The sequence below is a fragment of the Equus asinus genome, chromosome 12, assembly GCF_041296235.1.
Source record: "Equus asinus isolate D_3611 breed Donkey chromosome 12, EquAss-T2T_v2, whole genome shotgun sequence".
NCBI lineage: Eukaryota > Metazoa > Chordata > Mammalia > Perissodactyla > Equidae > Equus > Equus asinus.
Genome location: NC_091801.1, coordinates 7,119,287 through 7,263,465, shown reverse-complemented (window position 1 = coordinate 7,263,465; position 144,179 = coordinate 7,119,287). Strand labels below are relative to the sequence as shown.

General features: G+C 42.2%; 1 protein-coding gene and 2 long non-coding RNA genes across 5 annotated transcripts; 2 read left to right on the top strand and 1 right to left on the bottom strand.

Annotated features, from left to right (window-relative positions):
* Positions 1-37,099: 37,099 nt before the first annotated feature.
* Positions 37,100-72,955, top strand: ZBTB10 (zinc finger and BTB domain containing 10). 2 transcript variants are annotated; one of them, XM_014851015.3, is made up of 6 exons: positions 37,102-38,177; positions 48,078-48,966; positions 63,474-63,572; positions 68,254-68,430; positions 68,624-68,796; positions 69,057-72,955. In XM_014851015.3, exons 1-6 carry the CDS (start codon positions 37,206-37,208, stop codon positions 69,360-69,362), a joined length of 2,616 nt encoding a protein of 871 aa, XP_014706501.3. In that variant the 5' UTR covers positions 37,102-37,205; the 3' UTR covers positions 69,363-72,955. The 2 variants fall into 2 exon arrangements, with proteins under 2 accessions (XP_044636253.2, XP_014706501.3); XM_044780318.2 differs by lacking the exon at positions 63,474-63,572 and having other exon boundaries at positions 37,100-38,177.
* Positions 72,956-87,478: 14,523 nt separating this feature from the next.
* LOC139039834 (uncharacterized) lies at positions 87,479-92,445 on the bottom strand. Its single transcript, XR_011493042.1, has 3 exons — positions 92,183-92,445; positions 90,391-90,577; positions 87,479-89,113 (listed from the first exon to the last, which is right to left on the bottom strand). It is a non-coding gene; the product is annotated as an uncharacterized lncRNA (long non-coding RNA).
* Positions 92,446-120,372: 27,927 nt separating this feature from the next.
* Positions 120,373-131,465, top strand: LOC139039876 (uncharacterized). Of its 2 annotated transcripts, XR_011493102.1 has the most exons (4): positions 120,373-120,772; positions 127,644-127,706; positions 128,359-128,520; positions 129,435-131,459. It is a non-coding gene; the product is annotated as an uncharacterized lncRNA (long non-coding RNA). The 2 variants fall into 2 exon arrangements; XR_011493101.1 differs by having other exon boundaries at positions 128,359-131,465.
* Positions 131,466-144,179: the final 12,714 nt, after the last annotated feature.

Genomic DNA, 144,179 nt, shown 5'->3' with positions numbered 1-144,179 from the left:
TCTCCTCTTCCTGCTTTTTACAATTTTTTCTAAGCTAGTGTTTTGTCCATTCATCACTGCTAACATAATTTATTTATTTCCGAGGCTTGCTAGCTTTACTATTAACTCTACGAAATGCTTTGTGAGGCTGGTTATGAAGAATATCTTATGAAAATAAACCATAACACGCGAGAAAAGCCACAGCCTGCAGCGGCACAGCACACAGTGTGTGAAACAAAGACTCTGTTGTGCTGTGGCAAAGAGTCAATAATTAGTAACACATTTCTAAAGGTCTCTCTTGCATAATTTTTGTGTCCAGATGTCTATGACATTTGGGTTCTAAAATAGAGTTCCAAATACCACACATTCATGCGCATTTTCCAAGAATAATTGGATGATTTTTGACTCTCTCTATTTAATAAACATCAGGACGGAAGATGGACTGCTTCGCAATATCAGATCTATTCCTTTTAAAACATCCATTTTGATGTGGAAAGTGTTTGGAATAAACACAATTAAAAGAGTGCCAGATTGTAAATTCTTTGAAGTTTTTGTTTATGATATGTCTCTTCCAACTGCTAGTGGTGTAAAAATGGAAAGTAATTTACATGAAGTTTTTCAATTCACATGTTCTTGGAGATTAACTGTTAACCATTCCCACAAAACGCGGCGGTGGCTCCCCGCGGCCTGGGGGATAAAGTCCAAGCGCCCTAAAAAGGCAGGAGCTCTTCTTCCTGCCTCGGGCCCCGCCCACCCCTGGAGCTCCAGCCGTTGCCACGCCCTCTCCGAGGTCTACGCTCCAGGAACGCTGAACTGCTTGTCATTCCTGGGACACAGTGGAATGCTCCTTGTTTCAATGTCCTGGTGCATGCTGTGCCCTTTCTCTCCACTTCTCCCAGCTTAGTTCTATGCAAGCTTTCGGTTCCAGTTCATGTGCCACTTCCTGTAGGAAAGCATCTGCGATGCCCTCGAGTTGGGGGAGGGAGCTCTGGGGAGGGAGCACGACTCCCTCCCTGGACTACACTGAATTGTAACTGTGTATGCGCGTTTCCTGTTGGGCCAGGACGACTAGAGGAAGCTTATCTTTGTCTCCACAGCATCTCGTAGGAGTTAAATAAAAGTTAAACGAAGAAGTAAGGTATTTACATAAGAAAATTAAATTACAGAAGAGCAAAGGTTAGACTTCAGTGATTGCTACGTGCACGAAAAGCTTCAATTAATTAGAACCAACGAACTGCGTGCATTTACTGGAATTTTTGAAGAGAGAAGATTTACACTTCTTATGCTTAAAAAAATCTCAGGAAGAAAATGTTGTTTGTTTCTTTTTGCTGAGGAAGACTGGCCCTGAGCTAACATCCGTGCCTATCTTCCTCTACTTTCTATGTGGGATGCCTGCCACAGCATGGCTTGACAAGCAGTGTGTAGGTCCACACCCGGGATCTGAACCGACGAACCCCAGGCTGCCAAAGCAGAAGGTGCAAGCTTAACACTGCGCCAACGGGTTGGCCCCCAAGAAAATGTTTTTACCAAGGATCTCCTAAAAATGAATGAAAGAATGAAAAGACAAATTTCAAGGGTATGTCACAGCATAAGCGAGATTGAGCACAACCTTCTAAGTCTATTCCAGTGGCCACCAGTCCTTGGAGAAGTGGAGTTCCTCAAAACTATTTAAAATGATCTTTAATCCACTACTGTAACCTCAATATCTATGTATGTATAATTCGATAATGATGGTACATGAATATTTTTAAATGTATGTTGATATTTGAGATTAAGAAAATATTAGTCAATTTAAGGCAATACTTAATTCACAGAACTGATGTCATTGTTTAGTTTCTCAACCCACATATTCGTACATTCGTTCGACAAATAGAGCCTAGGAGGCACCAGGCCCTGTGTAGGTACTGGAGACTGAACAGTAAACAAGCTACAGGTGGCTTCTGCCCTCGAGTTTTTACACTCTAGTAAGAAAGAGACAACAACAAACAAACAAATAATAACAAACGGGGTGAGCCCTGTGAAAGAAAAAACTGGAAACGATGTTAGAAAACAATAGGAGAAAAGATATCCCAAGAAGGCTTTTCTAGGAAAGTGACTTTCAGACTAAGATCTAAGTCTAAGCAGCAGCCAGCACCAAAAGAGGAGAGGGAATAGCATACCAGAGAGAGGGATCAGCATGTGCAAAGGCCCAGCCAAGGAACAACCTCAAGAGTTGGATGAACTGAAATAAGGCCAGTGTGGATGCAGCATCCAGGGCAAGGAGTGAGGTGGAGTTGGAGAAGTAGACAAGACTAGATCATTCAGGGTGGGACATTATAAGTATGGGATGTCCAGGGCTGGCCTGGTGGCGCAGTGGTTAAGTGTGCAGGTTCTGCTTCGGCGGGCTGGGGTTTGCCAGTTCGGATCCTGGGTGTGGACCTAGGCGCAGCTCATCCAGCCATGCTGTGGTAGGCGTCCCACATATAAAGTAGAGGAAGATGGGCACGGATGTTAGCTCAGGCCAGTCTTCCTCAGCAAAAAGAGGAGGACTGGCAGCAGATGTTAGCTCAGGGCTAATCTTCCTCAAAAAAAAAAAAAAACCCTCAATAAAGTTGTTAAGTAAATAAATAAATAAATAAATTACTAATCCAGTGCTAACTTGTGCTGCTTGGAAATAAGCACTTAACTGTGTTTCCCAGATACTCAACTAACACTTAAAAAAATACTTATCTTTCAGAATACAGAAAAAACACTGGCACACTGAACATCTCCCGAAAATACGGACAATTTATTCTAACAGCTCTAATCAATTATGTATTGATAAAAGATTGAACCTTCACGGCCCCACCTCAACCAACCTCCAACGGATATCCACACGGAAAAAAAGGGCTACTAAAATTACAATCCAAAGGGCAATTCTTTCCTCTTTAACTCTGGGCATACTGGTGTCCAATGGCAACATTTTGTCCACTTGGCTATTGTCCTGGCCGTGAAATTTCAAAAGGGGTTTCACTGAGACAGAGCTCACGCACGGGGCGGACGCATCCAGCCAGGGATGCACATTGCTGCCTTCATCCTGGAATTCCAGATCTCTCTAGTGTTTGCTCTAAGATTATTCTCATTGTTTATTCTCACATAGGCTGAATTTTTGCGCCTCCAAGGGATTCTCCCAAATGAGGGGGAGGCCGTGCTTCTATATCCTTTTGTGTTTGAAGGGCAACCTCAAACTTGAAGCAAGAATATAATGACCGTAAACATACCTTAATGAATATATATGATATTTTATATTTGTATAGTATTTTACAATTTTTAAGCACCTTCACCAATTTGCTAGTGCACGGATGCTGTAACTGGAGGCGTTCGCCCTCTGTGGTCCTCTGAGGAGCGACTGAAAAGTCAGCTGTCAGTGATTTCCCTGGGGTGGCTGAAGCTTTGGTGATGTAAGCACTTTTCTTCATCAAGTTAAATTTAGGAGGAAAGAAAAATCTGCTGAGTTGGTGTTTTCTGTGGCAACAAGCCAATTTTCCTTTCCATATGTTGTTTGCCCTGGGGCACTCATAATGTACATGAGATTCATTTCCACTGAAGGAGAGGGGGGCGGGGAATGGATGGGACAGGGTGGTATGGGTAGTTATTTACTATGATCTGCAAGAGACTATGAAAATTGCAACTAGAGGCTGGGGGTTAGGGATGTGCACCAAACAAGCAGGCCAGCATTCACGAAAGCAAGTAGATTTTCTTGATTTGTTGTGGAAAACACGTTGCTGGAAGGTCAAGGTCAAGGAAGTTTGAAGTTTAGGCCCTCACAGAGGTCACGCTCCAGGGGGATTTCAGACAAAGAAGTGAGCCATAGTTTGATCCAGTGCTCTGATGAGGGAAGTAGAGATCACTGTGATGGTAGCACACAGGAAGACTGTGGGGCTGCTGGGGAGGTGGGCTTCTGGCAGGAAGTCCTTTCTAAGCTGAGATCTAGATAATGAAGATGGAATTTCAGGAACAGAAGTGGGATGGGATGGGCTAGTGTGGGGGGCATGGAGGACGAAGTGTTAATGCAAGATACAGTCCAATGGGAGGTGCGTTCCAGGAACTGAACATAATTCAAGATGCTGAAGCACAGCGTGCAGTTGGAGTGGGCAAGGGCTTTTTAAGAGAGGAGGCTAGGGATGTGTATCCAATTATGAAGGGCCTTATAGGACAAGCTAAAGATTGATCTGAGGACAAAGGGGACCCAAGAAGGAGAATGATCAATTGAGAAAGATCAATTAGGCATCAGTGTGAAGAATGGATTGGAAGGGTCAGGAGGTAAAACGGGGAGCCAATAGGAAGCTGTCAAAATAATGCAGTTGAGAGATAACGATGACCTGAACTAGGGTATGAGAGTGGAGTGGGGAGAAGTGGACGGAATTAGGAAGTGAAAATAATGAGACTTGATAATTGGTTGAAAGAAGGAGGTGAAGAAAAAGAAAGAGGCCTATGTTCCCCTACTTTCCTCGTTTAAAGAGCTTGTGGATGATGTGTTTATTCTCTGGGAGGGAACCCAAGTCAGTTGGGTTGGAGCTCTTTGCACGAAGCCATGCTATCTCCCTTCTATCGCAGATTATGCCGTGTTGAGACAGAAGTTGGGCAGCCAAAATGCAGCTATGAATCAGGTGCGACAGTCATGATTTCCCAAGACAGTCCTGTTGTCTGCCTGTTGTCCTCATCTCTCATCTGGGTTAGCATTTTTCCCAAGAAGAAAAATTATAGTCCCCCTACTTATGGGTAAGCACCCTCACAAGGAAAAAGAAGTTAGTTCTTTTCTGGAACACAAAGTTCACTGGCGTTGCTGGCTTTTATAGTATGGAAAAGGGATGAGTTGGCTGGAATCATTTAGCAATGAATAATTCATTATTCATATAATTTATCTGAGTAAAATTACTGTAGAAGAAATTCTAGGTTCTATCTATCCTAATTGCAAAAAGTTCAAGTACTCATTGAACTTGGGAAATTATTTCACCCCCAACTTCCATTTTATTTTTTAAATTGTGAGTATAAGTGATTCTAAATACTCCGATAGGGCTCTAACAAGCCATAGACTTGACTACAGCATTATAAATATTTTGCGGAGCTTTTTTTCACATAGATATGATTTACTGTAGATGAGATTATTCTTAGGATATATTTAAGGAAAAGCCCCACTCTATCCTAAAGTGAATAACTGATTTCTGTGCTATGGAAAAAGATTTCCAGGATGTCTGAACACGGTGAAACTATTCTCTAGCTGTCTTAAAAATCTTAAAACCTACCTAAATGTTTTTATCTGCTCATTTACATATTTATAGCCCATCTCCTTCCAAAAAGTATACAAGACGGTTCCAAAAGATTCAGCCCCCTGAGAGACCAGTTTTTCATAGAAGTCGATATGTTTCTCACTGCAAATTCTTTTCGAAAGATAACTTATATGGGCTGCCCGGTTATTTCACTTTCAAACAGATTGCATTTGAAAAACGCATTTGAGGGTTGGCTCTTTGAAAGCTGGAACACATTTTTCTTTCGGAAACACTCTGATGGTTGAGTTCCCAGGCAAGCGCGCAAAAACCTGGTCAACCTTGGATGTATGTTACTTGCTTGAATTTTGGGTCCTAGAAGTGTTACTGAGGAGCGAGGAATGAAGAGAGCTTCCCCCCACCCCCGTTTTCTATATAAAGAGGAAAAGTCTAGAAAATGTGAAGTCTGTCTTATCTCCACCTTTCCCTCCCTATTTCTCTTTCCTGCCGGTGCTTCTCCAGGGCCCTCGTGCTATCTTGAGTCCTCACTGCTTCCCTCCATTTGGGCCTGGTTCCAACTCCTTACAAATGTCATATTTCCTAATGATGACTTCTTTCTCCCCTAATAAAACGTCCACGCCCTCAGTGTAGTTAGCTTAACTTTCCATTAAAACATTCTTATTCAACACCTGTATGCGAATGACAAATGGATTCTGAATATTTGCAGAGCTCTTAAAAAAAAAAGACAGGGAATATATATTGTTTCAAACACATGTTTTTTGGAGGAAGAGCGTAACACAATTTAACAATAGAAAGTGGGGAAATTGGGGGTCCACCCAGTGGCAAAGAGGTTAAGTGTGCACGTTATGCGCCGGTGGCCTGGGGTTTGCTGGTTTGGATCCTGGGCGCGGACATGGCACTGCTCCTTAGGCCACGCTGAGGCGGCGTCCCACATGCCACAACTAGAAGGACCTGCAACTAAGATATACAACTAGGCACCAGGGGGGATTTGGGGAGATAAAGCAGAAAAAAAAAAAAAAAAAAAAAGATTGGCAACAGTTGGGAAAAAAAAGAAAACATAGGTCAATATCTACCATAATTGTTTTTCAATTTTCCACTATTGATGAGACAAGGAAATTACATCATCTGTAAACATCAGTGTTTAGGAAACATTCAGAGATAGAGAACATATACCTGACCAAATAATGAAGAAATGAAAAAAAAAAAAGGAGGTACAATTCAAGAAGCCGTCATATTCACAGTAGTGATCAGAATCGAAATAAAGCCTGTCAATATAAAAAAAAGACTGTCTTTGGAAGAAAGTAAGTGCCTTGATGGCAAGCTCTGATCATGGCATGGAAACTCTCCTCTTATCCCTAAATGACATCAGGGACCTGTTACGAAGATTTAGTTTACCTTCTCCTTTGGGGCCAATCCAGCGATCAGCAGGGAATAAGATTACACAGGAAAACACAGATGCTCACAAGTCCACCCACAGCTCTGGGCCTGAAGCACGGAGGGGACCATCAAGGTACCCCTGGGGGCGCTTAGAACCACCAATCCTCGAAAATCTTGCTTTGGTCTGCCTAGTCCTAGAAGAGCTCTGAAAAAGCAATACGGGAAGCGCAGAATCAGATAATTAATTCTTTCCATGTGAAAAAATTTAAAGAGCTACCTGGACTTAAAAATAGTATTAGGCAAACATTTATCAAAAGCTTCTCAACAAGGAAAAACCTTTGCCACTGTGTGATTAAAGGAGGGTACTAGACCACCGCCCACATTCAAAAAATGGAGTCACGCGATCTTGGGGGAAAGCAAGGGGTTTGGGGAGTATGAGGGAGGAGGTAGGAGAAAGCGCTGAGGAGCGCTGAGGTGGTGGGTTTTTTTAAATTGCTGATAATCTATCAAACCTAGATTGCAGAAAATCCCCACAATGCAAACGGTAATCCACTTACTTTAAACAAAGGCTGGGACTTGAAGAAGGCAGATCGGCTAATTCTGTCACTATTCGGGAGTGACTGCATCTGTTTGAAATTCGGAACCTCCTCAGATAAAGTGAAGGTTAAGGCGGAGTGAAAGAAGCACTTTTTATTTGGTTTTGAGTCTTGTTTTGGCAGAAGGGGACTTCTTGTCTGTGCGGAAGCATATTCGGGTTTATTAAGGTATAGGGAAATTCGCCAAGGTTAATTTACTGTACTACATTTTATTAGTAAAAGAAAGGTTCTAAAATCACTCCTATTTCTACACAATACTTATTCTTAATATTCCTTACTCAGTGAATTTGTCATTATTTATTTAGACATAAAAATACTGAGTCTCTGTAATCTTTTGGGGAGGGGGGGGATTAGCCCTGAGCTAACATCTGCTGCCAATCCTCCTCTTTTTCCTGAGGAAGACTGGCCCTGAGCTAACATCCCTGCCCATCCTCCTCTACTTTATATGTGGGACGCCTACCACAGCATGGCTTGCTAAGCAGTGCCATGTCCACACCCGGGATCTGAACTGGCAAACCTTGGGCCACTGAAGCAGGAACATGCGCACTTAACCGCTGCATCACCAGGCCAGACCCCTGTAATCTTAAATTCCAGTGCAAATTATGATTCTGTTCTGCTATCTCCCATCATGCCAGAACGTAATTCTCACAGTTTGATAAAGGAGCTTCTTTTGTATTTCAAGAGCTGTTTACAGAGCAAGTATATCTTTGAATAATATATAATTTATGTTTTGGATCAATTTATATTCAAATCTAGTACCTCTATAGATTTATGCTAAGAACGCAATACTTTTTGTTTAATGAATTATTTCTTGAATAAATGAATTTTCTATTGAGAATTTAAGAACAAGGTAAATTTTTTAAAAGCGCGTTTAGCTGGATAAGACAGGAGATGCAGTACAGATGCAAAGAGCGGATACAGTGAAGTCCCATTGGCAGCATACCAACTCAACGCAGTCCTCTTAGTAAACAAGGCTGGGGGGCGGGGACAGTAATACACGGCATTCTGTAGTTTACTAAGTTTGTTCAATTCATTATTTCATAAGGTCTTCATAATTTCTACCTCCAAAGTATGTCTTACGTATGACTACTTCTCTCTTTCTAGCGACACTGCCACTCCTTAGTCCAAGCATTCATCATTGCTGCCTTGGGTTATAATTGATGGCTTTTACTTTATTCCATTCCCCACGCAACTGGTAGAACAATTTAAACCAGATTATGTCACTCCCTGGTTTAAAACCCTCCTGCTAGCCCTCAACTCAGAACACCATTCATACGGCCTCTACATCTGGACCCTGCCCACCTCCAACAATCCATTCTCCTCTCTCACTCACTTCACTCCTGGCACGAGTTTTCTTCTAATTCCTCCAATACTTTAAACCTTTCCCATCTCAGGGTTTCTGTGTATGCTGTTCTACTTAAAAAACTCATTCCCTACTATTAGCTAAGTTAGTTCCTTCTCATTTTGGGGCCAGAATATTATCGTACTTATCCTTTTCTAAAGTTTCTCTTTCTTGCTCTCTTGTTTCTTCATGACATTTGCCACAATTTGTAGTTGCCTTGTTCATCTCCAGGTTACTTAGTGTTTTTGTCTTGTCTCTCCTAGATCCATGACCACGGAGACTCTGCCCATCTTGTTCCGATGAGCGCCCAGCATCTAAGGCAGAGCCTCGTGAGTAGTAAATATGCAATAAAAACTCATTACACGAGAGTTCATAAGTGAAAAAAAGGAACAGTAACCCTGTGGAGTGGACACGGGCTTTTCAAAGTGGCTAAAACTGTTTACTGATGATGACACACCCGTTAAGCGGTGAACCAAAGAGAAGTTAAGCCTTTGTGATTGATAGTCTAGGGTTCAGTCCTGTTCACTGACTGGCCATCAGCTGTCTCCCCCTCCTGCCACACAGCTCTGTTGAGAAAATTACTTAATAACAAGGGAGAAGCTGAGGATAGTCATGGAGCACGAAGGGCACAAATTATAGACAAATTTGTTATCTTCTATACATTAGTAATGAGCAGACCAAATACAATAAGTGAGAAGCATGTAAAAACCAGACTGGAGAAGGCCTTGAACGTCAGGGTAGAAAGTCCACACTCTATTTGGGAGGTAATGAGCGCCCTTCGAAGGTTTCAGAATAGAGGAATGGTATTTACAAAATGGAACTTTTGCGTGAAGAATGTGAGCATAGTGTATCAAAGGGAAGTGGAGGGGATGTCCGCTAGGGAACACATTGCTGTTTGATTGCGTGGTTCGTCAGATCACGTCCTTCGTGTAGATGGGGTTAAAATGATCAAGTGAGGGGAGTCCAGAACCAGAGGAGGGTGATTCCATTCTGCTTTCTGTCTCCAACTACCTAAGTGTCTTATAACCTCTCTGGCTTGTATTAGATAACCTCTAATCTTCTAATTCTAGCACTGACAAAAGTGCTAAGCACACACACACATACTTATTTGTTAAACAAATGAGTGAATAAGTAAATGAAATCAGGACAATATGATACATTTTTCATATTTTAATATTTCTAGTTCCTTGTAGAAACCTTGAAATTTTAGAAAAGTGTAGGAAGGAAACAAAAATCACACATAACCCCAGCATCTGAGACAGCTATGATTAACATTTTATGCCCCTCCCTTCCATCTCTTTTTTTTTCCTGTTTTTATCTCTTGCACTTTATCACTTCCATGCTACCTCTGTAAAAATGTTTATTATGAATTGGGGGGTGATTAGTATATTCTCTATGTGAAACATTTGGAAACGCCAAAAAGAAGAAAATAAAGCTTTAGAATCCAACTGTGTGTATACTTTTGTATACTATTTTTTTTTTTTTCCTAAGGAAGACCAGCCCTGAGCTAGCATCAGCCACCAATCCTCCTGTTTTTGCTGAGGAAGACTGGCCCTGAGCTAACATCCGTGCTCATCTTCCTCTATTTTATATGTGGGACGCCTACCACAGCATGGCTTGATAAGCAGTGTGTGGGTCCACACCTGGGATGTGAACCGGCAAACACTCAGGCTCCCAAGCAGAGCGCAAGAACTTAACTGCTGCACCACTGGGCAGGCCCCTGTAGCCTACTTCTTAAAAACTGTTGTAGCACATTTTCTCATATTGCTAAAAATTTTTCAGAAGCATGGTTTGTAATATCAACAAGCTAGACAAAGATATGGATACTGTCACGTACTCATCTTTTCACCCTGCGAAGACATCCTAGACTTCCATAACTTCAGCAGAATTATTTATTCCCTTCTCTGCGCTCCAGTACAACGTGTTCACCATTCTATTATCCTAACTTTGACTTTGTATCCTAATTAGTTGTCTGTGTCCTCCTGTTAATTATGGGTCCCCAAAGGGCAGACACTGTTGCGCATCCTTGTGTCCTTGGGGCCTAGGACAGGGCCTGGAATTAAAGTGAGTTTTTTGGTTTTGTTTTGTTTAAATCTCAATTTCAAAAGGAATCCTAGAGTATCAACAGCCATCCATCAGAAATTTTCCCCTTTAGGCATTTACTGTCATTTCAATTCAATATACCTAAAACTGTTACAACTCATATTCCTCCTACAAGAAAACAAACAAAATAAAACAAAACCCTCCCTACTCCCTCTGTAAGAATATTTCTCCTTATCGGAGGTACCTGATTATCTTGGTCAAGCTTTCAATCTTGAAATTATTTTGACCTATCTGGTTGCTTCTCGTTTCCGGTAACAATTTATTCATCCCACAAACTATACTGAGTGTTGCTTTATTCCATGCGTTCTTCCGGGCGCTAGGTGTATCATGGGAAACAGGACAGACAAGGTTCCTTATCTTCTGGCGCTTACATTCTAGAGGAGAGAGAGAGTCAATATGCAAAGAAGTAAATAAATATGAAAAATACCAGGTAATGGCAGGTGCTCTATGGAGCATTAGAACAAAATGACAGGCAGACGGTGGATACTTTCAGTTGATGGGCAGAAAAAGCCTCCCTTTGGGACGTCCGTCCTCTTCTCCTGTCCCTCTACTTCTCTCGCCAAGAGGCCATCGTTGCCCCACGCACACATTAGTATAACAGCTTAATGGATGGGCTCCCTGACTCCATAATAAACTCCGTATCCTGCCGCTATGCTGATCTATTCGATTGTTGTGGGAGGGAGGGGATAAGATCTGTGGAAAATCGTAATTTTCTCCTTTGTTAAGCGCACTGATAACAGTCTAAATTACAGAACTCAGATCCAATTTTTACTTACCGAAAAGAAAACTTAATTACTCATTAGTTAATAAGGGATTAAAATTGGAGAGATCTCTTTGAATTTCAGCTCAGAGACCTTTCTGATTAGTGTTTAGGGACAAGGGGTTCAGAATTACCCCCGGAGGGAGCAAGGACCAGGCCCTCAGTCTTTGACCGCTGAGGAGCTGCAAGTAAGTGCTATGAATGGCACCGTTTTATTGACCTTCTACTACTTACACCTCATCATAACCCTCGAAGGTAGACATAATTAATTAACTTGCCTCAAATCCCCCCAATTAGTCAGTGGTAGTGCAGTGACTAGAACTCAAGTGTGTCGTTTGTCCAGGGAGACGCCTTAAACCTTACAAGTTGTTTGATTACAAATGATATCCTTCAAAACATCAACAAGAACTACAAATCAGTGGAAAGACAGTGGCGCCTAGAACAATTATTTGTAGAATAAATGAATAAACACATAAGAACAGATAGGAAAATTTATACCTGAAGTGGTCATTTAGAGAAACGCACAGAGTGAGGGATTAACCACCGTTAAAGACATTTGTCCATTCATCAATGCAGCAGATATTCACTAGTACTTGGGGCAGACGCTGTGCTTGGCAGTGGGGATATTTCCTGCGCTCAGGGACCTTACAAGCTAGGGGGGCAGGTATATATATTTTTTTTTTTTTAAAGATTTTATTTTTTCCTTTTTCTCCCCAAAGCCCCCCGGTACATAGTTGTGTATTCTTCGTTGTGGGTTCCTCTAGTTGTGGCATGTGGGACGCTGCCTCAGCGTGGTCTGACGAGCAGTGCCATGTCCGCGCCCAGGATTCGAACCGACGAAACACTGGGCCGCCTAGGGGGGCAGGTATATATTAACATATATACAGGCTTTGAAAGAAAAGCACAGGCTACTTTGAGAGTTGCGGACCTGAGCTAAGGTCCCTGGAGGGTCCTTAGGCACTGACACTTCAGTTGGAACTTGAGAAGTAAATAGGAGTTTGTCAGGCAAGGCAGTAGGTATAGGCATTCAAGGCAGAGTGAGCATTGCATCCAAAGGTCCCAAGGCAGAAGGCAGCATGGTATTTGAGACGCTGTAAGGCAACCACTCTGGGTGGAGCATGGTGAAGAGAGTGGGCAGCTGGGATGAGGGAGATCATGCAGGGACTAAAGAGCAATGAAGACACACTGAAGGGTTCAACCCAGAAGGACAAGACCAGACCTGTATTTAGGAGGCGTCGTTACAATGGTGCGGGTGAGACTTCATGACACAGCTCATTGGAGAGAGAGAACTGCGTGGATTCAACACATGTTTAGGAAGTGGAACAGACAGGATTTGTGATCGACTGCATTAGGGTGTGAGGGACAGGAAGATTTCTGGACTGACTGGCCATGTTTCCAAAGTACGAAGGTGGTGTTAATTAACGGGATTGGGACCCCAGCTGGAATGAGAAGAGTGTGGGGAGTGAATATCATAAACTCCATTTGAAGACCTAAGCAGTTGGGAGAATGAGGCTGGCCTGGGCTGCATCAGATGGTTGTCACAAAGGAAGGGTTGAATCTCACTGGCTCAGAACAGTGATCTCTAACTTTTTTTTTTAATTATTTTATTTTATTCTTTTTTTTTTTGAGGAAGATTAGCCCTGAGCTAACATCAGCTGTCAATCCTCCTCTTTTTGCTGAGGAAGACTGGCCCTGAGCTAACATCCGTGCCCATCTTCCTCTACTTTATATGTGGGATGCCTGCCACGGCATGGCTTGACAAGCAGTGCGGTGTCTGCACCCGGGATCTGAACCGGCGAACCCCGGGCCGTTGAAGTGGAACGTCCGAACTTAACTGCTGTGCAACTGGGCCGGCCCCAACGATGGAATATTTTAAAGATACACAGAAACAGAGAGATGAGTACAAGTAACCCCTTGCATGAACCAATCATCTAGCTGTGCCAACCATCGACTTACATTCACTCTGATTTCATCTATACCCCCACCAGCTCCTTCCCATCAGCACTCGATTATTTTGAGGCAAATCCCATATATAATTTCATCTCATCCATAAATATTTCAGTGCATATTTCTAAAAGATAACTTTCTGTTTTTCAAAGATTGGCAGCTGAGCTAACATCTGTTGCCAATCTTCTTTTTCTTCTTCTTCTTTTCCCCAAAGCCCCCTAGCACATAGTTGTTATATATAAGTGGTGTGTAGGTCCACACCTGGGATCCAAACTGGAGAAGCCTGGGCCACCAAAGCGGAGCACGCAAACTTAACCACTGTGCCACCAGGCCAGCCCCTCTTAAGTCTCTTTTTCTTTTTAGGAGCCTACACTTTAATAGGATAGATAAGCCCTAATTAGTTATATGTGAAGTAGAAGTGGATAGGTGGCATAAGACACAGAGAAGTAAAGTACAATGAGAATTCAGAAATAACTTTTGGTGACAGTCTCCAAGAACAATATTATTGTTCTAAAAAAAAAAATACAGGGGCCGGCCCAGTGGCGCAGCAGTTAAGTTCTCATGTTCCACTTCAGTGGCCCGGGGTTCGCCGGTTGGGAAGCTGGGTGCAGACCCATACACCACTTGTCAAGCCAGGCTGTGGCAGGCGCCCCACATATAAAGTAGAGGAAGATGGGCATGGGTGTTAGCTCAGGGCCAATCTTCCTCAGCAAAAATGGGAGGATTTGTGGGAGATGTTAGCTCAGGGCTAATCTTCCTCAAAAATAAATAAATAAATAAATGAATAAAAATACAGCGGAATAGTACACAATACCTATTATACCCCTTGTAAATGAGAAAGGATTCTTATACTTCTAAGCACTCAAATACTTTCTTGTATCTAGGAAATCTAATGCCCAACTATATACAACAGAGGAAAATACATTTATTCCTAGCCAGTTTACAGAGTCCTAAAAACTTTATTATGGTAAATTTTAAACATATACAAAAGTAGACATATTACCCTCAATAAGCTTCAACAATAATCATAACTAATCTTCTTTCATATATAGCCCTACTCACTTATCTTTTCCCATATTATTTTGAAGAAAATCCCAGATGTCATATATTTTATCTGTAAATGTTTCAGTATTTATCTCTAAAAAATACGGATTTTAAAAAACATAAGAAAAATGCCACTATCGCACCTCAGCTATTACCAATGATCCTTTCGTATCATCAAATATCCAGTCAGTGTTCAAATTTCCAGTTGTCTCAGAAATTTCATAAAGGGGCCTCCTTCATACATTATGTCTCTTTGAATGAAGATCCAAACAAGGCCCACAAATGATAAATGGTTGGTAGTTTCTTAAGCCTCTTTTGCTGGCTGGCTTCTCCCTCCATTTCTCTTTTTCCTCCCTTGCAATGCATTTGTTGAAGAAACTGGGTCCTGTGGCATATCCCACATCCTGGATTTTGCTGACTGTAGACCTGTGGGGTCGTTTAACCTATTACTCTGTCTCCCGTATTCCCCGTTAACCTGTAATTTATCCTAGAGGATTGATCTTGTACAGGTTTCGTTCTTTGAAAAGACTGCATCACAGCTGTATTATATATTTTCCTCAGGAGTCACATAATATCTCCTTGTCTATCCACCTGCTTTGAAGGCAGTTACTGATGGTCACTGTTTAGAGCAGGACCGCCCAGGAGAAATACAACACGAGCCACGTTTGTAATTTTAAATGTTCTAGTACCCTAGTTTTTCAAAAGTGAAATTAATTTTAATAATATATTTAACTCAATATATTCAAAATATTATCATTTCAACATTGATTAAAAATGACTAATGAGATATTTTATACTCTGATTTTCATATCAAATCTTTAAATTCATGTGTATTTTTTTCCTTCACAGCTAGCGGGTGCTGGAGCTGGCTCACACTGGCTCACGAGAGCAATTGTATCTCACGCCAGCTCTACATTCATGACATCCTATTAGTAGCTCGAAATTGGCTATGGTGGTAGTATTTACACCTCGGCAAATACCACAAAGCAGGGCTCAGAGAGCCACTTATTAAACATTTACCAGCACACCACTGCTAATAACACATCTCAGTTTGGACCAGCCACGTTTCAAGTACTCAATAACCATGAGCGGCATATTGTATTGCCTAGTCCATTATGGGTTTGCAAACGAGTGTAATCTATTCCATCATTCCTTCTTTGTTTATGAGCTGGAATACTTCTACAGAGAAAACTTTTCTTCAGTTAACTGTTTAGTTACCAGAATGCTCAGTAAATGAAGGAAGGCAAGATAAGTCCTTGATTCTTTTCCTGTATCAACTAGTGTTCAAAATAAAGAGTTGGTTCCCTAGCAAAAGTAACCAATTAATACTTCTGGTGCCATTATGAACTCATAAATTCTAACATATTTGATTGTTTAAATCCATTGCGTTTATTATTTTTATTGATGTTCAAATTGTCCCATCTCTGGGCAGTGGAATCCTTTTCAAATTCACAGCCTACACTTCCAACGGCTATACTAACACCATCCAGAGTTTACACTTTATGATCTCAATCATTAGAAGGCTTATTTTCTAGATCAAAAGTTCAGAAAGTCTGGGATTTATTGGCTCAGCTCATTTCAAGTACTCACCACGGCGACCAGCAGTGTCACGTGGAAACTTGGCAGCTCTGTTAGGAATCAAGGGAGGGGGCAGTCCCAGAAGATGTCCACCATAACATATTGAAAATATTACATAGAAAACTTTAAAACACATCATCCTTCTTACGTCATCAATTGGTTGCTTCGTTTATTCATTCAATACATATCCATCAAGAACATACAGTATTTATGGAACTATTATTCTGACTATACAAATTTGTTAAAAGAAGCATAAATCTATGTGAAATTGTTGAATCTCTAAAGATTTTTGGCTTTATCAAACTGAAAGAGAATAAGTGTTAAAAACATGGATTTTTTTTAGAAAGTAACACAGAAGGCATAATTGTACGTATTTCAGAAGACAAAGAGCATCTTTTCGTTTCATGTGAGTTCAAGAAACAGGCACCTTTTACTCAGATTGTCCCTTAGCTATGAAAAGTCTATTTCACATTAAACTATTTGATTTTAAATTTACCTATGGTAAAACTTAAATGGGACAATAAAGAGCTCTAACCAAGTAACTGTGGTCCCTCCGCCTTTTTAGCATCCTCCGCTGAAACCTCTGCAGGGACTAACATTGACCCAACATCCCTGCTACTCGACTGCAGGCTGCACAGACAGGCACTTCAGTCACGGTCACATGCTCGCATAATTTCCAGAGAGCAAAATATGAAGAACCTGCTTTCTAGTAAAAATAGAATGCACAATAAGCAAAATATTCAAAGAATGAATTGTTAAAATTCATCGGGTACTCCAAAATAAGCAAAGAAGTAGTTCCGTGATTTCCTTTTTAAAAACAAAAATATCAATGAAAGTTTCAAACCTGATGATTAAAACTGTAGTTGTCTTGTAATATTTAAGGTTTTTCAATAATATCCTTGCACAAGTACATTTGTAGACAATTTAACAAACAAACACAACCATAAAACACGTTAGCAGGGAAAACCAGTAATAAACCTGGGGGATAAACAGGGAAAGATACTAGCAAAGGCAGGCCTAGATTCTGAGACCCACAAATGAGGAATTGTCATCCTGTTTATTTTACTCGAATCTTGGTTATCAACTTTTTTGGGGGGAGGGGAGGCCTAGGAGATAATTTACTTAACAATCCTGATTTGCTTAGCAATCTTTAAATAGAGTCATCGTTGCTTACCGATGGGGATGCGTTCTGACAAACATGACATTAGACGCCTTCATCATAGTGTGAACATCATACAGTGCACTTACACAAACCTAGACGGTACAGCCTACTACACACCTAGGCTCTATGGTACTAATCTAATGGGACCACCAGTGCATATGTGGTCTGTCGTTGACTGAAACATCGTTACGTGCACGTGACTACATTACTTAGTCATTTCCAGGAGTTTGGCACTAAAGATAAATAATTATACTTACTCATGTTTGCTATATTCATTTGAATTACAGGGTTCAGTGATTTCTAGGGGACATAAAAGTACCAATGAGAGTTATTGTCCTTGCTTAGTCACTCTATTTTATATTATTCATTTCAGAATAATCTATTGCAAGATCAAGTTGATAATTTTATTTCTTCTAATTGTGTTCTATTACATGCACTAATAATGACACACACTGTCATTTTTTCAGTCAACATCCCTAGAAAGGTTACCAACGTAAGGCACTATGCTAGTGTGTTAGGGATACAAAGGTAAACGTGACATGATGTCCCCTGGGAGAGTCCATAGCATGGCGGCACAGAGAAATCCAACCATAGGTTTGTTAATATAATGTGGTACGGGCAGTGATAGGCCTGGGTCCTGGGTATAATAAAAACACAAAAGTTTGTGTGTGTGCGTGCATGTGTAGGCAGATAAGAGTTTCTAGGAAGACACAGTAACTGAGGTAGATTTTACTAAAGAACAATTAGGAGTTAACCAAATGATGAGGAAGAAGGTAGGAAGGGGGAGGCTGTTCTAGATAGAGACAGAGGAGAAAAAACACCACTGCTAGAGAGGAACGTGGAAGACAAGAAGCAGAGGGAGGTGATGAGAGACTAAAATAGAAAGTTAGGGGGACAGGGCCAGCCCGGTGGCACAGGGGTTAAGTGCACACGTTCTGCTTCAGTGGCCCGGGGTTCACTGATTCGGATCCCGGGTGCGGACATGGCACCGCTTGGCAAGCCGTGCTGTGGTAGGCGTCCCACGTATAAAGTAGAGGAAGATGGGCACGAATGATAGCTCAGGGCCAGTCTTCCTCAGCAAAAAGAGGAGGATTGGCAGCAGTTAGCTCAGGGCTAATCTTCCTCAAAAAAAAAAAAAAAAAGAAAGAAAAAAAGTTAGGGGGAAGCCACACCATAGAATTCTTGAATTCTCTGTTAAGGAGCTTGATCTTTAAGGAGGAGTCACTGAACTTTCGAAATAGGGAGACACACTGGTAAGAATGAACATGGCCAGACCAGACACTGGAAGACTAGTTAAGAGGACGTCGCGGTGTTCACGGAGAGCGAGGATGGAAGCCTGAACTCGGTCAGTGACAGCAGGGGTGCAGAGCAGGGAGAGGATGCAGGAACTAATTAGGAGGTATAATTGGTAAGACTCGGTGACTGGTTGAACGTAGGAAATCTAGAAAATGAAGAGTTAAAGACACTTGTGAAGCATAGCGTCAACACCAAGTCTAACAGAGAATACGGGAGACGGAGCAGGGTTGATGCGAAGGGAGGACTGCCATGATGTTGGACTCGCCGAGCCCGAGGTCCACCTGGAGCACACATGTGGCAGACAATCCGCAGCTCAGGAGAAAAGGTTTGGGGTCTGGCTGCAGACTTGGGGCCATTACCAAGGGATGGTTAAAATAACGGCAAGGCATCAAGTAACTCAGAAAGAAAGTAGGAGAATTTTTCTCTCTCAACTCACTGTGGAGTGATACTTTCAGGTACTTCTCCCCGCCATTCACTGTGGACTGTAGGCGCAGTACCTATTGTCAGTGGATCAACCTACAAGATTTATCATTCATTTCTTTTGTTGATTTTTTTGAGGAGGATTAGCCCTGAGCTAACCTCTGCTGCCAATTCTCCTTTTTTTGCTGAGGAAGACTGGCCCTGAGCTAACATCCATGCCCATCTTCCTTTATACGTGGGATGCCTGCCACAGCATGGCTTTTGCCAAGCGGTGCCATGTCCACACCCGGGATCCGAACCAGCGAACCCCGGGCCGCCGAGAAGCGGAAGGTGCGCGCTTAACCACTGTGCCACCGGGCCAGCCCTGTTCTATCTCTTATTTCAACTCTTATACCAAATTCTATCTTTCTAGCAAAGATGTCCCTAAATTTTAGTGATTCAGTTCTTCGTCTATTAATACATCATTTGACAATATGACAATATCAAGGCAGCAGCAATCGCACCATAAGATTTCTTGCGGAACTTTTAAAGTGGCAGCTGAATTCTCTGATTAATTTTTTTAAAAACCTCTTACTTTCATTGACTTTTAAGTTAATTCAGAACTGTCTTCTGAGCACCTTCAAGGAAAGAACCATGAGCAGAACTCTGGTAGTGACATTCTAGAACCATGTGGGGCAACCATGCTGACTAGCATTCACACAGTTTCCAAGAGCTTCTGAAAACAGGCTTTGCGCAGTTGGGCAAAATGAGTGGCTGGATAGATTTTCTTTTCAGGTAGGGCCATGACCTCTGAGATCTTCCGTTGTCTTTGCTCTGATCTATAAAGTGAGCAAAGCGCTGTCTGCTTTCTGCTAGAAGTAGTCCATCGCTAGTCTGAGACCAAGGCGTTGGATACGAATGAAGGCACAAATCCTGTTGCTGATCTTAACAGCCAACGGGGGCCACCTGTCCCTCTGTGCCTATGTCCCATGTCCATGGTAAACAATCTGCCACAGCAGGTCACAGCTCTAATTCCCAACCACTCCAGTTTGTCACAGTACTTTTTGATGATCCACGACTGTACTTCAGAATCCTAATCACATTGCCCAGCAAGAACTAAATGACTACTAATGAGTTGGAGCTGACAAGCAGGATGGAGCTCGAGTGCCAAGGCGGGTCAACACCTTCCTGCTCTACTTGACTTAAGGCAGGCATCAAATGTGATTTTTCTGGAGATAAAAAACTGAACTGAGAGTATAAAGATACACAGAATTGTGCTCCTCCTTCAAGGAACTGACAGAGGAGTAAGGGAGACAGACCTGTGAGATAAGTGTAATAAGGGAGGTTCCTTCACATTTATAGTTTAATTTGATTTTACAGTTAAAACAAGAAAGCGGAGGGGCCGGCCAGGTGGCACAGTGGTTAAGTTTGCACATTCTGTTTCAGCGGCCTGGGGTTCACTGGTTCAGATCCTGGGTGCGGACCTATGCACTGCTTATCAAGCCATGCTGTGGCAGGCGGCCCCCATACAAAGCAGAGGAAGATGGGCACGGATGTTAGCTCAGGGCCAATCTTCCTCAGTAAAAAAAAAAAAGAAAGAAGAAAGAAAGAAAAAAAGAGGAGTATTGCCAGCGGATGTTAGCTCAGGGTTAAGCTCTCTAAAAAATAAATAAATAAAATAAAACAAGAAGGGGGAGACGAAATAAACATACTCGTAATCTACATCATCCTATGCAAGTACACAGAGTACAAAGCTTTCACCTCCTACCAAACTGATATCCACGAGACCATGGGAAGATCGGTTTATTTCATTCAATCATGTAAGGGTGCTGAGATTCATCTCTTTGAAATGTCACAATCCACACGGATTTCATGTTAACAATAAATACAAAAACTTAGCCAGTTAGACATAAATAGCCACAATAAACTGGTTCACTAGAAACCCTGTATTTAACAGGGAGCAAATCCAAGCATAGCACCGGGATACAGAAAGTTACCATACAAAAAATCTCAGAAAACTCTTCCACAATCCTCCAAGCGAATCTCCAAAGTACAACGTCCAGCGACAGATTCCACGAGTCAGAGGGACGTGGAGAAGGTGGGAGGGATTCACCAGAGAGCCACAGAGATGATTGAAGGGTTGGACGACTAGGAGCTGGAAATTATTTAGCCTAAGTTAGAGAAGACTACCAGGTTTCTTAATAACAGTATTCAAGCCTAGGGAGGGTTGTTATATACAAGATGATGAACAGCTGCTTTCTCTCTCAACTGGAGAGCGGACAGAAGAAATAGACTTTGATTACAGCATGAAAGATCTAAGTTAGATATAAAGATGAACTTTTGAGAATGAGGATTATTGGATGAGAAACTTTCTCAGGATCCTCTTCTTGCACCTGTTCTTTAGATTTGTGTGTGTGTGTGAGGAAGATTGGCCCTGAGCTAACATCCATTGCCAATCTCCCTCTTTTTGCTGAGGAAGATTAGCCCTGAGCTAACATCTGTGCCAATCTTCCTCTATTTTGTATATGGGATGCTGCCACAGCATGGCTTAATGAGTGGTGCTAGGTCGTGCCCAGGATCCGAACCCAGGAACCTTGGGCTGCCGAAGCAGAGCATGCAAACTGAACTGCTACACCACTGGGCTGGCCCCCATACACCTGTTCTTTAAATGATGCTGTTTCACAGGGTTCTTTGCAAATTCTGTATCTCTTCTCACTTTACTTGTTCTCCTTAGTTGATTTCATTTACTCTAGTTGTAATTACCCATTATAAGCTGATAATTCCCAAATACCTATCTAAATATCTCCAATCCAGACTACTTTCCAAATGCCTGCTGGACGTCAGGCTTTTATCTTGTGCTGTTCTGTTGCAATAGCATCATGATTGACAGCCTTGTCTCTCCAGTCTTCAAATCCATTCTCTGGTCTCTATGATGGTCTGCCCTTTCTATCTAAAAGCAAGTCTAATCATGTCATTTCCTTGCTTAAAATCTTCCAATGGCTCCCCATGACTTATTTGCTTTCCATTATTTGGCGCCTGACTTATCCAATATCATCTCCTGTCACTCCCCAAATTTTATTGATTCCAAGACAATTTCACTTCTTTCATCCCACTGTGTTTTTATGTCTCTGTGCTTTTTTAAGACTCTGTACCCTTCATTCCTCCTAGAACACACCTCTGCATTTCTTTCCATGGCCAATCTCTACTCCAGTTCCAGGAATTTTTCTCTGACCTTACCACGTTGGACTAATGACCCCCAATCAATGTTCATGAATTTCCATGAGAACTTCCCTTGAGTACTTTAATGTTGTAGTTAGTATTAGTAAGAGCCTTTTCAGGCTTCAGATTCAATAACTGCTCATTTAGACAACATCTAAGTGGCTTTCTAACAGAATCTAGTGATCAACCTTCGAAATGGTATATACCAGACTATTCTGTTTATCACGTTACATTCGGGCTGCTGCTCGTCTGACACTCCTTGCTGCATTTACTCAGGCATTTCCATATTACTCCTCCACTACTGGCCCCAGTACCTTTGCCTTGCTCTCTCCTACCGTAGCTCAGTTACCGTTATATGCTTAGGCACTTTATGTACATCATCTCCAACTCAATTCTTACAATGTTCCTATGAAGCAGGATTAGTCTGCCCATTTATTTATTTTTTTTGAGGAAGATTAGCCCTGAGCTAACATCAGCTGCCAATCGTCCTCTTTTTGCTGAGGAAGACTGGTCCTGAGCTAACATCTGTGCCCATCTTCCTCTACTTTATATGTGGGACGCCTGCCACAGCATGGCTTGCCATGCTGTGCTAGGTCCACACCCGGGATCCAAAGTGGTGAACGTTGGGCTGCTGAAGTGGAACGTGTGAACTTAACCGCTGCACCACCAGGCCAGCCCCCAGGATGCCCATTTCACAGGTGAAAAAGTCACCACCGATATGCAGATGACATACGTTGTGCGTGTGTGTATACACACATATATTTGTTTATGACACATATATATCCTATAAGCCCAGCCTACTTAACATGTCCTCTTAAATATCTCAAAAGAACCTCAAAATCAAATTTCCAAAAAATGAACTCATAATTTCACCACCAAACTTTGTCCTTCTGATGTCACCTGTCTCAGTGAATGTTGTCAGAAACCTGAGGCATCCTCAGCACTCACCATACCCAATTCATCACCAACTTCTCTAAAGTTTCCCTCCCAATGCTCTCTCCAATTGGTCCAGTTCTCTCCACCGTCACCATCATCAACCTAGCCCCAGCTTTCACTGTCTCTTATAATAGCCCCTATTTCCTCTGGTCCTCTTCTTAGGCATTTTCAACAGCCAACATGATCTCAGAAGGCAAATCTTACTATGTACTTCATGCTGCCCCTTCCTCGACCTCATTTAAAAGCCCTTCAGTAGCCTCTCATTGTTCTCACCAGAGACAAACTTAAAACTGCTACACAATGGATCCACCCACTTCATCTCAAACCCACCTTCTGTCTCATCCTGCTCCCCCGTCAACTGCTCCAACCACTCGGGCTTGCTTTCCATCCTTCAAACCTATGATGACCCATTCCTCTGCAGGCCTCTGCACAGGCTGGAAAGCCATCTTTCTTCTCCACTTCACCAAATTACTTTTCTTTCTTTCTCTCTCTCTTTTTTATTTTTGCTGAGAAAGATTAGGCCTGAGCTAACATCTGTGCCAATCTTCCTGTTTTGTATGTGGGTCGCCACCACAACTTGGCTGATGAGTGGTGTAGGTCCACACCCAGGATCTGAACCTACAAATATGGGCCACCGAAGTGGAACGTGCAGAACTTAACCACTAGGCCATGGGGCCAGCTCCCAAATTAACTCTTAATCATCCTTCAGATACCAGCTCAAGAGACACTTACCCAAAGAAGTCCTCTTTGGTCACCCTAAAGAGTCAAATCTTTAAAGGTGCAAAAGCATCATGTTCTGCTCCTTCTTCCCTCCCTTTCTTCTTTTTACATTTGTGATTGATTGTCAGTTTCCTCCATTAGACTGTAAGCTTCATGACAGCAAGAACTGTGTCTATACTTGCTCACCATTTATCTCCAGTACTTACTACAGCACCCAGCGTGTAGTAAGGATGTGACAACTTGACTAATTTATTGGTTTATATTTGCCAGACGCTGAGCTAAAAGCTTTACATATACCATCCCATTAAATTTTCACAGCAGACTTAGGGGGTGACTACCATTCTTCTATTGGCTCCATTTAACAAATGAGAATAACAGGGTCTAGAGATATTAGGTAATTTTCCCAAGTCTCAAATTATGAAAACTGAAGTCCTCCACAGCATGTGTGACTGGTGCCCACCATGGATGCGGATATCTTTGCAGACCTAAATGTATTAACTAAAGTCACACTGAGCATGCGAGAAGGTAGAAATCGCTGAATCAGGAATTGATGATTTATGTCTCTTGAGCAAACCTGAAAATCCTGAAATATTTAAGAGGCAACAACAGAATCCCATGGTTGTTAGGTCAGGTTACCCAAATGGAAGAAAACAGTAGGCTGTACCTGAATTGTACTTGTTCAATGAGCCAAGTGTTCCACTGATCATTGAGGCATAATCACTTTGCACAGGACAACACTGACTGCGACGGGCCTGGGGAAACCTATCTGAGAGCAGTCAAAAAACTTATCAAACCGAAATTAATGACTTGATTTTCATTTCACCAACAGGAAAATAGCTTCCCTCACTTACGCTGACTGTCCTTGTACATGCAGATGACACTAATGAGCCACTGTAAGTAGTGCAACTACGCTGAGCAGCTTATCCAAAGGTATTTATGACTCTTCCCTTCTCCACCCACACTGTCTGGTCCATTCCTTTTGGGGACAGAAGAATAACGGCACCACCATTCTTTCTGGCTCTTGTTGCAAGAGTAGCACAAAGTTTGAGGCAAAATTTTATGTTGGTAGATCATGAGTGTTTGGAAGAGCTCCATCTTCGTTTCTGGAAGTAAAGGATTTTTTTTTTTTTTTTTTGAAGATTGGCCCTGAGCTAACATCTATTGCCAATTTTCCTTTTTCTTTTTTCCTCCCCAAAGCCCCAGTACATAGTTGTATATCCGAGTCATAAGTCATTCTAGTTTCTTTATGTGGGATGCCACCACAGCACGGCTTGATGAGCGGTGTATAGGTCTGCGCCCAGGATCCGAACCCCTGGGAACCCTGGGCCGCTGAAGCGGAGCGTGAGAACTTAACCACCCGGCCCCAGAAGTTAAGGATTTTTAAAGTATCATTGCTATCTTTTTTGAAATTGTTGCCATGATAGCTGTGGAATTCTCAGTATACCTGAGAGGTGGGAGGCCAATAGATACTATGGAGAAAGCTGTTAGGAGTCCTACTAGCTTCTTGGGCAGGACTTCAAGAGGTGGGAAGAACTTGTCGATCTCAATGATATTGTTTCAGATCTGCAGCTCAGGGATGGGCATCCCCAAACTGGGCTTGATCACTCTGTTTAAAATATTTTAGATTTCGGACACTACTTCAAAACCAATCAAATTCAGAAGAGACTGCCAATTCACTATTTTTCAACAGAACATTTATCTGGCAGGATAATCTAACTTGTTTATTAAGAGAATTTCTTCCTAGTGGGTGAATTTACATAGGAGGCCAAATCAAAAATCAGACTGTTGGGCCAGCCCGGTGGCGCAGAGGTTAAGTCCGCACGTTTCGCTTCGGCGGCCTGAGGTTCACCAGTTTGGATCCCGGGTGCAGACATGGCACTGTTTGGCACGCCATGCTGTGGTAGGTGACCCACAGATAAAGTAGAGGACGATGGGCACGGATGTTAGCTCAGGGCCAGCCTTCCTCAGCAAAAAGAGGACGATTGGCAGCAGATGTTAGCTCAGGAATAATCTTCCTCAAAAAAAAAAAAAAAATCAGATTGTCAGACAAGCATATAATTAGGAACCAGATGTTACTAAGAAGTATGTGATTTAGTCATTCCTTGCTTAAAAATCTTTCAGTCTTCCCATTGCTTTCAGGATAAAATCCAAAGTCTTTATTGATCTCTCCTCCTCCTTTCTTTTCAAATCTCACCTCAAGCATTTCCAGATAGTCCAAACACACTGAACAACTTAAAATTGCCTTACTTTTAGGATAAATTTCCTTTTATTTTGGCAAAATGCATATCTGTACCTCCAAACCCTGCTCAAAGATCTATATTCCCTAGCAACTCAGTTTTTCAAACCAGCAACAATCACACCATCCTCCACGTTTCCACAGCAATCTGTACGTATCTCTATCAACACTTAACCGTTATAATTATTAACTTACATGTTCCTGTCCCTCACTGAAACGTGAGTTTCTAGGAAGTTGGGACAATCTTATTTATCTATTAAATCTTAGTGTTTGGTACACAGTAGAAATGCAAAAAATGCCTTTAAATGGCTTGCTGGCTATGTCCATTAAACTAGGTGGTAAGTTGGCTGTGTCCGTCTCTCAATAATTCCAGAATATTCTGTTTTATAAAATATTCCCCTTTACATTCCGTTAGACCAGTGGTTGGCTCAAGGTTTTGAATTTTGTAAGTAAAAAAAAATTTTTTTTTAACGTTTTGGGGAGCAATGAAGAACATTTAAAAGAAAAAGCTACCATCCATCGACATCACAATTTCAAAATATATGTCAAGTCTAAAACATCAGGAAAGATTTAATTTCAAAATAATAGGCAGTCTTTTATTTTATTTTTTTTGAGGAAGATTAGCCCTGAGCTAACATCTGCCGCCAATCCCCCTCTTTCTGCTGAGGAAGATTGGCCCTGAGCTAACATCTGTGCCCACCTTCCTCTACTTTATATGTGCGACGCCTGCCACAGCAGGGTGTGCCAAGCGGTGCCATGTCCACACCCGGGATCTGAACCAGCGAACCCCAGGCCGCAGAAGCAGAACGCGCAAACTTAACCGCTGTGCCACCAGGCCAGCCCCCAGGCAGTCTTTTAAATTGAACAAATTTAACTTCATAGAAAGTTCTCTAGATTGTCTTTATTTTTCATTTCACCACCAACTGGTGAAAAATAGCATTTGGGAAACACTGAACTGGACCAGTGTCCTCCCAAAATAATTTTGAAATACTATGTACCATTTTATGCATTCTTAAGGTAGCATCTGAGATATTTTCATCGTATGTTTAAATTGTAATGAATATCATTTCTGGCATGTTGTAAATATTGACACTACAAAATAAAATATCTTCATAGAAAATATTCAATGAAATCTATATACTACAATTATTTGATATCCACCATCATTTAAAAATACATGAAAAAATAGTTAGAAAATTTACATTATTCCTTTATTTTCATTCCACTTCCCCACAGTTTTATAATATATTTATACTCAAAACTCTATCAATTTAAATTTAATTTAAACAATTTCTATGACCCTAAATGTTATAAAATATCCTGAAATGAGTTACGATTACAATTATCAGTGCACTTTTTGTCAAAGCAACATAAACATATTGATATTAGACATGACATAAAAATGTATTGAAAACGCCATTTCTTAATTAGCTGTTTTTCAGTTAATGTGCCAAGAATCTGTTTGCTAGAAGGAGAGTTTGTCACACATTTTATTCTTTTTTCTTCTTTTGAATACATGCTGAGAACATCTGTGCACAAAAAATTATGGATGATGGAAATAGAAGTTTAGTTTTAGCTATGTCACAAAATTCTTTAAACCACTTCCAAGTTATGTGTGAAAAACCCTGAGTGATCTCTCTCTGCAAATTATTCCTAAGGATCAACCAACACTTCAACAAAGTCCTTCTTCAGTTTTGTTGAAAGCAAAAGCTGGAGTCGAAACAGTGTAGCTATCATGCGATTAGGGACATTTACTTTCTCCCTTTGTCTCTGGTGTCCCTTTTCCAACCCGGGGCCATGTAACACAGTCAGATTAGGGATCGGTGAAAGGTTTGCCTTTCCTGGCGGAGCGGGGGAAGGGTGACTGTGAAAGGGGAAGTCGGAAAGGAAAACCAGCTTGGGAGGCGCATTCTCCAGGAGTTCAATTTTTTGGAAAAAGAGTGCATATGGAAGTTGAAAGCCTGGCAACTAATTCTCTTACAAACCAGCTATGTGCTCACGTGTCCCTTGGAAATTCTTTGTACACGTCCAGGGCTAAGCGCACCCCAGCCTGAAGAGCACTGAACTCGACCTGAAACTCTACGAGTTTTCTTGGAAGCAGTTGCATTCCAACCCCAGGATGTACTCTCGATCCTGAACATGTGGAACAGTCACCCTAATCACATCTGTGGGACGGCGGGTTTCCTTTGTAAAGACCATCTCATGATATATACCGATTCTGTCAGCTTTAGTTTCAAGGTGTGGCATTTTCTGACCTTGACATTACCTCCAAATTCTGGGGGGAGGCAGTCATCTTATTTGGCATTTAAGCCCTCTGTGAAAGTGCTGCATGAGGTTCCGTAGAAAGCCCTGTTTTAGGGTATTTCTTCATAGTGCTGTACCTTTATAGCTTTGGCATCTTCCTCCCTTCCATGTTTTCTCACCTGATCCTTCTGAAGCTAATTTGTTTGCCTTGGTAAATTTATGAAAGAGGTGGATTAGTGTGAAATCTGTGGCGCCTGAACAGATCCTAGTTAATCGACCTATCAGGGAAATGAAGATGTGAGCCAAACAGTATCTGTAACAAAGTATTTGGGATGGATCTCCTACTGAAATCAATAACGTAGATGTGGTTCTAATAATCCAGGTTTTGATAAAAATAACTATCAGCCTCCTACCCCGACTCCATTGTTCTCATTCCTTGCAGCCTATATAAAAATTCATGTTGTAAAAAGAATCTATTTTTGTGCAACTCATATATACAAAGAAGGCGTTTGACTTTTTACTTCTCTCTGAGAATACAGTGAGCCAACCCCTATTTGTGACGAATTAGAAGATACAGAAACTGCAATCACAAAATGGTTAGCAATCATTAAATTTGGAATTTTCAAAAATTTTTAATTAGAAGCATAACTTCAGAGATAAAGCAATGTTTTTATTTGAGAGTACCTAATAGTTTTAATTGGAATTATTTTTATTCACTAGCTTTAATTTTTAAAAATTCCAAAACCACCTTTCTCCAACTGTACACTTTACGGAAATGCCTTACATTGTACAACACGCAAATATTATCAACACTTAAACCCCACCATAACATATCTCTGTTCTGCTAGTCTATTCGGTAAAATCCTGTTCTATGGTTTAGTCTTTGTTGAAAGTTCAAGGTTGTGTGTACCTAGTGCTTGCAAATTTGCACGTTCATAAATTGAGTCATTCAACAAATCCTTACTGATTGTCTGTGTCATAGTCACTGCTTCTAAATGCTGGAACTACAACATTGGCAAAACCAGAAATGGTCCCTGCCCTCACTGAGCTGTAAGTTTATTGGAGGAGTATGCAAAATTCGAATAATTACACATTCAAAAACTGCAATTGTGACAAGTGCTGTGACAGAGAGTTAAAAAACGCTAGGAGAATCTGCAATGGGATATTTGAACGTTGGGGGGTGTGGGAGGTCAGAGAAAGCTGCCTTGAGGAAGTGATGGAGGGATGAATGTGGGTTAATGAGGAGAAGGGACAGAAGAGAGTTACAGACAGGGAACAGCTTGTGCAAAGGCCAGACAGGGATCAAGCAAACATGAAGGAGAGGAGGCGGCCAGCTTCTGGGGGAGAGTGTTGGAGAAAGGGGGGAACCGGGCGCGAGATGAGGCTGGAGCGGTGGAAGGCAGCCAGACCTTACTGGGCTCTGCAGGCATTGAAAAAGTGTTTTGAGATGTAGACCAACAGAAAATAATTGAAACCTTTGTACGGTTAAGTGTGGGTGGGGTGATAGGATCAGACTGGCATTTTGAGAAGATTACTGGCTTCCCAGGAGGAATGGAATGGAATGGACCGCCAGAATGTGTGGTTTATTGAGATACCTGGAGATGCCTCCCTGGACGTATGCACGTCAACTTAAGATTTTGAAAAATAGTGTTCTAAAGGGGTTGGAATTTTCTAAGAAAAGAAACACTGGTTTTTATCTTTTAAATCTTTTGTGTTTATTTTTGGGGGGCAGGGCAAAGTGGTTCACAATAAGTAGAGAAAAAGGAGAATGAATAGTACTTTTCCCCAGAAGTCTTGGAGGAAAATACATCACTGATTATCAAAGTTAACTTTTCTCCCCCAAATAAAAATAGCTTTATTGGTTGCTTGGATTATATACTCAAGGTAGACAAACATTCTCAATATAAGACAGTATAGAAGGTGTATTGTATAAGAAAGTTTTCTAGAAACTGAAATTCTACTACTGAGATAATTATTGTCCCCATTCTGGTGAATATCCTTCTAAACTACTTTCCAGGCTTATATTTACTAGGAACTTATGTATAGCTCTAGGGACCATGGCTGTTTTTTCCAGCAACATAATTATGCCCAGTGCTTAAAAGAGTAGGTGCTTGATAAATATTAATTGGATGAATTATTCCTATTATATATGTTGATATGTTATTTTTTTCACTCAACAATAAGCCTTGGACTTACATAATACATCAACTTTTTTTTTTTTTTTGAGGAAGATTAGCCCTGAGCTAACTGCTGCCAATCCTCCTCTTTTTGCTGAGGAAGACTGGCCTGAGCTAACATCCGTGCCCATCTTCCTCTACTTTATACATGGGACGACTACCACAGCATGGCATTTTGCCAAGCGGTGCCATGTCATCCACACCTGGGATCCGAACCAGCGAACCCCGGGCCACCAAAGGGGAAAGTGCGCACTTAACCACTGCGCCGTGGGGCCGGCCCCCACATCAACCTTTTTAACAGCTATCAATAATTTATTACAAGTGTGCACCATAATGTATGAAAATAACCCCACACTGATGGAAGCTCAAGTTTTTCAGACTTTTAAAGTGCTACAATAAACACCCTTGCACAGACTGGTTTTTTTGCTGAGGAAGATTCACCCTGAGCTAACATCCACTGCCAATCTTCCTCTTTCTGTATGTGAGCGGCCACCACAGCATGGCCACTGACAGACGAGTGGTGTAGGTCGGCGCCCAGGAACTGAACCTGGGCCACAGAAACGAGTGCGTGAACTTAACCACTAGGCCACAAGAGCTGGCCCCACAGACATCTTAACACACCTGTTTAGGATAAACTCCTAGAACTGGAATTCCTGGGTAAGAAGATATATATGCATTTTATATTTTGACACATACAGCCAACCCGCCTACCAGAAAAGTTATTCCTATCTACACTCCCAACTATATTCATTTTCATATTTCTCTGATGGGTTGAAAAATTACTTATCCACTGGTGTTTCTATGTACACTTCTCTGATTACTGGCCAAGTCTGCACATCTTTTCATATGCTTACTCGTCACTTTTATTTCTAATGTGATTTTCTAATACACGTCCTTTGTGCATTTTCTTCTTCTACTACACGTTTGCCTGATAGATTACAAGAGCCCTTTGTATATCAGGGATATTAAGCCTTTGTCTGTCACATACATCCCAGATTTCTTCTTCCTAACTTACTTTAAAAAACCTTTATTATGTTTTTGAAAAACAAAAGTTTCACAATTTATATTGTCCATTCTGTCCATCTTTTCCTTTAAGGTTTCTGGCTTTTGTGTTCTGCTTAGAAACAGGTCTTTCACTGCCCAATATTATAAAACTGCCTCCCTAATAGTATTTGCTTTTGGTACTTTTTACACTTGTGAGAGCGTCTCTGGAGGGGAGTCACGTGGTACTAGTAAGACTTTATTAAAATGTTCATTCCCTTTGCCAGAAGTTCCTCTTTTAGAATTTATCTTAAATAACAGAAAAAAGTTTTAGTTTCAGGGATTCACTAAAGAACTGTTTATAATGGCAAAAAAAAAAAAAAAAAAACCACAACAACAACCCATAAACAATGAAAAGTTCCACAATGGAAGACTGGTTAAATCAATTATGGTATATCCACAGCCATTAAAATGATACCAAAAACATTTAATCATATGAAAGCATATGAATAACTCAAAGTACAAATATGCTAAGATCTAATTCATAAACACTCAAAAACAACTTTAGCTAGGCACAGAAAACGAAGACTGCGTTTACAGTCGGGTATGGAAAATAATGGGTGATCTTTTTTCTTTTTCTTTTCTCCTATGAGCACATTTAAACAATAAAAAAGAAAGTTTAAAATTTAGTGTAGGGGCCGGCCTGGTGGTGCAGCGGTTGAGTGCGCACTTCCACTTCAGCGGCCCGGGGTTCACCGGTTCAGATCCCAGGTGTGGACATGGCACTGCTTGGCACGCCATGCTGTGGTAGGCATCCCACATATAAAGTAGAGGAAGATGGGCATGGATCTTAGCTCAGGGCCAGTCTTCCTCAGCAAAAAGAGGAGGATTGGCAGCAGTTAGCTCAGGGGTAATCTTCCTCACCAAAAAAAAAAAAAAACTTAGTATAGACTATAACCATGCAGATATAATATTAAGTATATCATGTGTGTTTTAGTAGCTAAGAATGCCTTAGACTAGAGTGTATACTGTTGTCTGCAACCTTACAAACCTTGAACAAGTCGGTTAACCTTTTTGTACTTGCTTTTCCTCATCTGTTAAAAGAGGACAGCACTTCTTACCCTGGGTTAACTCACAAGGAGGTTGTGTAAAGTGTCTGTAATTCACTGTAAGCTACAAAGAAAATGGTGCTAATAATTTAATTTTATAACTATATGATTCCCATTGCTTTTTTTTTTTTTGCTTAAACGCTTTTATTGAGGTATGATTGACATACAAAAAGCTGTACATATTTAATGTATATAACTTGATGAGTTTGGAAACAAATATGCACCTGTGAAACCGTCACCACCATCTATGCCATAAACATATCCATCACCTTCAAAAGTTTCCTACTGCCCACTTTATTATTTTTTTATGATAAGGACACTTAAGATCTGCTCTCTTAGCAAAATTTCAAGTATACGATACAGCATTGTTAACTATAGGCAGTACGCTGCACAGCAGACCTCTAAGACTTCATCTCATATAACCGAAACTTCTTACCCTTTGACTAATACTTCTCCTTTCCCCTCCCCTCGGCCCCTGGCAACCATGATTCTACTTTCTGCTTCTATGAGTTTGATTCGATTCCTCAAATAGGTGGTATCATGTAGTGGTTTTCCTTCTATGCCTGGCTTATTTCACATAGCATAATGGCCTCCACATTCATCCATGTTGTTGCAAATGGCAGGATTTCCTTCTTTTTAAGGCTGAATAATATTCCATTGTATGTATATAAGAGTACTACTGCTTTTAATATAAATGCAATGGAAACATTAGCTCAATACCTTTAAAAATAATACTTTTTTTACTTAGCTGAGAAAAAAAAGAAGAAAGAGAAGAAAATGTTGCCTCTCAAAATAGATTGCAAGGAAAGATAAATTAGTCAACAATTGGAATAATTTACTAATTGCCTACTATGTGCCAGGGTGGGGCTGGGGTAGATTGCAAGGAAAGATAAATTAGTCAACAATTGGAATAATTTACTAATTGCCTACTATGTGCCAGGGTGGGGCTGGGGTAGGAAAGTCTAAGAGTGAATAACGCACAGTCTCTACTCTCAGGAGCTTCACTCTGGTGGGTGACACGCATCAACCCCACACGCAGAATCACAGGCCATTGTCACTGGAAGCTACAGTGGCAAAGTGCAGACAGAGGCAGAGGGCCTCTGCGGGGGCAGTAAGGGACAGTCAAGTCTGACGGAAGATCAGCTGACCCAGATCCAGGAGCTCAGCCCCACTGCAGTGACAGTGGCCCGGGATCAGGGTAACCTACAGCAGTTTTACATAGCCCAAAGAGAAATCCGGGGACAAACTGGTGGGGATGCCCCATTCTTGAGGGGTTCCCCTGGTAAGTATAAAGGGGAATCCCCCTGACTATGGTAGAACCCCAACAGTAAATATAGGGGCGAGAGGGGAGAACAGATCCCTGCTTGCTGGTAGGAGACTGGAAGGGGTGGGGGAATTCTTAAAAACTCCATTTACAGAACAGGAGATCCCCTTCTGTTACTCAAAGTTCCCTTGTACAGGCTGTTCTGAGACATTTGTGAATACTGGTCCCTTGAACTTTGCTGATCCGATCTTCCTTCAGGGTCTAGAGAAGAATATATATTTATACACACAAAATGACAAAAACATAAATACATACACACACACATGCACCGCACACTCACTCTATTCGGCTGTGAGGAGTTCAGTGGTCCCAGAGTTGGTCATTTATTTGTACCACTTGAATCTCGTGTCGTTCATTCTTAATTAGCCCACGTTTAAACATAACTCTAGACAGAAGACAATGTGGATCTTACAAAATATAAGGTAAGATATATGTCTGAGAAAAATACACTCCTGACACAATTAACACCATTATGGATTCAAGCATTTTTGGTGATTCTGACACTCCCAGAAAGCAAAAATAATAATACCAGCAGAAACTTACATAGTGCCCATTATGTACCAGGCATGTAAGATGAAAAGAAACAAAGATATGAATTTAACAGTTTTGGAATGAAAACAACCTTTAAAGTTGAAATAAAAATTCTCAAGTCCATTTTCACTTCCCATCACTTTAAGCCTAGATAAGCAATTAACTTCAGTAACTCTCACCTTTTTTTTATGAGGGAAGCAGTGGTGGTTAAAATATTATAAATAATGTATTTATTTGCAAAGTGCCTGGAATTTTAAAAACGCATTGAGGACAAAGCACAGTATTATTATAACATTCTTCCATATATTACATGGAAGCACATATATACAGCTAAGCAGACAGAATCCTGTCACTTCTCAAAGGGAAAAATTCGGTCAATGGCAAAGACCCTACACTTTTAAACTTTCCAACAACTGAAACACAGCAGGACAAAAGAAATTTAAAAAACCCACAAACTGTACCACTCTGAAGACCCATATGGGAATTTCAAGCTGGGGATCGCTGGTGGCCAGGTGACAACACGATCATGACCGGAAAAATAACTCAATGCCAAAATCTTCTTGTGGTAGGTCAGCAGCATCATTTTTTACATGAAAATGACATTTCATCTATAAGGCAGAACCAATGTGTTTTGTTTGAGACACAACATTTATACAGATATCAAAATTACAGTGAACTAAGTGAAAGTTGCTTTGAAGGAATCTACACAGTCAACAGTATAAATGAGGCTGGGAGTGCACACGTGTATTTAGTCCATTGAAAAATACTAAGACAAATGGTATTTTATAATATGGCTGGGAAAAGCTGTTTTTTAACCTTGAAAAACCTACCATATTCCACATTATATATTCACAGCATTAGCTCTTTTAAAAATAGAAACTCCTGAAGAGAACAGAATCAGAAAACCAGAGGGCCTAAAAACTGTAGTACATCCTCTTTACAAAACATATATAATTTTCCATTAATACATAAAGTAGATCAAAGCCTCTAATAGTAATCTATAACCGTAAAGAGTTGATGTGTATTTCTCCTTTTTCTATGCATATCTTTATATTAATGAAAAAATGTACCCTACCATATAAATATTTTTTCCACTCAATAATTATCTTGAACATATTAGTTTGTGATTAAACTTAATACATTTCTTAAAGGAATAAAAAAAAAAAACCCCTCCATAGTTTAACATTTCTTTCTTATCTGAAACAGGTTTAAATAAAAATAATTTAAGCTTTCACACTGTAAAATAGTAAAATGAATCTAAACTTCAGAATACGCTAAATTTAGCATCTTAAAATTTAAAAAATAAGGAGTCGAAGGGCTCTAGGTTGGAAAACCTTTTTCTGAAAAACTCGACCAAGAGGATAAGAGGTTCATTTCCATCTTAATTTGTGCTTCTAATCACTCTGAATTCCACTTGCAATGTAGACAGTTAAGAAAAAAATCAGCTTTAAAAAGCAATTCTCGTCTTTAAACGCACAATCTTCGGAGCCGCACGGAGCGTCCGTATCAGCAGGCTCCTCCCGCTCCTGGGGAAAACCCTGCCTAATAGTTATGACATACTGTAATACTCACAAGGTGGTTGTAGAAGTATAAACACGACTGGCGTTATCTGATTGGCTGCTGGTGATGTAACACCCATGTCAATACTTCCCAGTGAACGCACGTGTTCGACCTTTTATTTAAATTTCCATTTCATCACAGCAATAAGACACTCGGGGCGGTGCATTTTCTGTGAAATGATGACCGCCTGGGGCCCGAGGTGCTGCTCGCGCACACAATGCATCCGACGACGAGGTGTCCGTGCTCGGCACCTCCTCGCGTGAAAGGCACCGCCTGGTCCAGTCTTTGTGCAGGAACAAAATAAGTTCACTTCCCCGGGCACCGCCGCCCGCCCCCAGCCAAACGCCGGGCTGGAGCGCAGCTGCCACCAGTGGCACAGTTATTTGCAAAGTCCCAGGTGAACTCGTGGCGCGGCCGGGACAACGCGCGTCCCGGGCGCGGGGAGGTGCGTGCGGCCGGGCGGCGGCCCTGACACTCGCCAGCTGTCCGGCCTCCGCGCAGCCCGGCCCGGCCCGGCCGCACGCGCCCGCCCCTCCCCGAGACCCCCGGCCGGCCGCCCGGCCTTTGTCCCCCCGCCCGCGGCCGACTTCCTTCCCCCCGGCCGCACCCCCGCCCCCAGGCCTGAGCGCCGCCCGGCCCCTTTCCCGGTCCCCTGGCGCCCCCACCCCAGCCGGCCCAGCCCAGGCCCAGCCCCCTCCCCCCGCCGCCCCCACCCTCTCCCCCTCCAGCGGTTACTGCTACCCCGGTGCATTGTGGGCGCACGGTCCGTTGTTCATTTGCCATTCGACCTCCGCCGGGGCCTGGTCGGACGGAAACGCTCCGCCGGCTTTATTGTCGGCTCGCGATGTGGCGGCGGCCGGCCGCGTAGCGCGCCTCGGAGCCGGCGGCGGCGGCGGCGGGAGTCGGCGGCGCGCCGGAGGCAGGCTCGCCGGGGGAGGCTCGGTGTGCGCGCGGCTGGCGAGCGGGGCAGCGGCGGGGCGCCCGCACTCCGCCGCCTCGCAACTTCGGAGGCCCCGCGCGCCCGGCTCTGCTCGTCGCCTCGCCGCCGCCGCCCCCTTCTCCGCGCGGGACGCCGCCGGGGCGCCGCGGGGCGGGGGCGGAGGACGCGGGGGCGCCCGAGGCGGCGGCCCGCGCGGAGGAGGCGGCGGCGGCGGCGGCGGCGGCGGGCGCGGGCGGCGGCCCCGGGCGCGAGCGCGGGCCGGGCGGCCGGGCGGGAGGGCGAGGGCGAGGGCGAGGCCGGGCCGCGCGAGAGCGGGACGCCGGGGCGGGGGCGCGGCGGCGGCGGCGGCGGCGGCGGGGAGCGCGCGGGCCGGAGCACCGGGCGGCGGCGGCGCGCGCCATGTCGTTCAGTGAGATGAACCGCAGGACGCTGGCGTTCCGAGGAGGCGGGTTGGTCACCGGCGGCGGCGGCGGCGGCGGCTCCGCGAACAATAACGCCGGCGGGGAGGCCTCGGCTTGGCCCCCGCAGCCGCAGCCGAGACAGCCCCCGCCGCCCGCTCCCCCGCAGCCCGATGGGCGGGGGGCCGACGAGGAAGCGGAATTGGAGGGCCTGGAGCCCCAAGCCCTGGAGGCCGCCGCCGGGCCGGCCGCCGACGACGCCAAGGAGGCGCTGCTGCCCCCGGACGCGGGGGGCCCCGGCTCGCTGGGCGGCGGCGGCGGCGGCGCGGGGGGCCCCCTGCTTGCCGAGAGGAACCGTCGGACTCTGGCCTTCCGCGGCGGCGGCGGCGGCGGGGGGCTCGGCAACAATGGCAGCAGCCGCGGGCGCCCCGAGCCCTCGGCGTGGCCCCCGAGGCATTTCAATGGGCGCGGGCCGGCGGCCGTGGAGCTGGAGCTGGACGCGCTGGAGGGGAAGGAGGCGATGCAGGACGGCGCGTCCCTGAGCGACAGCAGCGAGGACGAGGAGGAGGGGGCGAGCCTGGGCGACGGCAGCGGGGCGGAAGGCGGCAGCTGCGGCAGCAGCAGGCGCTCGGGCGGCGATGGCGGGGACGAAGCGGAGGGCAGCGGCGTGGGAGCTGGCGAAGGCGAGGCCGTCCAGCAGCTCCCGCTCGCGCGCCCCAAGTCCCTGCTGCAGAAGCTCCAGTGCTCCTTCCAGACCTCCTGGCTCAAAGATTTCCCCTGGCTGCGGTACTCCAAGGAGACTGGCCTGATGTCCTGCGGCTGGTGCCACAAGCCCCCCGAGGACGGGGTAAGCGGGGACCTTCCCCAGGTGGGGCACGATGAGCTGTCGCGAGGCACCCGCAACTACAAGAAGACCCTCCTGCTGAGGCATCACGTCTCCACCGAGCACAAACTCCACGAAGCCAACGCCCAGGTACAGTAGGTCCTGCTCGCGCTTTTCAGGTCTTTCAGGGAAAGCGGTTATCACCTAAAACCACTTTCCCGGGCGGGAGGCATCATTCCAGGTGGGAGAGGCGCGGGATCTTCTGCGCGGGGCTTTAGAAAGGCTGGGAGCAAGTTTCCCAAAGTTATCTGTGCCGCGGTGGGGAGGGGCATGCAATGGCAGTTTTCTAATCGTAGCGCTGAATTTCTCTTACGTTTTTTTTTATAACGTAGTTTTCTTTGCCCATCAGATTAGATCAAAGGGAAAGTTTAATAAAGCGAGGTTGAAGGTTTTCACCCTAAAAGATTGATTTTTGCGGTCAAAAGTTTTATTAGCTGTGATTTTAGAGAACTGCCCTGTGTTCATAGTTTTTTAGCGTGCCGGTGGAAGTAAAAGCTGGTAACTCTTTGAAGAATGAGTGAGACAATTTCGTTAACCTTTGACTCCAGCCCTTTCAGGAAAACATCCATCCGAGAAAATTTCTATCAGGTCAGGAAAATGTGAAATGTGAGAGTAGTATGTAAATGTAGAGGAAGCTGCTTGGATTGACAGTCCTTTCTCTTGTGAATAATTTTACTAAATTCATCTCCCTTGAACTTCTTGTTGAACTTTCTTGCATACCACAGGCATGTTTTTGGTAAATTACTGCATTTTCTTGTTTCCTTCTACCCAGATTTCTGTGCTGAGAGTTTCTGTAATCTTCCCATTTTCAAAACGTTTCTTACAAATGCAGTTGACTTTAAATTTAGCCTATTAGAAATGTTTAACGTGAAGTTGTCTCGAGTGGTTGACTTAGACTGGTAGGGAGTATATTTACCAAACTGCTTGAGATCGTAAGTCCTTAGTTACAAAACAAGTGAGCCATGCTTTAGCTCTTAGTTCTTGTAATATTTCCAGCATGAAGGTGGTAGTCTTACCATTTTCGTAATCCCTTTTCAAACCAACCAGATATTGATCAGTCCTCCTTTTAAGACTTTTAAACAACCTGTGGTGGTGGGTGGAATTCATCCTTTTGTATTGGTAGCCAGTCATTGGCTTTAGAAAGTCAGCTTTCAGATATTAGTCCCTCTGTGTTTTTATTGGAGTGATCTTTCTGCTCAGAACACTTATACTGGAGTTACATTGTCCGATAACTCCGTACCACAGAAGTTCCTCCAGAAGTTAAGGCTTTAAAGCAGAAGGTTATTTTTCCCAGTGGACAATGGCGATAGTTTTTGTACAAATTTTAGTTGCCTAAGCCTTAGAAGGAAGGTCACTTAAAGATAGAAGGCCCAGAAAGGTTAAGTAAATTGTGCTAAGTCTAGAGTCCTTGGTGACAACTGAGACTAGAGCCTATAAGGAATGTTGTAATGGAAAAAGAAAGGATTTTGGAGTAAATCTGGGTTCAGATCTCAGCTTTCTGCAATTAGTAGGTTTGTGAGCTTGGGCGGTGGAGTGAAATAGAACTAACGTTTCCTTGTCTTCCATATGCCAAACACACATTTACCTTACTCTGCAAGGTAATTTGTTCCCGTTTTACAGAAGAGGAGGCTGAGGCTTTAAAGGGTTAAGTAATATCTTCTTGAAGTTGTTTAGTGAGATGATGGAGGTGGGGGATTTGTGAAAATGGAAGTCTGCTTTTCTAAATAATGGTAGGTTGGTATTTAGAAAATTTTAAGAAGATAGTTGGAATGAATTTTCTTAGTATTACAGTGGACCAGTTACTCTTATCAGCATGTTCTCTCCCTGTAGGCAAATCTGAATGGGAATGCAAATTATAGTTAGCTGCTTAGTGAACCTGAAATCAGAGGAAAGGGAATTAGTTGGACAACCTCATAATGGACTTGGTGTGGTGTCTCCTTCTCCCCTGGGCGCATATCTGGAGCAGGAAATTCATTCCTAGGCAGAGCCCTTCCTAACCTTGATCTCTGAATTATCCCTGCCTTCCCCTTGGTCCCCCTGAAACGCCCTTTTTATAGGTACAATCTGCAGACCGTCTAGCTCTTACCACATGCCTCCATTAGACTGGAGACAGTGCAGTATAGGAAGTCCTGGTTGTCTGAGGCAGTCTCTTGGTTCCCTTGATTGGATTTTGGATGTTTCCACTGTGTATTGATCCTAATCATGTCTCTGTTTTCATTCTAACTAACCTTAGTTTGGGGTGTGACTGTGCTGTTGACCCTAGGTACCACCTACGTAATCTCTTTGTCTTATTAGAGTGAGTGACAGTTTCAAGAACTGACTGACTTCTTCCTTTGGGGAGGGTTCAGTCCCTTTTTTCCCTCGCCGCTCTGGAGCCTTTGATCACCTGTAGGAGGCAGTATAACACAGTCTGTAAGAGTCTCTGAAGGCTTAAGATTAGGGGGACCTGAGTCCTAATCCTCTCTACTTGGCAGGCAGATGAGTTAACTTCCAGTTTCCTCCTGTATGCAAAGTATGTATGCCAGCACGGAATCACTTGGTAAATGATGACCACTATCATCATCGTTAGCTAGTTTTGTCGTAGATAAGTCTCCTGTAACAAGATTTTGTGTGTGTGGCCTGGTACGTCACGTCTCAGTGTTACGGTTTTGTCAGTTTGGAAGTCGCTTTATCTCAGGGACTCTTGATTCTAGAGCGCAGTCCGGTGCTCTTTTTCATACGCGCAGAGTCTTTAGCCATCCAGCTCTTTGAACATCCTGAGACTTCCTCATCATACTTGCAATTTTTCTCAGTGGCATAAAGAATATCTTGCATTAGTTTTCTCCTGCCTTAAAAGTATTGAAATGAGAGTTCTGAAGTTCTGCAGCGAGAATTCAGTCTGAGGCCAGGGATAGTTCAGTCCCTTCATTTCCTGCACACCACCCCCCCCCCTTTTTTTTTTAATTTTAAGAACACCTGTTTTTTGAGAGGAGTTTGGCCGTATCTTAGTCTGTCACTAAGAGTTAGTTTTATTTCTTGTGCTTTCTGTAAGTAAGAAAAGTCCTTTTTCATTGATTCCATGGGAGTGACCAAAACATTGTAGCACACACTTAAAAAGTTTGATGTTCTGTTAATCGGATGTTGGTTGCTAAGGAGTGCTCATGGGAGAGTGCATAAACATGCTTTCAGAATCTGTTCTGAGCCTTCTGTTTCAGAGAGATCCCCGTCTGCTTCATAAGGATGTAAGGGACAACATACATAGTTTTTATTTTGTGACAACTAACTGTGTCTGCGTAGAGTCAGGTTCAGTGATTAGCTCACACAGGATTTGACTGTTGGCCCGAGGGCTTTAAAATTGCCTTAATAACAGTGATTGCCACTGTCTTGGTTTAGATCACTTTCCACCCAGTTAGGAAATTTTCACAGCCTAAGTGACGCATTCTGTCAACTCTTTGCAGTTTACTAAACCTAAAACATGCACTCAAATGTATTGTTATAAATGTACTTAACCTTTCTAGACAGTAGATACTGAATTGAGATCTGTGATCTGATTGAAATTACTAACTGGAATATGTTGATGTCAGCAACTAAAGCAAAGGTGAGACAGATCTAACACTTTTCTTTGCATTCGGCAAAAATAAAGCTCAAAGATTTGTTTTTATCAATTTAGGAAGAAAGTCCAAAAAACTCTTCACGAAGGAGAAATAGGTGTTAAAGATGAGCCTGTGGCCCATTAAGAACCGTTTTGTGTAACTGTATAGGTTCTAACATTCACTCATTGTGACTCAGTAACAGCTGGTTCATTTCCCTTGTGTTTTTCAACTTTTTAGTAGTGTGTCTTTGACTGTACCTTATAGTGCGTCTAGGATTGGCTTCTTTTTCCCCCTTAAATTTCCTTATTAGGTACCTGCAAGGCACCGGAGAGAAACATATAAGTAAGACATTTTCTCTGCCCTCAAGGAAACTTGTAGTTTAGTGAGGAGAGACAGATATGACACCAAAATGATAGGTGCCATGTTAGAAGTAAGTTCAGGTCACAGTGAAGACACTAAAGGAAGGAAGTCATTGACTGACTTGTGAAGGCTGGGAGAAGCGTGTAGAATTGGCTCCCGAACTTAATTGTGTTGAATGAATAGGTGTTGAACAAGGAGGGAAGGGCATTCCAGGCATTGCAGTTGGAAGCAGCATGAGCACAATAGATACTGATGTCTTGGTTTCTCTGAGAAGTGGATAATTTGGTTGCTGAGCAGGATGATAAATCAAGTTTGGGGGCCAGTCCCGTGGCCTAGTGGTAAAGTTCAGTGTGCTCTGCTTTTGCGGCCACGTTTGGTTCCCAGGCATGGACCTACACCACTCATCTGTCAGTGGCCATGCTGTGGTGGCAACCCACATACAAAATAGAGGAACATTGGCATGGATGTTAGCTCAGGCGAAATCTTCCTCAGCAAAAAACGGCAACAAAAAACCCCACCAGAATCAGGTTTAAATAGATAGACAGACTCCAGGTAATGAAGATCTCTTATCGTGCTAAAATGAATGTATTTTATTTTGTTAACCAGTGAGCACACTAGCAGTTTTAAGGAAGGGAGAATTATGGTGACATACGATGTGTTTCTGTTTAGAAGCACCTGTGTAGTCTGTGTGTGGGTTTTGAGGAGAGAGTGGGTAGTAAAGCCTATCTTTGCCATCCAAAATTGGCTGGATTTTCTAATCACCTGAAGATTTCCGCCCTAGACCTATGGAATCAGAGTTTCTGGAGATGGTACTCAGACTGCAAGAGAAGATGCTGACACTCAGGGAGGTCATAGAGGTGATCGGAATCCTGCAAAGGAGACCCTCCGACCTTCCTGTCCTCTTCTGACTGTTAGAATTTGTCAGTGCCACCAGCAGGCATCTATATGGCATATGTTTGCTGTGGCCTTGTTTGTCCTCATTCTAGAAATTCAATTTGTTTTTTTCTAAAATTTGGATTTGAAAGTGGAAATTGATGTTTTTGTTTTTCCAATATACTGTTTGAGTGGGTTGTGGCAACAAAATAGTACAGACTTTTTATGTTTTTCATGCTTTCAGTTTACACTTTGATGTTTGTGTTGGAAATATCTTTTTGTCTGCTAATCCACTTATCAGAAGAGGACTATAGTTCTGGATAGGGAAGTAAATACTAATTGTATTTTTGGTTAAATAGCGTTGTCTTATCCTTTATGGATTGACCACAGATGAGCTCCCTGTTTGCGGCCGAAGTTCTCTCCCCCTCAGAAGTGTGGGGAGACTGGGTGGTGGTCTTATCTAACTCCCCAAGCTAGAAGGCTGAAGGCCCTGTGATTCCCCCCCACCCCACGCACCCCTCCTTCCCCCCCCCCACTAGAAGGCTGAAGGCCCTGTGATTCCCCCCCACCCCACGCACCCCTCCTTCCCACCCCCCCCCCCCCCCGCTAGTTAATTACTCGGGTTCTGCTGATTTTACCTTCCAAATATTTTTCCAGGCTCTGCCTCACCATCCCTCCCTCCGTTGACATTATCCGCCTTCCCTGGTTAAGGTCCTTGTTTCTTGCAAGTATGTTGCACTGTTAACAGTCGCTTCCCCTGGTCACAGTATCTCTAGTCTTAGTCCCCTGATGTTAATCCTCCGCTTCACTGCCACAGTCATTTTTATGTCTGCTAATCCAGTCAGATCACTCTGTTCCTAAAGCTCTGTAAGGCACCTACCTCAGTGGTTCTTAATCTCGTGGGGAAGTCCGTCTCTTGATAATCTGATGAAAGCTATAGACACTTACCTCCAAAAATATTCATAAGCGCATATTTGCATTTCTTGGGCTTTTTTTTAGAACACCTTGAAGTTCTTTCATAAATCTGGAATTGTGAGGATGCTGTAGACCATCTTGGTCTTTTTTCTCATGCTGTCTCGTGGGCTTAGAATGCTCATCCTCCCCTTCCACTCTCTCTTTTTTTTTTTTCAGGAAGATTAGCCCTGAGCTAACTACTGCCAATCCTCCTCTTATTGCTGAGGAAGACTGGCCCTGAGCTAACATCCGTGCCCATCTTCCTCTACTTTTTATATGTGGGATGCCTACCACAGCGTGGCTTTTTGCCAAGCGGTGCCATGTGCACCCCGGGATCCAAACTGGCGAACCCCAGGCCCCCAAGGAGCGGAACATGTGAACTTACCGCTGTGCCCCTGGGCCGGCCCCATCCCGTTCCACTCTTGCATCCTTTAAGGCTCTGTTCAGGTCTTTCTTGCAAAAAGCGTTTCCCCACCTCCAAAAAACTGGATTAGATACACCTCTCTCTGCTTTTGTAACACGCTTATGCACTCTTTGGTACCTTGAAAGTCTTGGCTGCTAGGATGACTTCAGTTTGGGAACTGTACTTACTTATTTTGGGTCCCCAGTGTTGAACCTGTCTAAAGTAGGCATTCACTTAATGCTTATTAAATAAATGAGTAAAGTCAGTATTTTTTGAGCTTCAGCAGCTTTTTCCTCATGAGTAAAACGTTTACATTTTTTAGCCTTTCTGAAATAAATTTGAAGATAATGTGTTATGAAGTTTTTAACTAAATAGACACCTTTCTGTATTGTCTTAATTTGGGAAGGGTTAATTCTAAGACGTCTTCCAGATCTAAAATTATTATTTTACTTATAGGTAATCTTCACAAATAAAAGCATTGAGGACTTTTCATACTTACAGAATCTCCAGTGTAACAACATTGTCTGATTTTAGAAGTCTGAATGTCCATTTCCTTAAAATCTCCTTGTTTAGCCAGTTTAGACTAATGTCTGGGCTAAATTGTGTTTTCATTTTTGGGAAAAGGAATAGAAAAAGTTTCCCAACATTTGAAAAGACCAGCTATGGAAATAGTTAAACCTTTTTGTCAGTATATTTTTTACTTATCAGTGATATCTCGGCTTTCCAGTAGACTCAGAGTAGACGTGGAAGTTAAAGAAGGAGCCAGAGACAGAAATGACTTGAGTTCTTTGGGACTTGCTGTAAGATTTGAGAACTAAGAATTTCTTAGTTTATTTGGTTCAGCAAATAATATTGGCAGTTTATTTTAGTGCTTTGTGCTTATTCAGCTCTGTTTCACCCAAATCCTCAAATAATACTCCCCTTGGAGAGTACATAAACTCTTGACTTGTAAACCTTTCATTGCGAAGGACATATTTAATAGTTGCTACAGAAACATGGCATAGTGCTCTAATCAGTAGTGAAAAAGAAGTTGCTGGTGTTGCTTGTAACAGCGGGAACATTACTGTTCTCGTACAACAGTAACGAGCAAAAACAGTGGTTGAACAGTTGGTTTGATTCGTATCGTTTGTGTTAAAATAGAATGGGCAAATATTTTGGTGGATACACTTTTGTCTGAGTTATTTTTAAAAATTAGGACATTTGGTCTGATAATGGCAGAGAATTTCAGAAATTGGGACTGGCCCAGAAAATTCAGAACACAGTGACCGTAGCCTAAAGTGACTGACTACAGTTAGACGTGGCCACCTCCTTAAAAGTGTTTTGGACTGCTTGATGTCTACACGTAAGGCAGTTCTTGACTTGCAAATGCTAATTCACTGCTCCCACAAACATTTCATGATGTGCTGCCAAAGTTTGATCAGTGCTTACAGTTTCTGCCCTTCGGAGCATTCGCACTGTTAAAGCTGTATCTGTCGGAGCTTTGAAGCAGGTGAGCTTTGCTGTGTAGGTACCGCACGCATTAGCAAAGCTTAGTTTCAGGCCTACCTTCAAGAAAGATTCCTAGTTCAAGTTTGGAAATTTCTGTAGTGAGTAGAAAGCATAAGGAAATTAGTAAAGTCTTATTGCTAAAGTCTCGTAAAAGGGAGATCAAGTAAACAGTATGATGCTTTTATAGAAAATTACACTGTAGCAGTAACGATTATAGCGTTTTCAGTATTGGTTTAGTTCTTTATTCACACAAGTCCTAAACATTTTCATTCCCCCTTGCTAAATGGTTTGAAATTTCACAACATACTGGTTTATATACAAGATCTAAGGTTAAAACGTTTTTTACCTCACTTCCCTTCCTCCACCCCGCAAAATCAAAAATGTGGGACTTAACTCATGAATTATTTGTTTTGATGATTTTACTCCAACCTTGGCTGTCACTAGTTTTTGCTAAGGATTGGGTGTTGTGGTGGGAGGAGAAGATAACTGATGTAGAGCGTGGGGCGTTTTGGTGTGAGAGAGTGAGAAGGTGGAGGAAGGGTGTTAGAGTATGAAGGCGCTATGCAGTTGGGTCCCCGGGGGTGATAGGACTGCCACGCCTCAGTTGGAAATGACAAAGAAATTCTCTACTTTCTGTGCTTCGTTCAGTAGTGATCAGATACCCCAGATTTGCAGGCTTATCCCGACTGTTCCATTATCCCTGTGAAATACTCAAGCGTCCTGAGATTCTGATATTTGGGTTCTTTCAATTGACTTCTCATATCTGGAAGCAGAAAAAAATTCTTGGATGGACCGTGTGACCTGGTTTAGTTTCAGAGAATTGGGATTATTATATGTATGGCCTCCTGTGTTGAGAACTCGGCGTTAAACCTAGTATTTTTGTAATTTAGCCATACTCATGATGGAGTTGAACAGTTTGGGGATTGTTTAGGAATCTCACCACCATTTAGAATATTGTTTCCATGAGAATATTCTTTTGCAGTCCTAACAACTGTGTTCTCTACAGCCTTCTGTTTGTTTCCTAATTCCCCCTCCCTCTCTTCTCCTCTCCAAGCACATCAGCCCTCCAGCATTTTTACAACATGGTATGCATCTTTCCATGTTTTTCCCATGCTCATATACTTGTAGATCTGTGTGTGTGTGTTTCGTTATTTTATAGAAATGGCCTGTATTTAAGTTAATATTTTGTATCAAGGAAAATATGAATTTTTAACAGCCAAATAAGGTTGCCATTTTCAGTCATCTTTTCTACTAGGAAAATCTAAGCAATTTTTCTATTAGAAAAAAATGATTACTTGAGTTAACCTAGCTAAGTTATTAAACAGTGTGCCGAGCACTGTTCAGGGTGCTGAGGGGACGTACATCTCTGCCTTTAGGAGCCTTAATTAGAACATTCTAGGACTGCTTTGCAGTAAGAAGACTCAGGGATGATGACTTGCCCAAGGGCGTGCAGTTAATAACTGGTATAGAAGTGTTCTGAAATCTAGATCATGCTCCTTCATTCTCACTGTCGGAGCACACAACCTTTATTGTTTTATAGGAAATTGCCCTAACTTTAGTGATGCTAAACAGAACTGTAAGGAATACTTATAAGATTGATAGGAGGGAAAATTATAAGCATTAAGAATTTTGAGTTCAGGAATTTTGCCTTACCGTTAGTATTTATGACCCTAAAGAGAGAAGGCATTTTGAAAGTTGATTGGGAAATTATATAACTGGATATTCTTGTAGTTGAAGCACATTTTCCTGTTAGGGTCTTAACTTTATCTCTAGTTAGACTTAATTAACTTCATTGACCTAAACTTTTTGATTCAGTGTTTGCCAAGACTAAAATTTGCCTTTTTAATGGGGTTAAATGGGATGAGATGCCTGGCATATTGTAACTTGAATATTTTAAGTTCAGTCATAAAGACTGCTGCTTTCCTATCAGCTAAAGAGATGAGGCAGACTAATTTGATTCCTCTAAATGGAAGTTTCCTTTATGTAAGAAGATGCCCATTTTATTTTAATTTTAAATAATTCTCAATCCATGTTCTTAGCTGGTATTTGAAAAGAATGACATGATACATGTTGTTCTTTAAAGGAAATCCTGCTGATCTCATTCAGATGTGTGTGATTTTTCTTATACTAGCACTGGCTTGCACCGAGCTATTCACTCCTTTCCTCTCAATATTTGGGATCGTGAACATTTCAGTCTCAAAATAGAGAATGATTACTAACAAGTTAGGATATTTGATTCATGCTTTTTAAGAAGTTATATTGATGATATTTGTTTTCCTTGGTTTGGGGGCTTTAAAAAGTAAGTAAAATTTAATGTTGGTGTTTTCCATCCACTTGCAGGAGTCAGAAATGCCGTCAGAGGAGGGGTACTGTGACTTTAATAGTAGGCCAAACGAGAACTCTTATTGCTATCAGCTTCTTCGACAACTGAATGAACAGAGAAAGAAAGGTATTCTTTGTGATGTCAGCATTGTGGTGAGCGGAAAAATCTTTAAAGCTCATAAGAACATCCTGGTTGCAGGCAGCCGTTACTTTAAGACTTTATATTGCTTTTCAAACAAAGAAAGCCCTAACCAAAACAATACTACCCATTTAGATATTGCTGCAGTTCAAGGTTTTTCAGTCATCTTGGACTTCTTGTATTCTGGTAACCTGGTGCTCACAAGCCAAAATGCCATTGAAGTGATGACAGTGGCCAGCTATCTTCAAATGAGTGAAGTTGTTCAAACTTGCCGAAATTTCATTAAAGATGCCTTAAACATAAGCATTAAATCAGAAGCTCCAGAGTCTGTAGTCGTGGACTATAATAATAGAAAACCAGTTAATAGAGATGGTCTGCCTTCATCACGGGATCAAAAAATTGCCAGCTTTTGGGCAACACGGAATCTTACCAATTTGGCAAGTAATGTAAAAATTGAAAATGATGGTTGTAATGTCGATGAGGGCCAAATAGAAAGCTACCAAATGAATGACAGTAGTTGGGTCCAGGATGGTTCACCTGAATTGGCTGAAAATGAATCTCAAGGTCAGACAAAAGTTTTTATTTGGAATAATGTGGGATCCCAGGGAATTCAAGAGACTGGCAAAGCAAGGAGGAAAAACCAAACTACAAAGAGATTTATTTATAATATACCACCTAATAATGAAACGAATTTGGAAGATTGCTCAGTGCTGCCGCCACCTGTTGCCTATCCGGAAGAAGATTTGTCGTTCATCAAGGAGGAACCAGGTAAACATTGCGTATCTGAGGGTATCTCTTCACTTTTCATTCCGGGGCTAGTTGGATATAGTCTTGAAGTATAATTTTTAAGTATTTTTTTCATTATATAAGTAAGACTAAATTTGCATGCTATAATAGAGGGGGAAAAATCACTCAAACAAGCACATAATTTTGGTGTATCTTAGTTTTTTCTCTAGGCGTGTACATATATATATGTTTCTCAAAGGTTGTGTTAATAATCAGGCGTTTGCCCATATTGTTATATGACATGTGGACTCCATATATAGTTCTTTGACTTTTCCGATCTTTAGCCTTGGTGCCCACTTTTTTTGTACCCAGTGCTGGAAAAAGTGAAATCTTTAGTTGTCATACATAATCAATTTGTCATTTCAGAACCTTTTTGGTCCCTAGTTAACATTCTTTTTTTGTGTGATTAAATCCCATTTTATTTATTTGTTTTTACAAATGCTGCTTCTTAGTCATTTTATTTGCTTTTTATTATATATCCTTTGTGGTGAGGAAGATTGGCCCTGAGCTAACATCTATTCCCAGTCTTCCTCTTTTTGCTTGAGGAAGGTGATATCTGTGCCAGTCTGCCTCTATTTTATGTGGGATGCCGCCACAGTGTTGCTTAATGAGTGCTGCTAGGCCTACACCTGGGATCTGAACCTGTGAACCCCGGGCCGCGAAAGTGGAGCACATGAACTTAACCACTACGCCACTGGGCCAGCCCCCCTTAATTAACTTTCTTTACTCTCAATTTTTTTTGTAATTAAACATTTAAGTGTTTTGTTTAATTTTGCAAATGATAATAGGATTATTGTTGTTTGTTTAGAGCTACTTAGTGTTCTCTTCTCACCATAAATCTTACAGAAGCTGGAATATTTTAAGTTTGTCCTACTGTCACCTCATTTTCATTCTCATTTGCATTAGCTAAGGGAGACCTCTGAGGCCTTACTTTTCAATATATCCCCGAAGGAATGTATACAAGAATCTCAGCGTATCACATTTATAGTGTGGATTTTTAAAAAAGGGGGTAGGGAGCCATTGTTGAAGAGTGTGAGCAGAAAGATTTGAAACTTGTCTTTACCTTTAATTGCCTGTACCTAAGTTAATTTTATTTGAAGAAGCAGCCCAGTGGGTTTGAGGTTTTCCTATGCAGACCCCAGACATGTCCACCACTGTCATTCATGATTTAATGCTTGTTTTGCTTCAAAGCTCTGTAACTGTTCAGTGTCTGATTTACATGATGCTGATCATCTGGGGATGGAGGACTTTCTGTTAAAAAGAATCATTGTTTTTAGTTCCCAAAGAGCAGGATGCCCATAGTAATCCTGTGAAATGGTTTCTTTGGCTTTCTAGGTTTGAGTTTAGTTTCATTGGTTTCCTTTCATTTTATGTACGTTAAATCAGCATGCATGTATAATGAATAAATACTATTTGCTCATCTTTTCCCTCGTACTCATGAAGTCTTTAGCAATAAAACCTCAGAGGCAGTTTCTTTAAAGTATTAAGGGTAGACAGACTTTCTTACAGCACTGTATTTTGGTTTAATTTTTAATATAGAAGACCTTGAAGCAGTTCTCAAAAATTTGAGCTCCCTTGTCTTTCTGCTCCATAGGTTAATCATTTAATAGTATGATGGGAACCCTGTAGTGCTTTTTTTAAGTACATATACATACACACACACAATTTAAGGAATAAGCAGATTTTTTAGGTAGTAGTTGATTGGCAAAACTAATCAGAACTACCCCATTCTTAAAATTAATGCCACATATAATTGGAGCGATTCAAAGAAAAGAAAAGCACTAATATTGAACGACAGTTTGCACTTTCAAACGTAACAACGTTACCAGCGATTACCCTGGCAAGCACCCTCGCCGAGGTTCTCTCAGTGGACTACGTCTACCATAAATTAATTTGTTGGTAATCCAGTGTTTTCAGTTTATCTCTTACATCTAATAAAAGATAACCTTCTTCTGTCATTGGTATCCACTTTGGGTTCTGTGAACCTTGCGTAGATCACAAATTTGGTTGTATCAGTGATTGTGTCAGGAGTGCTACATTCCACCTCCTAAACTTTTTAGTGCTTCTAAATCCAACTTCATTCAGTGCAGAAAATGGATGTTGATAGTGCTCTTAGAAGAGGGTTATGGTTAGGAGATAAGAGGACATAGAGCCAGGGTTGGCAAATTTTTACTGTAAGGGGCCAAACAGTAAACATCTTTGGCTTTGCGGGTCGTAAGGTCGGTTACCTATCTGCCCTTGTAGCATGAAAGCAGTTGTAGGCAGTGTGTAAACTCATGGACATGACTGTGTCCAATACTTTACTGCTAACCCTTGGAGTAGAGCAGTGGGTCTCACGGCTGCTCGTGGGCATCACCTGGGAACTTGACAGACCATGAGGATTCGCTCTCTCCACTAGAGATTCCAGTTTAATTGGTGTGGGATGTGGCCTGGTTATTGGAAGTTTTTAAGCTCTACAGGTGACTATACTGTGAGTCAAGGTTGAGGTCCGCTAATGAAAGGAAAGAGGCCACACTGATCCAGGATTTGATGATGAGCTCTGCCGCTTACCCACTATGTGACCTTGATCAAATTAAGTTAAACCTGTTTCCTCACCTTTAAAATACGGTGCTTATTTTGCAGGATTATCATCTTAGTCTCCCATTAAAGTTGGGAGACTACTGAGGTTCTTTAAAGTCAGTTTTCCGGTGCAGTGTACTTCCTATCAAGTTCTGGGTAGATGGTTTCAGAACCTCAGCTTGACCTTTTGTTTAAATACTAGAAAGAATACTTTTTAAAGCAGCCTATCCAGTGTAGGATGACTATGAGTATTAGGAAGTTACTTTTATTTATATGTTTATTTTTTAAAGATTGGCCCTGAGCTAACATCTGTTGGCAGTCTTCCTCTTTTTTTTTTTTTTTTTCTCCCCCAAGCCCCACTGCATGGCTGTATATCCTAGTTAGTGGCAAGTCATTCTAGTTTTGCTATGTGGGACACCACTACAGCCTGGCTTGATGGGTGGCACTAGGTCCCTGCCCAGGATCCATACCAGTGAACTCTGGACGGCCGAGGCAGAGCGTACAAACCTAACCCCTTGGCCACCAGGCTGGCTCCAGGAAGTTCTTTTATATTGAGCCAAAATTCGCTTCTTTTCACCTTCTTAGTTCTGCATTTTGAGTAGTCGAGTATGAGCCTAACCTGTAATCTCTGTAGTCTACCTGGTAACTGCAGAATTAGACATGTGAAAACTTCCCTGGAAGTCCCCTTCTAGGTTCAGTGCTGTACTTGCCACCTTGTGAATTCCAGACCCTTTTACTGTCTTGCTTATAGTCTCCCATAGCTTGTTTCCCCCTGAGATTTTGGTGCACAGAATTGACTACAACTCTTCAGGCAAGCTCTGACCACTGTATAACAGTGGGTCTATGCTTACCAAGGTTAAGGCCTTTCTCAAGGTCATTCAGCTGTAAAAATAGAGGCAGGTTTCATGTTTAGGGCTGTCTCACATTAAAACCTTGCCATTAGTAAACTAGCAGACCTGGTCTTTTAAAAAATGAATCCCTTTTAAAACTTCAAACATTTTTATGAACCTCACATCATTGGTTATACTTTAATTTCCATTTATTGAGAAAATAGTGAAAAATTTCAGCAAAATAAATGCCTTTAAATGAATTTAAAGTTCTGTACCTAAACTTCTGGGAAATCGTAGTCAGTTATTCATTTGGTCCACAAGCAGTGCTTGGCCTAGTGTTTGGCTCTGTGGGTCCCTCGTAGGAGCTGTGACTTCCCCCAGATTCCTAAGCCCACAGTTTGTAAACCACAGCTCTAAACAGTGTTGTCTTCTTGCCACATAATGTTGAAGCTGGTGTTCAGATCCTTCTTAAAGACTTTAAGATAGTGAGCTAAGAAGGTATACCCATAAATATCAGGGACTTTATTCAGATGGCATTGTTTGTAATCTTAAAGACACCAGCATAGCTGTTTTTGACTCACTACTGGGTTCGCCTCAAATCATTTTTGATATGAGGATACTTGAAAGTAGAGCTCAGGAAAGGTTAGAAACTTCTATCCTTTTTACTGTTTTATTGGGTTTATGGGATAATTAACTGTCAGGAGAAACTAAATTCTGGGTAATAGGCAAAAAGGTGTCATTAAATCCAAATCCTTGTCTTGCTGATTCACAACCAGAAAACAAATTTCAGCCAAATAAAGTAGATAAAAGTCTAAGATTAGAAATGAAACTGTAGGCGTAAATGCCTGAATTGTTTTACAAAGTGTGTTCACATATGTTGTTGCTTTTAATCAGAACAAGTCAGATGTTAATCCCATTTTTGATCTTTTGATGCTCTGGACTCTTATGGAATATGGTTTGAGTCTTGATTTTTGTGTTATACCAGTAGCAATCCCTAGCAGTCTGTATCCGTTGTAAATAACTGCACTCCACATATGGACATACGTTGTATTTATGCATGCGTACACAGCTCATTTTGAACAAAGATTTTGAAATGGCTGACAAGAAACAAATCAGTAAAAATACAAATATAATTTAGCAATAAAGAAGGGTGCTAATATGGTTGCCCTAATTAAGCCTTTAATTGGCTCTAAGATACTAAGCAGCCTCTCAAAAGAAGGAATCATACCTGTTCTACAGGACGATAGACTTTTCTGGTACTGAATTTTTAAAGGAATTTATCCAGTGGGGTTTTATATAGTTGACACCGAGTAGTATAATAGACAATTTCCTCAAAAGCATTTTCTAGTAAATGCAGCAGTAGATTGTATCATTGATTTTTATCTTTAATAAAAGCTGATATAATTTTGTATAGATGATTGAAATTTTTCTTAATGCCTTACAAGTGTTCAGATGCAAGGTGGTTTTACTTGATCAAAGGATATAATTTAGAGTTCTTTTAAATAAAACTTCTTTCATCTATACTTCTGATGGGAAAACAGCTTTACAGCGTTTGTACATTTTTATTAATCCTTACAAGTAGCATTGAAATGAGGTTTAAGCTTTACATTTTCAATTTGTATAATTGCCATGTGGTTACAAAGCATGTAATTTGAGTATTTAAGAAAACAACTTTGAGAAAAGAATGCTCAAACTAAATATCTTTAAGCTGTCCTAATGAGTCATATATTTGAAGTAATGGATTATTACTTCTAATTGCAGTAAACTCTTTAATCAGATTTATCTAACTAGCTCTTCTGCCTTCTATGTTTTGGGTGATAATTGATATTTGGCATTACTTTCAGATGTTTTGGAATCTTGAAATGATTTTTTTTTTTTTTTAAGATTTTATTTTTCCTCTTCCTCCCCAAAGCCTCCCGGGACATAGTTGTGTGTTTTTATTTGTGGGTCCTTCTAGTTGTGGCATGTGGGACGCCACCTCTGCGTGGCCTGATGAGCAGTGCCATGTCCATGCCTGGATTCGAACCGGCGAAACCCCCGGCTGCCAAAGCAGAGTACGTGAACTTAACCACTCGGCCACAGGACCAGCCCCTTGAAGTGATTTCTAAACGATCAAATTTTTAAACCTATTAAACATTTTTACAATTTTGAAAATTGGCCAGATTGATCTGAGACTTCGTAATATTTTGACCATGCCATATAAATTTACTTATGAATGATTTATTAATTGATTGATTTTGGTGAGGAAGATTGCTGCTGAGCTAACATCTGTACCAATCTTTCTATATTTTGTACGTGAGATGCCACTACAGCATGGCTTGATGAGCAGTGCATAGGTCCATGCCCAGATCCCAACCTGCAACCCTGGGCTGCCAAAGTGCAGTACGCACACTTAACTGTTGTGCCACTTTGCAGCCCCTGAGCTATTTAAAATATGTTTAAAAACCACAAAACTTGAGCTGTGAACCAGTTCTGACAGTTAAGATACACTAGCCTTGAGTGTCATATGGGATAGACTAGCCTTGAGTGTATCCCATATGATGTCTCTAATAGGAAAGAAGGAAGGAAGGAAAATTTCAGTATTCAAGGAATATTCTGCAATATTGAAAGCTGTAAAAACTACCCAGAGCTTTAATCATTTTGGCAACAAACTTGATACCTAGTTGGCAACAAAACCAGCCATTTATATTTTTTACTTATTTCCTTATCTATGAATATCCATATGTTTTGTTTTAGAAATTCTGCTTTAGTTACAGGATGCCCTAGACCCCACTGGGGGTGTTGTAGTTATTACTTTTCTAAAATCTGAAGATGTTCGCACTGTACGTCTTGCCCCAAGCATTTCAGATAACAGATTTATGGACCTAGATTGATTTGCTTTCTCTTAGGGGATTCCAGTGTCTGTTCTACCTTTCAGGCATTCTTTTGGTTGTGTATCTTATGAAGGATGAACTGTAAGTGATAATGTCATTTTTCTTAGAAACTTACAATTGGGTACAAATGGTAGTTTGAAGACCTGATGCTCATTTGAAAAAATAAATGTCCACCAGCAGTTAATAGGCTGTAGGATATACTAATACTTAAGACTCTTCGATATTTACTCTTAAAAGGATGATAGTAGGCAACTACCGTCGTGCATTGCTTAATGACGGGGAGCCATTCTGAGCAGTGTGTCATTAGACGATTTAGTCTTCGAACATGGTACAGTACACCTACACAAACCGAGATGGTGTAACCTACTACCCACCTGGGCTGTATGGTACTCCTCTTATGGGACTGCTGTCATATGCGCATCTGTTATTGACCAAAATGTCGTGATGTAGCACATGACTGTGTGTAGTGGTAGGAATATTCTGCCTTCTTTTTTTCCCCCTCTCCTGTACTTTTTTCTCTGCCTAGTGCTCCTTTCCTTCCCTGTCTGCCATGTTTGACCCAAGAGATGGCTAGACTGATGATTACAGAAAGGTTAGGAACCCCATGGAACTAGGATCTCTGTGGCCAGACTAAAGCTGGTGCTGAAGGAACCTTGTATGGACCCGTTAGAAAAGCATTTTGTGACTTCTGCCTGCTGAGGGGCTTAAGTTGCCTAACTCCTATTAGGTGTCAATCTCTGAGAGTTTTTATAAAACTGAATTTTTGATTTCTGAGGTAGCCTCAATATTCTGGGGTGACCAGATAAGACTTAAATTTTCATTCAAAGCTTGACTCTCCAGAAAATATGTTATAACCAAATATTACTTTTTTGGGACTCAAATAGCTTTTGACATCGTAATATAAGGGGAGATTTGGTTATAAAATTTGTATTTAAGTCCCCAAGAAACTAAGCAACATACCAGAAGATGTTGATGTCAAGACAAAGGAAGTCCCTTACCTGGAACTTGTTCACGGGAGGACGGGACGGCTGTGGGGCAGAAGCAGAGCCAGTGCGCCAAGATGAGTCTGAGTAGGGAGTAGGGCACAGGTGCGCTGGGAGGTTCCTGACATTGAAAGAGTGGGAGAAAACGCCCCAGAGAAGGCAGTGAGGGCTGCATCTCCTATCGTGCAGCGGTTGGCCTGGAGAGGGGCGTTCTCTGACTACAGGGTGGCAAGGAATTGGAATAAGTGGTAAAAGAATAGAAAGGGGAGAGTAGGGGGCGCTGAGCTTGGCTCAGGAGGTTAGGGCCAGATTGTGATTCTCTTTGTTTGACGTGGTCATAAATTGTGAATTTTATTTTACAGACTCTGAGGCAATGAGAGGTTTTTAGCTACAGATTCGATTTGTTTGTGTTTGCCTTTAACACACAAACATTTGGAGGGTGTTGTTTGTGGATTGGAGTGTGGAGTGACCTGGGGAGACCCGTCGTGGCCTGGGAATGGCAGAAACAGCACCCTTGTTTGAATAGTGCAAAGAGGAAGCAGCGGAGCCTGGTCTAAGAGAGTGCAGTCGCTTGGGTCAACGCGTTTGGGGGTGAAGGGAAACTGCTGTTTGCTGAGTCTCTAGGCTGCTACAGGAACTGTTAGGGTGCTTTATATAGTACATTTGCAAGTGAATTTACTCTGCACTGAAAGGGACAAAAAACCCCATAAAATGAATGAAGAGAAAAAACCTGTACCTGTTTATGAAAAAACCAAAAGACCCTAGTTCTGAAACCGTCTTCAGAGAAGAGAAACTTGATGCTGATGTGTATTTATATGAAAGCAGAAGTTCATAGATCTTAATGAGTCTCTGAAGAGTTTTTGTACAATGGCATTTTAGTTATTTCTCAAACCTTGATTTGTGGTGTCCTCTTGTATTTCATTCTTTTCAAGAATATTTGTGTTTTAAGAAAATCTGGGTTCGTCTGTACCTCCCTCATGTTTGGAATTTTGAGAACCAAAGCACGTGGTCAGGGAGCCCTTCTTCCCAGCACGGCTGTGTGTGGCACTGTCAGGCGGCTGCTGTGCTGCTCACTCGCCGCGTGCTGGGAAGGCGTGCTGGCCCGCTGTGGGCCAGGAACCTAGAACCACGGGCACCAAGACTAACCTCCCCGATCCACGCCTTGTGTTTTATTGCACTTTATAATTTACTCAGGATTTTCCTTTTCTAATGTCACTATTAATGGCAACTTTGTGAAGCAGGCAAATATTGCAACTCTTTTTGTTGTTGTTGTTGCTGGTTTTTTTTTTTTTTTTGAGGAAGATTACCCCTGAGCTAACATCTGCTACCAATCCTCCTCTGTATGCTGAGGACGCCTGGCCCCGAGCTAACATCCATGTCCATCTTCCTCTCCTCTATATGTGGGATGCCTACCACAGCATGGCCCAACAAGTGGTGCCATGTCCGCACCCGAGATCTGAACCGGCGAACTCTGGGCCACCGAAGCAGAGTGTGCACACTTAAACACTGTGCCACTGGGCCAGCCCCATGCTACTCTTTTCTATGTGAAGAAAATAAAGTTATGATTGCTATTAAATTTTGAGGGTGGCGGCCGGCCCCATGGCTGAGTGGTTAAGTTCACATGCTCCGCTGCGGCGGCCCTGGGTTTCGTCGGTTTGGATCCTGGGCGCGGACATGGCACCGCTCATCAGGCCATGCTGAGGCAGCATCCCACATGCCACAACTAGAAGGACCCGCAACTAAAATATACAGCTATGTACCAGGGGGCTTTGGAGAGAAAAAGGAAAAATAAAATCTTTAAATTTTGAGGGTGGGACTGAGATATTTACCATTCTTTTTAGTCTCATTCTCTTTCCATTGCTTATTGATCAATTTTTTTTTTTAAGATTTTATTTTTCCTTTTTCTCCCAAAGCCCCCCTGTACATAGTTGTGCAGTTTTAGCTGTGGGTCCTTCTAGTTGTGGCATGTGAGACGCCGCCTCAACATGGCCTGGTGAGCGGTGCCATGTCCGCGCCCAGGATCCAAACTGGCAAAATCCTGGGCCGCTGAAGCGGAGCATGTGGGCTTAACCACTTCGGCCATGGGGCCGGCCCTTGATCAGATTTTTTTAAACCCATGTGTCAGATAGCATTTTTTAAAATGTATGGTTAATCAGAATTATTAAAAAATGAACTCTGAAGAGGAGGGTGCTTTAAAGATAGACAAATGTATGGCTTGTAAAGAGCAATGATAACTAATACCTGGCACAATTAACATTTTGGAGATGGTTTTCTTCAATCAAGAGAAGGTTGATAAGGTGAATGTTGGTTTCACACACAGTGTGGATAAGGTTTGGTTTTGTTTATTTAGAGCAAAAGTACATCAGGTGTCACTAGGAAAGTTAGCTTCAGATGCGTGCACTTTGCTCCTGTGCTGTCTTGTTCCGGGATTGCAGCTGTGCGTTTGTTTCGATTGCCTGCTGTGCCAGGCCTGTAGCTTTGTGCTCATAGTACGTTAGCAGGAGGCAGTGTAATACGGTGGATAAATAGTGCAGGCTCTGCCGCTAGCTCACCAGAGTCCCCTCATAAAGTCCAGGATAAGAGTTACCCTGCTATTATTACGTAAATATATAGTGAATTTTAAATGAGATAGCGTGTACAAAAGGACTGATTTCTCCATGCATAAAATCTGGTTTTTGTTAGTGTTCTTTTGGGGAGAGGTCTGCTGTTACCTGTTCACTGGAGAAAGACCTTTGTAAAAATAAGAGAAATTGTATGTGGCTGATCACTTGAATAGTATTACATATACCTGCTACCAGTCAGGAAGATAGCTGCTATCTTGTGAAAGTAATGTTTTAAAAGCGCTTTAAAAGGATCTTTGGGGCCGGCCTGGTGGGGCAGCGGTCAAGTTCGCACGTTCGGCTTCGGCAGCCTGGGGTTCGCAGATTCAGATCCCATGTGGGACCTCTGCACCGCTTGTCAAGCCATGCTGTGGCAGATGTCCCACATATAAAGTGGAGGAAGATGGGCACAGATGTTAGCTCAGGGCCAGTCTTCCTCAGCAAAAAGAGGAGGATTGGCAGCAGAAGTTAGTTCAGGGCTAATCTTCCTCCAAAAAAAAAAAAAAAATCTTTGTTTCTTTGCAGAGAGATCTTACCCCCCTTTGCTTAGTTTAAATGAAGTGAAAAGTTTCCCTAGGAAGGTCATGAGTGTCCCAAAAAGCAAGCACATTAGAGTTTACTTTTTAATCCTGCAGTTTTAGAGAAAAAGATGATGCCCGAGAGTTCATTCCCAGCTCAAGTGAAAGGTTGGTTGCCTGGCTCTCCCCACTCACATCAGCATAAGTGATGAAAAATGAGTTGCTGGCGGTTTGGCTGGTTTCAGATAAGGTGCAGCAGTGATAGAATGCGTTGATTCCCGAGTTAGCGTGCTGTTTATGGAGGCTGTTGTCAGCCTGGAAGTCCTGGCCTCTTTTGAGATTTCGTTTTTGGTGTCAAGGACCAAGTAGTTGGTTCCCTTCAGAGGAGCTCTCCTCGCTGTCGTATGGGTCTGGCGTTGGCTCTGAGAGGAAATGTTGTTCAAAGGACCGGTGCACTTGCCACCTGTTAGGCTTTTAGGCTCAGATGCTCTGTGCTTAGTGTCCATGTAGGATTCAAGATCACAGGTGAGTTGTGATACTTTAGAGGGAAGGTAGGAGACAGGAAATGCCTGCTTTAAGAACTAGCTGAGGAAAGCATTCAGCAAGTCACTATAGAATGCCACCTAAATAGAAACATCCTGTATTTACAAACTTTCTTGGCAGAATTTTAAGAAGTGCCCTCTGAACGGACTGTACACTTTAGAGTAATGACTTTTTAAAAAAGATATTGGGGGGCTGGCCCCGTGGCTGAGTGGTTAAGTTCGCGCGCTCTGCTGCAGGCGGCCCAGTGTTTTGTTGGTTCGAATCCTGGGCGCGGACGTGGCACTGCTCATCAAACCACGCTGAGGCAGCGTCCCACATGCCACAACTAGAAGGACCCACAACGAAGAATGTACAACTATGTACCGGGGGAGGCTTTGGGGAGAAAAAGGAAAAAATAAAATCTTTAAAAAAAAAAAAAAAATTGGGAAACCTAGTAAAATTTTTGGATAATGATTTTAATTTTATTTTTTGATTATTGGAATACATATAACTTTTCATAGGAAAACAAAGCCACTAAATTTCAGTTCATAGATATGTTTTAGTGTTACTGTATACCAGAAAATTGAGAAATTCTTCTTCCAATACAATTCAAACTAAACTAGTAGTACAGGGTTGCAAAGGGCGGAATATTCAAGCCAGCATTTAACAGCATTTGTCGAAAAGCCTTTTATTTGCTATGCGTTGTGATAAATACTGGGAAAATAAAAGCTAAACAGTCTCCCTGCTCTCAAGGAACAGGGGAGGAGTGCACCTCTGTTTACTGTTCCTGCTTTCCATGCTGCTTCATTCTCCAGACTTCACCCAGTGCCTCTAGGTGCTAACCTCACATTCTGCTGTTCTACTTTATGGAGAAAATAACAGCCCGCAGACTGTAATGTCCTTAAGTGCCTGTCTTCACACTTCTCTCTGTATATACTGATTGTCTTTGCTGTCCCTCTGAGGTACCCAAACGGATGCTTCTGGATACCAGATTCCCTGGGAGTCTTACAAAATTGATAATTCCTTTTCTTTGCAGTATTTCTTTAATACCCTTGACTTCTCCTTTTCTTAGTGACTTCTTCCTTTCAGTATTTACATGTTTATGACTTTCACCTTAAAAAAAACCTTCTATTTCTCACTCTTCCCTTTTACAGCCAAATTTCTCAAAAGGTCGGTATTGTATCTGATAATTCATCATCTTCCATTCACAACATAAGCCACTCTTACTCTTTCTACTTGCCCCACTGATCCACCAGTGTTGCTGTCACTAAGATCACCAGTGACCACTACGTGTTCAATAGTTACTGAATGAAATAAGAGTAACACACATTTCAGTCCTCATCTTGAATTTCTGGCAGCAATTGTCACAATGGACTACTTCTCAAAATACTCTTTTCCTTAAGTCTTTTTATATCTTTTTCTAGCTTGTTAAATGCTAAGATTCCTCTGTATATTTCTCGTAGTCTTCTCCTCATGGTCTCGTTTGTTCACTCCCATGGCTTTATTTACCATGTATTTTCTGACAACTCAAACATTTTTATCACCACCCCAAGCACCAGATCTATAGCCTTTGGTACTGAATTTCTCCACTTGGAAGCTTAAATGAAAAAAATAATTAAAATTTCGAGTGTTTGCTGTGTACCAGGCAAAGAGCTAATAAGCACTTTTGGTTTATTATCTCATTTGATCCTTAAACTTCAACTTAAGGATCCAGTGATGCTGCTGGTCTAGGACCATGCTTTGAGAACCTCTGCTTTAGAGAGGCACACTGACCTGCTTCACAGCTGTCACACAGCAGGGTCCTGGACAGTGTCTAGAACTGAACCTTTAACACCATCCCCACCGCACACACATCCTGCCCCTTTATTAGTTATGTCAGACTCAATATGCTCATAAACTAAACTTCCTAAACTCCTCTTTCCCCAAAACTAGTCCTCCAGGTTCCCTAGCTGCCATTCGTACAGGTTAGAAGCTTCCCTCATTGCCCTCAAACCCCACCCTCTTCGTACGCAGTCTGTCACCAGGCTCTGTCCGTACTTCTCCCACGAATCTTCTCAAGTTCACCCATTTCTCCACTCGCCACTGCCGTCACCTGAGTCAAGGCCACCATCTGCTCTCCCCTCAGTTGGCGAAGCAGCTTCCTAAGCGGTCTCCCTAGGTCTCCGCTTGCCCCCTTTAATTCAATTACACAGCACAAAGAAAGTTTTTAAAAGCAGATGAGGTCAAGTCCCTGTTAAAGTCCTTTTGCTGCTTTTAGAATAAAGCCAAAATCCTTACCTTGGCCTACAGGCCTCCATGTGACCTGAGGATCGTTTGGTGCTATCTGCCTCTCAGTCGTTATGCGATTGTGTAATCCTACTGGCCTCTTAGTGTGAGTACCAGATCTGTCCAGTGATCTTGAGTTTTATAACTCGACACGAGAATCCTGGCTGGCTGGGATTCCATTTATGACTATAACACAATTTATTTGCCCCACCATAAATTTTTTAAAATAAGTATCTGCTTATAAAGAGGAGTGGTTTTGTTTTTGTTTTTACCTGCAATATTAGCAAACCAGAGCAGTACAGGGTGATGATACCAAAGATGAGTCTTGAATGGGAGGCAGAGGAGACATTGTCCATAAAAAGTGGCATTTTCAAAATGTCTTCAGGGACTTAATTCATTTGAGAGAGTAGGTAGATCATACCAGAGGGTTGATGCTAGATTCATAAGCAGGAACCTGATGTTAGGACCTTGTATTCCAAACTAAGGTGTTTGAAGGCTGTCCGGAAAGCTGTGGTGAACCATTGAAGATTTTAAGTAAAGGAGCAACTGAAAATTTATGTTTTAGGAAGATCTCTCTGGCAGTGTTGTGGGAAGTGAATAGAAGTGCTAGGCACTGTATTTGGGAGGCAAAGAAACCGAGAAAGTGAGTGATTCATGGAACTAATCCAGGAGAAGAGTGACAATTGCCTGAAGTAAGGCAGTGGTGGAGAAATGGAAGGGCTGGAACACATTCAAAGGGAATTAACAGATTAGAACCAAAGGTGTTGTCTGGTTACTGTGCCTTCTTCTTTCACGCTGCCTCTCTGCATCTTTTCTGTATTGCAAGATTAACTCAGGGATTTACCTCTTCTCTGAACAGTCTTCCTTTACTATTCGGACTTTAATTGGTCTTTTCCACATCTGAGCCAATGCAGAAACAATAATGTTTTATACATCTAGTACTTAGTACTAGCAGTAGCAGCTGTCTTTTGGGTGCCAGACACCATAGTTGTAACACTTGGCTTGCATTACCTAATTTTCTATATCAAATCTCTGGTAGAGGTGGATCCAACTGAGGAAACTGAGGCACATGCTCGCATAAGCAGTAACAGATGGAGCTGGGGCACCCTGGTTCCTCCCTGCTACACTGTACTTACACTGAGTGTACACATGTTCTTTTGGTTGCAAACCATGTTGTGTGCTTCTGTGCCTTGTAGCATTAAATACATAGTAGAGCCTCAGTACTGGCAGATAGCCTATCTGCGTGGTCTGCATAAGAAACAATTCCGAGAAGGGAGTGGTGTTTGGGTGATGGCTGTGCTGTGGTTGTAAATAGCAGATTATTCTGTATCTCTTTCAGATCTGGATGGTGCTCTGCTCTCAGGGCCAGAATGTGATAGGAATGTGAATGCAAACTTACTGGCTGAAGCCAGCTCCGGGCAAGATGGAAGTGATGCTGGTAGGTACAGTAAGATTTTCGTGAGTACATTTGAGAGGATTTAAACATTGGGAAATATTTGTGTATGGGTTTATTAAGGACCTCCTGCAGTTTCTTTCCCTTGAAGAAGAGTATTGTGTGTGTGAATACTTTCCATCTGTGGCAGGCAGATTATGTTCAGGATAGACTTGGGAAGCCTGGTAAATACAGACAGATAGGTAGGGGGCCTGCCCCATGGCCAAGTTGTTAAGTTCGCACGCTCCGCTTCAGTGGCCCTGGGTTTGCTGGTGTGGATCCTGGGCATGGACCTACACACCGCTCATCACACCATGCTGTGGCAGCATCCCACATAGAAGAAGTAGAATGACTTACAACTAGGATAGACAACTATTTAGTGGGGCTTTGGGGAATTAAAAAAAAAGGAGAGAGAGAGGAAGATTGGCAACAGATATTAGCTCGAGGCCAATCTTCCTCACCCACAAAAAGCATACTTTAATAAAAAATGGACAGATGTTTCTTGTTTGTTTGGGGAGTCATTTGTTTACAACTATTGAAACTCTTAAATATCAAGTAATTAAGCTACTAGAGCTTGTGGCTTCCTGCTAGTATATAGATGGAATGAGAATGGTAGTTATGAGAATGGTTGGCTAATGTATTTGAATTAGTGATGATGTAAAATAATAGTGTGGTTGTTGGTGGCTATGTAAAAGGTTAATTCCAAATAGTAATATTTATATCAACTGTACTTTGAAGTGTCCAGCACAGGAAGACAGAGTCCATGAATATTCTAAAGAATAACATGAGTATGTTATGAATGAATTAGAAAGGAGAAAGCTCTCTTCACAGAAGAATGCCAAGCTAATCAATATAAAATGATAGAATTGGAAAAATACCTATTTTGCAGCCCCCAGAGGAAATAGTTCAAGATCTTCAGTGAATGTTAAGCCACTGTTGATGAGCTTATCCCACGATAATTGGATGAAAGATTATTGTAATAGTATATTCACATGGTCTCAGTGTCATTCCACAGGTTACTCCCAATTACAAAGGGGAAGGAGTAGCTTTACAATAAAGAGATCTGATGAACATTACCATAACCAAGTGAATAACCTTAGTTCTAGTTGTAAAAGAAACTGAAATGTGGTGCACTCGCTGGCACACATCAGCTATGTAGTAGTTCAGCCAAAATGTTCACCCACATCTAATCATAACGGGGAAATAATGAGGCAAATCCACACAAATCCAGCTAGTCCGGATTCTAAAATCTTAATGCCATGAAAGGCAAGCACAGGAACCACTAGATGCAAGGAGACCAACTAAGTGCATCCTGTCAATCTTGATTACATCACGAGTCCAAATAATGACTAAGGGGGCCTGTGGGGAACAGTTGGAAATTTTCATATGCAGTATGGATTAAGTGATAGTTGAGCAATTTTAAATTTCTTTGTTATGTGTGTACATAGAGAGAAAGCACTTGTGGTAGTACTGATGTTTGTTGAAGATACGTGAAGGGATATGGATGTTCACTGAACTTACGTAGCTTTGAAATCCCTTTAAAAATTCATGGGGAGGGGCACAACTCGGGCTACTCTTTACAGGAAGCTATCAGGCTTCTGAATATAGTACGCACTGACCAAAATTAGGCCATAATTCTGAAGGGACTATTTTAAGGTGATTTCTCCTAACTGTTGAAAGGAATTTACGAAAAAAAAATTTTGAAATTAATAGTTTCCAGATCAGATTGGTTGATTTTTTTGCTTAAGGAAGACTGGCCCTGAGCTGACGCCTGTGCCAGTCTTACTCTATTTTGTATGTGGGTCGCCACCACAGCATGGCCACCAACAAGCGGTGTAGGTCCAAGCCCAGGAACTGAACCTGGGCCATTGAAGCAAAGCCTGCCGAACTTAACCACTAGGCCACAGGGCTGGCCCCCAGATCAGTTGAATTTTGAAGATTTTTTGCTTGTACAGAAAATCACTAATAGTGCAAGAATTTTTTTTATCACACTTGCTTTCTTGGTTTAGAAATCTGGTTCAGAATGGGGTTTGTTGGGCTGTGTGAATTCATCATTTTAAATTTTGTGTACATAAACACTTTCAGCGGAGAAAGGTCCATATAATTCATCCCATTCTCAAAAAAGTAAACCCTTGAGTTAGAGTCGCCCTCTTTAGGGAACATTTTGACCCATTAGTATTTTTGCAACTGAGATCAGCCCTTGTCTTAGGATTGTAACTTCAAAAACATTGCTTTCTTCGTAGCTTGCCATCGTGGAATACCCAGGAGGGTATTATTGAACAATAAGCACGATTTTGAAGTAGACCTTTAGTGATCTTAATGCTTCTTCGGTGTATTGAATTACAAAGGCAATACCTTTGTTCAAGTTGCTCTTAGACTTTCTACGAGTAATCTCTGCTGGTTATAAGAACGTGGAGAGATGAAGGAAGTTGGGATGAGGCTTTTGTAACTTGAATTATCATTCGTATCCCAGATAATGGTGTTTCTTGCTTGTTAATATGGATGCTTTTTATTATATCTTTGCTATAGGTTATCTAGAGAAACATGGAATTTTAAGCATTAAAAATCTTTAATTCTGAATCTCAGATTATCAATTCATACGTTGTTTTAGGGCTATTCTATCTCTTTATTGTTATATGTGGTGAATAATATTTAGTTGAGGATGTAAGTATATCTAACATGATTTCTAAGTTAGTTTTCCAGGTATTTTGAGTAAGTCAAAAATATGTACGTTAGCATTTGCTGGACACGTTTATTCAACAGTAATTGAAGGGTGTGTGTTTTGAACATTAGAAGTACTGAGGTGAATAAGATAGGCACAGACAGTGCTTGCTCTCAGAGCTTACTTTGTTGGACACTGATTTGGGCAAGAACTGAGAGTCATAAAGCTCAAACTTATTTGGAAATGTGAAACTGAAAATTGATAGATTCACCTTCGTGAGCTACCACCCCCATCTCAATCTCCATCCCACACTCATGAACATGGTGCCTCACTTTAGGATTCTGAGAACTGCCCCCAAACGGTAATGTGTTATAGTTAAATTATACAATTATAGATTCAGAGGATTTTCCTAACATTAAAAAAGCAGGTATTAAAAAAGCGGGTGAAAGTGTTCCAAATATAAAACAATTTGCATCAGTAGTAATGAAGTGCAATTTTTAGACATTGTGGAGACCTTTTTGCATTGTTGGGTATTGATATTTTCACCAAAGAAGAAATTTTAAGTCCTTTTAATTTTTAAGAGAGGCAATGTATCTAGCAAATAGACATAGGAAAATGAAGTCTTAGCCCATTTGGGCAGACATTCTTTTTTAACAGCCACGATGTCCATGCAAGGAAAATTAATGAGTTGCTGCGTAAGTAAACTATGCACATATTCTGGAAAGGCATGTTCCAGGCAGCGGAAAGAGTAAGTGCAGAGGCCTCGAGGTGGGAGCCATCATACTGTGGAGGAACAACACAGAAGCCAGCGTGGTTGGGACAGAGTCACGAAGAGTGTGGTTGGAAGCAGGGGCTCCATCAGATAAGGCTTTGTGTAAGGTGTGGGAAGTCTGGCTTTTACTGAGTGAGATGGGTAGTCCTTGCAGGCTTTTGAGCAGAGTAGAGCCAGGCTCTGATTTAAAGTTTTAAAAGAATCTCTGATTGCTTTGTTGAGAACAGACTCTAGAAAGGCAACAGTGTGAGCTGGGAGACAAACTGATGGCTACTGAAAATAATCCAGATGCAAGAGTGTGGATGGTCAGTTGGATCAGGGTGGCAACAGCTATGGAGGATTCTGGATGTACTGACATTGCCAAAGGACTCCTAGATCCAAGGATTTACATACATATTCAAGACGAAATTAAATCCAGAGGAAGAGGGTTCCTATCCCAGCTAGTCTGAAGATCCTCGGGCACAGATGCCCTAGGGGACATGACTATTTTATTTTGTTTCTGCCCTCTGGATTTTCATTTATTTAAGGATGGAGTTAGAGAGGTTTTGATGAATCCCTAGGAGGACATTCAGTTACCTTGCCGCAGTGTGTCTGAAGCAACAAACAAGGGTCTAATAATGGAAGAATTTCGTTTCCCTGTATGTGTTCATATTCTTTAGCTTTAGTCTTAGTCCATTTTTCTATACTGATTGGTCTTAAAGCAAGATGGGGTGGTTGTTCAGGGGACAGTAAGGAGACTGTCCTGTCCACACCTGGGCTTCAGGGTGACAGTCTCAAGTGACGGAATAGTTAGGAATAGCAACTACTCAAGAGAGAGTTCTGTTTTAACTATGTTTGAAATACAGTATTTAAAAGGTCAGTTTCAGTGGCCAGCCCTGTGGCATAGTGGTTAAGTTCGGCACACTCCACTTTGGTGGCCCAGGTTCATGGGTTCAGATCCCAGGTGCGGACCTCCTCCACTTGTCAACCATGCTGTGGCAGCATCCCACATAGAAAGTGGAGGAAGATTGGCAAGAGATGTTAGCTCAGGGCTAATGCTTCCTCAGCAAAAAAGTAAAAGGGTGGTTTCATGTGGCCTCCATGAACCATTAAATAGAATTCAGATTTATTCCACTGAGTATGTAACTATTTTATATTAAGCTATTCTGTCATGATGCCCATAGGATATAAACAAATGTTTTCTGTCTTTTTATTCTAATGAGACAGATCCTTATTACCATCATTATATCAAAATCTCTTTTCCACTGTATTAGGTACTTCACATGATTTCAAGTATGGCCTGATGCCTGGCCCTTCAAGTGATTTCAAGTATGGATTGCTACCAGGTACTTCAAATGACTTCAAGTATGGATTGATACCCGGTGCTTCAAATGACTTCAAGTATGGATTATTGCCCGAATCTTGGCCAAAACAAGAAACTTGGGAAAATGGCAAGTATTAGTCAACTGAACATCCACAGAATTCATAAATAATTTTTAACAACTAAAAGCTTCATGTTCTGGGTTTAACAAAATCAGATAGTGGTAGCCGTATAACAACCCCTATTTTCAGAGACAGATAAGGCTTTGATAGCAAGTTTTCTGTTTAATGTATAATAAGTGTTTTTTTCCCCCCTCCTCAAAGGTGAATCATCTCTAATCATGAACAAGTTAAAATGTCCTCATTGTAGCTATGTAGCCAAATACAGACGAACACTAAAAAGGCATCTGCTCATTCATACGGGAGTCAGATCATTTAGCTGTGATATTTGTGGAAAACTGTTTACTCGCAGAGAACATGTAAAAAGACATTCCCTGGTAAGTAACTTTAAATGTAAGTGGGCCTATGAGATAAACTATGTCAGTGGAATGTAAGGTATTTTAACACTGTTACCTGCACATTTAAGGGACATTGATTATTAAATAAATTGCTTTGAACAAAGAATGTGATTTATGAACTGATACTGAGCTTCTTTATCCACTCGTTGTGAAATGGGTGGTTTAATTTAATTTGAGTGGTTCAAACGCATTGTATTGTCTATCTATCCTTATATTGGATTTTTCCCCCTTTTAATTAGGTGCATAAAAAGGATAAAAAATACAAATGTATGGTGTGTAAGAAGATCTTCATGTTAGCAGCCAGTGTTGGAATAAGACATGGATCTCGACGCTATGGTGTCTGTGTAGACTGTGCAGATAAATCCCAGCCAGGAGGGCAAGAAGGGTTAGACCAGGGACAGGATGCGGACCTCCCTCGGGAGGAAGAATATGAGGAGAACGAAGTGGGAGAAGCTGACGAAGAGCTGGTTGATGATGGAGAAGATCAGAATGACCCATCTCGGTGGGATGAATCAGGAGATATTTGTATGTCTCTAGATGATTAACTGGCCTACTATACTCCTCAAGGATGCTGCATTTGGACATAATACGAATCAACAATTTGAATTGTTGAACTTGAAGGCTTGCAAAATATGGTACATGCTGGATGGTAGTTATGTTGCTGTGAAAACTGTAGGGTCAAAGCCTTATAGCAAAAAAATTTTTTTTTATATTTGCACAGGACTGTACAGCAAACAACCGTGTGGTTGGATTACATGGAGTCCCCACATCTTCAGTCAGTTATCAAAGTAAACGTATTTTTTATTTATAGGCTATACAGTAACTGTTTGGGTCCTATGAAAATACAGTACTTGTCCTTACAGACAGGTATTCATGTGCCACTTTGACGTGAATGAAGCAAATCCATTTATGAGAGCACAGTGACAGCTGGCCCAGTTACTCTGTCCATCGAACCGCTCAGGCTAGTGTGTACTAGTAGAGTTTTGTTGCTATTTTTATTTTTATTAATTTTATTTTTTTTAATACAGATTTTCAGTGAGGGGCCTTTTCAACCCCATTGGTTCTACTTTTCTGTATTTTCCATTTTAATTTGCTTTATAACTTAAACCAAGTCTCTTCTAGTCTTAGGTATTATTTCTCAATTTTGTGCTGATGGGCATGTTTATAAGAACTGGAGAGGTAATTTATTGGAATGAACTAACTGACTTCCTCCATTCCCCCCTTTCCTGTTTGACATGAATTTTACTACTTCCCAAATGAAGAATGATGTTGCAAAGTTACCGTGGCGAAGTTGACAAATACCACTAAAATGATTATGATTCAGAAGTAACTTCCTCCTGCTGCTCTAATCTGATAAATGGTTACTATATGGCGTTATCTGACATGGTGTTCGGTTTTGGGTATCTGTTTCTTTGGCACTATTCTTGTTTGCCTCTTTTTATTTTTGCCAGTGTACTATACCTCAATCCTATTTGAAAAGACAGAAATATAATCGAAAGAAAAGTCAAAGAAACAATAAGTGAAATGATTTGTTTTCTAATTTATCCTCCGTGTCCAGTTTGGTTAGCTTGTTATGCAGTATAAGTGAAATATCAGGTTTTTCCTCCTGTGCCCTTTTTATCATTAAAAGTAACACAAAAAGTGCATTCTCTTGTTTCATACTTACCGGGATATTGAGTGTTTTGAAATTATGATAGGTAATTAATTTATTTCTTTTGAATTCTTTAAAGTCACTACACCTTGATATATCGTCTTTCTAGTAGTCACCATGATTGAACCATCTACAAACATCTTACAAATAAAATATTGAGAGGCTTTACAGTTTTTCTTCTATTAACTAAATTCTTCAGGGTAAAAGGCGTGATGTATTAAGTTGAAATTGTCAGATTTCTTTAGCCTGACGACAGATGAATTAGCTGATTGTTAAAGTCACAGCAACATTTCCCATAATCAATGTTAACATGCATGACATTTATCAGGAACATATTGTATACTATATAAGATTGAGGGATATCATATTTTCAGCTTTCTTTTAAATAGAAATTGAGTATATTTTCCTATTTTATATCAGGTAACTAAATTATGCTAGTTGTGTGGAAAACAATGCAAAGTACACTTTGACAGACCTAATCCTTTTGGTGCTCCATCTGATCAAAGTTGAAGAGTTGATATGTTTTGTAGGAGACAGGCTTCTTCATTGTCTGATTCCAGTAGAATAATGGTTTAATGTTAGATATTGATGTTTCTGCTTGGATAAATCAAAGATAAAGTACAGTAACATGGTTAGCTGCAAATTTTGTCATCTAAACTTTATTGTAGTTTCTACATAACTGTAAAACTGACATGAATATAGTTTGGGTTTGATTTTTGTTTAAGACTGAAGAGTATATCTTATTCTCAATGTTCTAGACAAATGAGTAAAATGTAATTCTGGTGGGGTCCAAAGTAGACGTTAGTTGGGCAAAGATACTATGAATGAAAAAGTATTTTAAACGTAAAATGTTCTGCTTTGTGAATATGTAAGTATAGTATAAAGATTTCTTTCATCCCATTTATCCCCCTCCTTTAAAATAAACCATAGTTTACAATTGGTAGATCTGTCTATATATAAATATATATTAAAGAGAAAAGATATATATCTGAAAATCACCTAAATCTGCTTTGTTAGACTACACTTCACTTATTGCATAGAAACTGGACTTGGCTTTACATTCGTAATGTACTTTTACTTTTCCTCAAGATATGAACTTACTCTCTTTAAACTGAATTTTCCTTTACTGCTTAAATCATTTATGTATATCTGGTAAATTATGACCAAATTTTTGTTAGCTTGCACACAGTGAATTGAAATACACACTTGGTACACTACGGGATTGCTGTGCTTCTGTTTGGTTTTAGTTGGAAACAAGGTTTGATGTAGATGGCTTGTTATTGTTAATTTAAAATATTCTATAATTGTCCATTACCTTCTATGTTGTGTTGTGACAGATTTGGCTATATTTTTTAGTCAACTGAAATATGATACTTTAAAAGTTTGTTTTTAGAAAGGTAATCCAAAGGAAAAATGTTTATACTCTTGAATATATTAGCCTCAGCCTATATAAAAATTTCTTCTTTAAAGTAAACATTTTGCCAGAAACAGAATTCACAGATTTTTCTACTTGCTGACTGCCTAACTTATTTTGTTTCATGATCTTGAGGGACTGCCTTTTTCCTTCCAGATCTTTTTAAAAAATAGTTTTAGTACTAAGGTATACTACTGGACGTTTCTATTTTTTTAAGTATATTCCTTTTCTGACTTACAGTACAATTTCAGGAAGTTGATAGATACTAAGAACTTAGGATTGGTCTCAGAGAAGCAACAATGGAATACTCATAATTTTGTCCGTGGAGCCCTGGCAGAATTATGTGTTATACATTTGCTGAACTTTTCTCTTGTAACTTATATTTTAAATGAAAAATATTTTAGAGCTTTTAATTTTAATAAAGGGGAAGAGTATAAACTGTTTCTTTCCTCTTCACTCTAGTAACAGAGTAGACCCTCTCATATAAATCATGATCATGTATTATTTCTTAGGATTCTCAAAGACAGTTACTTCCTTATGGTCCCCGCTTTGTCATTGTTACTGGCCCTCGTTCTTCATATTCACTAGATGTTTTACTAAATATTAGCTCCCTGGCAATTAAGAGCTAAAAAAGAAAAGAAGAAACATTCTAGGAAGGGAAAGCTGAACAGAAATGGAGTAGCTTTGAAATTTGGGGGGACAACACTCACTGGTTTTGGTAGAGCCATTCTCATGGAGAAGAGTGAGGTGAATGAGTGAATTCATGTAAAGTGCTTAGAACACTGGTACAGAATGGAGGCGTAATACATCTTAGTTGTTTAATATAGATGTGAACCGAGAGGAAAAGAAGAAATGAGGAAAGAGGGAGAAAATAGGAAATGAAAGATGACGGCTTGGAAATTTCTGTTAATGCAGTGTGGTGTAAAAGGCTTGAAGGATGACTGGAGTAGTATAATATGGGGGGAAATGTGATGGAAAACAGGTTTTAAAAATCATAGATTTTAAAACTTCAATAAGCTTTATTTCTATTTCAGGATTTTGTCAACATAGAATAAAGTTTATTTTCTGAATAACGATTTCCAAAGCTATTGGGTTTTTTAGTGCCTACACGTACCATTGCGCTTTACCTTACTTTATCTCGTCCCCTAGGAGGTAGGTGCTATTGTCTCCATTTTATAGAATAGGAAAGGCTCCAAGAAATTTGCCTCACTTAACTTGCATGATGTAGCACGGCTACCGAGTGGTAGAGCTGGGTGTTGACCAGGCCTGGTTCTGAAGCCCATGCTCTTTTTACGGCGCTCCGTTGCCGCCTCACTCAACAACGTGTGTGGACTGCCAGCTCTTTCAAGGAGTCTGTCTGTGGAGACACGCTTTCCCTATCAAAGAGCCACGGTAGGAATTTGGGTATCTAACCCTTCCTCCCCGAGTATCCTTACTCCTCATTCCTCCTGCTACAGCGATTGTTTTGTCGCCTGACTATAAATAAGATGCCCAACCTCCATGTAGCACATGCTATTAATGGGCTGTGGCATTTGCATTTTTGAAAGGATGGTTTTAAACCGAAGAACTAGATGTGAAGCCCAGTTTCTGTGCCGCTCAGTCACCCAGATCCTTAAACTTAACTATGGTACATAACATGCGTGCTTAGAACTAACAGGTGTTTTTTTGTAGTCACTTTAGGATTTAAAATGAAGAGTTTTTTTCCTGCTGTATCTCTGCTTTCAAGTGAGGTTGAACAGTTCTAGATCATTTAGAATGTGTTAGGGGTAAGCACACTTTAAAAGATGTTTCCTAGCCCTGAATTTTATGACATTGGGTACTCCAATTCGGAGTACACTGGCTATTGAGAAAACTTTGGGTTGAGGAGAGGGGTGGTTGAGGCTGTTATGAAATGGGAGAATCAGCATTTTAAACACTGTAAACATAAAAGAACACTTTCTTCTGCCTGCTGTTTGTAAAAGCTCTTTGGGAAGATCTTTTACGAAGACCAATTTTTTAATGTAATTTACCTACCTAGTATAAATGTCCTAAGACATGTATGTAAACTTCCAAGACTGTTCTGTCTGTGTATTTAGGAAATACACGAGAGTCTTTATCAAACCTGAAAATATAAACTTGTGAGCACTCAACTGCTTCTGGCTTCGTGAATTTTGTTGACTGACATTTAATTCCGATTCCTTTGCCTTTAAGGTGTGCTAACTCAGACTAGTTGGGGCGGGAGGACACCTTTGTAAACTTTGACTTACGTATGATGCAGATACCTTCGTACTTGAGATTTCCCAGTTTGACTTATGGAATGTTAGAAGGCTTTTTGATTTGTATGTTTTTATACGAAGTACATGAATTGACTCCGACTGCCTCCTAGTAATGCTTGGAGAACCGCTATAATTAATAGTGATTTGTCGTCAGCATATCATCTGTCTTTCATCTTGACTACTTGGGAGATTCTCTCCAGCTTTTAGAAAACATTAAAGTATTTCCCCCGTAATTTACACATGTGCATAATTTTGGAAATGGGTTGAAAAGCAAAGGTCAGCTACTTCATCCCACATATACTGCGTATTGGTGGACTAATGGGTTAGAAGTAAATATGTGTTTCAAGTCTTTGAAACTTTATATTTAATAATATAGAGAAAACATACTTAACTGGTTTTTTAAGGGTTTCGTGGTGGTGGTTGTAGTAATAGAACAAAGGAAATCATAGAATGACCCAATGTTTAGACTTAAAGAAATGCGAGTTTTGATTTGGTCGAATTAGAGGAGGGGAGTGGGGAGTCCATGGCATATGTGCTTCCTGTCTAAACTGAGAGAACTGTCACGTGGCGGAAGAATTCGATACATTCTCTCTGGTTCCAAGAGGCTAAGATTGAAAGATCGAAAGCTGTTTTGGGGATTGCTGCGGAAAAATACCAAGTGTCCCCCTGGAGATGATGTTCTAGATAAGGGGAAAGCATTTCGGCTAAGGCAAGATTGACCAAATATTTCCATTTAAAGGTGCTTTTTTGTTTTAAATTTTTCAGACCATTGTACTTACCGACTTTTTGTTTTGCTTAGTTGAGAGCATTGATAAATTATATGTGCATAAATATCTCATCAAGGATATTTTGACGCCAAAAAGGACACAGTTGAAATTTAGAAATCCTGTTTAGCTTTATGGAAAAAAAAATAGCTACCTGAGCTTTTTTGTTTTTCACCAGGAATCATCACTGACTAGTGTTTGGAAATTCAGTTATTGGACCTATGGTTAGAAAAGAAAATGAAAGGTGCTTCAGATCTTAATGTCTGTCAGAATTCTCTTTCTGACTTCTGAACTAAAGAAGGAAATAAATAGGCTACAGGAAATCTATTCCGTTAATGAAAATGAAGAAAAACGGTGCCTTACATGCTCTTCATACTACCTTCTGACCATCGGCTAGATATTTTTTTTCCAACACAACCAAAGTTTAGCAATAAGAAGATACTCATCTTCCAAGCATAATTAGATATGTTTTAGAATCTTAGTGAAAGATAAGCAAAAGACAGTCTTACTTCTTGGCACATGTCCCAAAAGCTGGTGACATGACAATACATAAAATGGTTTCAAGATAATTGTAGAATTTTTTAGGTCTAATAAGGGATTCCCAGCGAGGTTGCTACAATGACTTTGCAGTCAATTTTAGCATCCAGGGCTCCTGAACTTGGATTTCAGCATCGTTTCCCTGTATCAAACTCATCCAATAGATATTTAAGAATTTGGGAAAGCTTTGAAATTAGGGACTAGAAAGTATATTCAAGTACAGTTCCTGGCACATAGTCTGAGCTCGAAACTATTTTCTAAGTGAGTGAACATTTAAAGACTTGAGCAACTTTAGGATTTTGCCTGCTAGTATGTAATGGCATGTAGCTATCAAACTAATTGTACTTAAAAGTAGTTTGTGTTGCCAAGCAGAGGATACATGGGATCACGCTGAGCCCTTGGGACCCTTTCCCCCAATACACCCAGAGGTGACCGTGCTGGAAGACATGCCCAAACCCAGCCTATAGCAAATCTTTCTATAGAGATCTCAATGCAAGTAGTCTTTTGTGATTTTTTTTTTTTAACCTATACCATCTCCATAACTCGGAATAGTTAGCGACTAGACTAAGGGTTAGCCATTTGCTGCAAAATATTTGTTTTTAAAATAATGACCGGCATAGTCACCGCTAACATCTAAATGTCTAATATTCAGTGTATATGTGGAAGATGTGAAAAACTAGAAAGAAAACCCTATAGGAGTTTATTCCTTGATGTACAGTGCAACAAGGCATCAGTAAAGGTATTTGGGTCTGATGCTTTAGTTACCAATATGACTTTTGTATTTGCGAAGAGGCATGTTGGGTGTTGGCATTTATGTTTTACCACATGGAAGACAGATATGTGTTCACGTGGAAGGCGCTTGGGGCTTGGTACTCCTATCCCTCTGTCCCCTGTTCTTGAGTCCTCCACTTGGATTCTGGTAGCACGTGGACTCCTAAACCGAGATGGTGGCATTTACATAGAGACATAGGTAATTCTCCAAAGCAGGATTTACACTAATTTTTCAAGTAATTGTCACCTAAATCATTAAATAAAACAATCAGCTCATTCCAAAGAATGGCCACGAGAGGACTCGGATCAGCCTCCAAGAGTGCTAGTCCAGGCTGCATCCTTCTCACCTATGGCAAAGGGAATTTGAAGAAATTATTTTAACGCTTTAGGTAAACAATTAGAGTCTTATATGTGTCTTAGACTTTTTTCTTTCACTGGTAGTCTTAAATTTGCCTCCTTTTAAAATTCTATTATTTCACAGACTTAAGATGTTTATCAGAATCCTACGTTAGACTTCAGACAGTTTTTTGGAACCATTCATCATTTTACGCTTTTGCCCTGTCGTGCCTCCTGAAGGTAGCTGACTCTGGCACCCTCGTCCGTTTGTGAGCTCCCATCTCATCTACACTCTTTCCTCTCTGGTCATCCACGTCTTTAATGGATGATATACTGCATACCCATTTCTGAGAAAATGGTTACGTGTGTTGGATAAGAGATCACACTGTATATTCTGTTCCCAGTTATTATTCTACGACAAGCCATTTGGGATGGGAAAAGATGCAAAATTAGACCAGTAGGGAACTTTATCAAAAAAGTCAGGGCCGGCCCAGTGGCATGGCTGTTAATTGCGAACATTCGGCTTTGGTGGCCCGGAGTTCGCCAGTTCAGATCCCAGGTGTGGACATGGTACTGCTCATCAAGCCACACTGAGGCGGCGTCCCACATTCCACAACTAGAAGGACCCACAAATAAAAATACACAACTATGTACCAGGAGGCTTTGGGGAGAAAAAGGAAAAGTAAAATCTTTAAAAAAAAAAGTTTTTTTTTTAAGTCTTCATGGGGCCAGCCCAGTGGCTCAGCGGTTAAGTGTGCACATCTGATTTGGCAGCCCAGGGGTTCGCCTGTTTGGATCCCATGTGTGGACATGGCACCACTTGTCAAGCCATGCTATGGTAGGCGTCCCAGGTATAAAGTAGAGGAAGATGGGCACGGATGTTAGCTCAGGGCCAGTGTTCCTCAGCAAAAAGAGGAGGATTGGCAGCAGATGTTGGCTCAGGGCTAATCTTACTCAAAAAAAAAAAAGTCTTCATTTCAGCAATTTTACAAAGCAGGAGTGATTGGAAGGAGTGGACAAGTACGATGATTAAAAATATAAAATGGTGCAGATTAAGATAATACATACATAGATATGCATAAACATAATAAAAGGAGAAAGAATACTTTCACCTTGAAAATATATCCTAATAAAGTCTTCAGTAAAAAAGATTTGTTACCCCTATAATTTTTGCATAGACCTTAATATTTTTGTCTTAACTAGAAAAAAATGTTCCTCTTAGCCCTTTGCACCTTTTTCTGGGATAGAACCATGTTACTTTCTGGATGCCTCCTAGTTCTGTCACCTCTATTGGACAAGTCTCTGGGATTAGACAAGCTCTTTTCTCAGAAGACCCAGTGATGTACTCAGGGAAACTGACCCCTTAATAGAGTCTACCTGCTGTTTGGGGGCCTAGATGATGAAGGCGCTTTGACGTAGAGTTTTCCTATTCAATAAAGCAGTTCAGTAAAATCGTGGGCACTTGGGATTATGTTCCTTCCACGTATCTTTTGGGTAGGGAAAGAGCATCACTTTTCGCAAAGGATGAAATCACAAGCTTCTGTAGTCTCTCCCCCAAGTTTTTCTCAAAGTGACAGCCTGAGCATCTTTACTCAGTTCCCATGTGTTTTTTTTAGCATAGCATATTTACACCATCAAAATTAATCTCTTAATATCAAATACCTCATCAGTTTTCAAATTTCCAATTGTCTCATTCATGTCGCGTGTGTGCGTATTTTACAGATTGCTTTTCGCTCAGGAGTCCAATCTGTAGTGGGAGTCGGCATGCTTTTTCTGTAGAGGGCCAGAGAGTAAATATTTTTGGCTTGTGGGCCCTAAGTTCTCCGTCACAACTAGTCAACTTTGCTATTGTTGCACAAAAGCAGCCAGAAACCATATGTAAATGAGCAGTGTGCCTGTGTCCTGATGAAACTTCACTCCTAAATGAGGCCGGCTGCAATCTGCTGACCACTCGTGTATAAGTCCTCGCTCATCCATCTCTCTCTCTCTGTCTCTGTCTCTCTCTCTCTCTCTCTTTCCTTGTTCTTGCAATACATACATTGAAGAATGATGTGCCTTCTTACCATCAATGAATTATTTTCTTTCCAGAATTACAAATCTGGAGTAGCAACTAGAGTTAACACTTTTAGTGGCACCATTTGAGTCGAAAAGGATAAAAACCTTACCATATTGGCTCTGATTGGACAATAAGACCATAATAGGAGTTCAGTTAAATAACTGCATCCCAGTATGCAAGGTGTCCCCCTCCTCATTCCCTGGGTCCTAAATACAAAATGAAGATTGCATGCAATTCAGAAAAGCATTCCTAGCTTAATAAGGGGAGATTTTCATTTGTCGATAAAAATACGTACCTTTCTAATCCAGACCCTTTTATGGCCACTTTATCTTCCGTTAGAAGATTCCTCTACCCTAGCTTCAGCCTTGAGTACTATGAAACTGACTCCATAGCCTTTAGAATGTAAGCTATTTGGGAGTCTTTCGTTAATATCTACATTCATACAAGGTGTTAGTAAATTAGACGTGTCAGTCATCTTGGACATAGCTTGAAAATGCTAAACTTGTGAGTGATTGAGCCAAAGTACCTGACCCGGTAAATGTTTCCGCCAAGCCCCTGAAGAAATAAATTCCCAGTACTGAAGACTGTCGAAGGGCATCGGAAGTCTGTGCCATTGCTGCCACACGCTAATTCCCCACGGCAGGCCCCCTGGAGGTCTTTGTGCTGCTCAGTCTCTCGCAGTAGCAGGCTCAAGTGAAACAGGTGCTGAACACAGTTCTTCACAGTCAAAATTTCTATTTAAAACACAGTTTCAACGTTGATCTAAAATAGTTCCAAGAGTTTCTCCTTATTATTAAGGTTAAAAGTAATCAGAACAGATTCTAAGGGGTTTAGAAAAAGCTTTGTTTCTCTTTTGTCTAATGGGACACTGTCCCGTCAGGAGTGTCAAATATATTCAGAAAGGACCTACGATGGGATGCTGAGAAGAACACAGTCGCTTAAGAATACAGCAGGTTCCCACTGGGCAGCCCCTTCGCTTCTCAACCCGCTGCAGTCCACACGGCAACTTCAGTTTTGAATGAAACTACCCTCACAAAAGCCACCAATGACTAGTTCCGACGTCCCTCCCCTCTGCGGCATCTGGCACTGTTATGACTCATTTCCTGCGTACACCTCTCCTCTTCCGGGACCCGGGAAGCATTGGCGTCCCCTTGATTCTTTGCTGGGCACTCTTTCCCAGTGTTCTTTCCCTTGTGTTCTTACTCAGTCCCAAGGGGATCACAATGACTCAAACCTTGGTGACTTGCATTGCTGAGCTCTCTTCAGAGTTTACAAATATTGGTTTAAGTGACACCATGCATCGTTGTTTGAGGCACAAAAGATTTTGGATCACCGTCCTAATTTGGATCACACCTCTTCAATTTCTCTTGGACCACCTCAAGGGTTTTTGGGTTTACGTTTTACTGTACACAGTCTCACCATGAGCTGATATTGCATAGCAAAGTCACCTTTAGAAAAATTATTACCTTGATTTGTCTTTCTTTTCTTTTTTATAAAGGCAGTTAGTTTTCTTTTTTTTCTTTTTTTTTTTTTTGGTGAGGGAGATTGGCCCTGAGCTAACATCTGTTGCCAATCTTCCTCTGATTTTTCTTTTTCCCCTCCCAAAGGCCCCAGTACATAGCTGCATATCCTAGGTGTAACTCATCCTATTTCTTTTATTTGGGATGCCTCCACAGCATGGCCTAATGAGCATGTGTAGGTCCACGCCCAGGATCCAAATCAGGGAACCCAGGCCACCAACGTGGAACATGCAAACTTAACCACTTGGGAACAGGGCCGGCCCCTGATTTTTCTGAAGATATTTAACACGTGCCAGCCATGTTAACACTTTATTTGATGAGGTGGTGTCTAGCTGGCTTTATCACGTCGTGTCAACATGTATATATCTCTGTTAACTATACAGACTAATCGGATGTTCGAACTGAAGGAAGCTTAGAAACAACTGCTCTACACATGTTTATCCAGCTCTGCTTGAACTCATTCCACAAATGTTCATCTGCAGCTCATTACCGCATAAGCAGATCTCATATAGATCTCATGTTAGCTTGAGATCTCTCTATTCTTCTCTAAATTGAGTCGAGTTGAAATCAACTTATTCCATCTCTGAACACTAGACACAGCCTCATCTTTCTACATTATGGTCTCTGTAACTGGACATTGGAAGTGGGGAGGAGACTATATTTGAGGAGGATTTAGGGCCTTAAAGTTTTTCCATTCCTAGAAAAAGTATTCTGTTTTCATTCCTGAGAGTATAATATTAGAAACCCATACTGCTCACCCTTTTCAGTTTAATGTTTCATTCTTCATTTTAAGGCTAAGAATCAAATATTTAATATGAAAACTGATGCCCAAAAAGAGATTTTAAAGAAAAGCATCCAGAAATATTTCTTATAAAATAGGATATTAATTTGCTGGCACTGGTAGGTAACACTTATAAGGTTAAACTTGCTTCTCCAAGATAAGATTAAGTTTGCAGATTGATGTAAAAATTTAAATGTTGCTTAATCCTAGGCTTTCAAGAATTTCATAATTAATTGATTCCTTAATGCAGTATAATTTTAACATGTATAAATTTAATGATTCAACTCCCTTTAGAAAATGTATTACAAGGAAGATGAGAGTTAGTTTTCCTTTAATTGCATTTCAGATCATATTCTAAAAGAAGTGAGAAATATTTCATTTTTATTAAATTCTCATAAAACTTCAGCTCCCCCAGGCCCAAACCCTAACTCTCCTTAAGCAGAAGGATAGATTTGTAATTATGGCTGCTTTGTCCTTATTTTACTTATTTTGAAAAAGATCCCGAGTACAGGCTTAGTGCCTCTCTGTCTCTAGGTAGAAGAATGGAAATAGTGTCCTCTTTAGATAGTCCATTTAAGTCCTGAAGTTATTGAATGCTCATTAGCATGATATTTTTTCTCAGTGTTTGAACTTTAAAAATATGTCAGGAAATTCCATAAATACAGTTTCGGAAAGCACACTTTGTAAGAAACTCAAACACAGTTGCCTGCTGTTTGAAAGTTACCCCACACCCTTCATCCTCGTCTCAGCACAGACTCCAAGAATACACAAGAGGTAAGACCTCGGAGATTCTGCCTGTGCAGGTGATGAATTTCATTGCCATTTTCAGCTATTTATGGAAATGAGAGAAAAGAGGGGATGTTTTTACTCTTTAAGCATTTATCCCTCACCGACATCATGCCAATTTGTTATAACGTTAACGTAAGCAATTTCTTTATAATATCATTGTGATTCTAACCTAGACCTCAAAATGGCCATTTGGGGGAAACTAAGCATAAATGATGCAGACATAGTATTTTTTGCAAAAAAAAAAAAAAAAAAGGAATATATTTGCTTTTGCCACTGTAAAAGTTTGTTTTCTGCATATATAAAGGAAGTGACTTGAAAATTCAGATGGGAGAATTTCCAATATATCATACTGTCATTAAGGTCTTGCTTTTTAATAGAATCTTTTTTCTTACATTCCTGCCTTTATAACTCCAATATAATTCATTGTTGGAGATGATTAATGAGGCAACTGCAAAAGCAGAATCTGGCATTTTGTATGTCCTATAAAAGAGAGTGTCAGGGCTGGCCCAGTGGCATAGTGGTTAAGTTCGAATGCTCCACTTCAGTGGCCTGGGGTTCACAGGTTCAGATCCTGGGCACAGACCTAGCGCTGCTTGTGAAGCCATGCTGTGGTGGCATCCCACATAAAATAGTGGCAGATTGGCAAAGATGTTAGCTCATTGACACTCTTCCTCAGCAAAAAAAAAAAAAAAAAAGGGACTATCAGTTTCATTTTTTAGCCACATGTACAGACAGAAAGCAAAGCTTAATCATTCCATTAAAGAAAAATCTTAAGCAAATGAAACTAAGGATTAATGTACTCTGTAATTGAGTCCCACTGTAATAATTTAAGTAAGTATGTTTAAAGTATTTTCATTGTGGGATTAATAATTAGAATATGGATATACCATATCCATATTTAAGACCTTTAATATTTTAGTTTAAGAGTTGAGAGCTTTCTAAGGCTTCTAAAAGGTAAACTTATACTCATTTATGTGACTCTCATTCATAGACATGGGAGAAGAAACATGTAAGTCTCATGAGACACAATATATTGAAAAGATTCCTCAAAGTGTTCATGATTTGAAGATGTGATTTAGAAAGATTTCAGAATAAATTACGGAATTTCATTTGAACTTTACTTATTTTAGCAGGTAAATCTGGTGAATAATTAAAGAACGTTTCTCTTTAATGCGTCCAGACCATTTGGTGTCTGAGATCATTATTATCATTCAGATCATGTATATTTCTTTAGCTCTAGCAGAGGCCTTTGTTTTTTCTTTAGTAAACGGTGATCTAAATTACCATACATGCTGTTGTATTCTACGCTGACTAATTAGCATAAGCTATTCAAAAACACCCAGGCATTTCTATTTTAAAATCCATCCTTAAAGAGAAAATACACTTTATAGGATAACTGCTAGTAACAAGAGTCATTTTTTATAAACAACCTAGTTAAATTATTTATAATGTGAATTTTAAAGGTGAGTGCTTATTTGAACATTTCCTTTTCCCTTTTCGCCTTTGCGCTTGACGGGACCCCTCACACTCTTCCCCTTGGTCTCTGAGTACCTGCTTTTGCCCCTCGCCCACCTTCCCCTGGTCGGCAGCTCACTCTTGGGAGTTACGTTTTCCGGCTAAATTCTTTTAACTAAATCTAGCCATGTTTCAGATACAAATACAAAGCTAAGGATCCACTTTCTCCTCAAGCTAAACTGAAGTGAATTCTAATCCTATTCTATCTGCCAAAAATAATCTCAACTTTAAAATTTTTATTCTAATGGTAACTGTGTAAATTTCCTGCCTGATTCTGAACCCCTTACTCCCGGAAACAGTTTCTTTCCCAGTGTATTCCTCTCTACCTTAAATTTGGCCATTTTGCCCTAACTATGACCTTTCTTACTTAAGCCTAACTGGCTAAGAAACGCAGAGCAAACCTCAAAAGGCAAGCATTGTTTTCGTTCCTAATCCCCTTCTGCAGGGATTTTCAAACTGTTCTCTGGGGTCCCAGGGGTTCTTTGAAGCTGCCTCTCTGGGTGTGGGGTCAGCTGGTGAGGAGGAGGTCGGCCCGGGCCTTCAGCCCAACCTCTGCACCAGCTTCGCTTTCATCTTATTTGTTATGTTTTCAGGGCCCTGTGCTTTAAAAAAAGGTTTTAACCATCAACTTAATTTAAAAACATCCACAGATGATAATATTAATAACAGTAATAGTAGCTTTTGTTTATAGAGTGCTTATCATGTGCCAGACCCTGCTTTAAATATTTTCTACCATCAATCCATTAACCCTTAAAAAAACAGCCCTGTCAGATGAAGCATTTTTATCATCTCGATTTTACAAATGAGAAAACTGAGATGAGGAGATTAAGGAACTCATCCAAGGGATCACACCTGCTAAGTGACACAGTTTGGACTCAGATCTGAGTGTGACAATTAATGTCTTAGTTTAAGTCAGGAACGGCGAATGCAAGTTTAGGTCCGCGGGGTGCCAGCCCGGTACTCCCACACCTGAGGCCGACAGAGCTCATGACTAGAAGCAGTCCTCACTGCCCACCATGGGGCCTTGGAGTCCCTCCGGACAGGTGCCGCGGGCAGCCACTCCTCAGCCGTGGGTGGTGGCTTTCAAGACGAGACCCGTTTACTTCCCCTGCTTTGAGGTGAGATGTCTGTGACCCCACACTTCTTAGCCCGTCTCCCCCAGGTCTAAAAGAGTTGCCAATTGCTTGTTTGGACACTGGTGGTAGAAAAATGCCAAATTATTTTTGATCCTAGATGTAATTTCTCATGATGAAGCTGCTCTAATGAGCGCAAATCCCTGGCTATATCATCCTCATTCTCACCGGCTTCGAACAGAGGATCTTTGTTTCTTTATTTACATGTTTGTAATTTGTATAAATTTGTAAGCTGATAATTATAAACACCATACAATCCTCGTTATCAGGACAGTTAGGATTTTTAAGCTTTTCTTTGAGTGCCTACTGGAATAAAGAGCTAAAGGGATTTACATTCTGAAACACATATTTCAGACACGGGGTGGGGGTGGAGAGGGAGAGCGTGGAGGGCTTACGCTTGGGGGGAGCCTGCCAGTTTCCACATTGCAGAGTAGAGAATTTAGTGGTCTGAATGACGTTCACTATTTCCACTACCGGTGTGCCCTGCCCTGGAATGTCACAGCCGCAAGACTGGGTGAATGCCCAAACATTTAAAAAAGGAACACACACACCCAACCCCCAGCTGATTTTTCAATTGCTCTCGCCAGGAGGTAAACAGCAGTTCCTGTGCTGTGCCCTTTCTTACCAGGGAAAGCTGGGTGCAATTAAAGTTTTCCTGTTAGGTGCAAGACTCTTTCAATGACTCACAGTAGTTCCTGCTCAGGACACGTCAGAGAGGCCCAAGCTATATTTAGGAACTTGCTATGAAATCACCTGTCCGTCCCAACCAATTTTTCCAATACAGTATATGAAGAGTTAGTAGCAAGTAATGCTAATTTTCAATACACGAGAAAGTCTTAAGTCATTTTTTGCTGTTGTAAACTAGTATTGAATCCTAAGTTTCCTTAAATAGATGGACATCCTTCTGTGAAATTATTTAACACTCACTCAGTATACACCTTAGCATGTTGGCATGACCTTCATACAACCATTACCATGGAACCCATTAAATCCTTGTTTATAAAGACGTTTGAACATGTCTTAAAATGTTCTCTCTCTAATATGAATAAAAAGTTTCTTCCTAAAAGCTATTTCTGATGCATGCTTTTTCCAGTTATTTGTAAAATTAGAAATTGCTGGGCGGCGCTAAGGGAGATGAATCAGTCACTGGGTCCAATGACACTGGATAGTGCTACTCACTGGGAAGTTCTCTGAAGAGAGTCTAAAGGACCTTCGGCTGGGGAGGATGCTGGAAAGTTCCATGGTTGCAGTGCATGGTGAGCTTCCCATGCCTCTTTTCTCCTGGCTTTTGTTTCGTCAAATGAGAGCAGAGAAGAGCGGATGGTAAGTTGTCCTATCTCTAGCTGATTAGGGCTTGCTAAAAAAGACAACCAAAGCCATTGATTCAACTGCAGGAAACAGTTTTAATTAGGATTAGCAGCCCGTATGAAGTGGAGATAGAAAAGCCAACGTAAGAACTATGTGATTCTAAGATAAGATCCCAGATATGTAGAAAGGAGCATTATCAATAGGATTGGAGATGAGACCAGGGTTATATTAAAAGGTGATTGTTAGCAGTCAAGGTTTGGTAAGAAAGGCTTAGTTATGTTTGTTTCTTTCAAAAGCTCATTCTCCTTGAGAGTCCTATGCCCCTGCAGTTACCTGTTGCGCCACATACTAACTGCTTAACATGAATACCTAAAATTCTATGCCAGGGGCTGGCCTGGTGGTGCAGCGGTTAAGTTTGCACATTCTGCTTCAGTGGCCTGGGATTTGCCAGTTTGGATCCTGGGTGCCCACATGGCACTGCTTGGCGTGCCATGCTGTGGTAGGCATCCCACATATAAAGTAGAAGAAGATGGGCACAGATGTCAGCTCAAGGCCAGTCTTCCTCAGCGAAAAGAGGAAGATTGGCAGCAGTTAGCTCAGGGCTAATTTTCCTCAAAAAAAAAAAAAAAAAAGCTCTATGCCACTTTGACAACTCAAACTAAAATCCTGTAAGATCACAATACACCATCTTGTGGATTAATAGAAGGCCAGCACTTTTCTGGAAAAACAATCTACAGAAATAAGAGTCATAGATAAATTCTGTTCTTCCTTAAACCCCTCCCTTTTTTTAAAGATTGGCACCTGAGCTAACAACTGTTGCCAATCTTCTCTTTTTTTTTCTGCTTTTTCTCCCCAAAGCCCCCCAGTACATAGATGTATATTCTAGTTGTGGGTCCTTCTAGTTGTGGCATGTGGGACACCACCTCAGTGTGGTCCAATGAGCAATGCCATGTGCACGCCTGGGATCCGAACCGGGGAAACCCTGGGCCACCAAAGTGGAGAGTGTGAACTTAACCACTTGGCCACGGGGCTGGCCCCAAAAACCTATTGTTGAAAAGAATTCATTTTAACCTTTCAGTAAAATTTCTGGCCCATAATTTCCTTATTGGACAACTGTCTTTAGTATAGCACTATGATAAGAGCACTTGCCATCAAAATGCCATTTACATAGCAAAGAGACATACAAAAATAATTCCATGTAACTAGGTTTCAAGTATAAATTAAAATGTTCTAGGAAATGGATGGTATTTTAAAAAACTGTCATACTCTAAATTGGCGAATATGAGGTGTGTTGAGACTCTTGGTCCTGTTGGCACAGGCTCCCTGGAAAGCAATTTCGTAAGATGTTTCAAGAGTTATTAAAAAATGTTTCTGCCCCCAAAATACTCTCCTGGAAAACTGTCCCACAGCAAAGATGATTTTGATACAAGGATGTTTTTCAAAATATTATTTATAAGCGAGAAAAATAAAAATCTGTATTTCCAATAATGTGGGAATAAATAAATTATGGCAGATTCTCATTACATTGGATACCCATTAATAATATTTTCAGAGAACACTTGATAATATACTATATTATCTTGTCTAAATATTAAGAAAAAAAGGGGCCGGCCCGGTGGTACAGCAGTTAAGTGCACATGTTCTGCTTTGGCGGCCCGGGGTTCGCTGGTTCGGATCCCAGGTGTGGACATGGCACTGCTTGGCAAGCCATGTTGTGGTAGGCATCTCACATATAAAGTAGAGGAAGATGGGCACGGATGTGAGCTCAGGGCCAGTCTTCCTCAGCAAAAAGAGGAGGATTGGCAGCAGTTAGCTCAGGGCTAATCTTCCTCAAAACAAAAAACAAAAAACTGTACTTCTAATATTTTATAAAAAATAAAAGACACTAAAATGTTAACTTTTAGGATGATTTCTTATTTTTTAATCCCTTACTGTATTTTCCAAATTTTTTTCATTTAACAATACAGTAACTTTGTCATGTTAATAAACACGTGGGTCTGCTTCATCATTTTAACACTTGCGCTGGATGTGATTGTGTGGTTAGAAATACTCTGTCCATGTCAAAATTATTAAAATAGCATCTCCGTTGCTTTCCAAGCTGATCTCGAGCTCAGTGGTCGGCATTTTCTGTCAAGGGTCAGACCGTACATATTCTCGGCTTTGTCCGACACAGGGTCCCGATCCCACCTGCTCAGCTCAGCCGCTGGAGCGGGAAAGCTGCCACAGACGGTACTTCAGCTGCAAAGCTTTCATCTCTTGCTCTGGAGGCTATCACGGTCACACCCACGTTTCCTTCCGTTAGATGCAAACCTTCTTGGGAAATGCCCCTTTGCTGGAATGGAGAATCCCGCAGGAATAAAGCAAAACATCATACCTCTGACTGAGCTTGCTGTTTTTGTCACACGTTTCCAATCCAAATCCTAAAACCGAAAATTTCAGAAGTAGGGTGAACACTTCATTTCTATTTTAGAATCACAACTATTTCACTTTTCCAGAAACTGAATGTGTTCACTGAATGTGCTGTTATTGAGTATTAATAGTGACCATGTATTTAGAAATGTTTCGTTTGCCTAGTACTCTGCTAAGGGCCTCATTACATTAGCTCATGGAAGCATCCTCTAAACCTCACATGGTAGATATTTAGGTCCATTTCACAGATTAAAAAACTCTGGGCTGGAAATGTACATAGCCTGCCAGCTAGCAAGCGCGGGATCAGACTTTAAATCTGCATTTGTGAGTCTTCGAAGGCCACGGATGTTCTTGAGCAGTGCCAGCCTGCATCCTTGTCATTTATTTTTCACCCCGACAAAGTGTGACTTTTCATATTCAGTAAAAACCTTGTTAGACGTTCTTCTGATGACTATCACATTCTCTTCTCCATGACAAGTCCACATAGCTGAATTTCTCATGTTCAAATTTAACTTCACTTTTCAACAGATTCAGTTACCTTTGAAACTGGGCTTCCTGTTTGTTCATTGCAGAGAGACTCCTGGACTGTGGAAGAGAGCTCCCTCCTGGAGATTAATCTTGGATTACTGTCTAAATCGCTCACATCTTCAATGATTTCTTAAACCATCTTGTTCATTTCCCATGAGAGGGAAACTTTAATTCCGAAACTGCCTGTATATAGATCATCTGTGCACTGGTGATAACAAACAAGTGATCCATACGTGACTTTGTGGAGGAACTGGCTAGAATTTCAGTCTCTCTGAAAGATCCATTAAATTCTTTCTCTATTCTTTAACTGAGATTTATAGCCCACCAAATGAGCTCTACTGGTCTGCAGCTAGGAGCGGGCCACGAGAACATCAGAGTACCCTTTCTTTTAACATCTTCTGATTCCACAGAGATACTTGAGGTCCAGGCTTTTCTCTTTTGCCCAAGGTGACATGCTGCTGAGCCGAGTGTGAACGTAACGTACCCTACATTCCTCATCTCGGGTTTTTCTGATTAGAAACGCAAAGCCCTAAAATGGTAAAAGTAAGTGAGAAAAAAGCAGTATATATAATCGACAGAGGTTATGAATTTTGTGCAAAAGAAGAAAAGTATATATTCACAGAAAGAAAAAAAAAACCCTGGAAAAATCAAAATGTTTGCAGTGGTTATTCCTGAGTGGCAGGATTATGGATGATTTTTATTTTCTTTATATTTTCTTTTGTTATTTTCAAAATTTTGACATGAACATATGTTACTTTTACATTGGAAAATAATTATTTGGAAAAACGTGGACATTCCCTTTTACCAAAACATATTGGAATAGACATTATTTGATGTAATAACTTTATTTCCGAGTAAAAACATAAAAATAAAAATACTGTAAATATAAAAATCATTCTCAATTGGCTTATTCTCTAGCACTGTAGAGACTACAGAAAGCAGACAGGGGACTGACAAATTGTGTCAGATCCTTTTCCTTCCTTCCTTTCTTTTTTTAATGTAATATTTCTTAGAATGAGAGAAAATTCTCGAAACCCAAAAGATTTCTGTATTTACTTAGGAGATTAACCCTTTGATTACAAGCACTGGTGATTATAATTTTAGCATTTTGAGGAAACGTTTATTGAGTTAGCATATATAGAAAATTGCCCCGAAAGGGTCTCAAATGAAGCCAGTCAAGACCTAAGGAAACTTTTTAAATATTCAAACGTTCTCTTTGCTTTCTTGATCTTGGTGATGGTTACATGGATTTTTCACCTTGTAAACATTCATCAAACTCTAGACTTAAAATTTGTATACTTTTCTGTGTCTATTACACTTCAATTTTTTTAACTTTACTAGGAAAAGCAATCTCACCACAGCTCGGCCTGCGTCTTTCTTCCATCCATCTTGGTTTGGTTCCCCAGAACATCTTTCCGCAGCCCCCAACTCCCTTCTGGCCAATCCTAGCAGCCCATCTCCCAGGCTCAGTGATTGGTGGGTGCGCTTCTTGAGCAGGGCCAATCAGTGTCCTTCCTTGGGCGCCCCCCCCTCACCCCGCCGCGTGTTGGGGGAGGCAATCTACGTGGTTGATGGTGTTAGTGTGTTAATCCCTGTATATAATTTAGAAATACAGTCTTCTGGGTATTATCAGGACATCTGGCCTCCGTAGGCTTCTGCCTGCCTCTAACTTGGAGCAAAGCTAGACTGTTTTTAAAGTATGGTAATAGTGTATTTTACTGTTTTTCCAGATTTTTCTTTTCTTTTCTTTTTCCTTTGGTATTCGGCTATTTACAAATTTAACAATCCGGAGAGTCAGGAACTTACTCTCTGTATCTCAGTCCTTCCTCTTCTCGGCCCTCTATGGGCTGGAAAGGAAACCTGACAGCCTTTCACATCCTCAAGTTATCGTGCTTCTTTTCGTGGTTAAACTGGCAGGCTCTTTAACCTGGGGATGATGAAAACGTCCCCTCTTTCTTTATGGGGTCCTTGTGAGAGAATAAGCCTTAGACCTCTACAAATAAAAAAGAGCAAGATTAAAAATGAAATTAGTTTCTACTGCTCCATTATCAAGCGCTCAAATAACAAAATACTATTAGCTAGATGTCATCTGTGTTGGCACAATCACTTGCCGTGGGCAGAATGAAATAAAGTAAGTCTGAGCCAATTCTTAAGCCTGAGGTCCCCCAACCCAGCCTTTAACCTTTCCTGAAGCTTTCTTTCCTTTCTAACCTTTTCGTCCTGTCCTCATATTGATGGTCAACCTGAGAGGGACTTATGAAAGGGGCCCACTGGTCGGAGCTGTTTGGCTGTACGGCACACTACCTGTAGGCCTGGAAATGGACTAATTCATGTGGATCCTATTCAAAGGACTCAGCTCATGTTAAAAAAACATATCAACACATTATTTACTCAGTTCTGGTTGCTTTAGCCAGAGGGAAGAAGAAAGAGAGTAAGGAGAAGAAGATAATGACACAGTGCCATCACAATTGTATTTAATATTTTTTCCTACACGTAGGCATCCTACCTGATCTTGGAAAAAGTATTCATAAATCTCTTAGCCTTCATTCATATTTACCTTGCAGCTTGAATAAATTCAAGTGTGGAATATTTTGTTGAGGTATGGTGCATCTGCTAGTTCTTGGGGAAAGTACATTTCTATCTATTAATAAATGTTTTATTTAAATATTTAAACACCAAAATACTTGATACAAGTATGTAAAAGCTTATTCAGAATTTGAAATTACTCATAAAATTAAGAATTGTATTGATTCACATATATGTCTCTAACTAAACATTAAACATTTAGTTCTATAACCAAATGTATTGAGTGACTTCCTTCATTTCTGGCTTTTCTATACTTTGTATATCTTTCTAATACTTGCACATCTAACCCTCCATGGATGGGGTCCAAAGTAATTTTGTGTACATATAAATGCATTTCCCCCCAAAATCTTTAGGAATGCATGCCACAAATAATTTCAAAGACCAATAGAAATTATTCAGTCCACATAAACCTTAAAGCTTCTAACCTTGAAAAGCCATCATAAAAGAATAAAAAGGCAAACAAAAATGGCAAATTTGTAGCAGATAAAAATTTACTATTCTTTGAATATAAAGAGCTCTTAGAAAACAGTAAGGAGAATACAAATACACTAATAGAAAAATGAGTACGACCCATCAACCGGCAATTCACAGAAGAAGAAAAGCAAATGGCCAATAAATGTGTGAAAAGTATCCAACTTCATTAGTAATTACAGCATTGCCACATAACACAACAAGGGGATGCATGTTTTCATATAAAATCAACAAATCAAGACTTTTAAATTAACTATTCCGTGATATCCAGGATGCTGGGAAATGAGCGCGCCTGTCTGCCTCAACGTCTGTAAGCATCCAGGAAGGCAATTTACCATCTGCATCAAATTCACACCTTTGACCAAAAGATGTGGCTTCCAGGAATCTCTTCTAAATAATCATAAATTAATTCAAAGATGTGTATACAGATATTGATCACAGTATTGCACACAATTGAGAAAAACGAAAGCAATCTCAATGGCCAGGAATCACGAGTACGGAAAACTGAGGAGAAGTATTCACATAGGTTTTTCAAACTCACAGCCAATAGACTGCAGGGCTGAATTCAAACACAGGTCTGGCTGCCTCCAGCACCTCTCCTTAAACCCCGGAAGCTGGTGGTTTTCCTGGTGTCTCTCCTGGATCTTTCTTGAGGTGCCTCTCAGATTCCAGAATTACGAGTTTGTTTCTGTTTTTTTCCTGAGCTCAGAATTAGATAGTGGTTTTCAACCTCTCGGGTGGCCCAGCCTGAGCGCTCTGGGGTCCAAGCAAGATTTCCTGGGGTGGAGGCGGGGAGGCGCGGGCTGCAGTAATGCTGCTAAACGACAAAACAGGACCTTTGACACCCTCCATCCCATTGGATTTAGTCCCACTCTGCACCAGCGTGAGCTCAAGAGGCAGCCGCGCTGACCAACTGGCAGGAAAAACCTTAACCCAGTGCTGTGTCATCAAGATGGCTTATCTCACGAACCCTAACAGCTCTGGGATTCAGATGTCACCCTCTCCTCCAGGAACCAGCGCGCCACCCCCACCCCGCCCCGCCCCTCCTTTCTGTCTTATTAACCCGCAGTATTTTCTCCCTGAAGAAGTGTTACTTCCAAAAGCCTCTCCTGTAGTTCTTCTGCTAAATGTTCTGACGTGGCAGGACCATGGTTGCGGTGTTTCCCCCACAGCCGATAAAGCACAGGCAGAACCGCCATCTCTAAGTTGGGTTTCTGGGTTCCGTGACATCTGAATCCTAAGCAAGCCCAACATCTTCCCTCCCCGGTTCCTGGTTGGAATGCCAACTAAATTTAATTACCCCAAGCCAGCGATTTTCAAAGAATGCATCATCGCCTGAAACTTAGATATGCAAATTATTGGGCCCCGCCCGGAATCCACGGGGTCCCCTGGGGGGCGGGGGGTGTCAGAGGGTCATGTCCTTCCCCCACCCCTCCCAGCCTGCGTGGTAACAGGCCCCTGCAGAGCATTCTGGTGCCCTGAAGTCAGAACCGCTGCCCTAAGCTCGCAGCGTGCATCCTTTCCTACGGCCACACCACACATCATATCTGTACCATGAACTAACCTGTCGGGAAAGTCTTGTTTTTTTTAAGTTATATTTTTACTGAGCCCCACCCAAGTGTCCTGAAGAATCCTGGGTGGAGGGAGGACGTACAAGCAGGCGAGCGAGATTCTTCTTCCTCTCAGGGGACGGCAAGAGTAACAATATGAGATTTAGTTTGTAGTTAAAGCGTGGCAAGACCACAATTAACCACGGTTCATGATTAATTACCAAGTGAATGATGTGGAGGAAGACGAAGAGAACCTTTGCACCTTTGTGGTTAAACACCGACTGTAGAATCCTTTGCCCCAGCCTCAGGCTTGCTGGGATCCATTCTAGAAAGTTGGAGAAGTTCATTCAGTGTTGACGCACGTCTTCTTCCCCAGCTTGTGGTGCCGGCAAGTAAAGGATGTCTGCAGACTCTTTGATAACCTTTCTGTGCATATTTATCGTATTTCTACAGAATGTGTATATTCGTGGATGGAGTGCTTGCAATACGGGAGCCAGATGATGGCCGATGATGCCTTGATACTGTTTCTCACAAGATATTGAGAAAAGCAAGAATGGCTGCCCTTGTCTTCTACACTTTGTCGCCCGTTGCTGCTGTTCCTGGACTGAGCCTCTGTCTTTCAGACCTGAATCTCCCCAGATGGAATGAGTAGGGAGGGGTACTCAGGCTCTGAACAAGACCTAGGCTCTGGGGAAAGAAAGAGAAGGGGGCAGAAGGCATCTGGTCCTAGGGGAAGGGGGGCGGAGAGGCTCAGGCAGAGGGCTGGGCATTGGGCCTGGCAACTTGGCTCCCAGATTTCCTCCTCTCTCTTTTCTCCCAGGCCCTCCTCCTGATTACCACGTGTTCAAAGATGTGTGCGTGTGCACACGCATGTGCACACACACACATCAATGAAATATTACATGATGTAATATATAATGCATTTCAAGTGCCTGCTACAGTGCCTGGTGCATGCTAGGTCCTTATTATTATTAACATTATTGTGATTAATTTATTTTAAGAGTAATATTTTTTCTTTTCCCTTTCATCTGTCTTTTTTCCTGCTGTTTAGTTACCCGCCTGGCAAACTCGCACTCTGAAGCCCGTTTGAAATATCACTGCTTGTTCTGGGAAGCCCTTTCTGCCTGTTCCACCCCTCACACCAACCAGACAACATTAATCACACCCTTTCTTTGTGTGGCCACTGCTTATGTTATGCTGTGTTGTATTATGTCATGTATGTGGCACTTATTAAATGTGTGTTAAGTGCATATTGAATAAATGGATTCACTAAGAGGACAGGGCAAGTCTGAAAGCTGCATATGCCAGTGTGAGAATACTATCCAGCAACACAGTGTATGACCACCTCTTGTCACGTTTTCGGGTTTCCAGAAGCTGCCTCTTCTGTACTAGCTTTCATAGGTTTCACTGTCTTTCTTTTTTTTTTTCTGCTTTATTTCCCAAACCCACCCCTGTACACAGTTGTATATCTTAGTTTCAGGTCCTTCTAGTTGTGGGATGTGGGACGCTGCCTCAACGTGGCCTGATGAGCGGTGCCATGTCCGCGCCCAGGATCCAAACCCTGGGCCGCCGCAGCGGAGCGCGCGAACTTAACCACTCGGCCACTGAGCCGGCCCCTTCCCTGTCTTTCTTATTGCATCTGAATTTTTAGCGACAGTTTCCTTATGCACAATATTTTCAGCAGCAATTTGTTCCAATTTTGTCAGCTTTGTCACATCTTCCATGGAGAGCATTTTCCTTTCATGTTGGAAATCTAAATCATTGTTAGCTAATATTTACTGAGCCCTTAGTATTACTCATTTACTCAACAAATATGACTTGAGTATCTCCTACAGGCCAAGCACTGTTGTAGGTACGTTATAGAACAGAAGAAACAAGCACCTCTGCTCTGTGTCTGGCTCAGGGCTGGATGTTTTCTACATACGTCATCTCATTCAATCATATGTTGTGAAAATGAACTTTCCAAATGTCACGGTGCTCTTCAACCAAGACAAGTGGGGAAAGTTCATAATTTACATTAATCTCTTTTACTCTACTTTGAGTGGCAAAAGAGACCATCACATTATAGCTAACTATGCCGTATACCTTTCTATATTATAAAATGTCCGAGGTGCTTTTCTGGCTCACAGCTCTTCATTACTTAGCATTGGGTAGGCACCCGTGAAAATGGCTTTCCAGCCCACGGCTCTATCCAGCTCTGCGTGTTTATCCGTGAGGTGACAGAGTATTTTGCACCGAGGCGGCAGCTTAGATAAGAATGTCAAGGCTCCTGTGTGCCTGGGTTCTTATAACTATTGTTATTATTAGGATGACAAGCACGTGGCACAGAATTGCAAACACCTGATTGGATCTGTAATCCCTTGTTGAATCTAGGGACTGTTGAAGAGTAATGACGAGATAGTTGATTTAATTTTCCTACTTAAATAGTATTTTAAAAACATGCACACAAGGAAATATTGTTTTACGGTGGTAAGAAAGACAGCATAAAATTTAGCATTGTAACCATTTTTAGGTATTTACTTTAGTAGTGTTAAGAATATTCACGTTGTCGTGAAACAGATCTCTAAAACTGTCTCATCTTGCAAATTTGAAACTCTCCACCTACTAAACAACTCCCCCTTTCTCTCTCTCAGAAGTATTTTTATAGGGCTTTCGTGTACAAGCTAATAGAGTTCAATCCTTTTTCTTGTATAGGTCTCCAGAAGCACAAGAAGAAAATAGCAAAGGCAAAGAAATTGCTGTCTGTGTCTCCCTGTGAGTTGTTTTATCCATCTGTAAAAATCCGTGGCTGTAGCGAGCTCCCTGAGTGGCGTCAGGCCCTTAACAGGGAATTGGAATGCCTCTTGCTTGTTTGTGTGCTTTGGGAGAACTTCTAGAAACGGTTCTAGGAGATAAAAGGGCCTTGGGGCTGTGGGCTTATCCCCAGCTCCCCAGGGCTGGCATTCTCTCCTTCACATCTGGGATCATAATCACGCGGCTTGCACTTCAGTAGTTCCAGTGACTGAAGGTCGACGTTCCTTTTTTGTCTTCCCTTGACAATTACTATAGATTTTGAGAAAACGTCACAAAACTGTTCTCTTAGCTGTCTGAAAGTATTTGAAGTTAACTGTCTGGTCTGGTTCTGTGTTTTGACTGCTTCCGGCTTGCTTTCTTTCCTCCTAAACGCAATCTGGATTTAGGAAATATTAAAAGAAAATATTCTTAATAAGCAGAATGTTAATATGTGGCAACCGAGCCTTCCACGTCAGTATAGTTCATTGATGCATTCAAGGGTCACCAGTATAGAGAACAGCTTGATGCAGGATGGAGCCTGGAAGCTGGGGGACCTTCTTGGGGGATATCTTTGCTTGTTTTGTTAGGTCTTTTGTCTTCTCAAAATCTCTGATGTCATCCTTCGTCCCAGTCTTAGTCCATGTGGTTCAGATAGAGCTAACCCACCCTTTCATTTGCGGACAAGTATACCATCTTGACTATGGCGAAGATGGAAGCTACTGAGTGAGCCCTCATCTCGGGTTGGGGCTCTGGGAATTGCCTCCTGCCAGACATGGGTGTCCAGAGCAAGATCCAATAAGAGGTGCTGTAACGTAACTTTCACCTGTAGGGTAACATGATCAAAGAGACTCAAAGTGAACAGGTCACTGTGAAGGTTACTGGCTCAATTTGATTGGAAAGATGGCTAGGAAATTAGATATATCATATGAAAGTAAAGTGAGCTTTTATTAAGAAACTGCTAATGAATTAAGACAATGTAACAGCAGACACAACCCTGAGAACATTTTGAGAACTGAAATCAAGTGAAAATATTCCTAAACTCTAGTAAATGTCATATATGTATGTATCTCTGAAATATACTGAGACTTTACTTTTTGACAAAGGATAAAGTAATGCATGCTATTTCCACACTGAGCCCGGTATCGCGTGTTTTTGCGACATTGGTACATTAATATATTCTGTACAGGTAGTTGATTTCTCATCCCCTATTTCAAGAAGTGTTTCTGGACATTTCGAAGTGAACTGTGCCTTTGAGTTGAAGATTAACTTGTTTAGAAGACTTTGTGCTGCCAAAAATACCGAAAGATAACAAAAAATAATAAAGAAATAAGCAGCTCAAACGTTGCTGATCTTTAGGATAACCCAATTTCTCTCGTGGCTGTCTACCTTTTGAAGCTCCATTAACTCTATCCTGCACAGGATCCTAAAGCGGTAGCTTTCCAATTTTTTTGACCCTAACACGTGTAAGAAATATCTTAAATGGGAATCTAGAACAAGCATTTATATGTATCTGTATATATACATAGCTGAGAAAAAATTTTATGAATATTGCTTTCCCTTACCACCAGCAATTCACTGACATATTCTTTTCTGTTCCATTCCATTCCATCCTATTCATCTATTTGTTTTGTTCTATCCTATTCTATCTCACTTAAAAAATGTCAATCGTGACTCACAAAGTTGAGTTCACAACTGAAACTAATTGCTCTGACTGAGTAGTTTGAAAGGCATTGCTGTGGTCAAAGGTACAGCAAGGATGAAAATTGGAAATGTCTTCTGTCTGTGCCACTCCCAAGAACTTTGCCAGTGTACTTCAGACTCCCTTCCACACTTCTTTCTCATTCATTCACATAGTCCTTCATTTTGTTTATTAAAGGAATATCCAGGAAGCCCCTGTCATGAGTCGAGCGCTTGGTCAGTCAGTGGGAATACAGCTGCTGGCCGGATGGATGCCAGAGCTTATAGGACTAACCACCTCTAAGGGAACTGGAGTCAGAAAGATCTAAGCCCCAAGGGAGGGGCAGTGGTGGAGTAAGAAAGGAGGGGGAATCTGCTTTTATAGCAAGGCGCTGGGGGAGCCATTTACTCAAGAGTTTCCTGATGGTAACAACGAATGCAGTTTTCAGACAGGAAGACATTTTACTCGGTTCCGCTAATATGATGATGAATAGACACGGCCTCTCCTCGGCTGCGGGCCTGAGAGCGCGGGGGCGGGTGGTAACATAAGTGATTAGAATACAGTAGAGTAATGCAAAAGACCAACAGAACTGTTTTTGAGTTGCATGGAATTAAGGGATAGTTAGAGGAAATGGAGACTGTAATTAAGGAGCAAGCGACAGGAGATGAGGGCAAAGACTGGGGGAGAAGGCTGGCGGGGGGATATATTGTCCAGAACAGCAGGAGACGTGAATATGTTTTACAGGGTGAGAGAAAGGAACCACTGGAGAGGCAGGGACCCAGCGTGATCCAATGAGGCGGGAAGGTGCTGGTGGACTTCGGGGTGGGTGGGGTATCAAGTACAGAGGTGGGTGATTCCCCTGGGAGAGAGTCTAGCATGGTGACCACTTTATGGATAAGACACGGGAATAAAAGGTCACAGCCTGCAATATTATTGAATGTGTTATGAACAGTAAAACATACTATTTGATAGAGTGGGAATTTTGTCATTACATGTTCTCACTTTCTTGAATGATATGTAGATAGCGTTTTATCCAGAAACTACTCCTTAGGTTACAAGTCCTTGTACCTCATCCCTTTATTTCATCGATTTCTTTGGGCCTGTCCAAGGACATCATCTCTCACTCCATGGCCCTTCATTTTTCAACTTGCACTTGAGGAATAACACACATATAGAAAACTGTGGGAAACAAAAGTGTACAGCTTGACGAATTTTCACAAAGTGAGCCAATTTGTGATGTAATTTCCACCTCTTTTAAGAAACCTTATATTACCAGCACCCCAGAAATCTGTCACTCCCAGGAACCCCTTCCAGTTCCTCTCTCTCCATCCAGGAGTAACCGCCATCCTAACTTCTGGCAGGTGGTGCACTTCTAAAGGAGAAAATAATCTAAGCCCTCCGATGGATAAATCCACATGCCGGAAGGTATTTCTTTAAAAGTTGTCCAAATAAGGATAGTATTTCCAACCTGTTCTCAACTGTTTACCCAAAATGTTCCCCTTGGTCCTATGTTGTTTGCCTAGTTGGAGTAAAAATGGGGTGAAGAATAGGCCAATCAGAAGATTTTCTCTGGAAGACTCCCCTTAGAAACAAACATTTTGAAATAAAATGGGAAGCAGAATAAAAACCAAATGTGAATCTATTTATATAATAAGTAACCTGTCTCTGGTTATCTTATGTATCTGATACATTCGTATGTTTTTTGTTTTTTTTTAAAGATTGGCACCTGAGCTAACATCTGTTGCCAATCTTCTTTCTTCTTCTTCTTCTTCTTCTTCTTCTTCTTCTGCCCAAAGCCCCCCAGTACATAGCTATATATTGTAGCTGTAGGTCCTTCTGGTTGTGCTATGTGGGACACCGCCTCAGCATGGCCTGATGAGTGGTGACGCATCAGCACCCAGGATCCGAACCAGTGAAACCCTGGGCCACCGAAGCAGAGCGCGCGAACTTAATCACTCGGCCACGGGGCCAGCCCCACATTTGTATCTTTTTAAAAACCCAGATATATTTTTCATATTACTTCCAAAATAAAATTTTGGAAAATACAGAAAAGTCAAAACAATCTACAGTCCATCACCCAGAGACACCACTGTTAATATTACTGTGTATTTCCTTTTGTATTTCTTATTGATTGCATTATTTATTGAATTGTGTGTATTGAATATACACAAGAGGGTCCCTATGGCATTATTTGTAATAGTAAAAAACTGGAAACATTTTACTGTCCATAATTAGGAAATGGTTAGACTATGATACACACATACTAAGACATCCTATTGACATGTTTAAAAGAATGAAGTAGAACTGTATGAACTGACCTGGGGAATGTCCATCGTCAATTTGTAAGTGAAAGAGTCTGAGAACTATATGTATATTATTATCTCTTTTATGCTAAAAATTCACAGATGAAAAAAGATTTGGATGTTTATTTATTACCCAAAAACATCTTCTTTGGTCTCAGACATGACTTAAGCTTGTTTTAGGAGTAATTAAGGAACACTTTATACTTAAAAGCCAGTGCTATTTGAGAACAATGGCAAATGGCTATTTATTCAATAACCTATCTATTGGTAAATAATGGTTTGGAAACCAATACTCAAGTGTCTTGTGGAAATGTCAGGTATTTAGTGTTATTACATTTATAACAATTTCCTATTATGTACTAATTCATGATTTTTAGGGTGTCCTTCTCTTTTGTGAGATATTAATGTATCACTAAGCCACGTATGACTTATTCAGATATATGAGAAGTTAAACTCAAGATGCAACCAGAATAACCCAAGTACAAGATTGTTTATTTCCAATTGCCTTGAAGTTAGTGGCCTCATTAGAAACATAGCTGTGGAGGTATCCTGTTTTCACCACTATAAATGGTTCCCTCCCCTCCTTTTCTTATTACCACACTTTTTGAGAGCCAGCTTAAAGGGGTCCTCCTCTGGGAAGGCATCCAGGCTTCACTCAGATAGAGCGAGATACAGTTTTCTTTTCACGTACGTAGCAATGCTTATCTGCATTATTGCAATTATCATATAGAATTATCATTATTTACTTCAGGGTCTCTCCCAAAGATTACATACTCCTGAAAGGCGAGAGTAATGCTTTATTCCTCTTTAGAACCCTAGCACAGTGCTCAACACATACCAGTACCATCCCTGAGATACTGCCAATGTTTAAAGAATGGTACTTAGAGATGAAAGGTAGTACCTACATATTTTCAAAAGCAGGTCGTTTTTGTTTCTTTTTAATGAATAGTTCCATTGGAATGATTTATTTAGCAACTGTGGAAGATTTTATTTTCCAAAGATGGCCACCAGAACATGTCCCATTGCACATGCTCCTTGTACATGAGAAGGTGACCCTCCTCCTATCAAGTAGTATGGCTTATGTCCCCTCCTCTGGAGCCTGGGCAGACCTCTGTGACTGCTTTGATCAATACAGTAGAGCTGCAAGCGATGCTGTGACTTCCAAAGGCAGGTCATACAAATGCCGTGGACTTCTGCTTTGTCCTCTTAGGACACTTGCTCTTGGAACGTAGCCACTGTGCGAGGAAGCCAAGCAGGCACATGGAGAGGCCACAGGCATGGGTCCCAGCCAACAGCCCCAGCTGAAGTCCCAGCTGGCAGCCAGCATCAACTGCTAGGCGTGTGAGCGAATCTTCGGATGATGGTGCCAGTCCCTTGCTGTTATCACTGGCTGATGCTGCAGGGAGAAGAAAAAGGCTGTCCTTGCTGAGCCCTGTCCAAATTGCAGATTCATGACCAAAAAAACCCATGGTTGTTGTTTTAAGCTGCAAAGTATAGGCAGCTAGTTATGAAGCAGTAAATAACCAGAACAGCCACCGCTAGTTCAAATTCCAGTGGAAATGGACGGAGGATCTGGGGCCCAGAGCCCTCTCTTCTGTTTCCTGTTCTTAATCCAGGAGCAGGGAGAACCAACGTGGTCAAATGGAAGTCAAATTAGAACCAGCAGGACAACCCCAAGTAGGACAGACAGTCCCTGGAAAATTAATTAGAGCCCATTAAATTTCAAACAGAAACACTGAAAATGCATTTGTGACGCCCAGTTTGTTTGTTTGAGGAGGCAGAAAAAAATATTACAGAATGATTGGGGCAAACTCTTCTCCTATCTTATTGATGTGTTCGGAATCATGTTACAGGTGTGGGAAGTGTCATTATTCCAATGCTGGTGTTTTGTGATCTCGTGATAAGAAACCTGTTATTTGCTGCAGGATGACTTCAAGGTTTGTCTAAAGTTACTGAATAATCAGTGTGAACCGAGGGTGGTTACTGACCTCATCAATGCCTTTGACATAGTAAGACACAACGTGAGGAAAACGTTACGCAGGAGTGAAATGCACGCTGCAAGTGTAGATGAGTTAGCCGGCTGGTTCACGACATAGGCTGCTTTCCTTCCTGGGAAATTACGTGTGACAGTTAAATTAACCTTAAGGGACTTGGAGGTTGGCAAAGATTTGCATACTTTTTTTCCCATTCTTTATTTACGAACCGCCAAGTTCTTTGGAGAGTACAAGAGTGCACTTTTATATTAACAAAGAATTACATTATTTGGGAGGAAGCAATGAAGAATGAGATTGAAGAAACCAACTTGGGGCTTATCAACCATTTCAATCTATGAAAATATTGCAGCATACAACCTTGGGTAAGACTGCCTTAGTTCTTTAATGAAGACAAAATGTAAACTATCTTTTATTAAGAACAAAAGGCCATTAGATTCTAACTTTCCTTTTATTCCCATTTAAGTCTAACTATCTCTTTATTTTTGACTTTGAAAGTGGCAGCTGTCAAGTCCACAGGAGTCTCTGACTTAGGCTGACAGGGTGCGTTCCTTTAGACATCCAACTGCACAAACGCGGGCATTTCTCCTTGTTCTCCGGCAAAGTAGATAAAACTGGAAGAAATGGACATTGAGCCCATCTGCTCCTCCCTCTGATTTTTTTCCCCCTTTTTTCTCTTTGTCTACAATTCTGAGTGGTTGCTGATTTAAACGAACTACAAATCTGACCCCCTATCGTATTTTTTTTAAGTTTTAAAGTCAGTGCAAATTTCTAGAAGCAGAAGGTTAGCACCCGTTGTCATTGTGGACTCCCTCCCAGAATGCTACTGTCCTACTGCTTGAGTCTGGGAGGGCTGAGTTGTTAAAGACAATTATTAAACCCAAAATATTGATAGAGTCTATGCAGGAAGATGTTCATCACAGTATTGTTTGTGATTTTTATTTGTTTTTGTTTAATTTATTATTTATTTATTTATTTATTTATTTTGAGGAAAATATGCCCTGAGCTAACATCTGCTGCCAATCCTCCTCTTTTTGCTGAGGAAGACTGGCCCTGAGCTAACTTTACAGAAAAGTGTCACTATAAACAAAGGTTGGATTATGAACAAAAATTAACCTGGATCGGGGGAGTGGGAGAAAGCGAGTACTTGGGGTTTCCAGTGGTCTGGGGTTGCATACCTGTAGCCTTTTTGGCTTGCTCTTCTGTCATAAGTATGTTATTAACCTGTAGTTGACATGTGCACTTGGAACACAAATTCAGATTTTAGAGATTATCAAAAGATCTTGCTTTTCTCCCCTCACTTTAACGAGGAGAGGTTTCTCATCTTACTTAAACAAGTTTAGCCTTGGGCGATTCTGATTTTCTTGTTCAACACACACTTTTGTTTAAAAGATTGTTCTAGTTACAAGTATCTAATAATGGGTTAATGCAAAATTTATATAAAATGGTATTTAAAAAGTGTTCATTTTACCATTTGCGACAACATGGATGGAACTTGAGGACATTATGCTAAGTGAAATAAGTCAGACAAAGACAAAACTGTATGCTTTCAGTTATACCTGGAATCTGAAAAACAGAAGGAACAAACAAAACAAAACAGAAACAGACTCATAGATACAGGAAACAAACTGGTGGTTACCAGAAGCGGGAAGGGCTGCGGGCAGGCGAAATAGGTGAAGAAGATTAAGAGGTACCAACTTCCAGTTATAAAATAGTCACGGGCTGTAATGTACAGCATAGGGAATATAGTCAGTAATATGGTAACTCTGTATGGTGACAGATGGGAACTAGTCTTACCATGGTGATCATTTCACAATGTATATAAATATCAAATCACTATGATGTACACCTGAAACTAATGGGATATTGTCTGTCAATTATGCTTCAATTAAAAAAATACTCATTTTGCCTTCTACCCTGCATGCATCCAAAATAATTCCATCAAAAGTTTATATTCATTTCCCAAATATGATAACCAATATTCCTGAAATCCTACCTAGTATCTTTTGGGCTGATCAATACCATTATTGTTTGCATATATCGAGAATAAAGACAACTGGCAAGTAACATCTTCTGTGCCTTGCTTGTAGCAGCCAAATTTTTTCCAAAGAGTTAAAAAGTATGGCTCTGGGGCCGGTCCGATGGCGCAGCAGTTAAATTCACACGTTCTGCTTCGGCAGCCTGGAGTTTGCCGGTTCAGATCCCGGGTGTGGACCTACAAACTGCTTGTCAAGTGGTGCTGTGGCAGCATTCCACATAGAAAGCAGATGAAAATGGGCATCGATGTTAGCTCAGGGCCAGTCTTCCTCAGCAAAAAGAGGAAGATTGGTGGCAGATGTTAGCTCAGGGCTAATCCTCCAAAAAAAAAAAAGTATTGTTCCCTTAGCAAATCCATTTCATAGTCCTGATATGTGGCTGTAATAGTTCTCTGTTAATGTGGTTATGAGAGATTATTCACAAAGTAACCAATTGGGTATAAAATCATTTATCCATTTCTAATCCCCTCAATCATGACTCTTTGACGAAAATGTATAGGATAGTTGTTTGCAGAATACATCTTAACCTGTTAATGCTTCTCAAAAAAGTTCCATCCCACAACTAGAAGGACCTGCAACTAAGATATACAACTATGTACGGGGGGTTTGGGAAGATAAAGCAGAAAAAAAAAATTCCACTTCTCCTTCCTGATATAAACAACTCGAATCAAATTTTCCTCACACCTTCTGTGCAAGAATCACCCCACCCTCATAAGAGCAAGAGACTTGCATCGGGGGCTTCCAGTTTTTTCCAAGAGTCGTTCCCACAATGAGGACTCATACGTGCAGTCTACACCAGTTATTTAACTAAGGACTGTGGGGAATCTGGTGAGTACATGTTTGTCGTTCAACTGTTCTACATGATCCAAATACGAGCCAAGTGCTTTGGACATAATTCATACATGAGTCAGGTGCTTGATTCATCCCTACTTTTATTCTGACAGTAATCCTTCTTAATGCTCTAATTTTATGATGTAATTTTAGGGGTGGAATTAACTCAGAACAACTCAAAATTGTGTAATTAATTACATTCAGCTTCAATTATAATTACTGTTTAATCTCAGCCTAACGCCCCAGCAGAAATCCGGTCCACACAACGGCCGTCACGGCGGAGTGGGGAGGCCCTTCTAGCTTGCTGGTTTGTATGGACTCACTGTATAAATGGTATTTATTTTTGCTAAAAAATCTCTGAAATTAGCCAAGCGTGTGCCATTTCCTTGGACCTGATGCTTGGGGAAGTTACGGGATAGAGACTGAATGGAACTGCTTGCAGCAATTCCTCATTATATTTCCCTTAACACTCCTTTTGAAAGGGTTTAATTGGTGTAACGTTTTTTAAAGTTCTTGTGGTCACATAAATTTGGTTTATGCTGGATTAAAGAATTAAATAAGTTTCTTTACTATAGAGTTTCTTGGTCTTTAATATGTTAATGCATGTTGTGAATCTCCAAGAGGTGGGATATGAAATGTTTCCCAAACCGTTTTAAACAGAGGACATTCTCTCCTTTAACAAACAACAGCTTATTGAGGTATAATTTACATGCCATGAAAGTCTTTTGTTTTAAGGTACAGTTAAATGATTTTTAATGAATTTACAAAGTTACGCAACCATTACTAAAACCAAGTTTAGAATATTTCCATCACCTCAAACACATCCCTTGTTCTCATCTGCCATTACTCTGAATTCCCGCCTCCAGCCCCAGCCAACCAGTAATCTACTTTCTGTCTTTACAGATTTGTCTCTTTGGGGCATCTTCTATAAATAGACTCGTACAATATTTGTTAATGTGCCTGGCTTCTTTCACTATGCATGTTTTTGATGTTCATCCATTTTGTAGCATGCATCAGCATTTCATTCCTTTTTATTGCCAAATAGTATTCCATCTAGATAGATCACATTTGTTTTTTTATCCATTCATGAGTTTATTGGCATTTGGATTGTTTCTGCTTTTTGCTACTGTGAATAAGACGACTATGAACACTCATGTCCTAGCCTTTGTGTGGACATCCATTGTTATTTCTCTTGGGTATATACTTAGGATTGAAGTTGTGAATCATGTGGTAAATTTATGATTACCTTTTTAAGACACTTCCAAACTGTTTCCCAAAGTGGCTGCACTATTTTGTATTCCCACCAGCAGCGTCTGAGTTCCAGTTTCTCCACATCCTCACCAACCAGTGGGTGTGTAGTGTGCGTATGTTGGTTGTGGTTTTGATTCGCATTCCCTGATAGCCAATAATGATGAGCATCTTTTCATGTGTTTATTGGCCATTCATACATCATCTTTGCTCAAATGTCTATTCAAATTTTTTGCCCATTTTTAAATTGGGTTATTTTCTTAATATTGCGCTGCAAGAATTCCTTGTAGTCTGGATGCAAGACCTTAACCAAACGTGATTTGCAAATATTTTCTCCCTCTGTGGTTTTTCTTTTCATTTTCTTCATGGTGTCTTTTTAAACATAAAAATGTTTAACTTTGGTGAAGTTCAACTTATCAAATTTCCTCTTTTATTGCTTCTGCTTTTTTGTTGTATCTATGAAGGTCGTAATGATTTACTTCTATGAGTTTTATAATTTTAGCTCTTACATTGAAATGGAGGATTCGTTTGAAGTTAAATTTTGAGCATGAGGGGAGGTAAGGGTGTAAACATGTCCTTTTGCATGTGGATATCCAATTGTCTCAGCACCATTTGTCGAAAAGACTATCCCTTCCCTGTTGAATTGCCCTGGCACCTTTGTTGAAAATCAATTGAGCATAAATGTAAGAGCCTTTAATATGTTAACGCTGTTGTGAATCTCCCACAGAGAGGATATAAACTGTTTCCCAAAATGTTTTGAACCAGGAATCCTACCTCTCCCTACCTCTTCAAAGCACAGGCTTTCACACAGGTTCTCCCCGGGTCCACAGAACAAACTTTCGGGGCTGCTTCTCTACCGTGCCCAGGGCTCTAACTTCTACTTGCAACTTTATTGCTTGTTTCTAGAGGCGGAGAGGCTGAGCGTTGTATTGGAAGCTGCAAAACCAAAGACATAATTTCTAGTAATATGTTTATAAGAAGCATAGGAAGACACCTCACCATGCAGAAATGTATGTAAAGACTGTTTAAAATATTTGTTCCTGAATTAGGTCCATATTTTACACATAGATAGGAATAAAGGGGAGTTTTCTTATTGGCATAATGGATGAAACCCTGGAAGTATGGAGGATTCTGCAATTGTGTTTTGACATTTTTAGGGCGACGCATCTTGCTTGATCATGACATCAGACAAGAGTAAACATGAGGGGGCCGGCCCTGTGGCCAAGTGGTTAAGTTCACGCACTCCACTTCGTGGCCCAGGGTTCACCCGTTGGGATCCTGGGCGTGGACATGGCACCACTCATCAAGCCATGCTGAGGTGGTGTCCCACGTGCCACAACTAGAAGGACCCACAACTAAAAATATACAACTAGGTACTGGGGGGCTTTGGGGAGAAAAAGGAAAAATAAAATCTTAAAAAAAACAGAGTAAACATCAATAGTAAAATATTACAGTAAAGAAGCAGATCTATTTGCATACACTATCATATGCACACACATACATGTGTACACACATATGTTGGAGATATATTTTCTCCTTTTTAAAAGATTTTATCTTAGTGTTCTTATTTAACCAAATATAATGCAAAATGTTGGATAATCGTTTAAATGACCTTGTTAAAGTGTCAATGCTCTCCCTTTAGCGTTCTATTACTACAACAAGCAAAAGAACTTAGTACAAAAATAAAAAATGAAATTAACAAGAGTGTCTCTTTATCACCTTGTTTTTATCTGCAGAGCAAGAAAAATGTAGATAAAGGTCAATGATGAGAAAAAAAAATGTACAAATACCTTGACAGGGAGAATGTGTCATCATAAATCTAGAAAAGCAGACCAAAAGTGCTTTGTCAGGGCTCCCTGCACAGAACCTGGTGATGGTAGATGACCAACCGACAGGCAGACCGCCCCAGTAAATTCGTGAGGTTCTCAAAACCCACAGAAAATGACAGTGTAAACCAAGCATACAGGGGTTCCACCAAGGCATTCGGAAGTGCATTCAGTGACCCTAGTCGGCATGTTGATTTCCCAACCGTGACTCCTTCTGTCACTAGTGATTTACCGTTCTCTTTAAAAGTGTGCTGTTGTTGTCTGAATATTTTAGATGGCATTATCTCACCTTTTATATAAGAAGTCATTGCATACACAAGTTTCCAAATAGATAATAGCATTTTTCTTTTCCCTATTCTATTACACCAAACAAAATTTATAGTAGAACGTATATTTTCTTGCAAAATTTTAGCCATCTTTAGGAGAGGATTCAGAATGTAGGGTGCCTCCCCGCCTTTGCTTTCCATCTCATTTGGAGGCGTCATAGCCTTTGTCCATTTCTATTCTCACTATACTTTTTTTTTTTAAAGATTTTATTTTTTTAATTTTTTTCCTTCCCAAAGCCCCCTGGTACATAGTTGTATATTCTTAGTTGTGGGTCTTTCTAGTTGTGGCATGTGGGACGCCGCCTCAGTGTGGCCTTATGAGTGGTGCCACATCTGCACCCAGGATCCGGAACAGGCGAAACCCTGGGCCGCAGGAGCAGAGTGCGTGAACTTAACCACTCGACTATGGGGCCGGCCCCTCACTATACTTTTTAAGTAACTTGAACATTCCTCTTAGTTTAAATCTCAAATCTTTTTCGCAAATGGATCTTGGTAATTTAGGAAATTTAATTTTAATTTCGGATTTAGCTAATTCGGGAAAATTGACTTGTGTCTTATTCTATCATTTTTTCCCTGAAACCATGCTTCCTGGTTGCTCAGCATTTTAAGATCTTTTTTCAGGTTACTTGGAACTTCAGTCTACTTCCCCCGAAGGAGGCCGACGACAGATTTTGTTTTCAGCTGTTCTCTCCTTGGCCTGAGTGTGTGTCCCCATTCTTCTCTCCCAGGGTGTGTTATGCTCCCCTACAAGGCCCTGCCGTCAAAGGAGAGGAACTATGGGAGGACAGCACCAAGTTGAACAGTTACAGCTCTGCCCTCGCTGACCTTGTCAACCTTGGGCGGGCACCCGGTGGGCGGGTGGTGGTGACGCCACCAGCCGTATGCTCAGGTCTGGGAGATAGTTACATAGTTACCTCCAGGCCTCCCGGGCATGGCTGAGCCCTGGATGCAGAAAGTTTAGATGTCACACAAATATTGTGCATCCACCTTTCTGCCCCTGGGGGCCATCTCTTTCAGCCTGGCCCCCAATTCTGCTCAAGGAGGAAATAAAACTCCCTTTCCAACTGTGCAGCTGGAGAGTTTCAGAATGAGTGGGGGCAGAAGGCTGATGAAAGCCTGGTGCACACAGGAAGCCGTTCCCCTGGAACCAGAAATGAGGGGCAGGAATTCGCATATCTTTCCCAGGACTATCAAAGTCTGGGAGCTTTTCCTCCCCAAAGCAAGCTGCCTTAAACTGCATTAAGACAGCCACCTGCCGAGGACTGTCCTTGAGTGGGCGCCCACGTGGAGTCCAGGAGAATTTGGATAATAGGGGAAGCAGAATCTACTCAGTAATGGAGATTACTCTGTTGCACACCTGGCTAAGATTTTTACGAGCGAAGAGGGATTGGAAATTAAGATATTTGTAGTCATACATCAACCAGGTATTGTAACATGCATGTAGTTCTTATGCTGCTGTGTCGGTTCAATCATTACCACATCAGTTACTCCTTTTGTTTATCTTTATAAAGCTCTGATGTAAAGAACTCCTACGTGTTGTTATAGATAAATGTCTGGGCTGGCGAAACTCCCACATCACTGTGAGTAACCACTAGGCTGTTTTTCAGTCGGTTTACCTCAGTGCTACACTTTGCACATGCAATAACAAATACAGTCAAGGAACGATGACATGGGTAGAAAATGCCCAGCAAATCTGTAAAGTAAATTCCAGTAAACTCACAATAGATTTCTGCTTAATTGCTTGCACTCCTCACTTCTCCATTCCTTCTATTTACTTTGCAAAGAGAAAAGCCCTTTGAACCCAAACATTTATCAAGCCCAGTTCCAGACGAGTCACAGAAGAGGCCAGAGGGAAGGCAACTCTCTCAGCATCTGCCTCTAGTAGAAGCGGAATTGCAAAGAGTAACCGCTCAAGAGCGGTGAAGCAAACAAAATTGGCAGTTTTCCCCACCCAGCTGAAAGATTTGACTCGGAAAACATCTTCACACAGCCATTCAAAATATAAGGACAATATATTTAGCAAATCGAAAGTGAGTGATTTTTGAATTGTCCACACCGCTACTTCCCTCTTGTCGATTCTCTTTAATTACCTTAAATAAATTTATGCATTTTCGATTAAAGGAAAAGGAAGGGGGAAGAGGTAGGCTGTGAAATGAACAGAAATGGAGGCGCCCATCCTGAAACTGACCTAAGACTCTGGAAAATTCTCAGAGGAAGATGAGATTAAATTCAGGCAGGCAGGGTTCCCACGTGAGGTTAACTTAAACTATGTCCTTTGTTTGCTTAGATACAGTGGGGATGGAAAAAAATTCCCCCATTTATTTATAACCGAGTTATTGGTACTTCTTGTGAATTATGATCTGTTTTTTAACTTTTAGGAGCGTGGACAGAAACATCTTCACTGATTAGAAAATGAGTTTTGATTTTTAAGAAGGTAGAGAAAGTGAGAGCACCTAGAAAATGAGGTTTGTGGCTGTAAAACTTGGAGTTCAGAGCGTTGTTTGAAAGGCAAGTCGTATTTTTATGTATGCGCGTGTACACTTTACGATCAGTTACCATCTATCTGAACCAGCTTTTAACCTCAATGTTGCACTGTTCTGGGGAAACTTCAGGCTTTTTATACTCAAAGAACTTAAGTTCATTCTAAAGAATTGTAAATAGGTTTTGAAACCCTCAAAGTATTTGCTCTGCATAGAAACTAAAAGGAACTCTCCTATTTGAGAAATTGTGGTGGATTAAAGATGACTGCAAATTCTTTGTCACCACTTCCTCCCCAACCCCCCAGGTGGGGTTTTTGTCCCCTAGAACTCTTGGTTAACAGCGAATGCTTTGCGTTATTGGAAAGGCAGCTAGACCTGCTGCCTAGATTGAGTTTTGGCAGATAATTTACTGTGAGTGGCAGAGGGCTCAGGCAAGGGTTCCTGCAGTTAGGGAGCACGGGGAGATGGGGTCAGAAACGACGATGCAGACAGTCGATTGGGGGTTGGGAGCCAGGGATGACCTTCCTAGCATGGGCTGCTGGTGATGCACAGGAGGACTACCCAACAAATGCTGTGAAGAAAACCAATGATCCTGGGGCAGAGCATGGGGGTGGGGGTGGGGGGGAGGGGCGGGGATGATAAAAATAGATGCGTGATTATTCAAATAAAAATGTTTATTCCCAGGCCACGTAACACAATCCACCCTATTACCCTTTTGGAAATGTTGTCTAGAAATAACACCCTTTTTACACTTCAAGGCCCCCTTTGAAAAAGTCCTTCATGAGAATGTAAGTACATAGGGAATTTCTCATTTTTTCAAAAAGTGAGGTATGTTTTTTACATAATGAAACCCCGATCTTTCTTCTTTGCTCCATGGAGCAGCCACATTTAAACCCATCAACACAATTACACAGACACATTCACACACAGAGGAACACGACACATACACACACACACATTCACAGGCACACATTTTTGAATAGGATGTTTTTCAAACTGACAAACGTGAAGAAAAATTTTCAACTTTTATGCTTACAAAGTTCCTAAAATTAGATGAGTCTATTTGATATCAATTTTGGCATTTTTGAGGGAAATAAGCTTATTCATATTTTCAAACTGCAAGCATAAAACTGCATAATTTAAAAAATTCTATATCATCTTTGATTTGCATAATTGTCTCAACATTTAACTACTAAATTGAGATTTCATCATTAGCCTTTTAACAAAAAAAACTCAAGGGGGCCGGCCTGGTGGCACAGCGGTTAAGTTTGCACGTTCTGCTTCAGCGGCCCGGGGTTCGCCTGCTCGGATCCCAGGTGCGGATGTGACACTGCTTGGCAAGCCATGCTGTGGTAGGCGTCCCACATAGAAAGTAGAGGAAGATGGTCATGGATGTTAGCTCAGGGCCAGTCTTCCTCAGCAAAAAGAGAAGGATTGGCAGCAGATGTTAGCTCAGTGCAAATCCTCCTCCCCCCAAAAAATAAATAAAAAATCAAAATGAAAGTATCCGCACTGGATAAAATAAAGCTTCTCTTGATTTCAAAAAATCCAGTTTTATCTACGTCTTGAAGCCTTGGGTTATAGTCTCATGAGCATGCTATTTTTCCTGAGACCCATTTCTTTGAATCCCAATGTCTTCGCTTATAAAACAGGTATTCATCCACTCCAGAGCAGGACTGTCGCCATGAGGTAACCCATGTTTAAGAGCTCCATAAGCTGCAGGGGGCAATAGCTTGGCTGTGTCTTAAAGATTGAATTGGTAGACTTTCATTTCATAATTTTAAAAATAACTTACTGTTAAGACTGTTTTTTCCCTTGTGCAGTGGTTACAAGAGCATTTTCTTAAAGTTCTGAAGCAGTGAGTTATTTGGGCTACTTCTTTTAAATGCCTGGAGTTTTACTTTGCGTTTAGTCTGAGGACTTACGACCGACCCCTTTTGTGTTTGATCGTTTGATGAACTTCTGCCGTTTCTACACGTTTATCATGGAATTGTGGGACTACAGAGCTTCGAGCAGTCATGGAAGTCACCTAGTTCTCCAACCATTTAATTTAGAAATGGTGTCCCGGAGCGAGTCATTTTTGCATGTGATTTCTCAAAAACATCCTATGTCTGTGATGAGGCAGGTATTTGAGCGGAGTGGGCTTCATGGTGTCCCAAAGGTGGGCCACAGCCCGAATGCCAGCACCCGCCTTTCTCATGAGCAAAGCCCCTCCAGAAGGCAGAAAGACCTCGACCGAGACCACCCGCCAGGCCCTGGTCATCCAGAGTCCTGGCCCTCCGAACACCTGTGTGCTGGTGTGCACGGGCCAGAGCGAGCCGCTCACTGAGCTGAGCCCTAGACTGCTGCCATTGCTGCTGCTCCTTTCCCGACTCTATGCCTTGGTCCCCAGTACACTGGAGTGGGAGGCGGCAGGGTATGCCTGGAAAGCCCCCGCACAGAAAGTTCTGCTCCAGATGAGGAGTGTGACCCCAGGCAGGGCACTTAACGTCTGTAGTTCTTAATGGACTAGATTAGATGATCTCTGAGATAAATGAGAAAAAACAACAGATGCTTAACCCAATCCTAAAAACAAGATGAACTTTTTTCACTTCCATTTTTACAAGAATATACTGCACTTGACTGCACTGCAATAATTCAGCCTTCTTCCTGCCCCTTGATCTGGAAGCAAGAAGGATGGAGGGGGGACTCATGGAAGAGCAATGTTCCACCCATGGCAAGATAAAAGACTTGTGAAGCTGGGGCTGGAGAAAGCAGAGAACCCATTTATGGTAATTTTTAAAGTAATGGGAGTGAATAGCAGTTAAGATGGAACAAGGAAAAGAAGCATATTTTAGAGAACGTGGAAGTCAGCATACAAGGAGTTAAAACACGCAGTAGCAAGCCAGAGGGAGTCTGTGGGAGACGGCCTGCCCAGCTCACGGCAGACTCCTTTCTCTGGGAGGGACCTTTCTTCCTATTTAAAACCAACCATTGAAAATCAAAATGTTCAACCACAGACGGCTGGCTCAGAGGGGAACACTCGATTCAGTTGGATCAGTCAAATGTTTTCCCCCATATGTGGACAAGAGATTCAGAAAGTAGTGTTGATATAAGCTGAGCTTTTCTGTGACCTCATGGATCACGTGTTCAGGGGAGCAGCAAAGCTGGGATGCAGAGGTGAAAGCGAAGCAGCTTCACGAAGAGAAATAGGGACAGAAGGCAGAAAGGAGGGGGGCGTGCTGCCTCGCTCCTGATGACTTTGGGTTTGGGATCTTGTGGGGCCAGGGTGCACCTGCTCTTGGGCGCCATGAAGTAGGCCTCGGTTCCTGCATTCCTACAGTCAACTCCTCAGGTAAACATTGTTAAGGCATCCCATAAAAAGGGGCAGGAACATTCTTGTCTAGTTTAGGCTCTCGGGGAAGATCAGTGAAGATAAAACCTGTCCTTGGTGTGGAAGTTGGGCTCTTGGACAACGGAGGAAAGGGTGAGTCCCAGCCAAATCAAATCCGTCGGCTTCGAGGGGTCTTTGCACAAGCTGCCCCGCACCCCCACCCCCACCCTCCCGCTTCCCCAGCGCTGCTCAGTGTTGACTCCTTCTTTACTAACATGCGGCTAAAATCTCACCACCTCAGGGAGGCGTTCCCTCCCCAATCCTTTATTTTCCCTCAGAGGCTCTTCCCTCAGGCCGTAAGAAATAGACTAATGATTTCCAAATTAGTAAACCCCACAAAACAAGGATTCTCCAATTAGATTTAATAGTAACACTATTAACATCGTCTTCTATCTTTATTTCAAGTTTCAACTCATCAATTAGCTAAGAATTTTTCTGCATCAGTCCTCTGGATATTTCTAAGCATGTCTGGACGCCTAAGAGATCAGCCTCTGCTTTCCACCCAGTTCTGGGTAGAAGAGATGCTATTATCTAAAACTTCGCTCCTCAAGGAAAGCCAGCAACACCCCCAGCTCTGTGGTTTCTTCCAGGGACACTAGGAACACAGAGTGGAAGATGGGGAGCTCCAAATGGCCGAAGGACTTGACCACGTGTGCTTTTCCTTGGGAGTCTGGGAGGCGTTGTGCTCCACCCCTACTCACTCATCACTACGATGGAAACGGGATGGAGAATCGAGATGGAATTCCACCTCCGCCACATGACCTGGGTGACCTCGGGTCAGTTATTCGGCCTGTCCGTTCTTCAGTCTCCTCATGGCTACAACCAGCCCAATGACACCACAGTATGTAGGTGAGCCTCCCAGGCCTATACGAGGATTGCCGATAATAGGCATAACTTTATCACCCAGCATCTTGCACTCACACGAAACGTCAGCTGTTCTTTTTATCCAGGCAGAACAGCCCAAGTGGACACCTCAGCCTGTCACGCTTGTCCCTGTTGAGACTTCTCTGCTAGCATAGCCCTCATCCCAAGTCCTGTCTTCTATCCCCAGATATTACGACAGCTTCCGCTAAATAATGTGTCCTGCCCAATAAACTTGTTTTCTAATGTGGCAGCGCCACAAGCCCCATTTTGTAAGACCTTCTTTTCTTTTCCTCATGCTAATGAGGTCCAGATACAGTGTTGTTGCTTTTTATTTTTCTAAGAAAATATATTGCTTCCTTTCCGTATAAATAGCACATGTGCTTAGAATTATTTGGTGATCTATACTAATTAGGGATTCTGTTCAGTGGATGTTTAATGCTTTCATTCTAGACTTTCATCTAGTCACTTTGAATTGGTTGACCCAAACTCTATATTGATTAAATTGTCTTCTTTCTGTTTGACCTCCTTAGTAAGGAAAAACAAAAATCATTTCGTTGTATTCTTCTAAATTTCAGACCTAAAAATCAGCCTGCGGGTATAAAAAGAAGAAACAAGGCATGCAATAATGTTACGGCAAAATGCTGCTTATAAATTCAATTAATGTAAACTTTTGTTGAGACAAAAACTAGAATCCTGTGAAAAACGCTTATAGTCCTGCTCTCTCTCCCTCTCCCAGCCCTTCATTCTTATTTTCTAATAAATCTTACTCAGACTTGAGACCCAACTGGGAAATTTCACTTTTAGTTTTGGGAAATGTCAGTCACCACTGGTGGGAATAGCAGAATATTTAAGCAAAGAGAAAATAATCTCTTCTCTCTCACACGTGTTAAAAATAGTCATAGGGTATTTTTTCCCCCTAAATTCTGTAAAAGGAAAAAAAAAAATCACCTTTGGACTAAAGTTAATAAGGGAGTGTTTTCCTAAGGGGAAAATCTTTTTAGAAAATGAAAGAAACCAAAAGATTGGAAATTGCAATCAGTCACAGCAGAAGGACGGGGTTGGCCAGTGGCATCTGCAGAGCACAGCGGCCCCCACTTCCTTCCCTTGCTCTCAAGGCCTCTGGACAGGCGCACAGGCCATTCGGGAAAATGGCTCTGACTGTGAGCAAATACCCTTTTTTCCCTTCAGTGTTTCAGTGAGAGGAAGAAGGGAGAGTTAGTCCCTACTCTCTGAAACTTCCTGGGGGCCTGGCCTATTGGACAGGGCCCTCTACCATCCCCAGTGAGTCACTGAAGGTCAAGCTTGACCCCTAAGCCAGCCCGAAAAGAAGCTCTTCCCTCTAGATCTCAGCCTAAAAAATGGGCCTCGCCACCTTCCTGGTTCTCACCCCATCTCTCCATCTCTCCCTGGCTTTTAGCTCCCAGCATTGCTGACTGCACAGGGAGAAGTCAGTCCTTGGCTCACTTCTGTCCCAAATGTTCTCCTTCTGTTTCTTCCACACTCCTTTTCTCAATTGTTCTTCCTCTAGCCGAGGCGAGTAAAGGCCTTTAGGACTGATTCCCGCAGAAGGAAAGAAAAGTTGCAGAAGCAAAGATTTCAGGGCCATGTATATTCGCATTATCTATTTATAGAGACCACACTCAGCAGAAAACTCTCAACCCCCACTTGACTTTGAGCGTGCAAACAAACTGCAAGTGATGCTTAGTCTATTCCTCCTAACGTGCAGGTGCCCAAGAAGTTAGGGGGTGGTCAGACCCCCGATAGAAAATAGAGAAACAAGCCCAAGGATAAGTAATAGGTCAATGCCCAACCCAGGGACCCTGGTGTCCAGGCTCTGCACAAAGAGAGCGACACAAGGGCAACCAGAATAAAACGACCTGTGCAGTCTACACACCCTCATGTTTGACTGCCCTCCATGCTGTCCCCTTTCCAGTCCTGAGTCACAGGCTCAAAGGGGAATTACCAGGAGGCATTCATGACTCAAAATTTACTTCCTTTGACGGATCCCCACTCCCCTGGCTAGGAGTAAGTGGAAATGAGGCTATGGTCAGAAGGCTCTCCTTGACTCTTGAAGCTATGGCAGCATCTGCTGCTAAAGCAATAGCTTGCCTAGAATCTCTGGCCAAAGCTGCTCTTGATGATAGGATAGCCCTTGATTACCTTTTAGCTGAGCAAGGAGGCGTCTATGCTGTGGCCAACACCACTTGCTGCACCTGGATTAACACTTCTGGGAAAGCCGAGACTCAGCTACATAAGATCACTGAACAAGCCACTTGGCTGAAGAAAGTGACTCCTTCAATGGGGTCTTTCTTCGATCTATTTGATCTGAGTTGGTTTGGGCCATGGGGACCGTGGCTTCACAGCACCCTCCAAACCTTGACTATTATTCTGCTTGTAGTCATTCTTTTGTTTTGGGAGAGAAAGACTAGCCCTGAGCTAACATCTGCCAATCTTCCTCTTTTTGCTGAGGAAGCCTGGCCCTGAGCTAACATCTGTGCCCATCTTCCTCTACTTTATATGTGGGACGCCTACCACAGCCTGGCTTGCCAAGCGCTGCCATGTCCACACCCAGCATCGGAACTGGCGATCCCCGGGCCACCGAAGCAGGAGCATGTGCACTTAACCACTGCACCACCGGACCGGCCCTGTAGTCATTCTTACAGTTTCCCTGGGTGTTCTCTCAAAAGCTTTAAATGTACACGTGCAGCCACTGGTGGCTAGACAAACGATCTTCAGCTGCCTAGAACACCAAAAACAGGATGAAGAAAATGGCCAATAAGGAGACCGAGACCCGGATATCCTTGGCAACATATTTCAGCCAGAGAGCCCACCCGACTCCAACATCAACCAGACACGGTAGCTCGGAGTGGCCCCAATATCTTACATTTTGATTAATCCTCTCGGGACTACAGTTGTACTTTCAGTACAATGGAGAGTATTGATCAAAAAGGGAAAACTGATAAAGTTAATTTGTATATTGGGAGCCACAAAACGGAGGTCACCCCAGGGACAAGCCAAGGTCACAAATCTAAACCCAAGTCAGCCTGTACTTAGGGGAAACACTTGTCAAGAAAACCTACTACACATCAATCACAATCCTCTCACTCAGCTTTAGTTACCCCACTTTAGCCTAGAAAATAGGGCTTGCTAGCCTTATAAGGAAACCTGTGACCTACTAGTCAATCATGCCCTATTTCCACATTGCCTCTTCTAACGCTCTATAAACCTTGCTCCTGCCCCAAATCCCTCGGGAGCGGTCCTCCACTGCCCCTGACACACTGTACTCCCCCACCTCCAGTCCATACATTGTTTTCCCTTGAATAACGGACATCAAACTTGTTACTAGGGGAGAAAAAGTCTAAGTAACAGGATATAAGCAAGTTTAAAAAATAAGGTTGTGGCCAGCCTGGTGGCGCAGTGGTTAAGTGCTCACGTTCAGCTTTGGCGGCCTGGGGTTCGCCGGTTTGGATCCCGGGTATGGACATGGCACCGATCATCAAGCCATGCTGTAGTAGGCATCCCACATATAAAGTGGAGGAAGATGGGCACGGATGCTAGCTCAGGGCCAGTCTTCCTCAGCAAAAAGAGGAGGATTGGCAGCAGATGTTAGCTCAAGGCTGATCTTCCTCAAAAAAATCCCCCAAAAAACAAAAAGTAATAACTTTTATCACTGAATTCAGAATATGTATTTCTAAATATTCCCACAATTCTAAATACTTATGTGAAGCTACATTAGCAATTTGTGCTTAGTAGATTTTGGTTGCTGCTTTCTACATTTCCAAAGTTTACAATATCATACAAAGATTTATTAGAGGAACACTTTTCATTTTTTTTTTAGGAAGCTTAGCCCTGAGCTAACTGCTGCCAATCCTCCTCTTTTTGCTGAGGAAGACTGGCCCTGAGCTAACATCGTGCCCATCTTCCTCTACTTTATACATGGGACGCCTACCACAGCACGGCTTGCCAAGCGGTGCCATGTCCGCACCTGGGATCCGAACCGGCGAACCCCAGGCCACCAAAGTGGAATGTGCACACTTAACCGCTGTGCCACCGGGCCGGCCCCTAGAAGAACACTTTAGAAAGCAAGAAAATAATGACTAGTGATTTTACATATCTAGTAACGTCAGGAAACCTGGATGGAATTGAGAAATTCAGTTAATCCATAAGTATATTTGACCTACTGTTATATTTCTATTATTCTAGATGAGATGCAAGGGAAGTGCCAGCCTTGTGGAGCGTGTGGTCAGGGAGCAAACTGCTCAGTGGTGGCTGGTTTGGGGTCTTCATCCCAACTCTGCCGACTACTGCTGTGTGACTCTGGACAAGTTCCACACCTCCTCTACGCCTCAATTTCTTCATCTGTCAAACGGGATATTAGTGTCTGCCTTCTAAGTTTAAGAAGAGTAATTAGGGGCCAGCCCCATGGCCGAGGGGTTAAGTTCACACACTCCACTTCGGTGGCCTGGGGATTCGCTGCTTCGAATCCTGGGCACCAACATGGCACCGCTCATCAGGCCATGCTGAGGTGGCGTCCCACAGAGCACAACCAGAAGGACCTACAACTAAAATACACAACTATGTACTGGGGGTCTTTGGGGAGAAGAAGAAGACAAAAAGAAAAAAGATCGGCAACAGATGTTAGCTCAGGTGCCAATCTTTAAAAAAAAAAAAAAGAGTAAATAAAATGCTAGTATCTATAACTTGCTGAGAATAACGCCTGCAAGGCTGCGAACCCTCAAAAAATGTTACGCATCAACTAGTTGGGAAGGAGAAACTAGAAGTTACTCAACTTGCGTCAAAATGAGTGAACATTTAGAGCTTTGTAGATATAGCTGGATGTTCGCCTACATTTTTCACCTTTTCTTTTCTTTTTGGTCAAAGGTGAGAGTTGAAACCAGGTGGGAGATCACACAATTACAAACCCACAAGTTTTCCTGTTTTTTTTGGGTTGGTACCTAATTTGGGAGTATTTGGGTAGAAGAATCCAAAAAATATTCCTTTGAGGAATACCTGAAAAGGGTTACAGGTTATCATTTTCAGAACAAACGATGAAAGAAAAGCCCTGGCTATATACACAGAAACAGTGTTCTTCAAGGCTGGGGCGGATTCTCTGACTCTGCTTTATGAAACACAGACAATCTTACATTTGATTGGCTAATTTTCTGCCTTTTTTTAAAAACCACGGTCCCCGCCTGAAAGCTAAACCTATTTATGGTGAGCACTGTTTTTTCAATTAGGTTTATTTTCATTTTCCCATAGGCCACGTTAGCTAAGAACAGCCAGAAGTTTATTTTTCTTTCCTTTACTCTTTATAATGATTTTTAAATAAATATACAGCACTTAGATCTGTTGGTTTTCTTTTGAAATCCTAAGTCTGAATTTTTTTTCACACATTCAACGCTACACCCTATGAGCTATTCTAAAGTGCTCTTCAGAGTGTAATCGTTGTCCATTTTCGTGGTAATCTCTTGGCGAACGAGATCACATCCGTTTCGCCAACTTTGTGAAACGTCTTGGGCAAGCTGGTGCGCAGCAAAGAGGACTGAAGAATGATGATGTTTGTGGTTTGGCTTTTCCCTAAACTTTTCAGCCGGATATCAGAAAATATTATTTCAACGTCTGAGCCGAAGACTGGTAATAATTTCTCTCCATGAGGCCCCTCGTTTTGCGGGGGAGGACAGTGGACTCAAAACAAAACCCCACATCACCTTTCTAACAGTTGTGAAACAGAAAATGCTCTCTGGTGCAAACCCGCGGTGAGAGCGAGACTTAGCTGGAATTCTCCCTCCCCTCCGCGGCCGCAGCGTCCCCTGCCGAGCCGGCCTCGCCGCTCTCGCCGCCCTCGAGGACGAGGTGCGCACATCCCCGGGGTGTGTGTGTGGTGGGGGAGGTCGGGGAGGTTGGGGAGGCGGGATCGCGGGCGGCTCTGCGTCTGCGGAGGCCGCTCCGGGGACCGGGGAGGTCGGCACAGCTGGAGAGGGGTCCTCCCGCCGACGGCGAGGAAGGGACCTGGGCCGGCTCCCGGGGCGCGCCCCCGGGTTGGGGTGGGCCGCGCCTCCCCGGGTACCCCACCCCCCGGGCCCACGCCGCCGCGCCCCCCCGGAGCGCGGCAGGAATTCGGCGGGGAGCTGGCCGGCCCGAGCCCGGAGGGCGGGGAGGGCGGGGCGCCCGGGGCCGCGCCCTCCTCCCCAGTCCGGCTGGCTCCCCGCTCCTGCTCCCGCCTCCCTTCCCCCCGCCGCTCCTCCCCCCGCTCCGCCCCTGCGGCTCCCGGCGCTCCCGCTCCCTGCCCCCACCCACGCTCCGGCTCCCCTCTGCCTCCCTGGCCCGCTGCTCCCCTCCCTTCTTCCCCTGGCCTCCCTCTCTCTGCTCCCCGCTCCTCCTCGCTCCGGTTCTCCACCTCTCTTCCATCCCAGCTCCTCCAGACCCCCGCCTCTCCTCCACTCCTCTCTCCTGCTCCCCTCCTTCTTCCTCCTCTGCTCCCCCCTGCGCCCCTTCCTGCTCCCCTATTCCTCTCTCCTGCTCCCCTCCCTTCTTCGTCCTCTGCGCCTCCCGTGCGCTCCTTCCTGCTCCCCCACCCGCCCTCTCCTGCTCCCCTCCCTTCCTCCTCTGCTCCTCCCGTGTGCCCTTTCCTGCTCCCCCCGCTCCTTTCTCCTGCTCCCCTCCCTTCTTCGTTCTCTGCGCCTCCCTTGCGCCCCTTCCTGCTCCCCCGCCGCCCTCTCCTGCTCCCCTCCCTTCTCTTCTGCTTCTCCTGTGCGCCCCTTCCTGCTCCCCCGCCGCCCTCTCCTGCTCCCCTCCCTTCTCCTCTGCTCCTCCCGTTCGCCCCTTCCTGCTCTCCCGCCGCCCTCTCCTGCTCCCCTCCCTTCTTCCTCCTCTGCTCCTCCCGTGCGCCCCTTCCCGCTCCCCCACCGCTCTCTTCTCTGCTCCTCCCGTGCGCGCGCCCCTTCCTGCTCCCCCAGCCCTCTCTCCTGCTCCCCTCCTTCTTCCTCCTCTGCTCCTCCCGTGCGCCCCTTCCTGCCCCCCACCCCTCTTCTGCTCCCCTCCCCCTTCTCCCCTGCTCCTCTTCCTGGTTTGTGGAGCTCCCACGCGGTTGCTATGGAGGCGCCCGCGGCTGTTCGCCGCCAGGCGGGAGCTGCCCTGGGGCCCCGGGGACGGAGCAGTGACTCTGCCCAAGGCTCTGGCGCCTCGCCCCCCGGGGCCCGGGAACAAAGCGCGCCCTCCCCCATCTCGGGAGCGCGCTGTGGGACCTTCAGGCGCCCCGGGCTGGGAGGCTTAAGACCACCGCGAATCTGCTGGCCCCCAACCTCTGTGGACCGGACCCCTGGGGTCGGGGTGACAGCTGCGCGCTACTGAGCCACCTTCCCGGCCCCCCGAAGATCACTCCCGCTCTCCCCATCCCTACCCCCATCGCGGAGGTGTCACTGGGGCCGGAGCACGGCCAGATGGCCCCATTTAACAGGACTGTCCCCTTTTGTTGGGGGCTGAAGCAGCGTCCAGGCCGATTTACATAGGAAAATGGGGTTTGTGTCCCCGATTCAGTGCAGTGCCCCGACAGCTGGTGGCTCTGTCATCATGTCAGGACCCCACAGCATGATGTTTAAAGTGGCTTTATGTGTGCAGATGTGTGAGTGTGAATAGCAATTGATTGCGAAGCGGTGGCTGTTAGGTCCAGCCTGGAGAAACTCGGTTCACGGAGGAAATTCGATCAGCCTGGCCACAGCATACGATCATAGACTGGAAAAGTCTCGCCAAAGACTTCTAATGCTCTCTTCCGGAACTGACAGCTTATCATTTTATCCAGAAATCTAAAAAGCCAAATCGTTTGGATCTAAGGAGCATTTTGAAATCCTTACTCTTTACACTTTTGGTCTTTGTTTGTAAAAGTTGTGAGTCTGAACGTAAAAAGTCATAAGGAGGACTGTTAGGAGTTAAAAAACAATTATTGGTGAGAGATCTAAGCTAATTCATTTTATTAAACTACCTTAACTCAGATGGTTTGTGTGGCTGCTCCAGCCTGTAGCAGGCTGAGAGTTGTCATTAGTTTGGAAATCGGTAGTTTAAACGTGTGCAGTTAGGTGACAGATGATTAGAACAGGGAGGAAGTCCTGTTCTCATTTTACCAGCGAGGGTTGAATCTCAGAGAGGTTACGTGATTTTCCCAAGATCATACAACTCTGGAATATGATCTCAACCGTTCGAATCCATAAAAGATGAAGGAAAGAGAAGCCTTAAGACGGTAGATTTAGGAGCCCTTGAAAATACCTTAATCCAGAACCTCTCAAACCTTTCCGCCAGTCTGCTGGAGCCACCAACAGGTAATTCCTCAGAAGACAAGGGATGGAGAGGAATTTTTCTCTCAGCCGTTCCGCATTCATCAACTTTAGCTCCAATCTGTGTTGGAGCCAATTCCAGCCACCAGACTCTCCCAGAACCCTGAACTGGAGCTTCTGTCTTTGTTTCCATCAAAGCAGTCATTTTGTGACAGGATGGAAAGTGCGTGGTTAGGATTTGTATGAAATGGGAAATCAAAGCTGGGCGGGAACTCCCTGTTCTCGCTTTCAGGTGGGAGGGCAAAATGGAACCTGCGTTCACCTTGCTAGAAGGTGGGGTGGCTAGTTGGGAAAGGCTTTGATCTCCACAGAACAATTACACTAGCTGCCTTTGTAACTCTTGAAAAGGATCCTTGAAATGTGGTCTCCTCGCTTCAGGGAGTGTGTTGGAAGAATTCTATTAGCTAAACCTGCCTGTAGACTTCTCTTGGCTAAACCCTCTACCTTTAGACCCTAAGTGAGTCTGTGATAAATTGGGAAAGAGTGCTTTTGGGGAGATTTTAGTAGAGCTGTAGTGAACCAGAGGATGCCACATTAAAAGAGAATATGAGTTCACACACCACTTCAAACATGAGAAAAGAGCAAGAGTGTGCAACTGGATCAGAACTGGAACTGGGGGTTAATTTCTACTCTGCTTCTTATATCAAAACACGTTAGCAAGTTTTTTCTGCCTCCCTTTTGCTTGGGCCCATGTAGTACTAGGATGAAAATGCCAAATATGTGATGGGATGTTAGGTAAGGAACATTTTGAGAACCTCTCAATTCTTGGAAAGAGGGTGTTTTTAGGATCACTAATAATGTGTTATTATTATGTAGTTTTTGCTGAGGAAGATTTGCCCTGAGCTAACATCAGTTGCCAATCTTCCTTTTTTTTTTGCTTGAGGAAGATTAGTCCTGAGCTAACATCTGTGCCAGTCTTCCTCTATTTTGTATGTGGGTCACTACTACAGCATGACTGATGAGTGGTGTAGATCCATGCCTGGGATCCAAACCTGCAAACTCAGGCCGTGGAAGCGGAGTGTGCTCAACTTCACCACTACACCATGGGGCCCACCCCTATTTTAATTTAATTTTTTAATTTTTTATTTTTTGCTGAGGAAGATTAGCCCTGAGCTAACATCTGTGCCAATCTTCCTCCACTTTTTATGTGGATATGTGGGTCACTGCCACAGCATGGCTGACGAGTCGGGTAGGTCTGCGCCTGGGATCCGAACCTGTGAAACTAGACTGCTGAAGCAGAGTGCGCCAAACTTAACCACTATGCTATGGGGCTGGCCCCGTGCATCTGTGGGTCAGGAGGAGGTCCGCTGATCTAGGCTGGGCACATTGGGTGGCCCTGCTGATGTTGGCTCAGCTCATACATGCATCTGAGGGTCTCCTGGGGCTCTGCTTTAGATTGAGTGGCTGATGAAGCTTAGCGGAAGCAGCTCTGCTCCACGTCTTTCTCCTTCTCCTGGGACCAGCAGACTAGCTTGGGCACTTTATTCTCAGGGCAGTGGCAGAGCAGCAGAAAGGCAATGGAATCACGAAGGTCTCTTGAGGTTGATGTTTCTCTAGAGTCAGGAGTTGGTATGTTGTCACTCCTACCTCATTCTATGGCCCAAAGTAGGTCGCATGGCCTGGCTCAAAGTCAAGGAGGAGAGAAAAAGCCCAGCTCACTGCAGAAACCATGACAAAGGGCACGGATAGAGGGAGGTGAAGATTTGGGGCCTATAATGCAGCCAAACAGCACTTGTCAACATCTGACGTTATGTATCTTGCTTATCCGGAAGTTTGTTTCTCTTCCTGCTCGGATGTAAGCTCCATATGGGGAGGGATTTCTGTCTGCCTTGTTCACTGCTACGTCCTTAAGATCCAGAACCGTGGGCACAGTACAGATGCTTAACCAATATTGGATGAATTAGTGAAGAGGATTCCCTTAATTATTGTGGCTTGTGGATAAAGCCAAAATTCCCTGAGATAGAATGCAATTTTGCATTCTAATCATCTAATCATCTTCTGATTTAGAGATCATTGTTCACATTTGCTGACTATGGAAACTGCTGTTTAGAATAAACATTACTTTTAAACTTTTAAAAAATGTCTAGGTTTAAAAATAGTTTAATGTTTCTCTAGAACATATCAATAGGTACCGTATAAAGTAGATTAATAGGCGGGCAGGAAATTAGCAGTAGGGAGAGGAGGAGCTTTACATATGTTTTGGGAGAGAATATATTGCTTCTTCCCATACGGAAATAATACTCATATAAATCTCAAATTTCCAGAATTTGAATCCAAAATAATTCTCAAAACCTTTGGATTTGAACTGTTCCAAGAAATGTGGGATACAGGATAGCACCCACCCAAATTACCTTTTGTGGGGCTTTAAGGTCCACAAAAATTCAGTCGTTTCTCTTTCCTCTCCACCCCGCCTTACCCACTCCAGAAGACAGAGCAAAGGAATTTTCTCAAGGTCGTGCTTTAAAGGGGAATTCCTGTGCAATGTATTTTTTTATTCCCTTGACATCTGAATTTGTGCTGCCAGTTTTTGTGACAGATGGTGAGGCGGGAGATAAAGTAGGCGTTACTGCTTAGTTACCTAAAGGGGAACTTCCATGTGTCCATACTTAGCGGCAGGCTAATTTGGGACTCCTGCAAGAAACCCGGGTCTTGAACACTGGAGTGAATATCTGAAGTTTCATCAAGCCAAGTGACTAACCCCTCGGACAGGCAGCTTTTAGACCTGAGCGCTTGATTCCAGGTGGGCATATTATTCTGGATGAGAGGCACCTGGAAAGTTAGGGCCTAAACCTATCCTGTGTTATAGTGATTTCTCCTCCCTGCCCCACCCCACATGTTCCTCAATAGAGTCCCCAACAATGACTATCGCAAGTTATAAATTTAAAATGTAAACATTTCTCAGGAAGGTTTCGTTTACAAATTTATACAAACATGTTTGCCTTATTAGTAGTGAGACCCTAGAAGTGTTCAATTAGCTTAGTTTAACTTCAGTCTTTTGTATTGGGAGTTTGGAGATTTGTTCATTCGGCAAACATTTGTTGAGGGGCTACTGGGTGCACCAAATGCAATTAGACAAAGTCCTTGGCCCTAGCGAGCTCAAGGTTTTTTGTGTTTTTTTTCATGAGGAAGATTGGCCCTGAGCTAACATCTGTTGCCAATCTTCCTCTTTTTGCTTGAGGAAGATGGTCCCTGAGCTGACATCTGTGCCAATCTTCCTCTACTTTGTGTATGGGATGCCCCCACAGCATGGCTTGATGAGCTGTGTGTAGGTCTATGCACAGGATCTGAACCAGCAGAAGCCTGGGCACGGAAGCGGAGCACGCAAACTTAACCACTATGCCACTGGGCCAGCCCCAGAGGAGCTCACAGTCTTGGGGGAAGATCTGCATTTCGATGGGCAATATCAGCACAGTGGGATAAAGGCTATGATTGGGAAAAGGGTACAGCGGGAGCTCAGAGGGGCTAAGGATGTCCCTAAGGATGTTGAGAGACAAAGAAAGCAAACTAACACTTGTAATTGTGTAGTGCCTTCTGATTTGCAGAAGCCCTTTTGCATTCATTGTCTCCTCTCATCCTGGCAGTTTCCCTACCTGCAGCTCGGGCAAGGCATTATTCCCATGACGCCCAGAGAAGATGGCTGAAGGGTGTGCAAACTCAAGGCTGTATGCTTTGCAGTGATTGGAACTGACATTCACACTGGAGTATCCTGATGTTCTCTTGCAGAGCTATTTTCATCCTGGTCCTACCACTGCTCCCTCTCTTGGCCATCTCGGGTGTGTTGAAGAACAAAAATTCAACCGAATAAATTTAAAGATCCAATTGGCTTTATGCAGTGACTCGTGAATAGGGCTGCATCCCATCCAGCAAACAGATAGGAGCGGTACGAAATGGAAGGTTTTTATAGGCAGAAAGAGGGTGGGACAAAGAAGTTAAAAGAGTGGAGTATTTCAGGCAAGTTCACCCTCCCTTAGGGGAAGGCAGGGGGTCTTATCAGGCCGATCACCTCACCGGTGTTGATCAGGAAATTCCAGACTGATTGCTTTACAATTCCACTCCTGGGAGAGGATGAAATTGCGTCCAGTTAGATGTGAAGTCTTGATGGGGCTTAGCATAAGTGACTCCACTTTGGGCCTGTTGTTTCTTTTTAACAGGTGATTTCCAGGTGTGGCTCGGTCCAGGTCTACTTAACCCTTCCATTCTTCAAGTGTAAAATGAGGACACTGTCCGGGATGATTTCTAAGATCTTGCACCTCTAATGGTCTATAGTTCCAAGAACCTTTCCTTCTCTTGTTGATCTGAGGAAGCTTGGTGTGAAAGTAGTGTTGGTTTTTTATTCATGTTTTGCAGAACCGTTTGTGACAGGTTGGTCTTAATTTAAAAAAAAATATCTGTTTCAGGATGAAGACGTTGAGGAACTAAGATCCTGCCACTTCTCTGTGGCCCCACAGTGTCCTGGCACAGTCAGTGTTCATACGTCTGCTCCTGAGTTTCTGATCTCTTGTTCCTCTGTGTGAAATGGGTTTCCTTGTACCCCTTCGTTTCTATTTTAGTTTCATTTCTAGTGGGTGATGCTTAAAACTCTGTTCTGTAATTAAATGTCCCAAGCTACTTCTTGCTCTGGGTGTTTGAAAGTCTGTGTGAATGTGTGCCCACATGTGTGTATTCTGTACTTTGCCCATTGTTGAAAAGAGAGGTTGCAGACTGAAAGTTGGAGGGCCAAACACTTACTTGCAGATAATATTAAATAATATTAAAAATATCATTTTTTTTATTTTGAACAAGGAAAACTTGAAAATGGTACAAATTCCAAAAAAATCTGTACAGGATTTAAAACATTTAAGCTGACATTTAATGAGTGGGGGATTTCATATATAAAAATCTGGGTTTATGACTTTTCATGGAAATTAGATCTGGAACATTAGCCCAGATTTCCTATAATGTCCCCAGTCAGCCTCACCTTCTTTTGGCACACTGTGGGCTCACCAGGCCTCCCCTCCAACCCCCACTCCAAAGTCCTCACCATTGACAGCCTCGGTCAGTCACTTAATTCCCTGGTTGGCCCCTGTAGACATTTGTGTTTGCACCTGCTTGCTTCAAGTATTTGTACCTTAGATGCCCCACTGACACTGAATGGAGCCTGGTGGATCCAGGGCGGAACAGCTCAAGAAGGCGACTTCAGTATTAGGATGCCTGCACAGCGTTCCACTCTGCTGTACAGAGCGTCGCTGGGAGTCAGAACGGACTCAACCGCCCTAACAACAAATGAGGATGAAGGTGGGTGGGGTCATCTGAGAGATGCTTGAGGCCTGAGAAGAAAATGCTGATCAGGAGAGTCTTGGGATCGGCTGGCATATTTGTTCTCTGGACCACAAACAAACAAAGAAATGATAACAATAACAACAGCAAGTAAAACAGGGAGATCAAAGGAGAAGGAAAAGAAGGAAAACAGTAGGGCTTCTTGAAAGACAAAATTGTGCCAGTAAGGACAAACTGGAGAACAGCTCAAGAAGGCGACTTCAGTATTAGGAAGCCTGCACAGCATTCCACTCTGCTGTACAGAGGGTCGCTGGGAGTCAGAACGGACTCAACCGCCCTAACAACAAATGAGCCCTAACAACATGAAATGGCGAGCTAGAGCAAATTATTAATCTCCCTGATTATCATCCACGAAACGGGGATATCTCCCTTAGAGAGCAGTCGTAAAGATAAGAGGCAATATGATTAAAGATTGTGTCACAATGCCTGGCCTTTGAGAGTTGATAGAGGATGGTGTGAGAACTCCTAAATGTAGGTGTGGCTGCTTCACTACGTGCTTGAGGAAGTAAAAAAGGCATCATTTTTTTTTGGATAAAATTCTATTTTTTAATAAAATATATACTCTTTGGGCATTGAAAATGAGTTTTTGAATATGGCAGCATTTTTCTTCCCAGTTACATGTGGGCCTCCTGGTCTCACAGCAGTTACCTAGAGCCTGTGAAATAGGCACCTACAGGGTTAGGGTGACAGCTTAAATTTCCAAAACAAGTGACTTTACCGTTCTCGTAGTTAGAGCAGAAGTTCTGGCTGAGCCTGACTGGGTTCGGAGCTTGCCTGTGTGTGCATCCAGCAGGGCGGTGAACACCTATTAGAATGGGTTTATTGGATGTCGTCAATCTGTTCACAACTATTCTGGTTCTCTTCCTTTCAAGCATACAGTAATCGTACTTTCCTGTTGCCTTGAGTTCGGGCAAGCCCGTGGGACTTTCTTTGGCGGCCGAGGAGATGCGTTTAGAGGTGATTTGTGTCACATCAAGCAGCCACCTGGCCACGGAAGCCATGGGAGCATGTCAAGAGGGAGCCTCCGTCAACTTGGTTTCGTAGGTGACTTGGATGAGCAGAGACACCCTGGTGACCTGCACTGAACACATGGGAGGCACAAGAAATGAACTTTTGCTGTGCTACGCCACTGACAGTTTTGTTACAGTTGCACAGCTTGGCCTATCCTGACTGATAGAGTTGATATTCTAGAGCCATTGTTTTTTTAACTGAAGGAGGAGAGGTTTTGTTTCTTTTGCTTCTTTTGCGGAAGGAAGTGGAAGGGATGGAAAGGACAAAGACAATGGAAGGAGGTGGCATGTATCTCCATGCAGGCTCTTGGTCTCGTTGGAAGCCCCAGTGGAGAAAGAAGTTGAGTTGGAAGCCGAAGGAACTCTTTTCATGGGTAAACTTCAGAGAGCCTTGCCGTAAGTTTTTAGGCCTGACAAAGAAATGCTCTGAGATCAGGAGAGGGTTGTGTTCTGCACCTGTCTCCCACGACCCAGCAGAGCCATGGTGTCTCGTGGACCGGTGGTTGGGGAGTATCCTGGCACAGCTCCCCTTTATCAGATATTGGTATTTCCACACAGGGGAGCAGCAAAGGCAGGTGTGACATCCTGAAGTGACAGCAGGAGCAGGAGAACATGGGTAGGTTTGTGACTGGACGTCCATGAGATGTCACCTGGAGACTCCCAGAAATAACTGGGGGAGATTTGGGAGGAACGGCTAAGGTCCTGGTTACACTGGGGGTGCTGAGAGCCGCTGTCCACTGGAATTAATATTAATGAGACCTCGTATGTATACCCAGGGTTGGGAGGCCTGGCGACAGTGAGTCAGATAGTCAGCTGCTTTGGTTCAGCTGGGCCTGAGGCACGGCTGCAATGTGGTTACTGAATGCACCTATTGATCTTTCTCATTGACCATCAGCCTTACGCTCTGTCATGTTTCCACGGAGCCTCCTTTTTTCTGGCGGCGTGGATCCATGCCTATTTCCTCTAGCAGTCAAACTAAATGTATGAAGCATTCATTTCTTGAGGAAGAAAACAAAAATGTTTAGTATTATTTTAAAAACCGCTGTAATTTCTAGACTTCATTGCAGGAACAATTTTCCTCTGTTTTTCTTTTTTATGAAATAATTTTCTTCTTGGGAGAGAGGTTTGGGGGCAGTTTGCCAAACTACATTGACCTTGTCTATGAAATGACTTTAGGAAGCCAACAGATTACTCCCAAGGTAGATTTTATAATGAATGAAGAGTGTTTCACAGGAAGAAATAATAAACTGCTATTGGAGCACAGATATCTGTGTGAGTCTAAATGATACCAAAAAATAGAGATAGACGATTTTATTATAAGTAAGCTTGAATTGGGTTGGGGAGAGTTCCATTTTAACACCTTTTTTAAACCCACAAATTCAGTCACACTGCCTGGGGGATGTTATTAACAGCTTACATTCGTCTTAGGCTATCTGACCCCAGACGGCGGCCTGAGAGGATCAACTGCTCCTCTCTCTCTCTCTCTCTCTCTATTTTATTATCTTTGTCCCTGTCTTTAGGCAGCAGCTTGAAATTTCCTGGTGACACCTGCCGTTGAGACCCCGGCTTCGAGAATCCATTAATTCTTCTCCATCTGCTTGGATCGATAGCTTAGGCAACCCTGGGCATCATGGTTTTGTGCACCCCAGAGCCACCTTCCTCCTGAAACATCGTGTAAAAATCTGGGACAATGCTAACAGAGCAAACAGCATTTATTCTCTTTATAGTCAATGGCAAATGGTTATATTTGTTAATAGTGTTATATTTCTTTCAAATATTATACCTTAAAATTTATAAAGGTCTTTCCAATAAATTAACGCAATTTCTCACCCCAAAATGGTGAAGTCCTGACTCTTACTCAAGGTCCCCAATTAGTAGCAGAAATAGAACTCAAACTCTGACTTCACCCTCCTTGACCATCTCTCCCTTCCTTCGTTTGGGAGACATTGTTAAACAACTAAAGCGTAACGTTTTCTACAGTGTTTTCAAGCTTCAACACTGTTATTTTGCTTCTATGGAAAGGATTAAAGAAAGAATGTTTCTGCTTTGATGTGAAGTGCGATGGCGTGCTACCAACACGTGAAATGCTACATTTCCCTTAATAACAGCTATTTTTCTTACATTGGCAAAACAAGCTTGTCTCTCTATGAACCACTCTACAAATTTACCCCAAAAGCTAGCTTGGGGCCAGCCCGGTGGTGCAGCGGTTAAGTCCACACGTTCCACTTTGGCGGCCTGGGGTTCGCCAGTTCTGATCCGAGTGTGGACCTATGCACAGCTTGTCAAGCTGTGCTGTGACAACATTCCACATAAGGTAGAGGAAGATGTGCACGGATGTTAGCTCAGGGCCAATCTTCCTCAGCAAAAAGAGGAGGATTGGTGGCGGATGTTAGCTCAGGGCTAATCGTCCTAAAAAAAAAAAAAGTGAAAACAAAAGCTAGCTGCTGAAAAGAGCCTATATACAATTAGCCACCTGGAATCTGACAACTTGGGATAAAAAAATGTTAAAAGCAAATAGTTGCCTGTATATGACTTAACCCAAACCTTTCTGTATTAGCTCTAAAGAGAATAATAATAATATTAAACCATTAGCAGTAACCATTTCCTGAACAGCTATTCTGGGGTCGAGCTTGGTACTCAGCCTGATGGCCATCGCTGTCATTCACACTCCCCACAACCTCATGACGTCAGCGCTGTTTGAGCCGCATTTTACTGGTGAAGAACTGAGGCTTGTGGAGAGTGTGTGACTTGCCCAGGTTTCACAGCAGCGAGCGGCTGAGCAGTATTCACAACCGTACCTCTGATTTCACTCATGCCTGAAAAAACTCATTTCCAGAAAAAAAGAATTTTACACAAATCAAAAAACATTCACCCAACCCAGAAAAGAGCTGAAGAAGCCAAGAGACGCATGTAGCAGATCTAAGCTTTGCTTATTGGCATCTGGCTTCGATGGAGATTTGTTCATCTTGTCAGTTTTCCTAGAAAATTAATTGGCTTTGCAGCAAAGCCTCAGGATCGCGTGTATTAAACATGAAACTAAGCTAGACCTGGTCTACCTTTAGCCAGGCACAAACTGTACAATTAGAGGGGAAAGAACGGTAAATTAAGATAAAGCAACGTGAAATATTTTTCATTTAAAACAGAGCCCGCTGCTTAATATATTATTTTTCTCTAGCTACAGGGTCTCGACCCTTTGGGGATGTTGAAAGGAATAACAGGATTGATTGAAGTAGGGAAAACAGCAACTCTAAAAAGGTTATGGCAGATTAGATGGCGTTATGATGTCCTTCGTGATTCCTCCTGCCAAAATGAGATTCATTAAAGAAAACTCTTAACTAAATTAAAACTGTCTTCGCCAATATCCTCCCCTCCAGATGGGAACAGCCGGCCGCGGCCCATTGGACAGCACGGCTGAGGGTAATCAGTGGAAACGGTTCTAATAAAAGGGATGACAAGAAGCCCTGGGAAATATTTTGTTTACTTTTGACCAAAAATGATGAAAACAGTTGATGGATGGATGACTTCTTGTATCAGGCATCCACAAGGAGACGAGGCGATGCTGGTGCTGTGAGGAGCGATTGCTCACAAATTCAGATGTGGTTGTTCCTGCTCCAGCACGATGCTCTGGGTATTTCCTGATTTACGTCCATGATGAAAAGACAGCTTAGGGAGCCACAGGGCGAAGGAGCATTTGCTCAGAGAGCACCAGAATTGTGGTCTTTTCTAGAGCGATCAGTAGGGTGGCTTGTGCCCTGGGGTACAGTGACAACTCCTCCTGTGGGTATTTCAGTTTGTGGAAAATGGCAGAAAACAGAACTGTCCACGTCAAACAAAAATAAACTTCCAGCTCTGCCTTTTTATTGTCCCTTGAGAGAGCATGCCAAGGACACATCCGGTTATGGGGGCTAACTGTGTGGTGGGTCGGGGGAGGACCTGCACCTGGGAGAGGTCATCGCAGGTCACACAGCTTGTATTTGGTCTAATTCTAAGGGGAGTTTAAGAGTCCTCACCCTTAGGAGACGAGTTGTGCCCCGTGTGTGCACAAGGGGGAAAGAAGTGTGGAACAGGCCGCTTTGCTCACCCCGCTCCAGGGCTCAGGGGAGAAGGGCCTTGTGTAGTTTTCAATTTGTCCCGAGGCTGATCTGGGGCTGAAACTCCAATTCAGAGTTCTCAACCTTTACTGAACCTTAGAATCTACTGGGAGTATTTTTTAAAAATACCAGGATCCCACCCCCGGCTAATTAAATCAGAACCTGGGGTAGTGATATCAAAGGGAATGAATATTTTTTAAAAAGTCTCTAATGTGCAGGCAGAGTCGGGGGCCAGGGCTCCAGTTCAGTGGCTCTCGCTCTGTGATGTGTCAGAATCACTCACGAACGTTCGAAATGTGTAAATCCTTGGCCCCACTTCCAGAGGGGGATTCGGGGGTCCAGGTTGGGTTCACACTTCTGTGTTGACACCGGATTTTGAAGAACATCAAGGATTGAGAGAACTCTTGGACTCAGGGTCTCACCTTTCAGAGAACAATCTGGGGTGGTTGTTTAGAACACAGATTCTTGGGTCCTCCCTACACCTGCTGAGTCAGACTCTCGCACGGCGGGGGCAGGGGTTGGGAATTTGTAGTTTGAAAAGTGCTCCAGATGATTCCCATGATTAGGGGAACATTACTCTAGCTTGGTATTTCTCCAAGTGTGGCCCCAGTACCACCTGGGAACTTGTTAGAAAGGCAAACTCTAGGGGCCAGCCCCATGGCCGAGTGATAAGTTCATGCACTTCAGCCGCCCAGGGATCCTGGGTGTGGACCTAGCACTGCTCATCAGGCCATGCTGAGGCAGTGTCCCACGTAGCACAACCAGAGGGACCTGCAACTAGGTTATACAACTAAGTACTGGGGGGGCTTTGGAGAGAAAAGGAAAAAAAAAAAGGAAGAAATACAAACTCCAGGGCCCCACTTTGGACCTACTGAATCAGAAACTCTGGGGGTGGGACCCAGCACTCTTTATTTAACAAGCCCTGCAGGTGATTCCGATGCTCGCTGAAGCTTGAGAGCCGCTGCTCCAGTTGCCTGCTTCTCAAAGTGTGGGACCCAGACCAATGACATTGGCATCACCTGGGAGCCTGTTAAAAATGCAGACGCTCATTAAAAAGAAATAGCGTGTTGGAGAGGGTGTGGAGAAAAGGGAACCTCATACACTGCTGGTGGGAATGCCAACTGGTGCAGCCACTATGGAAAATAGTATGGAGAGTTCTCAAAAAATTAAAAATGGAACTACCATATGATCCAGCTATTCTACTTCTGGATATTTATCCAAAGAACATGAAAACACTAATTTGAAAAGATATGTGCATCCCTATGTTCATTGCAGCATTATTAACAATAGCCGACAGTTGGAAGCAACCTAAGTACCTGTCAATGGATGAATGGATAAAGAAGATGTGGTACATGTAAACAGTGGAATACTACTCAGCCATGAAAAAGACAACACCATCCCATTTGTGACAATATGGATGGACCTTGAGGGTATTATGCTAAGCAAAATAAGTCAGATGGAGAAAGACAAACACTGTATGATTTTACTCACATATGGAAAATGAACACATAGATATGGAGAAGAGATTGGTGGTTAACAGAGGAGAAGGCAGTGGGGAGAGGGCAAAAGGGGTAAAGGGACATATGGGGATGGCAACGGATGGAAACTAGGCTTTTAGTGGTGAACACAATGTAGTCTATAGAGAAGCCAAAATATAATGATATACACCCGAGAATTTACATAATGTTATAAACCCACGTGACCTCAGTAAAATTTTAAAAAAAGCAGAATCTCAGGTTTGCCCTCCCCATCCCGACCTAATGAGTCAGAGTCTGCATTTTAAGAAGATCCCCAGGTCGTTCTCATGCACTCTAAAGTTTGAGAAGCCCTGCTTATTACCCAAATAAATATCACTTTGCTGTGGAAAGAAAAAAAAATGTAAGCTCCTTTAATGAGAAGCAGAATCCAAAATCAGTAATATGTCTCCCTTTAAGAGTAGAAGTGGCTTTAATTAAAGAGAAACTGTGGGACTGGCCCGGTGGCGCAGCGGTTAAGTTCGCACGTGCCGCTTCACCGGCCCGGGGTTCGCTGTTCAGATCCCGGGTGTGGACATGGCACCACTTGGCACGCCATGCTGTGGTAGGCGTCCCACATATAAAGTGGTATAAAGAGGAAGACGGGCACGGATGTTAGCTCAGGGCCTGTCTTCCTCAGCAAAAAGAGGAGGTTTGGCAGCAGTTAGCTCAGGGCTAATCTTCCTCAAAAAATAAAAAAATAAAGAGAAATGTGAAGCAGATCACTTGGAACTATACTAATATAATTAATAAATCCCAGCATTGTGTCATTAATTAGGCTGAAGTAAAGGATTTGAGTAAGATTAAATGTAAAGATCTTCTATCTACTATCCTGTATTACTTTTTCTTTTCATAGTATTTCCTAATTCCGTATAGTCTGTCAAATTACTTTACTCCAGAGCCTAACTTTACTCCTTTGGAATATAAATTTGTGCTGTGCGTGTATACAGATAAATACACATACACACATGTACCCATAAATGTTTTAGCATTCTCCAGAGAAACAGCCAATAGGATATAGTCATACATATATATACACATGTATTTTTATACATATTTGTACATACATATATTTATGTGTGTGTGTGTATATATAGAGAGAGAGGGAGAGACAGAGACAGAGAGGAGCACTTTACGGAACTGGCCCACGTGATTGTGATGCTAGCAAGTCCAAAATCTGTAGGACAGCCTGGCAGCCTAGAAATTCCAAGAGTTGATTTGCGGTCTTGACCCCAAAGGCAGTCTGAAGGCAGAATTCCTTCCTTCTTGGAGGAGGTCCATCTTTTTCCTCTTAAGGCCTTAAACTCATTGATGAGACCCACCCACATCATGGAGGGTAATCTACTTTACTCCAAGTCTACTGACTTACATGCTAATAACGTCTGACTAATAGCTGCGCAGACACATCCAGACTGGTGTTTGACCAAGCAATTGGGCGCCATAGTCGAGCCGAGTTGATACATACAATTAACCATTTATATTTATGAAACATAACTTTGAAAGTTCTAGAAAGTCATAAATATGACTAGAATCAGAGCTAGTGATAATTCATACAGTGCATCTACTTTTACTCATTTTAAATGTAATTGAACTCTTTGGGTTTTTTTCTGTCCCCCCCCCCCCCCGCCCCGTCTTTTCCCACCTTGCATTAAACTTGTGTTCAGACAGCATAATCTCTTAGCGCAGCCTGTGGTGTTCCAGATAGCTGTCACAATTGCTCATTCTCTGCTGTAACTGTTAATAACAAATCCGAATGAAAGACGTAATTCCTGATGGCTGCAACTGGAAACACACTGCGGAGCTTCATTTATCTTCCACACTGCCCTTCTGGCGTTTCAGTAAACGCGGCCCGAACCCACGTTTCAAGGCCTGGGCCAGTCCACAGTCCTTTTGACTCTCCGTTTGCACTACCAGCCTATCTTCCTCACTGCTCTGTCCGCCTCCACTTCTGTGTCCAGGAGAGGCATTTAGCTGTGGCCCCTGCCATGTAGAAAGACAAATTCAGACCAGGCACCTGTCTCGGGGACTGACACCTATTAATTTTGAAATCTTTTCTTTAGTGCATTATTTTTGAAAGAGATAAATGATTTCTGTATGACAGTTAGAGGTAGCTTTGCATAGACAAGACTGAAGATATTGTGGTTTTGCATGGCCCAAAGAGAGAAGGGAGGGTTCATTTATAAGAGGATGTCTAAGTGTGGTCCCCGATAGCTCCCTGGACTTTGCTTTGGCTTGTCTTAATTGCTATGCACGTGAGTCACCTTAGACCACCACCCAGGTGGGGATTACTGACTACAAAAGTGGTGCAAAACGCTGGAAATGACAGTGATTTCCACAGATGCAGTTGGCCATCATTTGTTCATGTGGATGATGGTTTCAGGTGGGACTCTGTGACAGAAACTCGATCTGATTTAAGGAAAAAAGAAGCTTTGTTCGATGGTATCACAGAATTGAAGACTGACGACAAGGCTGAGGGTGACTCCAGGCATCTGGGGCTGGGTCCTGCGTCCTAGGACTGGCTTGTCCCTTGTCATTTTCTCAGCCTTCTCCGTAAGGTGGGGCCTGACTGCTGGCTGAGCTGAGGGTCATCAGTATAGCTCCCGGTCAAAGAGAGAACAGGCTTTCCTATGAGCCTCAGGAGAAAAATCTCAGCAGCGGACTTGCCTCCACCGTGGTTGAGTCACATGCCCATCCCTAGACCAATCGCTACCGGCAGGAGGATGGTTCTCTGACGCCTCAAGCTGGCTCATGTGTACATTCTTATGGAACAGGGGGTAGAGTTTGTTTCTAGAAAAACTGGGGACCAAGTAGGCAGATAAAAACAAAAGCGACTATGGTTTGAGAATTTATTTGCTTATTCATGGGTTTTAATAGGTTATTGGCAGCCTCCTTCTTGTCTGGAAAGAGCTTCTTGCCTTTCTATAGAGTGGTTTTTAGTTTTTCATTGTGTGCTGCCCAAGGCGGCCATTTTTGCTCATGGCAGGTTTTTCATGCTCCATCTCATATTTATTTCTTCTCCATGGGAGACTCTCGCTATGAGAGTCTATATTCTCTTTGGTATATGTTGGGGTTCTGTCTGGTTATGGTATAATAATTATCTGGTATATGGTATCATAATTATTTTTAACGGCTTATTGAGTAAGTAGATATTTTTGTAACTTATTCAACCAATTCTCTTGGACACCTAACTTGTTTCTGATTTTCCTCTCTTATAAATGTGGCAGGATGGGATTTTCTTTTACCTTCAAACTCATCTTTTATTTCTCTCTTCCCTTTTTGTGAGAGAAGTTATTTTATAGACAGAGTGAAGAGAGACTCTGCTGAACAATACTTCAAAATTTTGCTATGAGAGGTGGTCAGTGTTAGGAAGAGAAAAGTTTGTTTTTCCAGAGCTGTTCTGCTCTAAAGATTGGGAAAGGCCAATGCTTCTTCCAAGAAGCATGATGAGGACCTGCCGTTGACCTCTCAGGATGGAGATACTAAAGACTTTATGGGCAATGCATGAAGGAGCAAGTACGCTGGAGAAAAAGGAAAAGAAAATTCTTTTAAAAGACTAGGAAGTTGACAGAACATGGAAAAAAGAGATTCCTGGAAAACTACATATGGAAGACTCTGGATGGACAGTAAGGGTTATATAGATGCAAGCAACAGAAACCAACTATGGATAACTTAAGCATGGCAAGGTATAGAGAGGTCACAGGATCTCAAAATAAATTCATGAACTAGACTCAGAGAGGGTACATACCAGAGCAGCTCCAGAGACCCAGGGAGCAGGAACTAATGGACGGTCTCCAGTGCTGGGGCCATAGGAGAAATTAGCTTCAGTCTGGCTTGGGTGGGGGAGACCAGGATTCTTGGACAGCCACACCAAGTCTGTGCACAATAGTTGGTACTTCTCAAAGCAAACACAAGGTGTTGCTACCAGAAGAAAGGGGAATGGATTTTGATCAGCAAAAACAACAGTTGTCCTCTACGATGTCTACATGGGAAGTGAGGAAATAAGTTCATTATCTTCTGGGAGCCATTCCCTTTTGTGCTGGGTCAATAATAGGATTGCTTTATTTCTCACTAGACTATCCTCTAATACAGGCAAAAGGATGGGATTACATGAATAATGCGATAATGAAGATCTTTTGCATTTGTTTCATCTTCTGGGTTATTTTCTGAGGCAAATTTCTGGGAGTGGAATTGCCAGGCAAAAGGGATGATCATGCATATGGCTCCCCAGCTTCAATTTTAAACTGAAAACAAATGACAGCAAAGATAATCAAGAAAGGGCAAATAAGATCAAACTGTTGAGGCCTAATTTTGTCAATCATGTTTTGTAAAGAATGCAAGAAGAGATATGGAGTAATAATTAAGGTTAAGCAATGAAAGAACAATATTATCAGATAATATTTTGTGAGGAGTAATAAAGGGAAAGAGCCCAACTGTGATTGTGTTAGGTCCTGTAGATTTTGAGCAACAGAGACATCTTGGGTTATCTCAGTTAGTGGAAGTGTTTTTCTTTTTAACACAAATTTTATTTTGAAGCCATCTACTGAACTTGCAACTACAGAAAAAGCTTTTCTTTTCCTTCACCATTTGAGGGTAAGTTGCCAACCTAACGTCCATCGCCACTGAATACTTCAGTGTTCATTTCCTGTAAACAAGGATATTCTCCCGATAACCCTAGCACACCCATCAAGGGCAGGAAACTGACACTGATACATTTCTACCATCTAATCTTTAGCCTCATCCAAGTTTTGCCAATTGTCCTTTATAGTAAAGATCCAGTTTGGAATTAAGCGTTGCGCGTAGTTTCAGTCTCTTTTGTCTCCTCTCATCTAGAGCACTTCCATAGTCTTTCCTTGACTTTCATGCCCTTGATACTTTTGAAAAACACAAGATAGTTACTTTATTATCACAGAAGTGATGTGGTGTTCTTCTCATTGCATCCTATCAGGAAGCACATGATTTTGATTCATCCATTTACTATGCAGTTCACTTGATCGCTTGATTTAAGATGGTGTCTGCCAGGATTCTTTAGTATAAAGTTCCTTTTTTTTTTTGTTTTTTTTAAGATTGGCACTTGAGCTAACAACTGTTGCCAATCTTTTTTTTTCTGCTTTATCTCCCCAAATCCCACCGGTACATAGTTGTATATCTTAGTTGCAGGTCCTTCTAGTTGTAGCATGTGGGACACTGCCTCAACGTGGCCCGATGAATGGTGCCATGTCCGTGCCCAGGATCCAAACCGGCGAAACCCTGGGCTGCCATAGCGGAGCACGTGAACTTAACCACTCGGCCACAGGGCCCGCCCCTAAAGTTCCTTTTTTTACCGTTTGTAGTCAATGAGCATTTTGGGGAAGATACTTTGAAACTGTATATATATCCTGTTCTTCATCAAATTTTGGATTTATTTCTATCAATATGGACTCATGGTTTCCTTTTCATTCAGTAGGTTATAATATGATACTATTATTATTTACTTTGATGCTCAAGTTGTCCCAGAGTTAGCCCCTTCAAGATGGATCTTGTGTCTTTTTGACTTGGCTCTGTTATTCTTCACGCGTTTCTCTGATTTCTGGCCCAACAAGATGGTCCAGGCTCACCTTGTCCTTTTCCTGCCTCAGCCTTGGAATCAGCCATTTCTGCAAGGAACCCTGGTTTATTTTGAAGGAGAATGGTATTTAAAAACAGCTTTGGGTTGTGGGTGTGCTCACCGCTACTGGGCTGTGCTCATTGGGGTGGGCTCATTGCCCCTTGACTCTTTCAGTAGATAGAGCTGGGGAACACGGCCTTCCCCTCCTCCCCCATCTGTGTTTGTTTCTGTATCTCAACATGTCTATCTATCCATCTATCTATCTATCTACTTACCTACTTATCTATATCTATCATCTGTCTTTTATCTATCACAAATGTAGGTTATATTGATATTTGCAACACTTGCAACACCACAAGGTTCAAGCTGGCTTCCATTATCCTAAATATAGTCACTTATTTGGTCAATCTCCCTATGTGTAACTATCTCCCATCATCTCTGCTGCCTCCTCCTCAGCATGGGTACCTCCTCATCCTGCCAGTCTTCTGAATTTCTACGCTGCTTCCATCCCCCTGGATGGACACCCACTCCAGCCTGCTTGGGCTCCAAAATCTCTCTGAAAGCTGCCTTTACCACCCCCACACTTGGGGGCCCTTTTCACCCCTCTGAGGCCCTGACACCACTTGCCGGGAAGTCACTCTGAATGGCCAGAAGGTTTCTTTTAAGGGAGAAAACATCAGAAGTAGTTTTAGGAAGAATTGCTTCCTGGGCCTTTTGTCTTAAGAGAAAATCATCATAAAGCATGGGTCATTGGGACTGTTGAAGAGGCATGCTGAGCTGCTATGCGGCCAAAAAGACCACAGAAGAGCTAGAACTCTTAAGCATGGCATAATTTTCAAAGTAAATGGGCTTCTGGTGACTGTGTTGTCCTTGAGGAAGCCAAGGCTAAGCAGGTCGCTTATGCATCACATCTTTGATTTTCTCCATAAGAGCACAGACCTAAGTGTTCTGTTACTTTCTGCTGTGCCTATCTTATATTCCCCAAACTGTTTCAGTTGGCAAGACGAGCCTTCCTTGCCCTTGAACTCTAATGGAAAATTCCTGATGAGACCTCCTCTGTCAATGCCCTTGAGTCTTGGGTAGACAGATTCAGAGACGGTTGTTTAGCTGGGCGCGGGAAGGCATTGAGAGGAAGCCCTGGACAAACCTCCCACAGCAGGACCCAGATGGCTTCTGTAACTTCCCCAAGCTCACAGAGGCGGTGGGAGGCTCAGCTGGGGATAGCAGCCTGGTTTCTGACCTCCAAGGCCGGTGCTCTTACTTCAACATATCTGCTTATGATGGCTAACTTTATGTGTCAACTTGACCGCGCCCCAGGATGCCCAGATAGCTAGTTAAATATTATTCTGGGTGTGTCTGTGAGGGTGTTTCTAGAAGAAACATTTGAATTGGTGGACTGAGGAAAGCAGATGGTCCTCCTCAACGTTGGTGGGCATCATCTAATCTGTTGAAGGCCGAGTAGAACAAAAAGGCAGGAGAAGACTGAATTCTCTCTCTGCCTGACTGCTTGAGCTGGAACATCCATCTTCCCCTGCCTCAGTGCTCCTGAGTCTCAGGCCTTCAGACGTGGACCAGAATCCACACTGTTTATTCTCTGGCTCCCAGGCCTTCAAATAACACCATTGTCCTTCCTGGGTCTCCAGCTTGCACTTGGCAGACTGTGGGACTTCTCAGCCTCCATAATCATGTGAGCCAATATCTTGCAATAAATTTAAAACACATATATAATCCCCTAATGGTTCTCTGTCTCTGGAAAATCCTGACTAATACACCAGTCATTACAACTTCAAATTCAGGTATTCCACGAGTGAGTTTTTACTGAATTTGAGAATCGATGTGAGAAGTAAAAGAATAATTAAAGCAAGTATTTGGAGGAAAAAATATTATTGATGACAATGGGGCATGAATGGGACAGCAGCATTTCGAGGGCAGACTTAGATTTCGAATATGGCTGTTGACGGGACTTATGGGAAACAAGGACTGGTGCGGAAGGTGAAATATTGCGGGCCAAGAGATGAGCGCTTGGGTCCTGAGGAAGATCAATATGTCATAAACACAAGGCAGAGCCCAGTGTCTAAAGAAAAAGCTCATTTTCTGGATATATGAAGTTGTGCCCCAAAATCCATAAAGCACTTTGCTGTGCGGTTCAGAAACAAAGAGTAGGGGGGTAACTGTAAACGAAGATCCTATGAAAAGTGAGGGTGGAGGATCAGGCAGAAGGCAGGTCGGGGATGCGGTATCTGCACGCGCCAGAGACTCGAGTCATCTCAGGGGAGACACGAGGGGTGGAGAGGTGAATGGGGTGTTGGCTAGAAAACAAATGGACCAAAGAAACATAAATTAAAGGACTATAGTCGGCTAGTTTAGAACCTACAAAAAAAAGACAGAAGGTATGGCTGTCAGATAGCCAGAAACTGGAATTTGATCTAGTTTTAAGTTTTACGAACTTTGTTTAAAAATTATTAGTATGTTTAGGGGCTGGCCTGGTGGCCAAGTGGTTAAGTTTGCATGCTCCGCTTTGGTGGCCTGGGGTTCACAGGCCTGGATCCCGGGTGCGGACGTGGCATCACTTGGCAAGCCATGCTGTGACAGGCGTCCCACATATAAAGTAGAGGAAGATGGGCACGGATGTTAGCTCAGGGCCAGACTTCCTCAGCAAAAAGAGGAGGATTGGCAGCAGATGTTGGCTCAGGGCTAATCTTCCTCAAAAAAAAAAAAAAAAATTAGTATTTCTACTGAAGAAGTACATAGTAAAAATTTTAATTACAGATCTCTATTACAATCCCTTAATTGCAGTTAAACTCCGAAAACTAAAGTTCTCAAACTCTGAAAATTAAAGTTTAAAAAAGTTTTCTTAAAAAAAGAAAATCCTAACGCGTGGGTGAAGCACACAGGTAATTTGGAAGAGCTGAAGGGGCACGCTGGACCAGGATGCAGCCAAAGAGACAGCAGAAGAGCCAGAATTGTGGAGAATTAGAGAATTTTTGATGTAGATGGGTACTCCACAAAGTATTCGCAAAACCCTCCCTGAGCTGACATGACGCTATTTTTGTTTTTATTTTGCCCACTTAGTATGATTATTTTTTCTGCTGCAGAAATATTAACGTGTTCAGTTATAGACAGCTTTTTGGCTCAAGGATATTCTATTGCCCATGCCTAAAGAAACAGCCAGTCCAGATACTTCTTAACGTTTTCTCTTCCTGACCCTCAATTTTGGCTTAATGCCGATGTTTCCATTGTTCCAGAACTGTGCCCCAAGAAGCGATGGGAATGGAGTAAGTGCTCAGTGGAATGAGAAGAAAAGAACAAGGATAACTTGCCACGTTCTTGATCTTTCCCTGCCTGCCTTCCTTTATGATTCTGCTTCTTCAGTCTTCATTTAGAGTTCAGTGAACTCCCAAGTGAGAAAAAGAATTCT

Excerpts from the sequence above, each read along its gene's own strand:
- ZBTB10 (XM_014851015.3), top strand. The coding sequence starts at position 37,206 with ATGTCGTTCAGTGAGATGAACCGCAGGACGCTGGCGTTCCGAGGAGGC. Across the intron at positions 38,178-48,077 it reads TCCACGAAGCCAACGCCCAG|GAGTCAGAAATGCCGTCAGA; the intron begins GTACAGTAGGTC and ends ATCCACTTGCAG. Across the intron at positions 48,967-63,473 it reads GTTCATCAAGGAGGAACCAG|ATCTGGATGGTGCTCTGCTC; the intron begins GTAAACATTGCG and ends TATCTCTTTCAG.